The sequence below is a fragment of the Rhinichthys klamathensis genome, unplaced genomic scaffold (genome assembly GCF_029890125.1).
Source record: "Rhinichthys klamathensis goyatoka isolate OS25496 unplaced genomic scaffold, OSU_Roscu_1.1 h1tg000003l_1, whole genome shotgun sequence".
NCBI classification, from domain to species: Eukaryota; Metazoa; Chordata; class Actinopteri; order Cypriniformes; family Leuciscidae; genus Rhinichthys; species Rhinichthys klamathensis.
The window spans coordinates 4,195,222-4,339,400 of NW_026606556.1; the positions used below are offsets into that span (position 1 = coordinate 4,195,222).

General features: G+C 40.1%; 2 protein-coding genes and 1 long non-coding RNA gene across 4 annotated transcripts; 1 reads left to right on the forward strand and 2 right to left on the reverse strand.

Annotated features, from left to right (window-relative positions):
• Positions 1-23,813: 23,813 nt before the first annotated feature.
• On the reverse strand, positions 23,814-27,103 carry LOC130084387 (uncharacterized). Its single transcript, XM_056249794.1, has 4 exons — positions 26,405-27,103; positions 26,114-26,269; positions 24,372-24,464; positions 23,814-24,259 (listed from the first exon to the last, which is right to left on the reverse strand). The coding sequence occupies exons 1-4, from the start codon at positions 27,071-27,073 to the stop codon at positions 23,945-23,947; spliced, it is 1,233 nt and encodes a 410-aa protein (XP_056105769.1). The 5' UTR covers positions 27,074-27,103; the 3' UTR covers positions 23,814-23,944.
• An 11,669-nt stretch (positions 27,104-38,772) lies between these two features.
• meis1b (Meis homeobox 1 b) lies at positions 38,773-101,347 on the reverse strand. 2 transcript variants are annotated; one of them, XM_056249809.1, is made up of 13 exons: positions 100,692-101,346; positions 99,168-99,388; positions 97,747-97,888; positions 97,460-97,510; positions 96,973-97,023; positions 95,924-96,070; positions 86,857-86,968; positions 71,572-71,717; positions 55,777-55,853; positions 44,589-44,647; positions 43,599-43,688; positions 42,997-43,090; positions 39,458-39,598 (listed from the first exon to the last, which is right to left on the reverse strand). In XM_056249809.1, the coding sequence occupies exons 1-12, from the start codon at positions 100,701-100,703 to the stop codon at positions 43,032-43,034; spliced, it is 1,167 nt and encodes a 388-aa protein (XP_056105784.1). In that variant the 5' UTR covers positions 100,704-101,346; the 3' UTR covers positions 39,458-39,598; positions 42,997-43,031. The 2 variants fall into 2 exon arrangements, with proteins under 2 accessions (XP_056105777.1, XP_056105784.1); XM_056249802.1 differs by lacking the exon at positions 42,997-43,090 and having other exon boundaries at positions 38,773-39,598; positions 100,692-101,347.
• Positions 101,348-102,442: 1,095 nt separating this feature from the next.
• On the forward strand, positions 102,443-104,373 carry LOC130084933 (uncharacterized). The gene is made up of 2 exons (XR_008807077.1): positions 102,443-102,950; positions 104,207-104,373. It is a non-coding gene; the product is annotated as an uncharacterized LOC130084933 (long non-coding RNA).
• Positions 104,374-144,179: the final 39,806 nt, after the last annotated feature.

Here is a 144,179-nt window from a genome sequence, read left to right on the forward strand (position 1 = left end):
ATAAGTAAACGCGTGTGTGTGTGTGTGCGCGTGTGAAAGTCTCTCTCCCTCCACTAATCATGCCGGTGTATTCATGGCTTTGCTTTTCTTCCCAGCTCTCTTCATTCCAGCAGAGCTCCAGCCGTGGCCACTCACTGCAGCTTTTCACTTTGCAGACAAAAAGAGGCGACACGGCGCGGCCACGAATAATGCGGTCAGAAAACGCACTGAGAGGAATTGCAGTGTTTTATGAGCCATTAAAATTTTATTCATCCCTCCACTGAAGCAGGTTTTGGCCAGGGGTCGTCATGCTTTAAATAAACTCGAGTCACTCCAGCACTTCACCCCGTATCTTGCCTTCACACTCGATGGACTGTTTATTAGTGGTGTTTGCTAAGGCGAGCATCACTATTACTCTTTCTCATATACTTATGGATCTGAACGAACCCCGAACACTAAGAACTATACTTTGGTTTGAACCATGTCCAACACCATCTGTGCTTCTGACATGAATGATACCTCAAATCTTGTGGCTTACTGATGTGTTATTAGTTTGCCAAGCAATCAGACTTACAATTTTCCCCTTGGAAACAACCAAAAAAAAAAAAAAAAAAACTCAAAGACTGACATAGAATGAAGGGAGCTGTCTAGAAAGCAATACAGCATATAGAGACTTATCAGACTGGGCCAGTAAACAACCACTTAGTAACCGCAGAGAACACCATAGCAACCACAGAAGCAATGTGCTGAAAACATTCTCTTTTTTTTTTACTAATGTACAGGTGTGTGTGTGTGTGTGTACCTACTTAACTATATTTTGGAGACAAATTTGTACCCAGAAGTGACCAAAACCTGACAAAATCTCCAAAATTCTCCCTTTACGGACGTCCTCATTTGTAAATCTGGTATAAAAATATAGAAATGAAAGGTTTTTTAAAAATGTAAAAATGCAGAAAGTTTTGTGTGATGGGTAGGTTTAGGGGTCAGGTTAGAGTAAGGGGACAGAATACACAGTTTGTAAAAACCATTACGTCTGTAGAATGTCCCCTTTTAGCTAGCTAAGTAAACGTGTGTGTGTGTGTGTGTGTGTGAGAGAGAGAGAGAGAGAGCTAATATAGCCGGAAGGTGTGAACATTGCAGTTTCTTCCCCTTTCTATAACCTCATATGTTTTAGAGTGGCGTGCACTATCAAAAATAAAGGTTTCGAGCAGGGACCGGTGCTATAAAAGAACCTTTTTTTGGTTCCCCAAAGAACCTTTCTGTAAAAGAACCATTTTTTTCCTAGTGTGAATGAGATTTAAAAAATCGAAAGAACCTTTTTTCTACTAGAAAGCACCTTCTGTGGATGTAATAGAACCGTAGATGCCAATAAAGCAGCTTTATTTAAGAGTGTACGGCAGAACACCCGATGATCACCAGTGCTGTCCGCTGGCAGATAGGTATCCAGTTCGGCGCTTGGCTCGCACGTTGTGCCGCTGACCCTCCCCTCAACTCTGACTCTTGACCCGCAGAGGTATCTGTCATGACAGGAGGCTGCTTAACACAAAACGCTGCCCGCTTCCAAGGGAGAGGAGAAAACAAGCCACAAACACACACAGTGGATTCCTTTATACCAGCCCTCCTCTTTTGTTTTGGACTGAAGAACGTGTTGCCTTTCTCTCCCCCCCTCCCCTCTGCTTTCTTCCCCTCTCCTTTTTCTTTTCTTTTCTTTCTTTTTCCCCCCCTGCGCCAAGCAGTGTTCTCGTTCCGCAGCAGGTAGTGGCTGGAAGCAGCAGGATTCTGGGAGATTGTAAGAGAACGCCTTAATGAGCTGAAGGCCTCCTTGGCTGGAAACAAATGTATGCAAATGAGATGCACAACCCGAAAAAGGATGGTGGTCCAAGAAGAGAAGACGAACCGCAGCTGACTGAGAGAGGAGTGAGCGGCCCCCCTCCCCAAACGCACACCAGGATGAGCTCTACTATCTCTCTCGTCTGAGAACTGGTAACAAAAGCACATTTTCTCATCCTCCACTGTGGGCAACACTCTTTCCGGCTTTCGCTCAATTACACCCGGAGGAATCGTGCTTAACTAGTTCAGTTAATCAGGAGTCAGGGTGAAGTTGGATCTTGATTCCTCTAGATATATGCAATCAGGTGTAGTTAGAATAATTGGAAATGTCAGGAGTATCCTTATGGATAGGAATATTGGCAGAAAGAATGATTGAGTGTTTTGCTGTATGTAATTTTGGCACATTAAATTTGAAATTTAATTCTTAGGCATGGTGAGCCAATGTTTACAACTCATATCATGTTTTATTAGCTGATGGAAAAAATGTGATGTTTACAGTTATGGATTTTATAAATAATTAAAGGTGTGATTTTCTCTTTTTGGTATTGCTATTGCAATACATGATTATTTATTTGTATGGTTTTATTTTTTACACCAAAATACATACAATTCAGATAAATACAATATATTGGATATATAATGTTTGCGTATGATGCGAATTAATTTGCTTACATTTAAGAAAATTAAAGCAGTGTAAATTTTTAACAAACATAATCAGTATCGATTTTCTCTGCTTTATATAAAAGAGCTTTAATTCCTCATGTAATTGAATTTGTGGAGAGTCATCAACAGTTTTCTGAACCGTGTCGTCTTCAGTGTACAGAAATGTAGTTTTTTTTTTTTTTTACTGATATTATATTTGCATTTTTAATGCGTGTTTTTTTTCCCCGTTAAACATCATTTTAAAATTTCAAAGGATTTTATTATTAAACATTTCGGAATGAGCTAGTCTATGTATCGTTTTTAATACAAATCCTCGTTTAAAAATTCAAGCACATCACTGAGGGCTGATTTTGATTTTGAAAATCGAGTTATTTGACAAAGCGAGAATATGCTTTAAGTCTTAACAGGTGACATTAAAAGTGACAATCATATCAAAGTCTATTATATTTTTTTAACGTAATGTTTTATATTACATTAATAATAATGCTTATTATTTATTAATTTTGGCGCATCTTTAAATCGAAGAATAGAATAGAATAGAATAGAATAGAATAGAATAGAATAGAATAGAATAGAATAGAATAGAATAGAATATCAAATCAAGAGAAAATGTTTTGTAAAATTCATGGCAAAATACGTGTCATTTGGGGGTACTGTATTTTAGCCTGGAGTAATGTTATTTGAGGGTGTGTTAGTCAGCAATGATGTCGATGGGCATCGCGAGCGCCGCGATTATTTCTCGTAACGCATCCGTCTTATTTGACCGCTTCTAAAAGACAGACATCGAGTGTCGACTGAAGGATTCACAGAAGAGCTGTGAGCGCGCGACACAAAAACAGAAATCTGCAGAATCTGACTCCCACGCGTGCCCGCGGGTATAGACACAGAGAGAGGAGGAAAAAAAGAAAAGAAAAATGCAGCCCTTTAGTGAGAACATTCGAGAGGCACCTGATGATGGCGAGTTTGACATGTGTTAATTGCTCAACAGCTCTCCTCATTAGGGGTTTTGGAATTGTTGAAGTGCTGCAGGGCGGAGAGCTGATGTCTGTCCGAATCAATTTACAGCTCAACACACGCCATTATATCAGTATTCATAGTATTTTACATTTAGCGTATTTTTTGCTCTGAATTGTTTAAAAAAATTGTTTTATTAAATATCACTGCATATATAGGCTATAATGATTGTAATATTATAATATTTTAAATGTTGCTCACATAGGCTAATCTGTCTGTCTGTATGTCTAAATATCCATCCATCCGTTCATTGTCTATATATTTGAATATTGTAAATTTTGCTCATATATACCCAACAATTTGTTTACAGAAACAACCCAGCATTTTTTGAGTGTACATATTAATACCGTAAATGTTGCTCATATAGGCTATATAATTTAATGTTACATATCTATCTATCTATCTATCTATCTATCTATCTATCTATCTATCTATCTATCTATCTATCTATCTATCTATCTATCTATCTATCTATCTATCTATCTATCTATGATCTATCTATCTATCTATCTATCTATCTATCTATCTATCTATCTATCTATCTATCTATCTATCTGTCTGAATATCAATCAATCTATCTATCTGCCTGTCTGTCTATCTATCTGTCTGTCTGTCTGTCTGTCTGAATATCTATCTATCTATCTATCTATCTATCTATCTATCTATCTATCTATCTATCTATCTATCTATCTATCTATCTATCTATCTATCTATCTATCTATCTATCTATCTATCTATCTATCATCTATCTATCTGTCTATCTGTCTGTCTGAATATCTATCTATCTATCTATCTATCTATCTATCTATCTATCTATCTGTCTGTCTGTCTGAATATCTATCTATCTATCTATCTATCTATCTATCTATCTATCTATCTATCTATCTATCTATCTATCTATCTATCTATCTATCTAGTCTTTAGTCTTTTTTATTGTATTGTATTGTAATGTTGCACACTACACCTTGCGCAGTGGTTTACCGTGTAATTTCTCTAATGGCTGAATTCCTGTTTCTTGTTATCACGTATGTTTCCAGTTCCCGGCTCTCATTTGCCTCCCGCAACAATGAAACGCGTCATGTATCGGGATCCATTCCTCTGGTAAATTACTTGTTACCTGCTGGCATTTATTTATGTGGCTGTGAATTATAAAGCTTTGTTATTGCTCTGCCTTGGGTGAATTGTTTATGACACCAGTAATCGGAGTAATTGTTATTGTTGAAATGACCTGTCAGCTGGCCCTTGCAGCAGAGCTTGTCCTACTGACAGATAGTGACAGCAGAGAGGACTCCTGGACCCGCACCTCTGATGAGTTCTCCGCTGATAATAAGGAGCGCCGGGCCCCTGATAATTCGCCTGTCAATGCTGCCTGCACATCCCAGATCCTCAGCCAAATTGTTGTCATTCATTTTGACAAAGACAGCAAAAAGAGAGAGAGAGAGAGGCAGAGAGAGAGAGAGAGATTACCAAAATAAATTAATTTGTTCACACTTCCCCCATCTCTGGGAGGCTGCTCTCCAACCTGACTCGTAAATCGTGCCTGTCTTGAGCTCAACGTCTACTTCACCTGTGAATGCTTTCGGATCATGCCTGAGCGTTCATGAAGCCGTGTCAGCCTGATTATAAATCTCTGTCAACGCAAACTTTCCAAAAAAATGTTTAAAAATGGCCGGCGTCTCAGAAATAACACCAGGCAGAGTGATTTGACCACAGTTCAGGCGGTAGAATTTGACCAGAGTCAGATTTCCCTTTCTACCCAGAAGCTCTTGCTCTAGACATATGGCATTAGCAGGTCAGTCTCACTGTGCTGGCGGGCAGATCAACCTCAGAGAGGCTGGAAATCATAATCAATGTCATCGAGTCCGAGTGCTGCTTACAGGAGACGTATCAGCCTGCGTCATATCGGCCTTTCCCTGCATGCGTTCAAACAAATCTGGAGTGTTTATGTGTTAAATTCCGTTTCCATTCACTTTAAGAAGCACGTCGCCGAGTTGAATTGACGTGTAACGTTTCTCCTTCTTGCATTTCTGTTTTCCCTTGCAGCCAAAGCTCACACTCATCAATAGCGGATGAAATCACAAGCAATGCGATCCATCATATTTAATTGGGCCTTTGAGTTCCCAGTAACAATCTTTATTATTTCCTGAACCTATGAAAATCAAGGAACTATTATTTATCGAATCGTTTATTTTGTGTCTCTCCCGCTTTGAGTTTCTTAGAACCTTGTCATTTATGACAATTGCTCATAAAAATCACCTAATCCCACAATATGGTTCACCTCAAAGAAAAGGAACAGACTACCAAATCTGAAATGGAAGATTATGATAAATATTCTTTGAAAAGCCATAGCATGGAAATCAGAGGACTGTGTGAAATTAGTTCTGCAGGGTCCGGATGATGATATGACGTGAGTAAGGCTCGAATGACAGGTGATGACAGAGGCTTGATTGCGGAGATTTCATTTATTTGGGAGTGATGTCAGTGCATGAAATAGCGTTTTTATTTTTATGATTATTGAACTTTAAAGAACGCCCCCCCCCCCCCCCCAGTCTTCAAAATAACCGTAAACATGGCGCAGATTGGACCGTTTTTCATTGCAGATCAACGCTCACCCAGTCCCCTCCTGCTTTTTTTAAGCTTTCATTTTTTATTCAAATGATTCCATTAACAATCTATTCATTTATCAAGGATGCAAAAATTAGGTTTTAAACAATGCCATTAATTATTGTTTCCAGATGCAGCATGCACAGCAAAGTTGATTATGGTGATTTGAATATAACACAAGCCCACACAGATGGTAGACTTTAGGAAAGAGAAGCCTATTTGAATAGGCTATAGCAGACATTAATGGCGATAATGATTTATTTGTCCAGTCTGGCTTTTAATGATATTGTTATTCCACAGTTATGTGCATCCTCATCCCGAAACAGCAACTAAACTCTCCAATATTGTATGATCTCTACAGTCTGTGTAATGATTTGTAAAATGATCATATAGTGTAAATTTAAAAAGACAAATTTCAAAAAAAACTTGAAAATGAGGTTTTCATGTTTAACTGAATTTATAGCGAAAAATCATTATTCACCACTTGGCTATAAAGGTGCTAAATGATGATTTTTCATTTTTAATAATCTGTATATAATGCAGAAATATTCTTTCATTGTGAGAATCCGAGGCACACGTTGAGTGCTGAACCGTGGCTGTCCGTGTCCACATCTGTTTTTTATTAATACCTCTATTTTTACAGAGAAACCTCTTCAAGAGAAAAGGCCGAGCTGTGTAGGTGAGTTTCATCGTCTGATGAGGCGTGGGGTCTCCACAGGGTCAGACACACCATGACACCTCCACCATCTGCCCCACCTCCCTTCCCATCACACACACACACACACACACACACCCTATTGCATTGTGAGAAATAAGCACTGGATTGTTCTGTGTGTGTAATACAGTGTTTATTCCTTTAATCCATCTCGACTGACGTTTCCTATGGGAAGAACAGAGGCTGGTTAACCTGTCAATGTTTAATCAGCGTGATATGAATATGAGTGAAGGTTGTTGTGGTGAGAGTTGGCCAGATGCTGTCAATGAGATTTGCTTAGGGCAATATTTGGGATATGATTTGGTGAGATTACCTGAATAGACACCTTCTTTTAAAGGTAGTTTACCTTAAACAAAAATTCAATGTTCAGATTTTAAAAATAGTCCATTGATGATTGTGTTTTCTTGCGTCAAACATGATGCGCCATTTTGAATATTCAGAACGAGTTTTAGTAAATATTAAAGTAAATGTTGTCTGTTGGCAAAATGCTTGTGTTCCACCCAAAAAAAAAAAAAAAAAAAAAGAACACGTTTTATTGGGACGTTCCTTAGACATAATGATTTTTATACTGTACAAACTGTATATTCTGTCCCCTTACACTAACACTAACCCTAATCCTAAACCTACCCATCACACAAAACTTTCTGCATTTTCAAAAAACATCACTTAAGCTGTTTTCCTCATGGCGACCAAAAAATGTCCCCAAATTTTTCCATCTTTATGGGGACATTTTGTCCTCATAATGTAGGGTTTAAAAGCCCCCCCCCCACACACACACACACCCCACACACACACGTAAAATGTTTTGCTGCAATTAGATATAACAACTTAAAATTTGTAGAGATAACTTAAATATCCAACTTAACAAAACTAAACTAAAGTTCACTAAACTTAATATTTTAAGTCAAGCGTTAACAATGTTTTTAAGTTGAAACAACACATTATTTCTTATTCGAATGTTGAATTTTAAGTTGTGATAAATAATCACAACAGTCATTTTTTGAGAAGATGATATGAAGGTGAGGATGATGACATTTTCAGTTTTGGCTGAGCTATTCCTTGATAGAGAGAGGCAAAATGAGGACTGCTGCCATGCTTTGTGTGTGGGAGCAGGTGCCAGAAGAGAGGCTAATAAACACCAGCTACAAGCTGGATACTCACTCCAAATAATGTCTTTTGGCTGTGGCTGAGCCATTGATGTAACAATACTGTGTTTCAGTAATGACGCCCATGTTGGGCACCAGTTACGGCTCTCTCTGCTGTTGGCATTGGCTTCCAGTCGCTCTCCGTCCATCTCGCTTTTGGTTTTGGCTCTTGCCGTTTCTTCCTCGTTCTCACCTTGCCGTCTTTCTCTTTTCTCTCTCAGCATCTCGTCTCTGGATGCGATGCAGGCCAGTTGGGACTTAATCAGAACCAGATGGACACGGTGTCGAAATTGTCCAAAAGGGTCTGAGAACGTGGGGAGCTGTCAGGCCTGTGGAGAGAGTGGAATTCTTCAGTAATAAAACGTGGATTTATCACCTCTCTACCACAGTCATAGCCCTTTCTGTTAAGAGCCGATAGAGAGAGGGAGGCCACTGTCCATTATTCTCGCAGAACTCCGGCTCGGCTCCTCAGCAAGGCCCGAACTATAGCAGCCTTGGGTGAAGGCGCATTAACCGAGAGCTTTCGCGTCCCCTACTGAGTCAAATGAACCTGCTAAAATAGCCGCTTTTCACAATAGGCTGTGTAATTGAAACCAGAATGTGGAGGATTTGATAAATTGCTTGACCCTGTAGGAATGTTAGAGCTGTAAATTTTTAGTGCATTTTGGTTATGTGTTTGGGTAAATGCATGTCTGTTCATGTGTCTTTCGGCGCGTGAGTGCGTCTGTGTTTTTATTATTTTTAATAGTAATGGCTTTTCACTGTCGTTTTAGTAAGGGCATGCACACACACACACACACACACACACCAAAACCTTTGTGGGCCTTAAAGTACCTTTCCATTTTAAGATCAAATGGTCCATAAATCTTCCGAACTCTATGGAGTTCCTTCACATACTTGCTGGTTTACATTAAAGATCGAAAAATCCTTGGAAGGCAAACCATCCAATGCATTTTGCAGCATCAAAAGATTTAGGGGCATGCAAACCAAAAATTGCACTCTTCACATGAAAAACAATATGAAAGTGAATGATATAAAATAACCTAAAAATCATTAGGAAAACTAAATGGGAATTTGATTGTAAGTGAGTAAAAAATAAAGAATTTTCGGTAACACAGTGTCCTTGTTACATGTTACATGTACTTACCGCAGTAAATTTTGCATACTTACATGCAACTAACCGTCGAACAAATCCTAATCCTACCCTAACCCTATAGTGAGTACATGTAGTTCATTATTATTACTCAGCACTTCGAAGTATAATTACACTGTAACAATGACACCTTAAAATAAAGTGTAACCGAATTTTCTTAAAAAAAAACATTTTTTAACAGTTTTGTATTTACATAGGTCATGCGTCGTCCATGCCGCAGATAGAAAACGATCAATCCGTTGGGGCGCTGTGAGGTCAACGCAGTGTAAACACAGCGCACGGCACGATTTATGGCGTTTGCTGCGGCTACAACCAGAGGTCTGTATATTTTCACATCATAATTGCTTTTTGCAGCTTTTCAATCACTGAGAGCTCTTTTTTGTTTTGTCTCTCACCCTATTCTAAAGACTGAAGCATACACAACGGCCCAGGGGTATTTTCACCTCATTCTTAATTCTTAATTTCAACTCAAGTCTTAATATATGCCATGTCTTTCTTCTCTTTTTTTTCAGAGACAAATGAATTGTGCAGCCCTGTTAAAAGGACCACATCACACTTGAGACTTCGTACCGCGGGGTTTCTCACTTGTTGACAGTAGTTACCTGTGCCCTGGCAGACCCTTGGCCCTGGGATAAAATGGCTTCTATCATGGGCCAGACACATAAATATTTCCCTTTCTATTTTCCAAAATAGCTTTTAATTTAACAAGTTTTATGGCTCTAATATTAAGTGCATGTGTTTTACAAGACACTGTGTCCTCTGAGTCACCCCTTGGTTTTCGGCTGCTTTTTTACCTTATGGAGAAGGGGGAAAGACGGGGGGGGGGGGATGTTTGACTGGGCCTCTACCAGACACTCCCCCATGCTCCCCTTGGCCTGGGCCTCTCCTTCTGTGGGACGGCCATGTAGAGCGTCTAGGATTAAGGGACGGGCAACTCCCTCTGTCCGCACTAGTGTGTTCTGGCCCGCTGACCTCTTCCTTGGGGATCCGAAAGTCCAAAAAACCTCTCAATCACAAAAGTTCCCGCACGATGGGGATTCCATGTGTAGACAGCACTAGGAAAAGAATGGGCTCTCGAAAGTTACAATAAATATAGATGTCCCTTGATTTTACCCACGGTTAGCATTACGTTTCTAACAGCACCCTGGTTATGGATTTATCACTAGGTAACAGAGTTCTGAATGTGTATGTGTGTGTGTGTGTCCCTCTAGGGACATATTGATGTCAAGTTGTTCTCTCTGTCAAGATTAAGTGTCAGTTTGCTTTTTGCTCACATGATGCAGTTTGATGAATAAAAAAGCTCTTCTGATCAAATCAAAAACTTGATCCCTGTTTAAAAAGAGGGATGGAAACAACTACTTTACCCAATAATGAAAACCTGTCATCCTTTACTCATCCTCATATTGTTCCAAACCAGTACAACCGACTTTCTTCCAGGGAAAACAAAAGCAGAAATTTTGAAGAATTTTGCTGTCACTCTTTTCCAAGTAATTACAATAAATGGTCACTAGAGCTTTTGAGCTTCAAAAAAGAAGAAAAAGCACAGTAAAAGTGGTTCCGTCAGGGGAACGTTTTTAAGTGATAATTAGCCTACTTACAATTTGGTCAAATGACCAAATATCAAATTACTTTAGAAGACTTGGAATATAATGTACTCATCATATGAACCATGTTTACTTTTATTACAGTCTTTTTTTAAAGCTTGAAAGACATGAAGGTGAGTAAATGGTTCATTTCAAAATTTTCATCCTCTAATGTCGTAAAACAGCATATTTTGTCATTGTGAACAGGTAAATGTGAAATATTAAAATATTTAATTTATTATTTGTTTGTTTGTAAAATGTTGGTCTCTGTTTTTTTGTGCATTTATGTTTTAATAAAGTGACATTCTGTCAATTCAAAAGTCTTGTACTGACATTGTGTTATTTTTATTCCTTATAGGCTAATATATATAAGCAAAGTGTTATATACAACAAAGATTGTTGTCAAAAAATGAATAATAATTAATAAATTATGAAGTATACAAAAAATCCAAAGGTTAACAAAGACGATTATCAAGGGACCTGCACTCAAAGTGCTGTAAATAATAATAAAAAAGTGGCGATACATAACTTGAAATGGGAGTGATCAGTTTTAATTGGTTCTGAGTCTTATTCATTTGTATATGGGAAGTAGTCTGATTATTGCTATTGAAAGGAATAATGATTTTTTTGATATAGAAATCAGTGACCTTATTTTCTCATGCTGTGTCCATAGTTTCAGCTCCATAGCAAAGTTAGCAGAAACTATTAGAAACTATGCACACATATGTTTTTTATCTGTCAACATCAGGGACCAATTCAAATAAGTGATTTTTAAGAACATATGCAAATGATTCACTGTATATCTTGCATTTATCAAGCATATTCTCACATGGTTGTCAATGATTTCTTTCGTTTTCATCTTTCATTTAATCTCTCTCTTGGTCTGTGCTCCTGATGTGTAAATTCTTTTGATTATTTCGCAAAACAATCTTTTAATAATTCCATTATTCATATAGTGTCTGCTGATTGTAAATGCATCGTGAGCTTGCAATCAGATTTTCAACATGCCTCAATTTCACTAGAGCATTTAATCATAAACATTGATTTTATTTTAAATCAAACAATAATACTTTTGACGTGAGTGTCGGACGGACAAATGCATTCATGAGAATATAAAAGCCTACAACCTGTGGAAGATAAGAATCTCCATCATCTGTAGGCACATGTAGAATAAACAATGTAGGTTTTCTTCACAGAAAAAACAAATACCCTCTCACACATACATCTCCAGCGAGCTCCTGAAATTCAGCAAGTCATAAATCTACCCCTCTGAATACGCCTGGCATGTTTTAAGGTTGCTGTGTCCATAATACCATATAACATAAGCACACTGCAGTTGATTGGTAGACATAAACATTGACTGCGGCCCGGACGCAGTTTAGCACCCAGCTACAATTCATCGGTAAACTGAACTGCTGCTGTAAGTGAAAAATCAAGGTCTGTTGTCCTAAGAGTGGGAATGGACTTCACAATCACAACGAGAGAACGGGAGATAAACGGTAATTTTGCATCAGCATTTTCTTTTCGAAATATTTGAAATACTTTTGCCTAAGGCTAACATGCGACATTCGTCTAGTCACATTTCCTAAAACGGTACTTAAAGGGATAGTTCACCCAAAAATGAAAATTAGCCCATGATTTACTCCCCCTCAAGTCAGGTGTATAAGACATTCTTCTTTCAGACGAATACAATCGGAGTTATATTAAAATCTGTCCTGGCTCTTCCAAGCTTTATAATGGCAGTGAATGGCCGTTTCTGTTTTGAAGTCCATAAAAGTGCATCCATCCATCATAAAAGTGCTCCACACTTCTCCGGGGGGTTAATAAAGGCTTTCTGAAGCGAAGTGATGCGTTTGTGTAAGAAAATATTCATATTTAACATGTTACAAAGTAAAATTCTAGCTTACGGCCATACGCATGCAGTCTACTTACGCCTAAAGCGCAACTTACACAACTCATGACGTCGGAAGTAGCGTAGTACGTAAATATCAGCAGTACGTCACATTACTCGCATAAGTTGTGCTTAGACTTAAGTCGAATCCAGCCCAATCTCACAGCAATTCGTACGAATTTTACGAGGTGGCTAATTCGTGCTAATTCATACGACCTCACTCGTACAAATTCGTACGATTTTTGCTAATTCGTACATATTTTACGAGTTAGCAAATTTGTATGAATTCGTACGAATGACCTACCCCTGACCCCGCCCCTAAACCTACCAATCACGTGGGTTTAGACAAATCGTACAAATTCGTACGAGTGAGGTCGTATGAATTAGTACGAATTAGCCACCTTTTAATCACTCGTACGAATTCGTACGAATTGGTCGTGAGATAGCGTTGGTCGAATCTGTATGTTCGTTTGGCCGGAAGCTAGTTATTTTACTTTATAAAGTTTGAAATATGAATATTTTCTTACACAAACGCATCACTTCGCTTCAGAAAGCCTTTATTAAACCCCCGGGAGCCATGTGGCTTACTTTTATGATGGATAGATGCACTTTTATGGACTTCAAAACAGAAACAGCAATTCACTGCCATTATAAAGCTTGGAAGAGCCAAGACATTTTTTTTTTTTAACATACCTCCAATTGTATGCATCTGAAAGAAGAATGCCATATACACCTAGGATGACTTGAGGGTGAGTAAATCATGGGCTAATTTTCATTTTTGGGTGAACTATCCCTTTAATAGGCTTCTGAACCTGTATTTTTTCCATACGCCACAAAGACTTTGGAGCACCTGAAATGCTCATGACATCATACTAAAACTGTAGACATATTGGTATCCTTTTACCATGTATAGGAAATTAGCATAACTCACTGAAACACAGGTGAAACCGATGAAGATGAATGATAACGTGTAGTAAGGGAAGAGAAAGTCATTTCAATACAACATCAGAGCACCACATAAGTCTAGAACAAAGATGTACCGGATTGAACTAAAATAAAACACGACTCTGATGGATGTAAAACCGAGTCAGAAACACCTGGCGGCATTCGAGCGGTTTGCCTGTCCTCTTAACCCTTTAGCCAACACCCTTCAGTTCAAATAATGCTTTTATCCCGGATCTGCGGAGGTGCAACTCAGGTTACTCGTTTAAAGCGCTTATTATTTATCTTCGTGTTGTGTTTTACCCATTGACATCCCATTTAGTGCCGATGACCCTGCTTATACAAACCCTAATAATTCAAAAATGTTATAGCGTGTAACACTAACATTCTCAGGCTAATCCATCACAAAGCCTAACAATAGCCTGACTCAACTGTGGCACGGTGCACTAAAAGCTTTTATGCTAAATGTGTAGCCTCGTCCAAAGTAAAGTGTGAGGGGTCGGGGGCAAAGGGGTCCCTTATCAGATGGATTTGTTTCCTCTACATCTAAGTGGAGAGGGATTTATCTCATACATAAACAGTTGCAGGAATGGAGGTAGCACATCTCTGAATCAGCTCAAATATTTAGGCGTTCTCTTTCTCACGCGTCAATGACTTTGTCTCTTACTCACACTTCAGTTAATCCTTCATTGGCCTTTCAACATATTGCCACAGGTATAGACGGTAAATTACCATGGAGTGGGAAATAATATTACGCCAAACAGAGAATTACAGGGGATTTGAGATCCGGGAAAACTAAAGCTTTGTAACAACTAGAAAAAAATATAACTTTCGGTAACACTTTATTTTACAGTGTCCTTGTTAGAAATGTTACATGTACTTATCATTAACAGTAAATGATGCATAGTTACATGCAACTAACCCTAAACCAAACCCTAATCCTACCCTAACCCTATAGTGAGTACATGTAGTAGCTTAATATTACTCAGTACTTAAATATATAACTACACTGTTATAATGACACCTTAAAATAAAGTGTAACCGAACTTTATTTTACACATGTACTTACAGTGTACTTACCTAAGAAAGTACTGAGCAGTACAAGGTAACTACACTAAGGTTAGGTTTAGGGGTACGTTCAGGGTTAGTACTTTTATTAGTACTGGGTATTACCCAGTTATTATACACTGTAAAAAAAAGTTGCTGGCTTAAATTTTTAGTACAATAAACTTGGATGTTTAAGTCATTTCAACTTAAATTAGCCTACATTAAACTGACTTTAAAAATGTGTTGAATCTTGTACAACTTTGCAGCTGCTTCACATATTTTGATGAGTTTAAGCAATGTAAAAACATATGTTGTCATAATCGGTCATATTTTTTTTTATACTGTGTAATTACTAAATTAGGTACATAGTATGTACATGCGGAACATGACTGTAAAATAAAGTGCTACCGGAAAAGAAAAAAAAAATCACTAATACATTACATGAATTTTAGAAATGGGTACCATTAATTCTAACAATGGTACAATTTAATTCTGTCGAATACAAATACAACAGCACAGGAGCAGAACAACAATATAGCAAGCCACGTCATCCATTTATCATGTTCTCCTCTGCTCTTCAGTTTAAAGAGGTAGAAGAGGCTCTTCCACTTCCTTTAACGTTTGGTTTAGGGTAAGTAGCCGACGGGCTCCCCACTGTTACCTGAAAAACCTCCACAGCACTCTTTCTAACTGACTCTCTTGTGCAGAGGCAGTCAGCCAGTCTGATAGACTACACTGCTTTTTATAAACTGTCTATGGTCCATAAACTACACAGCAGAAAGCGTGGCTTTGGGTTCAGGATTAAGACCTCTGAAAGCTTCTATTACTGTAACCCGGTCCCTTTCTCGACATGTAATACAAAGACATGCAAGTTACTTCAAGTGCTCCAAAAGTGTGCATATTTATGATTTGGGTAAGTTCTTTCCCAGTTGTTGTAATATTTTGGCATCATGACACCATGGCAGCTAAGAAGGTAATCCAGCCAAGTGCCCATCCCTGCGTTGCCTGAATGGGTGCGCCTTAAAATGCTTGTGTAAAATAAACAGTCCTACTGGTATAAACTTGCGGCCTGTCACATGCTCTAACGCCCGATTCACAACCAGACATTGCAAAGCGTTAAAAAAAGCAAAATATTCGTAATGAAGCAGTAAGCTTACAGTGAGAGATGACTGAAAAGAAAACAAAACCGATGAATAAGTGGATAAATATAAAGATTTTCAAAAGGATGCATGAATGAGCCAGCAGGATAATCTATTTTATTTGATGCCTCTGCAAAAATCTGTGATAATGATCTGTCAATCACGCTAAAAAGTCTGCTCTACTAACGATAATAACTTATAACACGGCTATGCAGCCTATTGCATGTTAATGATATGAAGCTGCACAAAGGAACATAACCGTCCATGGTTGTTTTATACGTGTCTTGAATATATCACTGTCTATTTCACCCTTGAGGAATTTGCATTCTATCTAAATAATAGTTTATCCGCGCTTGCACGGTGTTTACAAGTGTGATAAAGTGTGAAAATCACTCCCGTTGATTAAAAGCAAAAACAGCTGCACTCCAAAACTTATAATTAGATTTACTTAATGAACAGAATACATTTTCTGAGACCATCCTGTGGATTTGCGCGCGCTTCTTCACTGCAACAACAATAACAAAGTATGTTGGCTTCTGATTCACGCACTACGACTTACGGGTGGGAAAGTGAAAACACGCAACTTCGGGAAAACTGACAAGGTGAGAGAGCTTCTTGCTGACATTTTTAACCCGCCACGGATGTGTGGCTGATAATTATGCGCGCTGTAAGGCACAGATACACTCCGGGTGTTACTTTGAAATCGCTACCGGATTTAATTCATCATTAGGAAATGGTTGTCTTAAAACGGAGCTTGATGTGTGAATAAACAACTGTTTCATTTACAGCAGGGGTCTCAAACTCGCGGCCCGCGGGCCATTTGCGGCCCGCGGGGTGATATTTTGTGGCCCCCTACTTGACATTAAAGTTTAATGTTAGTGCGGCCCGTCGTTGCGTGTGCCGCGTAAAAAAAAAAAAAAAAAAAATGTATCCCTTATGAGCTACCATAGATAGTCTCGTGACAGCTTACGGAGGGTTTGGTGTCAATAGTTGTCATAGACAACCGCGAAGTACAAACATACTGGGCCTGGAAAAAATGAGCGCGTCGCTTCAATTATGAGCGCGCTTGCCGCGCGCCTACATTTGAAATTACGAACTTGAGCGCGCAAAATATGTGAGCGCGATATGTGAACGGCCCCTTGGCGAGCTGCCACCAATCAGGCCACGAGCTACTGGTAGCTCGCGAGCGACGTGTTGGAGAGAGACACTGCTCTAAAACAATGTGAGAATAATCACTTTGAGCTTGTAATATGTGTCCAACAGGTTGATAAGAAGGTTTGCTTTGTAGTATAGTATAGTAATTTGAGACACTATACAAAGAATTCAATAAGACGGGCAGACATGACTGCAAATATTTGTATTTCAAAAGCAATAATTGTTTTTCTAAGTATAATAAAAGGAAATGTGCCTTCCAAAAAAAACATTCAATATCATTAATGTGTTGTATAAAGAAAATAAAAAGGACATAAGCAAATATAAATATCACAAATATGTGTTATAGACAAAGAAAGTTTGTAAAATGAACTTCCACTGTCAGAAGGACAGCTCATGAAGAACCAATCATGTACAGAAAGGAATGTTCAAATTCAGAGGAACAGTTCAGAAGAAACGTTAATAAATATTGAGAAGATTGGATCAGTTGTGCTCCTTTTTTGGAATACTTGAATACTATTTTTTTGTGGAATACTTGATGCGGCCCAGCCTGACCCCGACTCTACCTCCAGCGGCCCCCAGTTAATTTGAGTTTGAGACCCCTGATTTACAGCATTACTGGAGAATCAGCCCAGAGCACAAAGAAAAGCAGACCAACGCGTCAAGACACTCAATGCCTGCTGGGACAATTTTAGGGTATAATCTTATGCTTCACTGCTTGATTATTATTTTTATTATTTCTTGACCAACATGCAAGAAGTCATCATATTGTCAAGGAAATTATAAAACAGGTAATGATATCTGCATAACTGTGTATGATCAGCATTTTTATTTTATGTAAAGATTTGTATTATTTTTTTATTTCAGATATTTTGACTTTTGAATAAAAAGTCGGAATATAAAGATCAATGAGTAAAAAATCACTATACTCCATTTGTTAGTTTTTTTCCTTGAACATTTTAAAGTGTTTGATGAAAATGAAGTGTCTTAGGCTATTTTTTTTAAATAGTTATAATTAATGAAAGTGTAGCAATGTAGTAATATTGTTATTATTAATCTTTCATTCACCGATATGTCAATCCACTGATTAATTATCGAGTGTTACCATGATGTACAGGGTAGCCTATTCGAACTGAAAAGAAGGCTATTATAATAGACACACACACACACACACACACACACACTCCCTCTCTCTCCCTCACAGACTACTGTAATTCAGTAATGCAATATTGAATGGTTCTTTTTGATGGATCGGTTTTGGTCATTCTTGGTTCGTTGTCCATCAGATTCTTGCAGCAAAACTGGCACATCAAAAAGACACGTTCCCATAGACCGAATTACAGCCTCCGAAAATAAATAAATGAGGAGGCCACTGGCCTCGGGTCAGAGGTTTATCACTCTTCTGCTATGCGAGTGGAATTTGTGACTCTCTGCCTTGTCTCAACTTGCAGCTCACATATTTACCTAAAGTAGTCGTGACCTTTTCACCTTCGGTTTCAGTCATGTGACACACAGGGATTTAATACTGTATCAAAGTCTCTCTCAAGAGGTCTCTGCATTCATACCGAATTAAAATGAAATTAATAATAGGGATTTTGTCTTCATTAGATGATTTATCTTCACAGATTTGCTGATTTGCATATAGCAATTGCATATTAAGACACTCTAAATAATTATTTCCAATGGAATATTGTGATTAATTGCTTCAAGGGTATTGCGACAAACACAACCTTGTAGGCTACTAACAAAGCGGTGTAAGAGATACAATAACATTATAATAATTTATTATTACAAAGTAAGTGGAATGCATTCGTTAATATAATTGTTAAGAGTTATTTTCCGTAGGTGCTACTTTCAACTCAATGTGAGTTTCTGTATTTGCTCGCTGAATAGCCTTTAATTATATATTTTGTTGAAATGTTATAGACACATATTTTTCTATTGATAAAATAATATTACTTCACTTCCGCAATCGTGCAAAAGTTCTCATAACTTGATAGGCTCTTTTAGTTTGCTCATTGAATGTGTGTTGCGTTTATCTTTCGCCCCTAACAGCAGATGCATATACTTCACTGTCTCACCGGGATCAAAGCGAAGAGAGAACATAAGTGGTTATTGTAAGCGAAACATAATACCTCATAACATAAAAGAGAGCGGAGAGATGATGCTGCTGAGTGCGTTTTGGCATTCATCGAGACTTTTGGGCAGGTGGGGGTCGGTGAGCTCTCATTAAAGCCTAACACACACAACGGCTATTATTGGATCGGATCTCAGCAGGTGAAGATGGGAGCCGGGCTGGCGCACCTTTCCCTGACATCCGAGGCTGCTTTGCCGGCTCTTGTCCTTCGTAAGCTGCAGCCGTGGTGACCTTGATAGTGATCGAGAGAGAAAGTGAGAGAGCGGTTCAGAGATACTACGCGGTTCTGTTGCACGATGCCCCGATTGTAACATAGCAGCGCTCCTTAGCCTACTTTTGCCATTTAAACAGACAAATAAGCCTACCACATTTCCCACGAATTAATAATAATAATAATAGGCTACACTGTAAAAAAAAAAAAAAAAAAAAAAAAAAAGATTGTTGGTTTAACTTAAAAAAGTAAGATGCTTGCCATAAAATGTTGTGTTCTTTGAAATTAAAAAATGTGAGTTAATACAACGGATATTGGTTTAAAGCTCTAAATATTATGTTATCTGAACCATATTAATTATCTAAGTTGATTTGACAAAAGAAAAAAAGTTGTGATAAATAATGAAAATATGTTTTACAGTGTAATATGTATGTAACAACTTTCACATTTAGAGATACACTTTTCCAACGTGCGCGTCATTGTATTTGCAGGAACCTACACGCCGTCTCATTAATATCTATATTATTATCCGATGTCAGCAGCTCTTCTGTGTCATAGCTAAGAGCTTAAATAAATATATGGATATTTTTCCTATGGCGTTGTCGCCATTCAAAACACTTAAAAATAGGCTAATGCCATAGCGTAAAATATAAAGAGAAACTGCACACACACACACACACACAATAAAATAAAAACACATAAAAATAATTATGTTATTATTATTATTATTATTTCTGGTACATGCAGGCTTATTGATAATTCATTCTCATGTCTCTTCATGTGTTGCTATCAGTGGGAAAGCTACTATTGTTCGTCATGCATGGCAAAGGACGCATGTGTTTGCGTCGTGGCTCACCAGCTCTCCCTCTGGAAGCTCAAACACTACATTATTGCTTAATTTGCGTGCTTTATTTTGGACTCAATTTCTTTAAACCATCAAGTGCACTTTGAAGGGGGAAAACAGAAGTCACTTGGTGTTTTTAAATATATTCTTCAAGTCCGCTCTGGCACAAACAATAAATAGGCTTTTCGTGCGTTCAGTCCTCATAAACAGTCTAAACCTCATTTAAAATTTTAATTTTGTGCTTTTTTTTTTTGCATTCAAAATGTCTCTTTACGCACGTAAAAAAAATGTTGTAATTGTGTCGAAATGTTGTTCATCATTTTTATACTGTTTGTTTTTACGAGGTTACACAAAACAGCTATTCTCTATTCTGTGTATCAAATATTTTTTTCTTTAATTGTGGAGTACGAAGCTGTATAATAAGCGCTTATTGAATTGAACGGACAAGAAAGCAATCCTGCATCCTCTGACCCCCGAAAGCAGCCCGCTTTCATTGATCACCCCCTTATGAGATAATGCAATTACAAACATCAATAAGGAGCTGCGAGGGGAATCATTACGTGCTGACAGTGATAGATGATAGTGCAGAAAATAGCGCGTTTCTCTCCAACAATCCTGGAGCCCAGGGGCTTTCAGGGGTGGGCGAAGTCACCAAGGAAACAGATGACATCCAAAATGGCCCTGCAGTTTTGGACAGTCCATCTCTTTTCTCCAGACTTCTCTCTGTTATAGTCCACCAGCTGCCACACAACATTATTCTATGTGCTAACACGCTTGAGACGTTAGTGAAACAAAGTTGCAATTGCATTCAGACACATCAGGCATCGCTTTCTCACATTTCTGTCTATTTATTGGTCTTGCAATTTTATATAAATCGACCTGACTGTTCATTTATTTAGGCTATTGTTTATTTGTTTGGGGCTTTATGGTGTGATTGCCGAAATGTATATCTTAAATTGGTCGTCTGTGAGACCTTCAAAATAAACAAGAAACTAAAACGCATGATTTGATTCGGTTAGTTAAAAAGAAAGTGACATAGACTATTTACTATATCGTAAAAATAATGTTATAGCTACTTCACTTGAACAACGTGAAATGTTGCTTGGTCTTTACAACTCTTTCATTCTTGCATTGTATTGATTACAATTGCATTGCAATACTGTAAAATGATGATTTGTTTTAGGCTAGAACCTCAGTGGTTTAAATAAATATATATTTATAAGTAGGCTACATCGATTTTTATTATAGTTGTTATTATTATTTAAGGCTTATTTTATGTTGCATTTGCAAGTAAAATAAGTAATACAGTGTGGGGCAATGTTATTGTGCTTATGTTTTGTTTCTGCGGTATTTCTCACTAACATACAAAAAGTCTCTCTCTCTCACACACACACACACACACACACACACACACACACACACACACACACACACACACACACACACACACACACACACACACACACACACACACACACACACACACACACACACACACACACACACACACACACACACACACACACACGTAATGGGGACTTTAAATAGACATAATGATTTTTATACTGTACAAACTGTATATTCTATCCCCTTACACTAACCCTACCCCTAAACCAACCAATCAAACTCTCTGCATTATTACATTTCCAAAAAACATCACTTAGTAGGCTAAATGATTTATAAGCTGTTTTCCTCATGTGGACCAAAAAAATGTCCCCACAAGGACAAGGATTTTGTGGGGACAATGTGACCCCATAATGTAGCCTAGGGTTTACCAGTCCACCCCCACCACACACACACACTTCATGGAGCAGTGGACAAACATGACCAATGAATGGAGAGTGGACCACATTTGCATCTACCACTGCCACTGCTGCGTACTGCGAAGACACATGACCCTTTGTAAAAGTTTTCAAACTGAAGCAAAACTACTCGAGTACAGAGTACAGATGACAGAAACATGCAACAGCCCAGCCCATGCTGCTCTTTATGGGAGGCAGAAAGTCCTGTTTGGGCACCTCTGTGCTTATGGAACAAATTTCTTTCAGTCATTACTCACAGAGTTCAGTATGTGGTCAAAGCCAGATAAAAGCTTTCTTCTTTCTTCTTAAACAACAGATGGAAAAGGCGTCGTCTTTATATGTCTTTGACTGCGGGTAAATGAAGAAAATCAATAATCATGTTCATTTGCAAAGGTCACGAAACGCTCATTAAGAAACTTGTTTACCCAGTGAGTAAGTGAGAACAGAACAGAATTAACAGCAAACTGATCTTTCTAAACTAATGTTCTGTAGTGTAGGCCATGATGTCTGATAGGTCTACTAAAATTCATATATTTGACATAGCTACGGTTTTAGCCTAGCTGTGCGTTGGCAGTAACTATATGCCATATTAAGTATAGCTACACTACGCTTATTATACACGTATTACTGTTAGCCTTCATATTTTAGCCAACACATTAAAATAATTAATTCCAACAACAACAATATCAATGCTCCAAAATAATAAAGCTAAATAATGCTTATTAATATTAATGTTATATATTGTACATTAATATTACTCAGTAGTAGCGTAGCCATGGTAACATAAACATAGGCTAGTGTGACAAAAACACTAAAAGTTAGCTCCTTTATTTTTACATAAAATTATCAAAAATGTTTTTTATTTTTATTAATTAATTTAGTATTTCAGTCTATAATGAAATCCCTGGATAAACTTCAAGATATTAAATATGCCCCTGAAGGACAGTTTTCCACACTGTAAAAAGTGAACAGTTGGATCAACCTAAAAAAATTACTTCAATTGGTAACACCTAAATTTTTTTAGTTTTCTCAACTTAAATTATCACGTTTTATCAACTTAATTTCACTAGGTCAAGGACACTTATATTATTTGAGTTCATTCAATCCTGTTATTTACATTAGTCTGACTTAATTTCACTGCATTCCAACTTAAATGTATTACTTTTTCCTACAGTTGGTTCAACTTAAAAAAATTACTTCAATTGGTAACACCTAAAAAAATGACGTTTTCTCAACTTAAATTATTATATTTTCTCAACTTAATTTCACTAGGTCAATCACAGTATCACACAATAATCAAATTGCTTTAGACATATTTATTAACATTAATTCATTGTATACACCATCAGTATTTTCCATATTACAAACTTTGAGAAATCATTACAAACTGTTCATATTTGTTGTGCCAATGAAATTTAATTTACTGACACACTTCACATCCATTCCATTAACAGTCTTTTTGCAAAGTGGTCTTTGCACTGCATCTTGCTCAAAACTGAGCCACGAATACATTTATAAAAATAAATATAAAAACAGTGGTTATGCCCTTAAATGAGCCACCTAAAAACTATTAAAGGGATAGTTCACCCAAAAATGGTTCCAAGTTGTTCCAAACCTGCATGAGTTTCTTTCTTCTGCTGAACACAAAAGAAGATGTGTTGAAGAATGTTGGTAACCAGACAGTTGACGGCACCCATTGACTTCCATAGCAGGGAAAAACAAATACTGGAAGTCAATGGGTGCCGTCAACTGTCTGGTTACCAACATTCTTCAACACATCTTCTTTTGTGTTCAGCAGAAGAAAGAAACTCATGTAGGTTTGGAACAACTTGAACCATTTTTGGGTGAACTATCCCTTTAATATATTCTTAAAATAGAACCATATAAGTGTATGAGAAAAGTGCTTTAGAAAAGCTTACAGGCAATGCCCTAAATTTGAAGTGAACCAATCAACTACAGATTCGAACATCCAACTACACATTCAAACTAGACATATGAATGAACAAATGGATAGTCTACAAACATAAGAAAACAAATTAAACATTTTTTCAAACACAGACTAGGCATATGCACATTCAAACATTACTGCAAGTTCACTGTAGTTTACTGAAAAGACTTTGAACTTTTGGTGACATTTTGTGCTGATCAAGCTGCAAGAGAACTTTCTGGAATACCTCGAATGTCAAACGAAGTGGTTTTGGGTAAGCCAGATTGATGATGTATATCATCCCGAGAAGCAAGGCACAAGCTGATGTGAACGACGGCAGTTCATTCAAAACTTTAACACCCTCAATGATGATACCTATGTCAGCCGGTGGTTCATGATGTTCTCCCCCCTCCTTCCGAATAACATACACCGCCATGGTGAGCTGCTCCAGCTCACCCTCACAATCATCTCGCTGGTTCTCCTAAAGTAGTGTACATTAAACAAAATACATTTTGCGTTCATAACTACAAAACCCAAATTTAAACTTTCTGAAAAATCAAAATCGAAATAGAATATGCGGAATTTCAACTCACAAGGTACTCCTTGATAAGGTCTTGAGGATTTTCCCCCAGGAAAACGATGAGGGCCTTCAGGACACACTCTCTTTTCGTGTGAATATTTTCAGTCTGTGAAAAAGCAATTGTGATTATTTTTAAAATTCTGAGTAATCTGTAATAGAGAATCAGATTTCGCAAAGGACAAGAAAAGATAAACATTTACAAAACTATAAAAGTTTGTATTAATGAGTGGCCAAAATATATACATCACAGAAGTATACAAAAATCATTATTCAGATATAAACACTGATGTCTACGTTTAAAAAAAAAAAATCTTCATTTAAAATGATTTCAACGTAGAATAAATGACTTTGTTTGGTGCACATTCCAACACTTAAGACCAAATTGTAGGTGTTTAAAAGAGTTTGAGAAAACTAAGTTAAATTTAAGTTGTTACCGTTTTTGCTTTTATGGAATGTTTTAAAGGAGAACTCCGGCGCAAAATGAACCTTTGGTCTAATTACACATTGTTACCTAGTCAACCGTTATCTGAGATTTGTTTTCATGATTATCGAATGTAAATAGTTTTATCTCTAAAAACAGTTTAGCCTATAAAGCTAGTATAACGCTAGTATATTGGGCATAGATCAATGACAAATAAAAATCGCTTGTTAATACCACTAACTAGGCTGAAAATAGACCCACACTAACATGGTAGCATAATGAGGGTCCCTACCTTCAAACCGAAGCATTGAGAACTTTGTCAGTGTCCAGACAGTTTAATAAGAAGATATTTTAAACATACAGTCAACTTCGCGTATACAGGCAGAAGCCATCTTTGAAATACAGCCTTTACCAGTCGATCTACGAACGCCGATCCAAGTGCGCTGGTGAGATGTGAACGAGCTATAAGTTGTGATAAGGTGAGCGCGAACAGCAGGCTTGGATCGGCGTTCGTAGATCGACTGGTAAAGGCTGTATTTCAAAGATGGCTTCTGCCTGTATACGCGAAGTTGACTGTATGTTTAAAATATCTTCTTATTAAACTGTCTGGACACTGACAAAGTTCTCAATGCTTCGGTTTGAAGGTAGGGACCCTCATTATGCTACCGTGTTAGTGTGGGTCTATTTTCAGCCTTGTTAGTGGTATTAACAAGCGATTTTTATTTGTCATTACACTATGCCCAATATACTAGCGTTATACTAGCTTTATAGGCTAAACTGTTTTTAGAGATAAAACTATTTACATTCGATAATCATGAAAACAAATCTCAGATAACGGTTGACTAGGTAACAATGTGTAATTAGACCAAAGGTTCATTTTGCAACGGAGTTCTCCTTTAAGTTTTGTTTAGTCATTGAGCAGTGTAGACATCCTTCAGTGTCACTATAATTGTCATTTCAGTTATTAAGGCAGACTTTAAAAGCAGAAGGAAGAGCCATTCTAAGCTTTTTTAATTTATTTAACTCGTTTTTTTAATGACAAAAACTAAATTGTTTTTCAGTCATCACAACTGTTATAACACTGGTTATTCAATAAACAGATATTACTGTTACTAAACTCAGCTCAAAAGAAATTTAAATTCCGAATTGATCCATATCGTGATACGTATCGTATCGTGGCTTTAGTATCGTGATGCGTATCGTATCGCGACATTGTTGGTGATACACAGCCCTAGTTATGACACTTTCAAATTTCAAGTAAATGTTACTGTTAAACATACTGCGACTAAAATAAGATTGTGTAGTTGATATTAATGTAAAACACACAGACGTACCTGATCCAAAATCTGAAGAATTTCTGCAGTCTTCTCACGGGTTGCACCTCCTTTTAAACGGATTACTCTAATTAGTTGACTCATGTGCACATCTAACTGGGCAAGGAACGTGTCTTCTAGTGGAACAGCCATAAGCCTATGGAACTCTGCATTGATCTGAAATCAAAAACAAAAAAACAAAAACAAAAAAGTGTCAACAACAGTCAAACTGCACAAGCAAAATTTTATTATATCAACTCAAATAATGTATTTAGCCAGTAAAACTAGAACTTTAACTTCTTTTTTCAATACCTCGTAATGTCTGAAAAGCGCAGGCCACCTCGCCTTGAAATCCCTAACACTGGGCTCCTGGTTCACTACCTCCTGCCGTCTGTAAGCAAACGTGAGAGCCATTTTCTCCTTGACAACCCTTTCATTTTTCCTTTTTTCAGCCTCTGTTAAAAGTTCAAGTCTTTCTTTTTCAAGACTCTCACAAGTCTGTCCAACAGGAAGGGAAGGGTAAAAGTTTGCTTCTGCACGTTTCGGCTTCTTCATTTTTTTTGCAGGGAAACCATCTGTCGCTGCTTTGGCTTTCAGCGAGTTAACAGACACCTCTACACACCCCTGCATTTTGAGTTGGGTCCTGTAATTTCCCATTTTATACTTCAGTCGCTGTTTCCAACCAGACCATACACTGAAAGAGCCAGGTTCTTTCAGACAAGGGTACTTCTTGATCAAGGCCTCTGCGACTATGTAGAAGTGTGTGTCCTCTGGGTAGGCCTTGTATTTGAAAATTTCCTCTGCAAGTCTATTTAGGATATCAGACTTTGTACGAGAGCTGAGAGTAAGCAGTTTCCCGCTTGTAAGGTATTCAGCATTTCCATGCTCTAGCTGGAGTTCAGTCTCAAAGGAAAATTGAGGAATTGCAAAGTCTTTTGGCCACTGCTCTTTTCGTGAAAAAACAGATTCAGGGGATGACATTTTTAGTGTGACACTTGATGTGTCATTTGATGCCATAGAAACGGTGTCATTTGAAGCCATAGAAACTGTGTCATCTAAGTCAAATGAAGTGGAATGAGACAATACAGCCTCAGTGGTACTGAGATCTGTAGTGGTTTGATGAAGAATGACCTTGACTGTTCCCAAATCCTTAAGGTCAGTGGTAGAATTCAGATTGAAGAAATCACTGCCAAAATCTTGATCCATGTACTGAAGTCTGATGTTGCTCTTTATGCCAAAGGTCGTCTTAATTGAGCAGTGAAGGTCTTCAAGTGACTCCGGTATGCCACTAGGAAGGCTGAGTTTTTCAATGTTGTTCTCCCCTAAAACCACCTTCAGTCTTGCAGGTTTTGATACAGCCATGGCAATCTGCAAGACAGAAGTTACTCAATTAGTATGTGCCAAATGGGAAGACATTACATCTTTTTAATATGTAAACATTCAGAATACTGAACATTCATACTAAACATAAATTCAGAATGTTTATCTTTTTGCAATTTTTCCAGCAGCTAACCCTTTAACAATTTCAATTCACCATACATGCCTGCAGTCACATTTACTGCTAGTGGGTTTGGCATTAAAGTTTGTTCATCTTAAGTTGGCTCAATCTTAAGTTTCTCAAGCGACAAGAATACATTTGTGCGAACAAAACAAACAAAAATAACGACTTTATTCAAGTATTCATTTCCTTCTTTGTGGGCCTCGAGTGAGTTCACGTAGTGTAACAGCGTAGAGCTTCTGGTTGAACGTCACACTCATCACACACATGACCAGCGTCGGCCAATAGTGAGGCTACGTGTGACGTACAACACAGAAGCTCTACGCAATTATACTACGTGACTATCTAGAGGCCAAGAGAGAAGGAAATGAATACTTGAATAAAGTCGTTATTTTTGTTTGTTTTTTTGCACACAAAAAGTATTCTCGTCACTTGATAAACTTAACATTGAGCCACTGTAGTCACTTGGACTATTTTAACAATGTCTTTAATAACGTTTCTGGGCCGGCAAGTTTCAATCCCTTAGAAGCCTATGGAGGAGTGATCCAGCTCTCGGATTTAATCAGAAATATCTTCATTTGTGTTCCGAAGATGAACGAAAGTCTTACAGGGTTTGAACAACATGAGGGCGAATAATTACTGACAGAATTTTCATTTTAGGGTGAACTATCCCTTTAAATAGCCAACTAGATACTGACATCACAATTATAACTCTTAACTCAAAATATCATCAAAATAGCAGGGTCTTTTTTCTCTGGACAAAATCATAGGCCTTACCATTTATAAATGGACATATCTTTTAAGGGTAACAAGACGCATTCCTCCAACTCTGTAATCAGCCAGGGGATATATATCTTGCAGTTCCTGAGGCTCAATAAGGTCCACTTCCTTAACGGATGATGTTTCGAGTTTATAACCTCTGTAGTGTTCAATATACCACCCACTGAGTCTCTTGACAATGAAGATCAATCTTTGTTCTATAGTAACCATTTGGATTATTTCACAAAAGTCTGGCAGTCCTCCAACAGATCCATGAATCAAGATCATCCCCCTTTTGTAGTTCAAACCATTATGTGTCACATTGTTAGCTAGGTGCACGGTGTCCACATTTAAAAACTTGTCTCTCAATCCACTGGAGATCCCTTTGTCAAGGACATCAATGTGAACTGTGGAAGCATCTGACACTTCTAGTCGATGCCTGGGAAAAGAACATGTATACAAGTGATGTGCCATCTGATACTGATGTCTCTCAGAAAGCGAAAGGAGCACATTTCTGAAGTTCTTTATATTTCTTGCAACTCGCTTAAAAAAACTGTGTTTCGCTTCAAAACGCATAGTCCATAACGCAACAAGCGGTCCATATTGACGAATCAGGTGTGGATAATGTTCCAAGAAGTGGTGTTTAGGTTTGAGATCAAAGTCAGGGAAAACCTCTTGAAACCGAATTCTGTGCTCTGAAATCTTGAAACTGAGATAAGCAATGGATTCCTCTGTATGAATTGGAGAAACAACTAGATCAACAATATCCTTCAAGTCCGTTAAAACATGCCAAGCTGGTTCTTCACAGGGGACTTTCTGACCAATCAACAAAGGTACAAATCGGATTAAACTCCAGTTCTCATGAGCATTCCCTCCAACAGTTTTTTTTGATCCAAAATGAAGAGGGATTGGATGAGGTTTATTTGTTTTGTCCGTCCCCTTAAAATCGAAAGATGTTATTGCTGCATTCAGTTCAAGTAAGGTGAAGTATTTTTTTTTAATAAATACACTAAGACAAAGCGACAACTCAAAAGGTACAATTCCTTCAAAAAGATCATGGACAATGTCCGGTGGGAACCCAGATGTCACGTCAAAATATGAAAGGTGTTTCGACAAAGTACATTGTTTCTTTACACCATAATAGTTTGCCAGTCCATTGTCCTGAAGTTGTCTTAGATGTTCTTCATGAATTTCTTTGGTCCTGAGACAAAAACTTCCACTGTTCACTTCTGTTGTCTGAATTTGAACTTTTTCCGCAGTGCAAAATCTACACACATAAGACCCTGTGAAATTTTCAACGAATCCAGCAATACTGTGGGCCCCAAGGTTGTCAGCTATGACACACTGAACTGCCCCCTTTACTGTTCTGCCTAACTTTGACACAAAAATACCACTCTGTTCTAAAATGACAAGATCATTAATCAAAGGCTTTAACACCTTTTCATAACCAAAGGACTTTAGATCATCACTTTTGATTAAAGCAGCCAAATAGATGGAAGACAAAGATGAGTGATACAATGGTGGCAAATTGCCCAGAATCCAATAAATGCCACAGATTTTATGCTTCCGTCGTGACGTACCCAGCGGATTACAAATTTCAAATTCATCAACATATAATATCAATGAAATACTTTTCTGCTGGCATAAAAAATCATTCTCTTTGAAAAGGGCACCATCATAAAATGATTTGTAAACCTGCACAGAACCCCTTTGTTTAGTTGGTTGTTCCAGTTCATCTGTGTCTTTCAAATTCCTAGCCTGATCCAATACATTCTGGCATTCAAGAATTTGCTGCAAAGACTTTAGAATAGAAACGTACTGGAAAGTTTTCTTCTCATTGCGATCAAGTACAAATTCTACAGGTTCAACAACATTAAAGTGTCTCTTGAAGTAACTCTTTCTTCTCCACGCAGTAGAAAGCGGCCCTTTGTGTCCTAATGCTTTTTTAATAGCATTAGACTCACACAATGCGTTAGCTAATTTTTCAACGATTGATTGGTCAAACTCACAACTATGTTCCTGTAATATTTCAGTCAAAGTCTTCTGTGTGATAGGAAGCGATACAGAGCCAATCAAATAGCTCAACTCTTGTAGCAGTTCATCGATGGCTGTGTTAGATACAAGATAGATGTTTTCTAATTTTAAAAGGACCAAAGCAAGTTTAAGTTCTATTTCTTTTTCCAAGTTCACAGGATCACTGTCAATTGCAGGGTCAACATGCTCATCGCTGCAAGGTATTTCATCATCTGAAATATCACATGAAATACTTCTGAATGACTCACTGCCAGAGTTTAAAATTTTGTTTTCAACAATCCCATGCTTGAAATCACTTGCTCCAGAGTGTCTTCTATGTTTGTGACTTTTAAAATTCACATAAACATTAGTTTTGTAGGTACAGTCCTTGTACATACATGTTATGGTCTCCTTGTTTTTCAGATGGTGAAAGATGTGTTGAAAATAATCCTTTTCGGCTGAAAGTTGATGAAAACAAATATGACAGCTGAAAGTGGTTAGGGGTTCTTTGGGTAACCTTTGGACAGGGTGGTTTCTGGATAAATGGCTTAATAAAGCATTCCAAGTCTTGAATCTGCATACACAGTTTAAATAAGTGCATGGATAAGTGGATCCGCGTCCATAATGCTTGTGGTTAAGTTTGTAATGTTTGAGCAGTTCAGATCTTCTTGTATAGACCCCCCCACAGTCTTTACATTTCCACATTAAGTGCAACCCTGGAATGAAAAATAAAAATTACTCTTTACTTAAAGTAAGTTTTCTGGCAAAAACTCACTATCATGTCATCCAAACTGTGCCAATTGTATTTGAAGTGACAAGGAAACAACGCGAGATCACGCGTGTGTCAAACCGGAGTTCTCGCGCGAAACTGGAATTGTGCTGCTGTTGCGTCTGGTCAAGCAAATGTTTATGCTTTATTTCTGCTTGATATAATTGTAAATATATCTATTAAAATACTGATATTCTAGTCTATATCTCCTCCCTGAACCTCCCGCTGCCCTGTTTCTTAATCTCTTATTGGCTGTAGGTCATCGATAATGTCATTTTTTTTAATCACCGACAGGTCCAGATATTTAGCATGCCAAATATCTCACAGGCATCGGCGACTCATCTACGATACTCTAAGATCGCATCTTTGATCATTCACACTGCGTGATCATCACTCGGCGTGATCGAGCACTGATTTGCCTATGATTCCGGGCATTTGTTATTATATAACCGTGAGACCGACGGTTATAGTTGAACACCGTCATTAGAACCGCAAAAACCATGTTATTAAAATATTTTTTTACAAACATTTTTTATCATAGAGAATATTTAAATACTAATATCAGCTTACGAGGGAAACGGAGGCGGAGTTAGTGGTGCTTCGGAGGCTGCTACTGCTGGAGATGATTCGGGAGAGGTCTGTGCACCACCCCCTCCCCAAGAAGAGAAATCTTGGAGATCTCCTTAATAAACGGAGGTCTGAAATCTCTGCCCCTTTACCGATCAGAGCGCGCGCTGACACGTACGAGCGCGAAAGTGTGCGTGGCAAAAATGACGTCATTGCGGTGTGGGCAGTCGTGCGCTTTGGGTGCACGACTGCCCACACCGCAATGACGTCATTTTTGCCACGCACACTTTCGCGCTCGTACGTGTCAGCGCGCGCTCTGATCGGTAAAGGGGGAGAGATTTCAGACCTCCGTTTAAGCTTTGGGTGCAAGACCCCATTTCGCCTGCCGATGTGCACGGCTTTTTTTGTAACAGCGTGCGCTGCGCCGCATCCGAGGATGAACGACTTCAAGCCGAATCTGCCCGAGCATATATGTCTCACCGCACCGGCACCCAGTTTGCGCGTCTACATTGCAAAGTTCACTGCAAAGTTTTTTTGTTAAGGATTTGTTTACTGTGAGTGATTCATTTAATGGAAAGCACATTTCACTTCTAGTTGTCTTGCTGATTATTTTAAATAAACGTAGAGCAAGCTAATCAGTGTCTGCTCGTTTATTCAAACTAAGTTGTCCTATAGAGAGCCTAAGTCCCTCCCCTCCGCTTCCGGCTCATGGGACCTTATTTCGGAAAAAATATGCATGGTAGTCAATGGCGAGAGACAACTTATCTTTTATTCCGTCTGAACTGTGCCCTGAATTACACATATGATGTTTGTCAATTTGAAAGATAACTATGAAAGTAAAGAAAGTCGCAGTTTGTCATAAAACAGAAGAGTATGTGAAAATCGCTCAATGAACTACATCTCTCGTCTCGCACTATGTACGTCACCGAGCTTGTGTGTGTGCAGTCTGGTACAAAACACACATGACGGCGTAACGTTACGATTATAACGTTAGACTATAGAAAAGATGACAGACGTTAGCTTCATTCATTGAGAAAAAAGGTAAGACGTCACATGCTCTCCTTTTGGGTTTGTAGTCTTTGTAATTACGTATTTTCACAGTCTTATACCTCAACAGTTTTACATCAAACTGCGACTTTCTTGACTTTAAAATGTATCTTTTAAATTGACAAACATCATATGTGTAATTCAGGGCACAATTCAAACGGGATCAAAATGTTTGTTGTCTCTCGCCATTGACTACCATACAATATTTTTCCGGGCGCACCGGATTATAAGGCGCATAAGATACTGCAGTCAAACGTTTGACTGGGTTTGCGTTAATGCATCCACTAGATGTGCTAGATGTCAACAAATGTCAACAAAACAGTCAGATAAAGTGAAACTTTATTAAGCGTTCTGATAACTCCGTTCACTCCCATGGTAACGTTGTTCAAACATTAAAGGAGAACTCTGGTCAATTTTAACATTGAGCTCATTTTTTGTAAATTTGGAGTGCTGTCAGTACTAGACATGTGCCGGTATTCGGTAATGCGATAAATCGCGGTAATGAATATGCACGATATTGTTATCGCGGGGACTTCAAAATACCGTGAAAAATAATAGATCCGAATTTAGATTTTTAGAACGCGCATCAGCTTATTTTCCATCAACCGCTTAAAAAACAATGCGTATGCTGCGCAAAACACGTGCGCACTTTGATGTAAACAATCCCCACATCACATGTATAAGCACTGTGTGCATGCAGTGCGCACTCTAGTCTAACGTAAACAATCCTCACGTGGAGAAGAAGCACGGCGGAAGGAGGAACGCTGCCGACTATTTATCCCCCGCATGGCTGCCAACTCTCACGCATTCATCTTGAGACTCACGCAATTGACACTTTCACACGGTCTCGCGCCACACATCCATTTTCTCACGCAGAGAAAAATCGCGGAGCAAAGAGGACACTGACACCGACAGACTAGACAGAGCAGGTTACTTTTGATATGAAAAAAACATCAGCTCTCAGGTTCTGTCCATTTTATAACGAAATTCAGACAGTAAATACTGTTTTGCTGCTTGTAAATGTGACGTGACAGATCGCGCGCCTCAGTTCAAGTAAACCGATCATCTGTTACTTTTTATTAAAGATACAGTACAACCCACCGAAAGGTACGCACTTTCGATCAATCAGTGTTTTTCAACCACGGAAAGAGGTCAATAAAACTGCAGGAGAACAATTATGTCACAGAACGTTACATTTACCTCAGGAAAGCCATTTAATGTTAGTTGACTATAAGAAAATAGCTATAGAGAGGAGTATTTTGCTAAATATGTGCACTATATTACATATTTTAATATATGTTTACTTGTCATTATATAATTGTTATTATAATGAAAATTACGGCATATTACATTTTTATATTTATATTATTATTATATTTATATTGTATGCATTATATTTAATTTCTCTCTGTATGTTTACAGCATTATGTGAGATATTTTTTCTTGAGAAAAATTTAAATGCAGGCTATCTACTGTAGCCTACCTAATATTTATCCAAATGAGTCAATATTGAATCAAGATTGAAATTAAATCCAAGAATTTAATTGAAATCGTGAAAATGGTGTTAAGCAATAATACAAACAGTAGCCTCAGTAACTGTACCATGTAAACATTGTAACATGTTGTCACTAAAAAATAAAATTAATGTTTTGACAATCACAATTACACATTGTGATGCAAGTTTTTTTAGATACCCCCAATCCATCTGTTTCTCTTGTGCAATTAAAATATCGTGATAATACCGTATACCGTGATAAAAGCTCAATCAATTAATCGCAGCATGAAAATTTGATACCGGCACATGCCTAGTCAGTACAGATAACAACGACAAAAACCAGTGTTGCCTACACCGTGTTATCCTCTTTTTTAAAATTTGCACCCTGTTGACTTAAACGGGACAAGTTTTAAACCTGCTTTTAGCCTCTTAACAACCGGAAGTAAATACGGGTATGTGAGCTGGCTGAATAAAGAGATTATTCCTGCCTTCGTGAAAGCTCGGATCACAGTTGAGACTGATATATCAGCCCAGGCATCCACGATCCATTGGCAGATAGTGGCGTAAGTCGCCCGGCGCTGTCTCCCCGTCTTGGTGAACGTGTGTTCCATCCATATAGAAGGCGCTCCGGATTATAAAGCGCACTGTCGTTTTTTTGAGAAAATTAAAGGCTTTTAAGTGCGCCTTATAGTGCAGAAAATACGGTATAATATATAAACGTTCCTGGCAACACCATCACGCTCTCTATTAAGGTGCAGTATTTTCTTGCAGTACTATAAGGTGATATATTATTGGAAAGCTAAACTGGAAAAGAAAAAATGCACAATACATGTCACGCCATATAATCATTTCGAGCTTCAAAATTGGTTTACACTGTATAAACTAACAAAAGAGATATTTCTGAAAATCAAAAAAAGGCACATGCATTCGGGATGTCATAAGGGTGAGTTAATGCCAATTTTAGTTTGAAAATTCTTAATTAGGATAAAATGCAAGTCAATAACATTAGATGGAATTTATTCAAACATATCCAACATTAGTAATTCATATAATCTATTATCAATTATAGAAGAAATTAGAAATTGCTTAAATTAATAGAAATGACTTACCATGTAACGTTATAGCAAGGTGTGTCCTCAGTCGTAAAACAGGTAAAACGCTTTCGGTCCTAAGGGGAGAAAAATGTTGTAGTATTTAACTTAAGTGGTAGAAAATGGTTTGCTACAGGTCAAGTAATTCATTAGTTGTGAAAATACTACTATTTCTACAAAAAAAACATAATTTTCTACTAAAGAAAACCCTGACATTTTTTTTCTGCATGAAACACCTCGAGCTAGGCGGATGAAACACCTCGAGCTAGGCAAATGAAGCTAGCGTTAAGCACAGCTACCTAGTTCAGTAACTTAGTCAGGGCACTGATCAGGGAATCAGTCAATGTGCTGACTCCCTGATCAGTGCCCTGATTACCGAACTAGGGAGCTGATTGAGACACACCCAATGACTTTTATCACAGACTTTCAACATCATTTTGGGCGAAAAAAAGTCGATGAATAAATCAGAGCTAACGTTTCAAAGGCAAATAAAAGAACAGACAAACATTACTTTAAAAGCAAACTCAATATTATACTGCAGGAATTCAAATTCGAGCATTTAGTCCCGCTCCCCGAGCACTTCCCGCCCAAAGCATTTCCAATATCTCGCGCGGGCACAGACGGTTAAGGAGGCATCAATTTTAAAATTATTTTATTACACATACTTCCAAGATCCAAAATGAACACATTTTTATAAAACAAACGAGTAAATAGTATACCACATCCTGTGTAAGTTACATATTCAGTAACGTTAACGCTATTTCGCAATCGTAGGCCTACGATTGCGTTAGTATTCATGTTCACAAACAACATTAATTAACTCATAAACAACTAAAACACACGTCCAAAAGTTGCATATTCGAGTATATTAATTAAAACAAACTTCCAACCTACCTTATTCATCCGAGTGCGAGAGAAAAAGAAAATGGCGGTTGAGCAGAAGTTCCAGTCAGGCTCGTGCGTCATGACGTCAGAAAAAAAAAACCGTCTGACGCGGAGGTCCTTAAAGGGAAATTATACTTTGGGTGAAAGTGAGATATTTGAGTGTCTGTGAATTTCTATGCGTTCAAGTTGAATGAGTGTACAATAATCAATTACGATTAGGAAAGCAGAAATACGAAGTAAATAGACTCAAATAATTCTAGTTATCCAACTTACACCCATATTCACTTTTTACAGTGCAGATCCCCTAAAGATGGCAGTCAAACATGGGATTTATCTCCGTCTCCAGAGCACTGAATGGCGAATGGTTGAGGAATTCAAATCTGAGGAGCTGAAACGGTGTCATTAAACCATCGCCTGTGTTCCGCGTTGCTTGAGAGCAAAACATTCGGCAAAGAGAAGGTAATAAAAATACAATGGCGATTGAAAACCGAAAGACGGGTTTGAGAAAGGGAACTTATTGATTTATTATGGGAGTGTAGTTTAACCTGGCACCACCCGTACAAGCTGGGTAAGTTTGTCAGAATTCCCACAAGGAAATAGCACATTTCCCTGACGTAGTCTTGTCGAATCCATCGTAAACATACATTTCGATTAGTTGTGTCTGATTTGGAATTATTTAAGCGCTCGGTTTTAGCGGGTAGCTTGGAAACAGCCATCGCCTGGATAATGCCGTTTCAAGCGCTCTTGACGGAGCCATTGAGTGAGTGAAATAAGGCGTGAGGGGGAACTAATCTTTCCATTTAAGTGTTTGTGGCAATTTTATCTAAATGAATTTTAATGCTAAACGGGGGATAATTCTTCCTTTATCCGTCCCTCCACCTCATCTAGCCCCCCGTTTTAGCCTCGGCTCTTCGAACGGGCCGCACATTTGTTGCACATTAGCAAACGTACGAAAGTTGATTGTGCAGTATTTAAACAAACGTCGTCAATTTCATTCTGCTTGACGACGTGTGATATATGTTGCCCTTTCTTTAAAAAGTTGGACTCACCTTGTGCATTAGCGCCTCGGACCATGTTCACAGTTTACATTAAAGTGTTCCTGTAACTTGTGTTATTATAATTAATTACAACAAAATGTGTAATTACATGCAACTCTTAAATAATAACTTCCTGTTAATTTGGGTTACTCAATTTCTCTGTGCACACTGCAATGAAAGGTGTGACCCAAAGATAAACCTGTAGGCCAAGCCTCATGTTCAGACCATGTTCATCTTTTACATTACAGCGTTCTTGTAACTCATGTGTTATTATAATTAATTACAACAACATTTGAAATTACATGCAACGCATAAAATAATAACTTGTTGTTCATTTGTGTTACTCAGAACTTAATTACTCTGAAAAGTGTGACCCAAAGATTTTACATGGGATAAGCCTTTAGGCCTAGCCTATAAAAGTCTCAAATTATGATCCCTGGCTGAAAATATAGGTGGCTTCTATAGACACATAAAGTTTGATTCAAGCACCAACATAAGCTCTAGGTCTATGTCTCACTCATATCACAAATGTGAACACCTCAGTGTAATAGTTTGGGGAATTAGATCAAGTAGTTTAATTTTGGATTCATTACTAAGGGTGGGAAAAGCATGTAATGTGGTTATCAAAATTAACAAGAGAAACTGCCAATCAAATTAAAATGAACATTGGCTAATGAATAATAGAACCATTTTGAAAATCTTATCTAATGGGGGTTATCTAATGTTGAGGGAAACTACACTCTTATTTTGTAGCTGAAAACAAAAAAGGAAATTAAATTGCCCAACATTTTTAAAGGATTTGTAGTATTTGTGACAGCCAGACAAAACCTGAAGGTTACATTCAGTAAACCTAAAGCGTCAAAAAATGAAACACTCCTCAAATCAAACCAGGCCAGGAATCCTCAAATATATGAAAATAGCTCATGTTCCCCTCTTTTTACACAAAATTTATTCATTTACAATGTATACATAAACTCTTCAAAATTCAAACAAGTGATAGCAACAAGTTAAACCAATATCCCCCCAAAAAAACAGGTTTGCTTAATCAAAAGCATGAATCCCAAATCCCATTTATAACTTAAACTCTGAAAGTGTGATGGGTTGGCTTTACACACACACACACACACACACACACACACACACACACACACACACACACACACACACACACACACACACACACACACACACACACACACACACACACACACACACACACACACACACACACACACACACACACACACACAAAGTCATTCACACATGCTTGTTCTTCACATTCAGCTTCTCACACATCCAGTAAAGGTAAGTGAAAATAATTTTCATTGGTTCCAATGGTGATTGGGGCCAGTTCCATTATGATGTATAAATTGGGAATGCAAAATGGAGACCTCCTGAAAGGCAGAAGGATGTGGCTCAGACAGGTGGATTTCACTCAGTTTCTTCCTAAGGCCACGATGAGTCTTGGAAAATCCGCCCTCCCACAGGACAAAAAAAAAAATGGCCTGGCAAACATGTATTCAATGAATTATTGATTTATTCACATATATTTTTTTTCTCGTTTAAACGCAAAGTGATTTATGGAGGAGGCCAAAAGTCTATGGAGATGGCACACACATAGTGTGGAAAGAAAAAAAGTTCACATCCTTTTTAAAAAAAAAATCTATTAGAAACAGCATAATATGCAGAACAATACGATAGCATTTACAATACTTTTTTCCCAGTTCTTATGAAAGTCCAATGCAATTTTACAACAGTATACAGTATGTCCTCATCCCTCCCCTTTAGAGGCTGATATAGTAATAAATTCAATCTTTCTCTCTTGCTCTCTCTCTCTCTCTCTCTTTCTTTTTTGTGTCTAAGCAAAGGGCACCTCCTTTTAAAGTGTCCCATAGTATACAGAAATCTGCTTCTTTCTTGGTCCGAAACTATAGCCAAGATGCAAGCTCCTCAGTCTCTGTAGCAAGTCAGTATGTAATCGGTGCTTCACAAGCCCCAGAAAAACCAATCGCAGCTCCTCATCTGTCCATCACAGTCATTTAAAGAATCCGTTTTAGTAAATTACTGGGCATGGATGTCCATGAATTGTCCTCCCATGTTAGGGTCTCCTGGATTGAACATAGGGGGGCTAGAGGCTGACATGGGCATGGCAGGGTGTGGCGGTCCTCCGTGCATTAACATCGCTGGGTGGTGGGGGTGTCCAGGGATGTAGGAACGCATGGGAGGGCCGTGCCGCAACTGAGCAGGGTGGTGGGGCATCTGGGAGGCGCTGTAGCCTGGTTGCCCCATAGCCATACCCACTGGGCCACTGTGTGACAGGTAATCCCCTGGCATGCCTTGTAGTCCTAGGGGGGAAAAAGCAGAACATCACAGTGATTATTGATGATGCATTTGTAATAGTCAGACATAACGTTATCTATATTATGTTGGGGAGGTCATCAAGCCGACTGTTTTATTCAACGAGAAAGATCTGACTCTACAATCACAGCACCAGAAAACATACAAGTCATGTGGTTGTAAGAGAAGCCTTCGAGGGAGGACTGTCCTCTGTAATGAATGGGAAGAGACTAGAAGAGGAATCTGTGTATTGGGAGAGGGTGGCTCTCTAGGGACTAACTCACTGGCCTGAACACAGCACTTTGCTGCTGCATGCACCAGGGATCTGTACTCAGTGCTGTATCCATCAGGTCTGGAATCTGCCACGGTCATACCCGACTAGTCAACTGGAAGGTTGTCCTTCACTAAGGTCACCAGAAAGCTGATATGTAGCTGTTGTTAGGCTTAATTTGCTAATTTCATATTCATCTCAGAGAACAACGCTATGATGAAATCTATTTGAGTGGCTCCCCACTGGATAACAGTGACTATGATGTGCCTATATTATAGGCATTGACCTTTTTTTAATTAGAGGACAATCACCAATAATTTTACTGTATCTTAAAATGTTCATTACATGTTGGTTGTATTATTGAAATAATACAAATGTAAAGTCTAACACTATATGGCACATATAGGTGGAAATGAACTGCCGTTTGTCCTAAGCACGGGCCAAGTCTTTATGCCAGAGGAAGCCACAACAATGACAAATGAGGTAAAATAAGCCATGCCTTTATTCTACGTTCTCCCCTCACTTATCTCACTTTAAACACAATGAGCAAAGGTCTGTGGCTCGCTCTGAGAGCCCCTCAGAGAAACGGCACCATTGTGCTTAAATTAGAGACGAAAGGTGAAAATTTACAAAGGCCGTCACTTGAGAGGCCTCACCTGGGTGCGTGCACGTGCCACGAGCAGAAAGGCCACTAACCCTGTGACAGCGGCATTACAAAGCAACAAATCAACCTCAAGTTAAAACAGCCCTTTTGTTATTATTCTGATTATAGGTCTTTAGGTTTCAGCTTTAGAATGACATATATAATGGTTGGTGTTTTGCACTAGCATGTGGAGTGGTAATCTGTATGCCCCTGCAGTTATTTACTACTAAAGGCCTGACCCAAGCTTTTGAGGGGTCATCAGCTGTATTTGATTTCAATCCTTGTACACGTTGTTTAGTGAGGAAGGAAAACATCCACTCTATCAGAAAAGCAATACTCGCACGTGAAAAGGGCACACGTTGCAAATGTGGTTTTTCACTTAATAAGTCAATCAATACATTGAGTTCCTTGCCTGTCTATTTTCAGAGGTGCCATGAGACCAAATCAACAGGGGATGTTTGACATAGACAATACAGGAGCCAAATCCCTGAAGACCCTTTCCCCCCTAAAACTAAAAGTTCAGAGCAGAAAAATGGGTACCTTGACCCTGCAAAAGGTTAACAAACTTCTGCTTAATGAATGGGAGGAATTAAATTTCAGACAAAGGAGTCTCCAGCAGAGCTTCCAGCTCACCAAAGCATACCAGCTTTGGACGGGGAGGGCAACATTTTTGTCCATATGCCCATAATTAATGCTCTCTGCGTTCACTATTGTCTTGAAATTAAAATGAAAAATTTTTTGGCCACCCTTGGCTAATTTTGTTGAAGAAACACAAAGAATGGTACAGGGGGAAATGGTCATAAAACAGTCGTTCCCTCATTTATCAAAGTCTCGCCCTCTTCTGCTTGAGTAGCCAGGCTTTATCCACGCTGACAGGTGTATTGTTTTCGGAGAGCTATAAGCTCTATAATCGTCATGGGCAGAAAGCATAACGCTTTGCTAAGTAGATTTAATTGGCTTTGGTTTTAAGTAATGTTGCAGTGTGACTGCTTGGAACACCTTCATTTCAGGTCTTTGGACTTCCCAGCAAATAACTGCTTAATCTCGCCTTGAGGAGAATTCCTCAACTAATGAAAATTGCTTATAAAATATAATGAAGCCTTGGTCTCTTAATCAAATAAGATAACATTTTTTTGTAATAACCTATTAATTTAATTGGTCGCGAAGTATAAAACACATCACTTACATTTAATTGACCTAGAAACTATAGTAACAATATTTAAATTAGACAAGCTAGGAATTTTCAGTGATGAAGCAATAAAGACCAGGCATTCTTCACCATGGCGACATATTTCTGTCACACTCTGCCTCCTTTCTTTCCTCATTTCCCCCTCTCGCTCGCTTTCTTTTTCCCCTCAACCCATCTCATCTAAGATTCCATACGCGGCCCAATTACAGAATTCGGCAAGCAAATTGAGGCTGTTTAAAGCAGGTTTCTCACATGTCTTCTGGGAACTACGGCAGCTGCTGTAAGCAGCCATTTGGACACCGGGAAACACTCTCAGTGTTTAGACATGCACACACAGCGTGGACGTGACGTTTAAAGCACAGAGCTTGTGTTATCAGCCAATGTCCCTCGGTTAAAGACAGTCAAGTAGAGAGTATCTTTGACAACAGAGGCATTCTGTGCTTGGCTGCATTAATGATCGCTATTTTTGTATACTGAATAAGTCAAATCCATTTGTCACACCGCTTGTGATGGCATATTTAATTTGGATATAGTCAATTAGGCTGGACTAAGCTGTGTACCCTGCTGTGCACACCTCCATTTTGCACTCCTTCATCTCCCCTGCCTTTGCCATTAGTAATCCTATTAGGAAAGACAGACAAGAAAATAGTGGACCAAGTCAGGGTCGATAGAAGCAGCTCCACCTAAAACATTCCAGGCAAGACTGACATAATTTCCAAATGTGTGGCTATGTATTTGTCTGTGGGGTGAGAGAGCGATTCTTTGTGCGTTGCCTCGCAGGTTGGTGTATAAATGTAACTCATGCATCAACTGTAGGGAGACAGATTTATGACACTTTGGGGACATGCACTTTTCTCTCCTTGCACTGCTGCAGACTGCTTACATTTTGCCAATCAGTCTGTTGCTATGGTAACACACCCCTCCCTTTCTCCGACCAAAACCCCAATCTCAATCCCCCCACCCTCCATTCGCCTCTTTCCCCACACAGCTATTCCTCCTCTCTCCTCTCTTTCTCGCCCACACTCATTTCCCCTTTCTATATGACTCTATGCACAGTTTAGTAACATGGCCCAAAAATTTCATAAGTAAGAAAATATGACAAAGATCACACACACACACAAGCACACAAACTCCTGATTGAAGCTAGTCACCCACAAGAACAAGAAATATTAGTATTGGTAAGCAGGAAAAAGCAGCGTGTTGTCTCGAGGAAAAGAGACATTTCTCTCCCATTTCGTAAAAGCAAATCAAATGAATTGCTGAAAACATTGTGGATGCTTGGTGACCCTGCTTTTGTACTTACTTCCCCCATTGCTTTGCGATTGGTTAACTAGAAGGTTACATGTAGTGCCACTGTCCCTCCATGCCCATATTCATGCCCATCCCACTCATAGGCCCTAGAAGGAGAGAAAACAATCGAAGAAGAAGATGCCGAAAGATGAGAAAATAAACAGACAACAGCTCAGAGACAGGAGGTCAAGAAACAAAAGCACAATCCCCGTTTATTAAAAGAAAAGAGAAGAACACCATATAGTACAAATAAGACAATATAAGTAAAAAAAAATACAAGTAAATAATGCATTCAAAGGTTGCAAGGAAGCCTGGCTTTGGACAAATCCAGCAGTTTAACTGGTGAGGTGGGAGGGAATGAGTGGTTAGCAACAGTGACCAGTTGCACAGGGTGGAACAGAATTAGATTCAGAGAGGAGAGCGAATTCTGTGAAGATGGTTATAAGAAAGCAAAAGTCTAAGAAAGGAAACATGAAGGGACAAAGGGGTATAATGCATTGGACCACACCTGTGCTAGCCAAGGGTCTCAGAGTCAGTCTGAGAAGGAGGTAGTGATGGGGGGCTTGTGGGAAGGTGGGAGATGTCAGAGGAGAAGACGACACGCCAAGGTCTTACCAGGTGGTCTGATTCCCATGTGCTGCTGGCCGTCCATCACGAAGCCTCCCATGGGTTGACCATCTGGGTTGTAGGGAGCTCCTTGACTTACTGCAGGAGGGTATGGTGAGGGAATGTGGGGGAAATGAACAGTGGTCAATTAGTGCTTTTAATTAAGTTTCAGTCACAGGAGAAACATCATCTGTTAGCCCACATGCAGACTGAGGCATTTCGCACAGTTTCTTTGGGTTTTGTGAGAGATAAAACACTTGACAGAACATGCTCAATGAAGCTTAAGGACTAGGATCAAAGAACTAAGCATATATCCTATAGATGCAGAAAACATTTTTAGACAGCACTTTAGTGAAACTGTTCAATAATAAATATAAGGAAAATCAAAGTGATATATTTTTCCGCACACACAACCTAATTGAGATGTACTTACCATGAGTTCACGCTATTGAAAGTGTGTGTGCTGGGGGGTTACTTGGTCAAAAACAACAGCTCAACCCCAATGAATGCCTTTGAACTTTACTGAGTCCCTAATGCAACCCTGCCCCCTGAACCCTATTACAGGTAATAAACTTTACAGCAGTCCACAACAAGCCATGCACCAGGGGCACTGTTTACTAACAGGAAGAACTGAACTAGGAGGCAAACACAGCCAATTCAGAATAAAAAGATACTTATGAATATCCTCTTTGCTTGGCCGAACTGCTCTCCACTTAACTTTTGGAGGATAATGAGTTGGATAAGGAGGAAACAGTTGTAGTTACTGTTTCAATACTTTAATCCATCGTATGTGTTTGCCCGCTTCTCTTTGTCACTGGGTTATATAGCGCCCAAGTCAGCATGATTAGTGCTTTGGGTTAATTGGATGGATTTTAGTGGTCAATCATTGTTGACATCCAGCCTGGGCTAAGTATTTACCGGCAGGTGGGCCTCCGGGTGCATGGCTTGCAGGGGGCTTTCGCCTGCAGGACTTGAATACAGAAACTATGGGGGACTTGCCTGCTCGGTTGGACTGGTCGATCATGGGCTGCACTATTCTTCTTCTTGCGTTAATGAACCTGTAAAAAACAAGATAATGCAACATATGATGGAAAAGTGACTGGAGTTTTTGCTGTCTTTTTCTGTAAACACAGTCATGTCCATGCCTGCTGCTGTCCAGATCAGCCCAGATAACTAATCAGAGGGGTAATTGGGGGATTTTTTTCTCTCTAATCCTCTAGTACTCCAGTGGGAGTGTCAGAGAGTTGTTCCATAACACAGAAATGTTCACAAAGCTTATGACTTGTACAAACGTGCACTGGCTTAATATATATTGCCTACTAAGCGAAGTGCACAAAAGCACTTTGAAGACACTGGTGTTTTTATCCATCTATGCAGTTCAAGAGACTCCTTTTCCTTTTTTCTATGAACTTTATTTGAAACCACTGAGCAATTCAAACTCTGATGCCAGATGTAACCCAGTTGATATGCACCAGGAATTAACGTGTTTAGGAAATGTTTACTAACAGAAAAAGTGTTGCATTGTCAAAGAACACTAGTACAAGTCATGTTTTCTGTTTCCTTGTGTCTCCCTAGAGGGAGAATAATGAAACTGTGGGTTCAATGAGGAGTTGTTGTTTTTTACCTCGCTGAAAAAAGCAGGCTGCTCTGCATTTCTGCATATTGTGCATTACATTTGTGACAAAAACATATCTGGCCCCTGTAGCTTCTGACCCACAACCTCCTTGCACCATACATCAGAGTGCTCTGGTCTTGTTGTGCCCAAATCCCCTCTAGTGACCCCGTGACCCTGGTCACCTCCAGGAGACTAAGCTCAGGGGTTCCAACTTGATTTATGTCCTCCTGCTGTTACCACAGTTGGACACTTCCATTTCATCCTTTGAGGGGGGAATTAGTAGACTTTTAAGGAAACAATAGCTCCACTCCTCTTTTCAGGCTGAGAAAAGCAAGGGAGGAGAGATTGGGGTGGAGGGAGAGAGCGAGAGAAATAAAGAGACAGAGCAGAACTAACGGACAAAGAAATTTTCACATAGGCATCTGCTAAGCTTCTTGCTTCTCAATTATAAAATGGATCATTCCAACCTATTTTAACCCAGAAATCACCTACAGTTTGAATAATGAACTATATTATTCAGAATATTTTTTTTTATTCAAAAATTGTATTCAATTTTAATTTTGGTTAAGGTGACTTTTAGGTACTCTTCGTGTTTACCCATGGTAATATTACTGTATGTAGGGAATGGCCTCTTGTGCTGTAAAGCTTGTTTTTTATTCCTTAAAATGTATTTTACCAGAGAACACAACTTTCTCATATATTTATCACCAATATCACTCTATGGCATCACCTTAAAGGCTGAAAAAAAAAAAAAAGATTGGGGAGGAATGTACTGACATGGCAGTGCACCATCAAATGAGAGAATGTCTGGAGTTTTATCACCAGCAGTGAGCTGGAGAGCAGGGGGAGTCTCAGACTAGGCATTCCTTTTACTGCCTTCATCTCAGGCTGGGGTCAGGGGGGGGGGGGGGGGGGGGGGGGGATGGGGGGGTGTACTGTTGTCTATCTGCTGACCTCTGCCGTTTGGATTTTCCTCCCTCGCTCACTCGCTGTCCCTCTGCCTTTTTTTCCACTCGCTTTCTTTCAAATTGTGGAAATGGCTGTTCTTTCTTTTTTTTTTTTAAAGGTATCTTAAGCTTCCTCTCTCGTTCCTCCTTATATCTAAGGCCAGATGCGCCAAAATCTGGAACAAAGGACAAGTGCTACACAATACCAGGCAGGGGGATGGAGAGGTGGTGGGGGTGAGGGTGGGGGTGTATGAGTGTGAGGAAAAAGAGAAAGAATGGTCATGCTCTGTTCTGTGAGCCAGGCGGACGCCCTGGCGCTGACGGTTAAGAAGGCAATCAAAAGGAGCAGAGAGCCATACGGGCCAGGCTAAAGCTGGAGCCTCCATTAGGAGTAAAAGTTCACCTTTGCGCGACCTCTCCGCGCTATAGGACTGCGTTTATGGCCTGTTCAGTTTCTACTTCCCATAGGCACACAATGAAGCCAACTATTCAGTCTAGCTCGGGACAATGGGGGGCTATTTTAAAGCAAAATGCCACTAGTGGCACCTCCAAAGAAGGATAAAAAGAGGAGGGTTAAAAATACAGAGCTTCACTAAAAGGACAAGAAAAAAAGATTGAAATGAGAGTGTTTATAAGCCAAATGAACCTTGATAGAGGGCAGTTTGGTTCTTCTCATTCTGCTAGTGTGTGTGTGTTTCGTAATGTGTTGGAGCACTATTGCTCATTCCAGACTTCACTGACAGTCGATCTGATCTCTGTCGGGTCTGCCAGGGCCTCCGCTAATATCCCACTCTCATTACAAACGCACAGGTGTAGCACGAACGGCACGTGAAATGGCCAATTAAAAGCAAGAAATTGTCTTTTTCATCAGCTGCCTTTGTTGCGTGACCAATTAGGGAATAATTTAATAAGTGTTGCTGGAAAGATCCGGATTGAAGATACAAAAGGTTATATTTCAGTATGTCTATCTAAATGCATATGAAGTGTGTCATTTTTCTCAGAAATGCCCCCTTCGTCTGCTCGTTCCTTTTCTCTCAGATGTAAACTGTTTGAGGGGGCGCATGCATGACTACGGAGGACCGAATTCACTCATGAAATCACATTTCAACACACTCAGCTACATTTACATGTATATTAAAAACCCACAAACAGGCATATCAGTAATACCGATGGAATAGAATGATCTGATGATTCGGATCTGCATCTGTGGCTCTACAGGAATCTCCAGGAAAAATATGCATTAAAAGAAAATGCATAAAATATGTTATGGTTTTAGGATAATTAAGTTAAAATTAAGTAAGAGTGCATTATCAATTTAGCTATCGTGCTAACTCTGTTTTTGGGAGTAACGAGCTATAAATATAGCTACAAACTACATTTTCAGTAGTGTGACAGAAGCTCAGCTGTTTTTAAAACATTGTAGCTTTTCCAGTTACAAGTTACTTTGTGACATAACACTACATTTCTGTTTTTTCACACTGTATTGCGCACACACATCAAACTAAGTAATATACATAATGTTATATTCATTGATGTTTTCAAACTAAAAAAAAAGGATTTGAGACCCTGCTTGAAATTTTAGGTCTTCTTTTTAAAAAAAAAGTATTTTAATGTGCTTTCTAGCTTTGTAGCTATACATTTATCTGTTCAAGTTTAATGCTGTCACCCTAATTGAGATGTTTCTTCATTCAAAAATTATACTACTTAAATTATAAATTCAAATAGCATACATTATATTTCTCCTTTAACAATGTAGTTGTTAGCTTCTAATGTAATGAGCTACTTTTTTCAAAATGACAGCTCAACTGCGTAACGATTTCAAATAATGTGTAACTTGTACATTGACAAACTACATTTTTGAAGACGCTGCTTTAATTCAACTAGCTAATCAAGCAATAAGACCCCTCTGGTGAAACCAACTTTATTATAAGTGTCTGCTCCAGAGATCCATTTACTTAAGTAATTAGTAATTCACATGTTGGCATGCCTCAAGGCAATTTTTATAAATACGAGCATCTCATCTCGACCTAAAAGTCATAAAAGTCCACCTCGGCTCCTCCTCTCTCCGAGTCAATCTGGGGTCAGTCGCTATGGCCTGCCAGTGTTTAAATAAACTAGTCCAGCTGTTTGCTGCACAAATTCCATTTACACTCTTCCTCCCCCCACCCCAACCCACCCGCTCTTGCTCACACACACACACACACACACACACATACATACATTTACACACTCCTTTTAATCAGTGCACTGCAAGCCAGGCCTGGAGGAGTGGTGTTAACCTGTTCCATTGCTGGAGACAGGCTAGAGGCAATGGGGCATACATAAAGGACCAACTTCCAACACCCGTTTGCATCTCTCACCTCAGACAATTCCATTCAGCCACATCACACCCCTCTTCCTCCCCTCGCACTGCATGTTTCTGCCTTTCTCACTTCTCTTCATGTTCTTAATAACACAGGTCTCCCCCTCCACCCCTCCGCTGCTTCTTAGACTGCCCTGGTTGGTGGAATCCCATAAGAAGAACCCACTCTGCTGGGTCTTGAGAAGCAGGGGCCATGTACACACTATTGCTAAAGATGGATGCCACTCTTTCTTCAGAGTGCTGCTTATGCAAACAACTTGTTAATGCAGTGACATCATTCTCTTTTAGACACTGACAGCTCATTTGAGGTGTGGTGCTAGAAAATCACAGAAACATAGGCATGTGTCTGGACTTATTTGCAAATTTTGCTTTAGCTGCTTACACCAGCTAATACCAAACCTGTTGGCTTCCAGGTTTCTTGCATACAACTGTGAGATTTGCCATAGTTATCATCAAGTCGACCACTGGAATTTCTAGAGTGACTCTGGTATTCCGTACACATACAGAACAATATTTTGGGGGATTCACTCTCACATTTTAATGTAGTCGTCATTCCCCAAACTTTGTAGTGTGTACGTGGCTAGCAATTCCTTGCTTCTAATTTCCACAAACATTACTGGGATTACCTGGCCCACTCTAGCAGAGAAAAACAGCCTGCTCAAAGAAAACAGAGGAGATGTAAAGGAGGCTCTCAAGTAGGGGCTGGTCTAATCCCTGCTGCATCAGCCCCCCTCCAACAGAGGCTGGCTATTACTTCAGCAAACTCACCCCCACAAGCTCCTCTCACCAAACAAAGTCGAAACCTTTCCATTAACAGAGCTGTGAAGTCCCCTCTAAAGCCGCTTTTAAAGAGTGGGGCCGCCGCCTGGGGGCTGAGGAACACACTTTATAAACACATAGTCGGTCTGTGAGAAAGAGAGAGGGCCGCAGCAGTGATCGCTACGACTTGCTCGAGAGAACAATTCAGCCAGGAACATGCATGAAGACTTCAGTCCAGAAAACCTCCAGCTTGAGGCAAGAGTAGACCATTGCTGTGATCAACCTCTGTTGCGGCATTCAAACGACCGCTGAAAAACAAAGCGCAGCGCAACTGCTGCAAGGTGCTGGACATGCTTCAGAGACGGTTCCCCACTCCTCTGGAGTCGGGGACTATGAGGTCATTCTTGGCACGAACGCGGCCTGCCTGCTCTCCTCTGATTCTCCACCCAGTCCAGAGAGAGCAAGAGAAAGAGAGCAATAATACATCAGTGAGGGAGGGCACCATCACATGCCCACTTTCCAAACACAACATTGGAACGCTCTCTATTCCATGTTGTCGCCTATCTCTGAAGGCTCTTCATGGAGCCTGATGCCTCAGGCAAGCACTTGGGCCAGAGAGTACTCCCTCTCTGTCTGGGCAAACATGCAAACAAACAACCGCACAGTGTTGGGACGTCAACTGCAGCCCTGTGTGTGGCAGCACATGGCACACAAGAGAGGAAATGACATCACGGCGGCAGGTTTAATAGGTCCTCCGCCTAGCTGTCACTGTGGTGGTCTCTGCCGGGTGCTGTAGAGCTCATGCTGGCACCGCCAGTTCTATTGACACACATATAAGACCTTACACATACGATCTGACTGGCCTTACTAACCACGCCTTTACCAACTGAGTAAAACACTATTTTTACTTTAATAACTGATGGTATATTCATTTGAATAACCAGTAGAGGCCATGCATGAAAGAATTAAGATTTGTGATCTGACAAGTTTAGTCACTTTTTTTTGCTTCAACTTGCCTTACAAAAACGTACTTGTGGCAGCACCATGTTAGTATCAGATCAAATATTCTGATATATACAGTACCATGGTACTGTTTGATTTATGCATTATTATATTTAATATGAAATGTAAGGTGTTGCAAAGAATAGGTTAACAATGTAAGATGTTAAAAATAGAAAGCAAGTCACAAAATGCATATGCTTGTCGACCAACGACAGACAGGGGTTTTCATGGAACTCGTTTAAAAATTATTATTTTCATTATTTTTGCAATTTCATTTGGTGAAGCTAATTGTGCAGAAATTGCCCACTTCAAATTTCAAAGAAAACATTATGGCCTGGACAATATTTGTACTTTTTTATACACTACACATTGCCTATAGAATAAATATATGAGGTGTTACTTGCTCTAGTGTGCTTATTTTTGTGGTTGTTGTTGGAAGGGTGAAGTTCAGCATGACCTTGCAATCACTGTAATGCTAAAAGCTCATTAGCTAATCAGTGGTCGGCTCGCTAATCAGCAGTCCAATCTGTTCCTAGATTTATAAACATAACCAATATGCTCTAGTGCCAATCCACCCTCCGTCTGTCATGTTCACATTCCCCCACAAAAGAGAGGATAAAAAAGTAGAGAAAAGAAGAAAAATGTAGGCATTGCCTGGGGCCTGTTGTGATGTAAGACAGAGGGAGAGAAAGAGGGGGGTGCACCCTTGTATGGTTCACAGACTCTGTACGAATGCATGCATACACACACGCACATATCCTACGACAACTTACTGCCAAAGAGGCATCCATGCACATATATCTCCACATATAGAGACACATTCTCTCCGAGACAAAGAAACTATTTTAACTCCGCTGGTCTCGTTTACACACACACACTTATGCATACCCAGTCCAACACACATTACCAAAGACTTCACATGACTAAACGCACACACATGCACGCACACACACACACAGAGAGAGAGAGAGAGAGAGAGAGAGAGAGAGAGAGAGAGAGAGAGAGAGAGAGAGAGAGAGAGAGAGAGAGAGAGAGAGAGAGAGAGAGAGAGAGAGAGAGAGAGAGAGAGAGAGAGAGAGAAAGAAACCACTCCAACTTGTCTGCTGTTGACACAACACAGAGATCAGGTCTGAGCAAGTGCTGAAATTCCAGTATGGCAGAATTGTTAGCAAACACTTGAGAACAGACTGAGCCCAACTGTGCAGCAAGGCAAACAATCCCTATATCCACCCAGCTTCATGGAGCTGAGCTCTTCACTATGTTTCCATCTTTGCCTGATGTAGCAGGGGGATTTTGAGGGTGTAGGTTGGGCCACATGCCTGTGTCTCGCTGGTGTAAATATGTCTTTTGTTTGGCGGTTTGACCCCAGGGTGTGTTGGTATTTTGTTGAAAGGCCACGGATATTCACGCTAAAGCACCTTGACAGGAAGACTGTGTGAAGGCCGCTCCGGGACATGGGCTATGGCTCATCTCACCCAGACCTATTCGCGTCCTTTGGGCCGCTGTTGCATGCACACACACATACACACATATACATATGCATATGTGCACAGTGACACCACAGAAATATATGCATTTTCAGCTTAAGCAAATAATTGTGCATGTAGACTACATTCAGAATTATAGATCTAGCAAACACTTACACACATTCAGTCTAAAACAAGAACTCAGAGAAACATTGTATTGCTCAGATGTTGCTCTTTGAAAGCTCAGCAGAATTAATTATGTGGATAGTTATAAGAAATGTAAGAAATTTTGAAGACAAATTGATACTTATAAAACATAACTAGTTACATACGTTACGTATGTAACTAGTTATGTTTTATAAGTATCAATTTGTCTTCAAAATTTCTTTGGAAGACATAAAAATGGAAACAACTGAAAGGAGGGAACTCATTTGTGAACCCCCCCCCCATGTGGGGGGACCCTAACCCAGAGGAAACTTTTACAAAGGTTTCTCTTTTACAGCTCGAGAGGTTTAAGTTTTCAGTTTCTTTCAAATATGTACATCGTCTCAGATGTTTCTGTAAATTGTTGACATATAGAAGGAGCCTATAGAATTAATGTGGAAGTATAGCTTAGATGATTTAGATTGGATGAGAAATGTTTCGGTGAAAATACTGATTTGATGACAAACTTTTACTTTGGAGAATCTTAGCACAGATGTGGAGATCTACTGTACTACAATCTTTGTTCTCAAACAAGTCTCTGTTTGCTTTCCTTTTAAATCTCATTGTAGTCTAGGAGATACCACATAGATTTCGCTTCTGTATTGGTAAAAACATTGTGTATCACCTCTCGAAGGAACCTACTGGGTCAGGGGTCACATTTTCCCCTAAGCTATAAGAACACTGCCAAATACTGCACATGAAATGCACATAGAGCAATCATCCAGAGCTTTTCTTGAACAAGTTTCAACTTCTCTTGACATGGGCGGGCTTGGCTGTCAAAGAAGTGAAGCATGCCAGTCATCCAGTTCTCTCTCTCACTCCTTTTTTCTCTCAGGCGCAGAAACCTGATCCAGGGTGTGTGGACGCTGTTTCTCTAAAGTAGCCCCGCCACACTTCACTCCATGCTTTTAAGACTTTCATAAAAGCCGCCTTATTGACAAAACAATCCATCCCTAAGGTTTAAACAGCATCTTTAAAGGGATTATTAAATTCCGTCAGGAAGGGGAGAACGGGCAACATGTGAAACCCGATGACCCGCCCATTGATTTTACATCAAGGATCTTTATGGAGTGTTCTGAGAATGTTTCCTCTTATCGTCAAAGGCTAAAAGTTTTCTTTCTCTCTTCATCTTTCCTTATTCTTAATCTTCCATCGAAGTTTTACATTTGGATGTTGAACGACTGACTCTACCTCCACATCATTATGCGGTTGTACATAATCCCTATCAAAGCTCTGACATCAACCCTCCAAAAATAGATCCCACACCGTCTATCCACATCCCCTCTTTGATGCCGCGTTCGCTCTCTGTGTCTTAGGCTGTCTCTGTGTGCTCATGCGTGTCCACTGGCACGCATGCGTCTCTGCTCATGTGTGCGTAAGAGTGACCATGAGGGTGTGACTAAGTGTACATCTACTGCGTATTGTCCAGATTTGAGGAATAGTTTTCAAACACTCTCAATTCATGTCGAATAAACACACACGCACGTGGGTCGATTGTTAATATGTGGACCCAGATTTGCAGCGGTCCCTCACGTTATGTCATCGCCAATAATTCATGAGTGATCAGCACCCCGCATGGCCTTTAGCATTTTTTATTTAATCTTCAGCCTGCGGATTCTCTGAGTCTTCATCAATAATGGACACATACATGTGTGTTAACAAGTCTATGAGAGCAGGGCTTAAGGAAGCTGTCATTTTCGGTTGATCTCTTGTTTAGCTCAATCTGTTAGCTGTTTGTTTGGTGTCACGTTTCCTCATGTTCACCCTTGAGTCCAATAATCAAAAAAAATGTTTTGCGCTGAGATATAGCTGAATGATATGGACTTACATAGTAATTGAATAGAGAGGCACTCTACAATCTAATTATGTACATTTTGCACGAATACTGTATGTTGGGAGTAAGCTATGTTGGCCCTGTGCTTCGACTAGTCTGATAAATAGAATCACAGCTAGGGAAATTGCCTCTAAAAATCAGCAGGTCAGGAGGTAACATCACCAGGGGTTGCCATGGAGACACCCAATGGTGAGCTTCCTACTAAGCACAACCACAGGCCTATGAAATGACAGATCCTACTCTCTAACCCCAAATGTGCTGAGCCTCTCTCTCTCTCTCTGTTTCCATACACACTTTTCCATGTCATCTGCGCCCTTCTACACATACCCAAACACACATCATCAACATTGATGCACACAATCTGGGAGAGGGCAGCAAGATCTCAGCATGCAGGGTTTAGCGGCTTAAATCGACCACCTCTGGTTCATTGCTTAGGCAAGTGCTCTTTCTCCTGCATCCACACCAACACAGGCAGTATGACAATTATTCCAACATACACCAAATCCTGCTACAAAATGAGTCAGCCCAGCAGCCAGAGTGATGGTGCAGGACAGGACAGTGTGTGAAGTAATTGCCTGTGTTCTCTCTGCTAACTAATATGGCTGAAAGAATTGATCTCCCATGGGTTGTTGTGAGGTCACAGAAATTGATAACCCCAACAAGATTCCCTGTGTCCGCCAGCCTGCGTCCCACTGATAGGCCACTTTTGTAAATTAATCCTCATTCTTAGTCTTGTGTCCAAGGTACCAAACTGAACAATGGTAAGGATTATGATTATGTCAGAAATTACATTTTGTGTAATGGGCTTTAATACATCTCCCATCTCTCTAGCTCTCCTAACATCTGGTGTACATAGCAAGATATTGTTTGTTAATAAGCTTGAGAAGCCTGGTGGAATAACATTACATAATCAGGATACAAAACTGTATTGTATTACAGTTAAATTGAATGTTTAGCGATACATTTTATAAAACACAAGTGCTAGCAGAATTTACATCTTTAAATAAAAATGTATAGTCCTACCAACAATTACTAAAATACAAACTTTCAGATTTGCATTCCATAGCACTTAGCACAAGTTCATAAGAAGCCAGTTTCCATGATAAATGCAACTATCGCATGTAAATGACATGACACTCAAGTGAAACATGGTCAAACCATTTTCACAGTTGCCAACTCACTGCAATGACTTTTTAACCAAAAGTAGTTTGATGCAATGATATTGGATGATTAGGCTACTGATTACCTTTGTGAGGGAATTCATTTGTGATTAATAATTTGTTTCAGAATGCATTTTTAAAGTAAAGTAACCCATCCCATGTTCTGAGCGCCTACATCAAGGCCGGTTTAATGGATTAGGGCATGTAATCAGATCCTTAGCAATATCAATCTCTGACACTCGGAGAACAAGAGCGGAGAGAGTTTGCGAACAGAATTTCATGAAGAAATATGTGGCTAAGGTTGTTCTTTGTGTTCTTGCATCAAACGTTCCCTCCTGTGCTCAGTTTCACCTCTCCACTCCCTATATCAGGCCCTTCATTAGACATGGCTAATAACAATAAGTATGTACTGATAGCCATCTCTGATAACAAACGCGCCCGTGCAAAAGGTCCTGTCAACCTTTACAGAACTTTTGACGTGGGAACGGCGAAAATACTAGCTGGTTAGGCAGAGACAACGAGTCCCATGTCACAGTGATTGCGGGGCAGACGGGTTTCGAGAGGGAGTTGAGAGAGGCGTAAGAGTAGCTGCTCTCACAGGGGTTCGTATTTGAATGAGAGAACAAACAAGAAAAAAAGAAAAATGTTGGAAAATTCCTGGCGGCAATATCCCTTTGGGTGAATTGATTTGCAGGGAGATGAGGCGATAAGTGGAAGACTGATGGGAGGGGCGAGTAAAAGCGGGGGGAGGGGAGTGTATTAATTCAAATCATTAGGAGCTGCTTGCCAGGGGCGAAGCTATTGATTGCATGTAAACACAAAAGTACAATTGACTTACCAGTTGTTCACTTGTAGTATAGTGAGTCCGGTGTCTTGTGCCAGTTGCTTTTTCTGTTCTTCTGAAGGGTAGGGGTGCTAAAAAAAACACAGGAAATGATATATGAAACATTGTAAATAAATCAATTAATGAGCACATTTGTTAGTGAGAGAAAGGTCTGAGGTACAGAAGGGAAATGTTGCTCACACGTTTGTGCGGAAAAGTGGCAAAGCAGCTGTTAATTAGTGTGAAAAAGTGAGGTGTGTCTCTTTCTTAGAGTCATTAATGGAATATGAAATCGTGTAATTAATGGCAGCGAAAAAGGCAAGCCAATTATAAAGTTAAGTGAAGTGTGGGAACAGAAACAGTAATTAGAGTGCTATGCCGTGCAACCCTACTGAAATTTATTCTAGTCATCTTTCTGTCATGAATGCATGATGGAGAATGGATATCTGAAGCCTTGCGTGGAATACAGACCACATATATTTACAGACCTAAAAGCTGTAAGATAACCCTCATTTTTGATGATTAGCCACTTAACATCTAAATGTCAACATGGACAATGTACAAAGTACTGAAAATAAGCTTCTTCGATACAGCTGAGTTCTTAAAGTTATGAACTTGATTTGAGCTGATCCAGCTGTTTAAATAATGGTGAGCTGAGATTTGCTTGATTTATATTTGCGTTAGTGTGAAGTATGGAGCTAGCTAGCTTTGAGTCTAAACAATGTGCCGTTCACGAAGACAAGACAGAGCCTGCGTTGAGGCCCCTGCTGAGCATGTAAAATGGGAGGTACAGTGTGTAAAGATATTTACACCATATTTATACCTAGACAGAGAGAAAAAGAGTGAGAGAGAGAACCCTGTGCATGGCCTCAAAGCACAGCAATAACGGCTTTCCCATTTCTGTGGAACACTATTTTCATATTATGCTTTGTCAACACAATACACAAACCTGGACACATCCAGTCTTTGTGGATGGCTCAGTGTGCCCTTTGTCTCACTATGCTAACAGATCCAAACCTTCTAAGCCCAGTACCAAACCTGGCACAACCTGTTAGAGATTAACAGAGACAGGGGCTTTAACTTGGCTTTGGGTTGCAAATCAAGCAATGTGACAATGGATCGCTGTTAAACAGCGACTTCTATCAATAATGAGTCAACATCATTGACACTGCAGCACAGTAACTGGTTGAGCCATGTATGAGGCAAGGAAAGGGCGCTTGTGAATATAATTTGCTTTTACTTATGTGATCTAACATATAGCGTTGCAAAGGAAGACATCATCAATTGTGATTCTGATTCACCCTTTGAGAAGTATAATAAGAACAAGGCTTCCAAATGAACAAACAGAAATGTAAAAATGGTTGGCGCCACGGGTTGTCTGCTCCTTTTTGAGCAATAATAAATTGGAATGTCTTTCATGTTGCTGAATGCATGTTTATTTACTGGTACTGCCAGAGAAAGCAAGCTGTTTTCCTGTCGCTCTGTCATTTTCATGTGATCCAATTGTAGGTAATTGGAACAAACTGTGTATTATTTCATGCAGAAAGTTATAATTGTAGTGACGCCTCCAGCCATTTTTGAGTAGATTAAATTTTTTTTTTTAAATGTATCCCCTTATCATATCCATTGTCCGTCGTTATAAACTACAATGATAAAGTTTGTGTGAAACCAGGGCCAGGACTTGAAATGTGAGAAAACAACATTCCAGCCTCTCTCACTGTCATCTGATCAGTGATCATCATTGATAGTAGGCCTGTGAGCATCAAAAATGTAATGTAACTATAATCATAAAATCAACTCCAACATTAGATTACTTTCATCCCTGTTCTATTCTGTAGTTAACCAAATTATCTGAGAGGAAAGAAGTCCTGCCCAATTTTAAACGGACTGTGTATAAAATAATGGCATGAAGTGTGGCACAATGGCTAGTCAGCCCTATATTGAAGTACATGTCTGGACAAAAGAATCAGAGGCCTCATGACTTTTTTGGGGAAGGCAGTGCCGAAGGCTATATGACAGCACTAACGCTGCCTGTTCTGCTGCCGGCCCATCAAAGAATGACTCCAGTTCTGCGCCACTGCAATTCCAGGAATGAGAGCGCTGAGACCGGATGAGATTCACACATCATTGTGTTCTTCACACTACCTCTCCTACACTAAAACCTTTTAAATTCCGTTTTACTCAGACAACACAATTTGGAAAGAAGAAATTATCATATTGCCAGACCATTTACATACAAAATTCTTTTGCAACTGCTATTTTGAAATCTCTTCCACAGCTACGTTTTATGAGTCATACATTATGTGCTCCAAACTTGTAAAGGTAGGGGTAACTAGGGAATGATTCATACTAAAACTCAAATGTTAAATATAATAAAAACATTGATGAAGCATAAAATGAAGAATGCAATGTGCTGGCTTCACTTTTAAGAAAAGTGGTGGGAGGAGGACTGTCAACTAAGGCAACTTGTTAGACAACTTTACAAAATGAAATGTTACAACAATGCACAATGGGGTGGAGAAAACGAGCAGTCAAGTTTCAGCTCAACTTAAATGTAACCTAATCCTATCCTAACTTCTCATTAAATCCTAGAAACCCCATACAAAGACCTGTTCTGTGATTGACAGGTGGCTTCGACTGTGAGCATTCAGCAGTACCCAAACAGGATTCCTGTACAAACGCCAACTGGGTCAAGCTCTTTAGCCTACAGCATCATATGTGCCTCACCTTTGTTGTCATAATGACCCCGATGTAGTCACACCAGTATTTGAGTAGAATGGGGCAGCAGTGACTGCGGCCCTATTTACACTTATTACTGTACTTGTCATACCTGGAAAACATCCATATACACTTCTAACTTAGGTCCTCCTGCCTTTTTTCGGTTTTTAAGTAAATTGTCCAGGGTCTATTTGCAATCACAACAGGTGATACAGAAATTTACTTTACTGCGGCAGACTTTGAGTTGTTATTATTTTTATTGTTGATTTGGCCTTTTTTTTTTCTTTTCTTATCTGTAGGTGACTCTGATGCCTGTTCTCAAACAGATAACTGTGCATACTTCTTTCTGCAGATTTCAGATTTGTGCAACCCCTTCCTTCATGACATTCCTAAATGTTCATCCATTCCAACTCTTGCAACAATCTTCTCATACATCTTTTCCATACTTGCTGATGTATTTCATAATATTAAAGCTTTCATAAACTCATGAAGTGGATATAATTAGAAACCCTTTTTTCCCTTTGTGTTGGTCTCCAAACACCAAATTATCTCTATGCGTCAAAACAGTGTGATTTAGATTCTGGTTTAACGGAGAGAAACCAACAGATTTTATTATAGTCAGAGAGCGACTGAGTATTTTAATCCTCTTGGCAGCAGTACTGGGTGAGAATTGTTTTCTCAGGGTCTCGTGATGCTTTAGTGAGAAAGCAATAACACTGCCTAAAGAACAGATGGAAAGTCTCAACGAATCCTCCCTGTTTCCCTTCGCCTATCTTAATGATACGTCTTGTCCAAATATACTACTCCTTTCATCAGAATTTCCAGCCTCTTCTGCACTGGTGGATACCAAGCCAACGATGCTCAACGATCCTCCCCGTGCTCAGTTCTCCATCATGTATCTTATCTTATCTTTGTGTGTGTGTATGTGTGTGTGTGAGTGTGTGTGTGTCTACCAGTGCATCAACAATTGTCCCTCCTGGTCTTCCTCCGTGACCCCCTCAGACAGGGAATGGCGGGGAAGAGCGTAGAGTCCGTGTCCTATCAGCAAGATAAGAGAGGTGAACAGGTCTCTCCCATTCTCTCGTGCTTTCACTGGTAGAGCTAAAGATTGCTTCTCGAAACAGAACTCAGACTTCCCCCCTAACCCTCGGTTGACTCTGCTCTCCTTACCCACAATTCAGAGCGATGGCCGAGAATGCTGTTTTGAATACAGCCAAGATATGAGGAGTCAAGTTGTGTCAGGAGACCTTTCCGTGGGAGAGGGTAGAATTCCAGTATTTACTACACTGTACCCTGAAAGCTGAGAGGTACAACCCAGACTATGAGAGCAGAAACATGAGAGGTGTGTACTCTTGGTCTTTATGTCTTTGTGGGGAGAGTTGTGTCTATGTAGAACAGGGAGGAGGAGGTCTGGATGAGCTCCAGCTGCGCTCCTTATCAGGTCCTTAGACAGGATTCTCTGGTTCACTGTGAGGGGAGAACTATTTTGGAAGTTCTTTTCATCTCTGCGTTTTCTTCATCATTTTGCTTCCCCCGCAAAAAAAAAAGCCAGAATCCCAGCAGTATTTCTTTACCCATCGACTCCCGGGGTTGGCTAAGGCCACATACTGAACACATCCTCCCCCCAATCGCTGTGGACACATCTTTTTGTGTTCCATTTAACCAGTTAATTACAATCAGCCACAATCCCCCTCTCCCCCACTCTGCTGCTTTCATTACCCACATTACCGTTATTATCGTTATGTTCTATTTAAGGGAACATTTCTCTCTATCCTGTGTGATTTGGATTAAAGAAGCTTTCCATACAAGATTAACTTAATAAAATAAGTGTGCTGAACATGGTGCTTATTCCTCACACAGAAAATTAGTGGGGAGGGATGGCACAAAAATGTAACATGCCCACTGAGTCGCAGGAAACAGTCACAGAATGAATCCCTGTGGCTCCATCTGACAATGCCTCCACTAAGTGCCCATCTCCCAGAGAAATGTGATGTCTAATACTAAATACGTTGCAGGGGCGACTAAGGTCAGTGGGTCCTTTCAAGGTATGTGAGGGTTCATTTCAGCTAGGTCTCCTACTGCAGCCTCACTTCCATATTCCTTGTGGCTAATCCCCATGGAAGCCAAGCTGCCCCTGAGGAATGCCTAAGGCTTGATCCAGGGGCCATTCTGGCCTAGGTGTCTACTGAGTATCATTTCCATATCCCATCTCAGAACCAGCCACTGTACGTGTGGGCTGCGTCCACCGCTCTTCCGTGGCTTGGCCCTTGAGAAAACAGGATTATGTCTGAAGTTTAGTGCTCCACCTACTCCAGCTCTGCTAGCATTAACTGTACCAGAGCTACAGCTTCAGGCCTTTTGCAGATAGGGCCACCTACTACATCCAACCCAAACCTTAGGCCGGGGGAGGAAAGATTACCCTTGATATTTGGCTAAGAGCATTATCATCTCTCTAGACAATTATGCACTTGTTGTCTTCGTCAGTAAGATAGGCATGAGAGACATCCCAGCTTTGTAGCAAAGTTATTTACTATCATTGAAAGGTGTTATTTCTCCAGAAAGCACCATAAGTCTTAACCTCAGAGATTTTTCTTGGCAGAGGAAAAGTTGAGACATTTCAAATTCCTTTTTGTGTACGTGGCATAAACATGAAGTTTTGTCCTTCATTAAGAAAAAAACAAAACATCATATGGAAAACTGAAGAGAGAGAGAGAGAGAGAGAGAGAGAGAGAGAGAGAGAGAGAGAGAGAGAGAGAGAGAGAGAGAGAGAGAGAGAGAGAGAGAGAGAGAGAGAGAGAGAGACAAAACAAAGAGTAAAAAACAAAACAGCAAATCTTCTGTAACCCAATTTCTTCCTAAGATTGATTCACCAATGAGACAAAAACAAAGGAGAGAGAAAGATCTTAGATTTAGAAAACAACTGGAGGCCAGGGTTTAAGATGCCCTGGCGGAGTTGGTGACTGGCTGGCTCACAGAAAGTGGGAATGCTTCATTGGGAGCACCACTAAGTTTGTAGCGAGCTAAGTCAACACAAAGCCGGCACATGAATTATTCACACACAGTGTTTTTAGAAATCCTTGTACTACAACAAGCTAAAGCTGGGCAAATTTCACCCTTGGAATTTTTTCACCATTTAATCTCTACTTTTGATAAAAGAGGATATGTTTAATTTGGTTTCCAGCATTTTAATTAGTCATCCTCTTAAAAACATTTTTTGTTGGTTTAGGGAATAGGGTGTAACACAAGTTATTATGGGTAGGGAATAGGCACTCTTGTTTTAAAGGCAACTGAGGACAGAATGTAAGTCTAAAATTAAAAGATGGGTGTGGGCTGGAATACAAATCAGATCTATCCATATCTGTGTAAACTTCCAAGCCCACAATGCTCTAAATCAACATTATCAAATTTGAGCTAAAGGCTTTGCATCCAAAAATGCAAAGTGCAACAGGCAAAAGACAAAATAACACATATCTGGACACCCGAATTTGTAAGCCACTTCATTTGAAGACAGTGGCTGGTATTTGAATAGCTTTACATAGAGGAGAGCAGAGCTATATTTTTCATGCGGTGGCCTATAGCTTCAAGCGCCTGCAAAGAGGTATGCCAGGTCCAGGCACTGATATAAAAGTCAGTCGCAGTAGGGTAGGCAGCCTCTTATTCAGTCTCATTACAGATACCAGTGGAAGGGTGGGGAGTCTGTGTTTAAGGGGGATGCATGTTGTTCCACACCTGCTGTTCACAGTCACACGGTAATAAGGGGGCCAGCCTGCAAACACTGACTGGAGCTTGGTGGACTGCGGCTGATGAGCCCGGGCTAATTCAGGGGTGATTATGTAGTTTACTGGACCACTAAACCTCTTTAAGCTTGTAATTACAGCCTATTTGAGGGGGAACATTCAAAAGCAATTCAGCTGCGCCGTGCCTTGCCACGCCGACCGCAGCTGGAGGTGGGCTGCTGGCACTAGGCGGGGGAGTCTAATATCTGTGGGGAAGGGGATTTTAGTAGAGTCAGTCAGGTAGGATCATGGACAAAGAGGTACATGCCACCTCGGCCAACCAACTCTGCAGAGTGCCAGCCAGCGGTTGTGCTTGACACACAAAATCAGAGCGGCTTGAGATCGTTTAAAGCTGATAAACACCCAAATGATTGTTTTAGCTATTGTCAAGAGGACTGCGAGTGAAATGCAAAGCAGGGCTATTAATGCATGCTTCGGTACACAAGCTACTCCACCCTCCTGCCTCCCAACAGCCAAAACTGGGATTGTTGAAGGTGGGGGCCGAGTGGCAGGAGCAGGAACTCATGGTGCATTAAATGTTAAGAGAATCGGGTTACTATATTGCACCTTGACCAAAGAATCCTTTCCAATGCCTTTACTTTCAAGGAAATTATCCTTTAGCTAATTCCACTGAAATGTGATACTCAAAGGAAGCAATTTCGGAACCACAAAAAAATTCTAATAACTTGCACGATATTATTATGTTATTATCATAATTACCCTTTTGCCCTGGCCATTTTAATTAATGTTCAATGGAGGGCCTGGGGGGGAGGAGAAACCTGGTCACGGTTGGAAAAGAGTTAAAAGAAGGTAAAGGTATTTTACAATTGCTCCCTTATGCCATTTCACTGCCTGGATAATAGTGGGCAGAGTGAAGGAAAGAAGAACACAGAGACATATTTCTCCTTTCCTCTTCTTTTGTGAGCTCATTTTATCTCCTTCTCCCACCTCTTCTTTCTTTTATTCTCTCTCTCTCTCTCTCTATCTCACTGAGCGGAAGACAGATCCTTCTCCATCGGTGCACAGCTTATACAAATCGATGACTTAATCTGTCGTAACAAACAAGTGAGCAGCGCCTTGCCTCTGTCTGCTTCCTTTTCCACCACAGCTAAAACACTCCGCTGATAACAGAGAGAAATAAAAATAAAAAGGCTCACAGACCAACACTCTCTTCCTCTCCTAGTGAACTAACGTCTGAATCTAATCTGATGAAATACGGCCATGTCTGGTTCAAGACACATATTGCAGATGTCTCACACTGGGGAGTGATCCCCTGGCTGCACGCTGAAATCTCCATGGGGACGACATGGATCAGCAGGTGCTCTCAATGCAGCTCCCATGCAGCCATGCATCCCTTATTGCGACAGCAAACACCATGCACTCAGCGCGGCAGGAAAAGGTCAAGATCCACTATCAGAGCTAAATGGAGAGAATCCTATTCAATAGTTGAGTATGTGCCAGGTCCTGGATAAAGTTAAGGCAAATAAAGACAAATCTAAGAGGTTTTAAGTGTCTAAGACCATTTACCCTTTGTTCATCACCTTGGGAAATCAATGACAACAAAGGCAACGGCACTTTAAAAGGGTTTTGGATTCAGTACACAGGACATGCTAGCTCCATTAAACTATGTATGCACTTACGCATGATGGTATACAATAATTTCATTTATCTCCTCTCCAAGACAGCACAGTTAATGATAGACTATAAAATGCTTGCCCCTTTTTCCTGTTTTGGCCAACTTCGCTTGCAAACTGGAATGGAGTGATGCTAAATGAAGCAGTGTCAGTCTAGGTGATACTGATGCAGAAATGAGTGCATGTGTTTCAATGTTTGTATACTTTTTTTCAGACACATTGCCAGACAATTACGCTGTTGATGCTCTGTGACTCCTTCATGAAGGGGAAAAAACCCATCAAGAGGCCTGAGGGTAGTGCCGTTTTCTCCTGAAAAACAGTTTGTCCCCAGATGAAAAGCACAATGAGCTCAGAGCAGCACGCATGGCTGAGATTACAAGTAGGAGGAACCGAATTGATAAATTAGTTCAGCAAACGTGCAAACTGATTACCGCGTCTCTGCTGCCATATAATCCATCAGGCATACACTGGCGCACATGCACACACAAACAGAGTGAGCCAAGAGTATCTGGGACAGACTGCTGGAGCTCTGCTCTGTGGGGGAATGCTCTGCAGTGGCTGTAAGTAAAAGGTATTGAGCTGGTGACTGCAGGCGGAAAGATCCCTGAGCACTGACGATTACAGCATAGCTAGGGTAAATCAGCAAATCCTGGTCTGAATCTCCACACATAGCACCATCTAAAAACATCAATGGACCTTTAACTCTTGGCAAAACCATAGCTAAATTCTGGCCAACAGTACTCCTCGGATTAAGATGCATTACAGAACAGAACACGCTGGACTGACACCCAAATATTTAAATTGACAATGCTGTAGAACGCAGACTTGCATAGACATTCAAATATGACTGTCCTTATGTCACCTCAGGTTGTATACTCTGCCCTTCCAAGCTCTAGCAGTTGTGGATCAAGCATCTACCATAATCCCTGATTAACATCCTCCCTAAATGCCCCATAAGTCCATCCCAATGACAACCAAACTAACACTACCATGGTCACCAACACTGAGTGATTAGTGGATATCTAAATGGAATGTACCAGACTTCAGGATATTTATACCCTTATTTCCACAATAGGCTACTGAATTTCTTTGACAGACAGACTGCTCAGAAGGTGGTGAATATAGGAGAACCTTGCACCACACCTGAGCTCCAAGCTTCTTCCAGAGTTCATGCTGACAAAGCATTTTAGTGGGATTACACATAAACTAGAATTGAGAGACAGACAGCACGGTTTGTCACGTTAATGCCATGGCTGGTATGCAGACAGTAGACCATGCTGGCCTAGCATGATTTCACACTCAACAGTCGTTAGTGGCTAATCCTTCACAAGTAGCTGATAATGAAATACAATACTATTATGATATAGCAGGCCGGAGTATAACTTTCTCTAACTGACAACGTAATGAAAGTTCCTAAGAGTTCATGTTAACAAGCTGGACGGATGGAATTCAGTGAGGCCCACCAGTGTAGGCCTACTAGTGGAAAACAGTGTACATGAACCCTATCTTCTCCAATGACATGGCTGCATCAGTGGCTGGCCCTGTGGGCATTACAAATTTGTCAGGTTCTAGAGAGCAGTAAGGAAGTCTGAGGGACAGCTCTCATCTGGGCCAGCTATGCTTCAACAGTTCAGAGGTTACATGAAGTAAAATTTAACTGCCTTTCAGGGACATTACAGAGGAAGGGAGCCAACCAACTGCGTTGGGACGCAGAAAGAGAGAGTGGTGTCAATTAAGCACTGTTCTGTCTTTGTTCCAAAGCCTCAGTCCAAAGGTGCAGCTGATGTTGGGGACGCTGTGGTGGGCTTGGGTAGAAAAACGTCTACTGATGTGGTGCTCATCAATCAAGGCACAGATGGCCTGTGAAAGGCTGTGTCAGCAGTGACAGAGCAGTGTCCATCCACCTCTTCTTGCACCATGTGGAGTCTGCCAATTCAATCCATTCTGCCCATGACACACCAATGCCTTTTACGCTGTCACCCTCGAAGCCTTGCCAATGATGGATATACAGTCTTTTTCCACCCTCTCTCTCTTTCCCTCTCTAGGGGTGAGGGGTGGGGGTGAAGGGGGCTGTCTATCCACAAAGACCAGCCCCAAAGAGTTGCCTGCCCCACATCCCAGGGGCCTGTCAGTGGGGTAATTGATGATGTTTTCATTACAAGATGTGGGAGCAGGGGGGCGCATCCTGCCTCAATGGGCAGCCACAGCCCTAAGATTGACTCAGCTGCCTCTTCTTTGACACCAACTTTTATAAAAAAAAAAGCATCAAGTCACTGCTTCCAAATGTCTCACACACACAAATAAACATGTATCCTCTCGCTCTCAAACAAAAACACCACAGAGACCTACAACAGCTGAGGTAGAGACCCAGTTGGCTGAAAGAAACATAGTAAAACAGCAAAGAAGCACAGTTCAGAAGAACATAAAGTGCAGACGGAGTCAAGAAAGAAGCCATTTTTTTCAAAGATCCACAGTGCTTGATCCTCACTGTCTGACGAATTCCTTGAAGCTATTTCAATTTTATGGCGCCTCCAGTACTCACTGCCACTTAGATGGAATTAAGAAATAACCAGCGACCTTAGGCTGCTAAATTCAATTTGCAAATATTAATGTACATGGACTTTCTGCTCTAGTTAAAAACGAATGAACGAGTGAATGAATGTAAAAACAATGCACACTCAGAGCTCCAGGTCATTTAATTTGTGTATGTGCATGACTCTTTTGAGGTTTGGTCTTGTGTGGTAAAGGTGAGAGAACACTTGAGAGTAGGGCTCCCCACCAGGCCAGATGCGGAGTGCCACACTGGGGTTGCCATGGGTGACCAGTGCGCTGACATCTCATGGCAATAAATAACCACGGACTAATGGCATCTAAGGCCTGGTTGACCTCTGACCTCTAATGGATGTGGTGGCTTTTTTGACAAGGCTATTCAGAGTGAGCTCTTGGCTAAATGTTACCATGCCTAAAGTTTGTTTACAAGGATGTTACTTTTCTTGACAAAGAGGAGCCAGCCAGAGCCTCACTTGCAATAATGGTGCCCACGTTTTTTATGCGATACAAAATGGTGCCTGTGATGTTATGTAGACAGACAATTCTGGGGGTGTTTATATTTCTTGATGATAATACACATGTTTGTTACCTTACATATCCTATATCAAAGAATTCATTCCCATAGTAAAATATTTTATAAAGACACATCGCAAAAATGTACATTTTAGAAATTATATATTGTCTAGAAAAAATTGCATGTTTGATAAATTACAATTTTATTTTTGTGTTTGCAATGTGCAATTTAAGTTTCTCAAAAGTTTTCATTGAGCTAATAACAGGCTAGCTTGACAACTAAAGGTGGTCAAGGCAACATATCATCAGGTCCAAACCCTTGTGATAAGATCTGTCAGGGCACCCAGTTGCTATGGCGATACGAGTGGCGGGTCTTGCTGTTTGAACAATGTCAACACAGCACCATCTCAACCATTTCACCGACAACTTTCAGGATGGTATCTAATGCTAAGAACTATGAATACAATGGCAGTTTTTTCATTCTTTTTAAAAACTGTGGATCTAGCTGTTGGTCATAACAAGTACATTTTAACGCTCCTATTTTGCTATGCACAGCACTTCCACCACATATATTCTTCTACACTGCACAAGTTCATAGATTTTGATTAATAAGTGAGACATGTTAGTGCAAATCTTATCTTGACTTAGTGAATTAAATTGGGCTTGTAGGAAAATTCACTGCTTTGTGCCAAATGTATGACTCCCTTTCAGTGTTTTTTTTTTTTTAAAGTAAAACCGAGAACCCCAGCCTTTTGAAAACCCCTCTGTGGTTTCCATGCACTACTTTTTGAGGAGGTCATATGCTGAACATCTGTAATTTTGCCCAGGAAATCATCAGCAGGCCAATTCAAACCAACTCTCTCCCCCTGACTCCAGCCTCCAACTATGGGGCAACAAATTCAACCCAACTCCCCGAAGAGGACACAGCCCGTTCCCCCTCCTGCTGGTCCAACCAGCTCAGGGCCCTCTGCACGATTCAGTCCATTGAGTGCAGAAATGAGTTATAGCGTTTTTCACACCTGGTTCTGCTCAAGATGCAGCACAGTTGAGGTTTGGCAAAATGTGCTCCCAGCGAGTAAGAGAAAAAACAAGAATGTTGCCTCCACCAGAATTGTTACATGTGTGTGAAGAGGGTGCTAAATTGGAGCCTAATTGCATTAAAAGCGATTATGCCTTCCAGTCTCATTTTGAACACAAACACCACGTAAAATGGGGGGGCGCGATTGCACATTGTGCTGTGGTTTGCTTTTTACGAGCTGTTATGGAGGCTTCCTCTCGCTCTCTGGTTCAGTGTACAAACAGGACGAAGCCCAGAGCGAGCCTAATATTCAGCTGTTCCAGGATCAGTCCTTATTGTGGCTGCATAGCAACAATCTGAAGCCTGGCTTTCATCTAATTACTCTATCACATAATTTAGCAAATTGCCCTTTCACTGGGGATCTGAGTGCAAAAACATAAGCACAGCGGGATTTGGAGCAATGGCTTCCATTTATTACTCTTTTCTTGTTAAATTAAACAAGAAAATACTGTTTGTGAGATAGAGGGTGAAAATCAGGAGGGAACAAGGAATGGGAAGGAGGGGGGGAAAGAGTCCAATTTCACAGCCACGGGAACAGGAAAGCTGCTCAGTGCACCCAGCATTCCTCTCCAGGATGCCTGGCACAGTCTCACTATCTTTGTTCAGATAAAAAAAAAAACAAAAAAAAAAAACAACAACAGTTAAAGCAGGAAAAATAACAGAGGTTTAGGGCCTTTTGTTTTTTGTTTTTTTTATTTCACCACAAAGTTTATTGGAATGTGTTCACGCCAGCTTTACAGCATGCTAAAACACTCGTGAGTAATTAGCTAGCATCTCTCCCTCTTTCTCCATGCTATTCTCAGACCAGCAAAACTCCCTCTTCCACTCGCCCTGGAAGCCAGCTAATAACTGGGAACTAAAAACAACTGATTAAAGAGCAGCTTTAGGGTGTAGCTACCCCATAAGCCTTCGCCGTCTCCTCTGTATCAGTCTCCGTTCCGCTTATTGTTTTCCTCTCCTCCTCTTCCACCGAATGGCTCATCAGAATTATCTTGTACTGCCACCCACTTCACACTTCCTCCTCGGCACAATGGCTTTACCGTTTGATTCATGTGACATGCAAAGAGCGCATTCCTACTGCTGTTGGTCCGTGAACTGTGCAACACATATATTTCTCTGAGACAGAAGGCTATCATCTGCGTGTGTTGTTTGTGCCGCTCGCTAATTGCCGCTATCTTTATCACCAGGGGCCAGACATGAGGACTGTTCCTTCACACATTGATTCAGAGGAAAAGAGACGTTCGGCAACTACCTCTTTACATCAATCCTGAGCTCTCACACTTTCTCCTACATCTTTGTGGCCCCAGTTGAGACTTTCCGACATCCTTTGAGTAAAAGACGGTTGGAAACGGAAGGCGAGACGATTGCATTGTCCGTAAGATCAGTCATCCGTTCCTCACGTGCTGCGTGTTGTTTTATTCCCCATTCAAATGCTGAGTTGTCAGAGTAAGGCACTCAAAGCAGGGAGTGAAACAAGTCTAATTTCTCAAGTTTGCCGTAATGAGCGCTGTACAAACCTATTTGGGGCAGAGCCTGAAAGTGTTTCCATTTATGTTTCGATCTGATCAAAGCAACACTCATTGTCTCTGTATTAAAGTCAACTTCCTTTCTCCCTCTTTCTATCGGTCTTATCTATTCCTTTTTCCCTCACTCTTTGTGGGGTGCGGGGTGACATTGGTTTCTTTACATTTTTTCATCTCAAGCACTGTTTTGTGCTCTCTCTCTCTCTCTATCGCTCTCTCTAAGGAGTGTTTACAGTCATTTTCAATTAATTGGAGGTTGATTGGATACTAAAGTCAAGTATAAACGTCTACTAGCAATCGCTGTCATTTCATTCAAAAGTGTCCCACAATCACAATGCAAGGCTGTTAGGGGTGTTTGCTTGTTTGATGTTATGTGGTTGTTTGCTAAGTGTTCTAAGTAGTTGCTAGAGCACTGCTAAGTGCTTGCTAGGGTGCAAAATTGTAAGGTATGATTTCTTCAATGTAATAGCACATCGTTCCTTAACAAATCCCATCATTTAAGGTACACAGAGCACGAACAACCGAGGACATGTTACGCAGCAAAGTTTACTACTTAGAGTAGGGGTTTGTAGAGCAATAGTAAGAGTGGTATTCAAAGCCTAATCTAAACTCTAACTGTACCTTTTAAAACATAATGCATATTTATAATAATAATAAACTATTTATGAATCATTTTCACCTTGAAGATGTCCTAAAATAGGGGGTTTGTCAGATTTAGCAAACTTCCAGGAGAGTTTTGTCCCTGAAGTATAGTTAAACACGAACAATTTAGACAGAACGAGCTCTCAATGACACAATACTGTCCACCATAATAGTCAGCCAAGACAAACAGGAAACTACACTTCCATCAGTCTATGCTCTTGTGGATATTGCACACTGTTGTTTGTGTGTACGTGTGTGTGTGTGTGCCTGTGTGAACTGGCAAATGGCTTTCTTTTCACACACCTTTCTCCTGGGGCCGCTAAAGGTGGTAGTTGATGGGGGTTTGAGTGTGTGTATGTGTATGTGTGTGTTGGGGGTGTGCTTGGGGCAGGTGAAGTTCTGGGGTACTCAGGCATAGTTTCTGTGCCACAGATGTAAGAAATGGGGGGCAGGGGGCGAGCATGTGGGGGCTTTTGGCACTGATCAAATGGGTTCCCTTTTGACTCCAGCTTGGTTAGAAACACACTTCCTTTCAACACCTAAAAATACACGCTGCTGGCCATAATAGCTACTTCAGTCATAAAGCGTAACACAAACAAGTGAAGGCTTAAGTAATATGTTTATTGAAAATACACCTACGTGAACATTTCACTGTCTTTAATTAAGAGACATTATTATTATGAGTTGTGCAGAGTCTGCATGTGCGTGTGAGAGCGAGGCTGGCAGAGGTGTGTTAAGCCTGTGAGAAGGGTAGATATATGGAGATAAGTGGTGTCTTGACAGCACTCCGATTACTTTGTGGTAAATGAAATAGTGGAAGTGAAATCCGTCAAAGCAAGAGGAAGAGCCAACCACATCAATGGCCTGTGCTGCTCTATCACTTCTCATTGGCAGGTGTGGACTCCCACAGTAAGAGAACCAACCACCAGCCCAAAAAACACATTCAACTAACGAGCTAACCCAGTTTTGATCATGTAACTTAGACGTACAGTGGCTCCAAAAACTATTTAATTGCTACACTACGTGATTTGATACTACAAATACTTTTTCGTCATTTTGAACAATACATGTCATATGCATAATACGCTGACACACACTGTATGCAGACCTACTAAAAATCTCCATAAATAACAGTAAAAAAGTATTGAAATTGACGACTTCTGTCATCTAACTTCTATCTTTGCTATCTATAGCTTGATGCTATTTTTTTTTCTCGGCCTAAAACTTAGAGCATGTGTTGTTAAGGCTAGGAAAGATAAAGTGAATGAAAGCATGTGCGTTGACCATTTCAAGGGCTTTGAAGTGCAGCATTCAGTATTGGCTGTAAAAGACTCAAAGAGAAGCAGCAAGAGGAAAGATCACTTTACTGAACTCACCGTCAAGTGCTGGAAAAGCCATGCCCTCATAATGTTGGTCGCCACTTTAGGGAAGATACCCCGCTTTTTATTCCTCTTCTTCTCCTTGTCGGGGTCGTCGTCATCTCCTGTGCTGGGTGATGCCACACTGTTGTCCAGCCCGTCACCTGTCAAAACACACACAGGTCCTGATCAGTAACAGAAACACAGAAGCAGGCAGTGAATCCATCCCCCCCCCCCCCCCCCCCCCACCACCACCACAAAAAAAAAACAAAAAAAACTAGGCAACAGGGTAAGCTGGCAACAATAGTGCTTTTTTGAAGCGTCACGTCTGAATGCATTCATTTTTAATACTTTTATAAATAACCCCCCTTTCTCATCCCCCACACAACGCTCAGAAAGAGAGAGAGAGAGAGAGTACAATGGACTTGTAAGGTCGCATTTCCCCCCTGCCTTCCGACACAGTGAGTCACCAATGAATTGAGAATGACAGAGAGATTTAGTCTTCATTATCCCAGGGAAATATTGATTGAAGCTCGCCCCGGTGTCTTTTTACCTCAGGTGGGGGAGTTACACACTATAAAAAAGGAGGAAGGAGGGGGGTGAATATGGCTGCTGCACAAAACGGCAGCCCTTTCAAAGAGCTGCATTTTAATAACAATGCTGCATGTGTGCTTGCAGCAACCTGTGGGTGCTCGATAAGGCTTTATAATGGGCAGTTCGACATACCAGAGCAGAGGAGATGGCTTACGTCGCCTTTTCAGCCTCACATTGCCAGTTTGCTTGCGTACGCTGATTTTATTCGGATCCCCCAATTATCGTACGCATTCTCCCTCAATGAGAGCCCGAACCCGCCACCGAGAAGACTTCTGATAATTGTTATCATGAACCCGCAATTCAAATAATAAACCATAAAAGAAACACGAGCGAGGCAAACAACAGGCACGTTGCAAGCGTTTCAATAGCGGAGGCACAGGAACGAAGAGAGTAACTTATTGATTACATATAAAGCACTTCCAAAAGCCCCAGCGCTATTCGTACAGAGAGATTATGGTGGGTTAACTCTTTCTCTCGCTGCAGCTTTCAGTCAGCGACATAAGGCACCTGTATCATTGATAATTAATGGAAATGTCTGCAGTAATCCGGTTGGAGATAATTTTTTTCCCAGCTCCATGCATCAATAGAATAATCAAGGGTCTAAAAGAGTCTTTGCTCCCCATTACCTCAGGCAAAAGAATTCCTGAAAGCATGCCTTGCGGGCACCTGAATTATATACGCCATTAGGAGAGCGAAGGCTTTCTACATTCCATATAAAACACTCCGCCAGCCCTCTCTACCTAGGAGAGAAGCCCCAGAAAAGGCTGAGACTTTTTAAGTGAAGACTTATGTAGATACAATGGCTTTGCCTTTTACACAAGGGCACTTTCCCTCCGTCTGTCACTTACTAAGAAACTGACCAGAGCTGAATCGCCCTCCCCCAACACACACACAGACACAAGAAAAAATCAAAACTAAAAGCTGTCAAAGGCGAGTTTCGATTACATCATTAACTGATGCCAAAAACAGCCCTGGCTCAGAGAGCAGTTTGTCTTCCGACTGTGTTTAGGCAAATAGAACTTCCCAGCTCCCATCTGGAGAGGCAGTGGCACCGCTGGTTTGTAATCTAAGACACCATTTTCATTAGAAGCAAATGCTTCAAATCCGGTGTAAAGACTAGTTCGTGTTCAGCAAAGCCTAAAATAATAAACCCAGGGCTTGTCCCATGCGAGTTAGCAAAACAGAAGCAAACACTGGATATCAGGTCAGACGGAGGAAGAGGGAAGGGGGGCACGACGAAAGAGTGAAAAAGGGCAGGGGCCGTTTGAGTGATGTCTGAGGTAACTCTGTTGTGTGTGTGCTCTCTTGAGCTTTGGTCTTCCGCCTCTTCTAGCCATTTTGAACTATTTAACCTCTCTTCCCCAATATTTTCCTTAAAAACTAACCTCTTAAGGCCTACACCTTGAAGGCAAACGAGGGGGAGGGAAACGAAAGCTGTCAATTTTATTGGGATTTCCATTTTTGGCGCAATTTGATACCGATTTAACTTAGTCGTGTCTGGTACTAATTTCACCTCTTTTTTAGCATTGCAGTGTTAGTGTAAGCACATGGCAGTGTCTATACAGAAAGTTTCTGCCAAATTGTCATCCCATTGCTAGTCAACACAGTAACTGTTCAGTTACATGCAACGAAAAATATGGCATTGTGTTGTAAGAGATTTTATCCATTCTGTCCTCGAAACTCAAACATGCAAAACGTCTCACAAGCAGAAAGCATTTCTGATTGGCTAAAAAAGTGTCACTTCCCTGACTCTTTTCTAGGGCTGTAACAGAGATGTACGTTCAGGACACCTATTTCAACATGCTTATAGCTGTCTTTTTTTTTTTTTTTTTTTTTTTTTTTATCTTCAGTGCACTTTAATACTGGCTCACCTTATTCGACTAGGGATATCTATTTTAGCACTGGTGTGTCGGCTTAGGCATGTGGCAGTGTCTATATGGCACTTTCGTTTCAAAATGTCAGCCCGTTGCCGAGCTTCCGCACTCTACCCGCGCCAAATAAAGACGAATGATGGCGGCGAGACTGAAAAGGTGGAAATAATCATAAAAATGATGCTAGTCCATAAACAAGCTCACAGCCTCATTAGTCCAGCAGCAGGCTCCACTGGCAGATTTATGCGCCTTTTCGCTGATGCCATGAGGAAATGCCACGGGCGAACTTTGGCCAACTGCTAATGGGTTATGACAGCGTCTTAGCAACTACTGCAGGGAGGGGGGACGCGCGGTCCGGTCCGCCACTGACAGAGAAGAAAATGTCATCTCATCTGGCCATGTGTGGTGGAGTCTATGCAGCAATTAGAGAGCAGGCCAGTGACTGGAGCAGGCCAGAGGCTGAGGAGGATGCCCCGCGGCTAACCAGGGAGAGAATTTTTTATGACCCCCTCGTACGCGCACACACACATCCGTGCATGAGATCAGCATGTGACGCTCTAGATGCCTGGCTGCTGCTAAAATCAGGTTAGCTTCCCAACATGCCTTTGTCAGCCAGCTCTTCTGATTGGCTCATCTGCTCCATCTCAATACCTGTCTCCTGCTCTCTCGATCTCTTCAGCCATCTCTCTCTCTCTCTATCTCCACCACTCTCTCTAACTTACTAAAGGCGCTTTCTGACATTATCAGAGAGATGTAGGCTAATCTGTTATGATCCGATTACTCAAAAAGGGCACTACCTGTTCCCCTTGCAGTGTGCGTACACAACTCCAAAGTGTCAGCCATTTTTCTGCTGCTTTACAAATTAGCAGAGTGGCACTTCCAATCCATCAAGCACAATGTCAAGCGTTAATTTACATGCTACAAAAAAGATGACTTGATGCTACATTTTTTGAGATGGAGATCTACCACCTCTGCTGAAAAGACCAGTCAGGCTGGTTAGTTGTTGGTTTGGTTAGGTCTAGATGATGGCTCTGTCCAGAGAACAGAACTGGCTGGTAAAGCTAGTTTAAAGGTTTAGTGTGTAATATCTGTGATTTTCTGACATGATAATAGCATTGGATCAACCAATGGTGTGAGTTTGGGGGTAGGGCTAACTGTTTATCTAAGCAATTAAGCTTAGTTATTAGCAATATGTTATTTTTGCATTTGAAATGTAGACATGTCACCCATAACAAGGCCATTGGGGATAACAGAATCTAAAACACAATGTATGCTGTTTTTCATCAGGGTTTAATTTGAATATTTTCAACATTTGGATAAGTCAGGCTGTCATTGCTCATGCTGTATAGCTTCTTGCCCAATTTTAAGAAGTGTTTTGACTACATTTTATTGGCCATGGTCTGATGGATGGGGCCAAGCTGTGGAAACAGATTGGCTTTTGCTTTACACCACATTTGGTCCATGGATGATTTCTAGAGCACCTCTGGCCTCTCCTTGCGGAGGGAGTCAGGTGACCTGTGCTGCTCTCTCACTCTCCCTTAACATTCAAACACACTCTCATATGACTGTACCACGGCTTTCCTGGTCCTGCAAAACCTCAGCCTTAAGGGCCTGCCATCCGCCTTCTTTTCACTCTGCACACATTCACACACGTTCACACACTCTTCCTTCTCTCTAACACACACACACACACACACACACACAGAGTCGCATATAAAGAGAGTGGGCAAATGGGAAGAGGGGAGGGTCGGGGAAGAAAAGATAAAGCCGGGTTCATTGTATTCAGGCCATTCACATGGTTAGAATGGACCAGGCAGCGGGGGTTCCCTTTGCATGGGTCACAAGCGCCTCCCACCTCAAAAATATTCTGAACATGCAGGAATTCCTGCGGTATGATTCCCAACAAGAGACACTCAGATTAGCAGGGAGCTTGCCGTGCACGCTTGCCCCACCATACATTTTCTGTTCCTAAAATACATACAAACATTAGTAGCGGTCTGCTGACTGCAATCACTTGCTCTTCCAGCAAAATGGCCTTAGCTCCTCTAGTTTCTGACTTGGAAGGATACATAAAAAGGAAAATAGAGGGTTTAATGAGATGCGACATGGCGGCAATGTGGCAGATCTTTAGTTATGTCGACTACGTTTGGCTCTTTGAGAATTGATCACTTGTGTCTTGTGATATAAATAGCTGTGCATGTGTGTGTATTAATGCTCAGCTACTTTTTCGATTTATAATTATGAAGAAAAAATAGCACTGTAAATACTAATCGGCGAAGAGTCATAATTACAATCTGTAATTACCCGGGATTCATTTGATATAATGACAGTAAATAATGACCGATTTAAATAACTGCAGGCATCTTAAATAATGACACTGTTTCCCCCCCTCATATTACACATATGATGACAGTGACAGATCTGTAATTCATAATTTGAGGGGGAAAAAGAGTGTAATTACAAGTCTTTCAGCCATACCTCGTGCGTCTCTGTCATCGCTTCGCAGCGGGGCTAACAGAGAGAGGGTAATGCATAATGTGCCTCATATTCAGTGTTATAATGTCTCTAATTAAATGGAGTCGCCCGTGTGAGTCCTAGCTGAGAGCTCCTCATGCATATTCCCAGGTCTCCGGGATCAGGCCGCTGACATACCCACAGGTGATGGCAAAAATGTCATTGCAAATGTTACGGCTCTTTTTCGTCCATGTCTGTGTAGGGGTCACTTCCACTGAAGCCCCCGACACATTGGAAAGCGTACTGAGGCCCAGGGGCAAAAACACAGCATTAAACTGAGGTCTCTCTCACTCTCTCCCTTTCCCTCCCCTCCTCCTCTTTTCATTCTTCCTCCGGTCTGTGTGTCGAGGGGGGGAAACGGTCAAATGAAAGTGTAGGGCCCTGAGTTTACCCTTTCATGTCGAGCACTTTTACTGTGTAACTATTGATTTTTCTCCTTTGTAATTTTTTTTAATCTGAAGATATAAGGCGGGCAGAAAAGGCAGGCTGGTGAGGTTCAAACGGGAACACTTTAAGAGTCCTCTGATTCCACCGAGGCAACACACACACACACACACACACACACACACAAAGAGTATACATGCTCTATTCTCCCTCTCTCTCTCTCTCTCTCGCTCTCTCTCAGACAGCTTTTGACACCTTCTCCAGGGCCAGCTTTGTTCGATATCCAGGCAGACCGGATGGCTGAGAGGAAAGTGTTTTTTAAAAAAAGGAACATGGCTCGCAACAAAAGCTAAGAGCCTTCGCTGGTCGCAACAACAGCACTACTGCAGCAATCTGCCTGGAATTCAACTCATCTGAGCGCTTTTAAACCTCTCATCATCTAATCTAGGTGAACCTAAAACAATGCACAATCACACAGCCAAATAAAGACATGACATCCATCCTCTGACTCAATTGAGAACAGCAACTTTTCAATATCTGTAACAGACAGAGGCCTGGAGACAAACGCTTTTGTATCGTTCCTTTGTGTTTTTTGGTATATTTTAGTAATGAGCGAAACGCAACCAGAGACGTGTGGTTAACTGCATCGGTCTTCATTATTGGCTTCTGGCAGATAATTTTCCACATGGCAGCTATCTAAATGACACAGGCTGAGATAAGTGCTCTAATGCACAGGGATTTTCCCCAACTACAGCGTATCGCCATCCATTGGGCTGTAGTACAGTAGATAATGTGAGGGTATTTCACTTCTAATAATAGCCTCCCCTGCGTTTCTTAAATGTAGTTAACATGGAGTGTGAATTGTATGGCAGAATTACACAATGATCCCTGCTTATAAAGAAAACCCGGGCACTGTTATTACTGAAAAGATGGTGGTGGGAAAAAGTCATCCAAAGGATGAAATGTAACATCAAATAGCTTTTTTATCAATGATAAGCTGCTCCTCATTCAGATCCATTATGTCTGCACATACTGCAGAAGACCCCCGTTTCACCTAAAGAGTCTATTTATACTGGAGAAAGTTAACAGCTAGCACTCTGATTCATCTCAATTCCATCTGGTTAGATATACATTTACATATGCCTTGGGATTAATAATGCTGAAAACAGATTGGCTAAATACAACATTTACATTTACATTTAGTCATTTAGCAGACGCTTTTATCCAAAGCGACTTACAACTGAGGACTAAACCAAGCGAGTCATCGTGAAGAGGCAAAAACAACGCAAGAAGTGCTCAAAATACAAAGTTCAGACATAGCTCGGAGTAGCATAAGCCAGGCAAGCGAGGATTTAGAGGAAAGGTTTTTTTTTTTTTTTTTTTTTTTTTTTTATGTTATGTTAAGTGCTCCCGGAAGAAATTTAATACAAGAACACAATTCCAAGACTTTTGCTGGTGACTTACAGATTTATGTGTTGATATATATATATATATATATTTTTTGTTTTTTATATATATTTATGTTTTTGAAAGACATCTCTTTTTCTCGCTAAGGCTGCATTTATTTGATCCAAAAACACAGTAAAAACAGTCATTTTGCTAAATATTATTATAAATGAAAAGAACTGTGTTCTATTTTAATACATTTTCAAATGTAATTTATTCCTGTGATTCAAAAGACTCCAGTCTTCAGTCTCACATGATCCTTCAGAAATCATTCTAATATGCTGATTTACTGCTCAAAAAAAACATTTCTTATTATTATTATGATTATTATTATCAATGTTAAAAACAGTTGTGCTGCTAAACATTTTTTGGGGAAATGGCGATACTTTCTTAAGGATTATTTGAATGAAGCATTTATTAAATTGATTTATTATGTTTATTAAAGCATTTATTAAATATAAATATTTTGTAACATGTTGTCAATTTTGATCAATTTAATGTATCCTTGATGAATAAAAATGTATAAATGTCTCTCTTTTTTAAATATTGCCACAAAATGTTTGAATGGTATCACTGATTCCACAAAAAAATGTTAAGCAGCTCAATGGAGACAGCCAAACCTTGACCCTTGGTTGTGAAAATGATTAAAAATAAAGACATAGGAAAAATTAAGTAATTCGAGGATGAACTGTAACATCAGGAGGCATTTCTATAAAATGCTGTCCTTCATTCAAAGTGACAGATCCTTTATGCCTAAATTTACTGCAGTCTAACGAAGGCCTCAAATTCACCCCTGTCAGACACGCTGAGGCCACAGGAAGTGGAGCAGAGGGAATGTGGAGGAATTGTAGTTCTATCAGCTTATGGTGAACCAGGGAGATAAGGCTCAGGGCTGGAAGTGACGGAAACAGAGCTGGGCTGAACGTCTGCTTCCTGACAGCAACATATCAGGGCCGGCTGGACGTGGGCGATACCATTACAGCTCGGCTGTGCAGTCCTCTATTGAGACCACAAACACACACGCACTTACACATATATTCACAAAGAGCAGGGACAGCTCTGAGGAATTTTTTGGACATTTTTTAGGTTATCAAGTTGGGAATCTTTCTGGTTCCTGCCATTCTTTGACTCAATCGGGCTCCCAGGGCATTGCTGGTGATCGGGTTACGGCTTGCACACAAAAAAAAGAAGAAAAAATAGTGCACGCATGCTCGCACACACATGCATTCACTCTCTCTCAAGCACACATTAAGCAAACACACCCTCTCTCCATACACATACACACCCTCTAAAAGCATACAACTTTTGTTTGTTTGTTATCTCTCTTTCACTCCTTAAATCTTAAAAAAAAGAAACGCTTGAGGAGGTCTTTATCTTTACCCCTAAATCCCTTCAGCAGGTATCCATGTCAAAAGACCAGGGCTAGGCTCTGGGAGAGGATTGTTTAGTAAGGGTCAGTCCTGGGTCAAGCTTTCGGCCCGTTGTTAACACAGCCCTCCCCCTGGTGCTTTTTGCACCGGCCTCCATCTGCACACACCTTCGTCCACCGCCACTCCAAAACTCCAGCACCCCAGCAAATAATCCCTCTCTGTGAGAAGTCTCTGGTGACAAATACAAAGGTCAAATAGCTTTAGCACGCAGTGCAAGGGAAGCCAAATTCCCCAAATATGGAGCTTTGGTGGTGTTTGCTCGCATGAAATTGACTTTCTGGGGTGTCTCCAAAAAGGCTTGGTAAATTCCTTCGTTCTTTGTTGGGCTTCATGCATTAATGGTCTTTGCGATTGAAGTTCTGACGTTTTAAAATTGAATTATTTGGTGTCAAGTGGTGGAAAATACATTGTTATTCATATGGGCAAATTAACATGTCAAGGAAAACAGCTATGGACATGCCAAAAAGGCTCTGGAAAAAGTGAATAAATATGAGGAGATAGACATATGGAAGAAAAAACTGACAATCAGAGAGTACAGTTTGGTCTATCAGAGAGAACATTTTGACCAAGCATCACCTCGTCATATCTCTTCTGGACAGCTCACAAGTCTTTGTAACAGTCCCAGGACCTCACATGCACAGTCCAAGTCACTATCGGCAGGAAAATATTCCTCATGCAGTACTATCGGTAGGGCAGCATATGGCAAACTAGCAGCAGGCTACTCATCCTCATCCTCTTTGGAGGCTAAAATTAGCACAATACTGTTTGTGGCTTTAAGCTGGACTCAAACCCACTGTGATACCGCTAATAAAAAGACTGGCCTCCTGCTTAGAGAAAGAATGTACATCCCTACAGATCACGGGAGGATTATCCTGCTGGGATAATGTTTTTTCCTGCAATGGCTGCAAAAAGATTTATATTTTTAATCTAATTTTATTCGGAAACAATATATCAGGCGCTCATCGTGGTTGACTAGAATAGCTCCTACAGGTCAGTGGGGATATTGTAAAGAGTATCGTCAACAAGAGACGTCTTTTTGGCAGAGGATAACCCGAAAAGAGATTGCTAATCTCTTTATCAAAGGCCTAAATAAACTAAGGCGAGTGCATGTGACACAGCCACACAAGAGCATCTGATTAATGAACAAAGAGTTAAAGCCTGTTTGTTTACTGTCACTCACTGTTCCTCAAACTCTCTTCCCAACATTCCCCTCCATCCATCCCTCCCTCCCTTCCTTTCCCTTCCTTTTTGCCTCCCTGCTCTGGCCTTCCTGCCTTCTTTATCAGGCGAACCAAACGGTGATAGCATATCTCATTGGGCGATATCAGCTCTTTCCCAAAAACTTGGATACAGCATATCTGATAGACACTCAGTGGGTTTGCACTGCTCCTCCCGGGCCGTGCTGAGTAATGTTCACTCAGGTCTTCTAAAACAGACCTAATGCATTGTGACACGTCAGTGATGAGCTGCGCTGATTTGCCAAATTCACATGAACCTCTACAGCACAGATCAGATGACGGGGCACGGCGTGGGGATTTTTTGAATGGAGCCATGGGGTTTCCCAGTCATTAGGAGCAGATCAGGAAAAGGAACAGAAATTGTGCAACAACAAAAAAAAACATGACCCCTCTCTCAACAGTGACCCTGCATCTGACGAATCAACTATGAATGAAGCGGATATCCGAAAAAGAGCACTTTTCCACTAGCTATTTCTGTAATCAATTATCAGTATTCTACTGATGACCAATCATTCTACAGTGGATCTGACCTTGCAGTAATGTTGCTGACCAGAACATCAGAAAAGAGAATTTTCAATTTCAAGTTTTGAGAATGTACAAGCAGATGAGCTATAATGACAGTGAGTGGATGTGAAGGGAATATTCAGCAAACACCAAAAATCTGGTTTTGGCAAGAAAAGGAGGGTTGGTTTAGAAGGACTTCCTGTACACATGGAGACAGATGAAAAGTGTCTACATCATTAACACACCACAATTATAGCATTTGATCTAAATTTACGTCTGCTTCCCACTTAAACTGAACATCACATAGCAAATGACTCCAACCCGAAACTCCTTCGCCCTAGGGCAAAACACCCTTAAAGGCGAAGTGTGGAATTTCTGCACTACTAGTGGTACCAAAGAGAATTGCAAAAAGTATGATGGCTTTCAAATGCTCCCCTTTCTTCCATTTCTCGAATAAACAAGTAGTCCCGCCCCACACCCTTGGTTGAGACGATGTTGGGTTGCTTAAACAATTTCAAAACATTTTTGGTACCACTAGAGGCACAAAAATAAAAATAAACTTTAAGAGGATGACGAGAGTCTTTACAACAAAAAGAGATGCAACATTACCACATTGAACAAAACTCTTATATCAGAGAAAGCTCAGAGAAAGAACAGTAGATAGAGGAAGAAAAAGATGTCAGTAGCACTTTAGCCATCCATCTCCCAGAGTTCACATGGTCATGGGTGGGGGGGGATAAGAGAAGTACTTCAGCAGTAGTTAAATCCCAGAGCAAACAGAAGAGCAAACACAACAGTGACACTTTATATACCAGCTTTATGAGTATTATCTGCCCAGAGACAAGGTGCTCAATTAGACTATGAAAGCTAGTTAAAGGCAATGATTAGGAAAGCAGAAGAAACAGCTGATATATGGGGAAAAGGAGGGGGGGGGGGGGGGAGGTTGTTTGCTTGCACTTTCTCACTTTTCACTCTCCTTTTTCCCACATGACAGAGGACATCACCCTAATCCTAAAGGCAAACTGTCCCTTGGTGTGGGAACCAGTGGCGTTTCCCCTTTTTTCACCATGGGACTGCTGTGCGTACATACAGTCTTATCAGGAGTAGGGCCATAAAGCCATTGGTGCTGATCGCTTTCGGAGAAACAAGTGGTAGATTGTTGGTTGTGCCATCACTACTGAGATTCAGTGGGGTCATAAACACGACAGTGGTTCAGATTCCCCTAAGTTACACACGCTATCCTTCCCAGAGGACAGCTCCATACGTGCCCCTCGCTGACACCGGTTAGCATCTCCATGACTTTGTTGTAATGGCACAATTCAGCCAATGTGAAATTCATGAGCGCATCATGCAAAGGGGCTTGGAAGAGAGAACACGGTGCATTGTGTCAAATAAAAATTGTTCTTTGATTTCGTACTTCTTGTCAAGCATGTGCATTCCCAAACGCTTACCTGCACTTACTGGAATTGGTACCTAACTCTTTTTCCTGTGATCCCTTGCTTTCTCCATGCCTTTCCCTCTCTATCTTTCTTCTCTGCTCCTTCTGTGGGTGTGTATGATGTGATGTGTGATGTGAATGAGAGAGAAAAACAGCAGGGGCTGCTCGGGCCGCCCGGTGCCGGTCTTAGATCCCTGCACTATAAAAACCGCACACCTTTTATCAGCCATTATGCCTCTGATTTAACCAGATTACCCCACCAACGTGCTGCCACTGATACACGGAGAGAGCATAGAGCGTTCAGCCTCCCCCTCCTGTGTGCAGCACTTTTGCATGCACAGAGGAGAATCTAGTGAGGCAGGAACAACCACTGACTGACTACACCTGAATGACAACATAGAGCCCCTATCGCTCTTTGAAGCACAACATTCGCACACACCAGGCACGATTAAAGCAAAAAAACAAAGTCAAAGAGCAAGGGCATCCAGACAGCGAGCGAATGGAGAAGCGTCCTCCTAACAGCTCAAAGTGACTGAGATAAACAAAGCCAGGACCCTGCTGTAAAATCAAAAAGGAAAGTGATCAGCATTGTAGTGCACTCAGCAATTGAGGAGAGCACTGAAAATAGCACATGAGAAATGCAAAGGCATGCAGGCGGCACTCAGAGACCGAAAGAAAGAGCGAGAGAGAAAGGGTTAGGCAGGGTTCTTCCAGTCTGCTGGACAATCGTTGCAATTAACGGGTGACTTTGACAAACACGTGAGGCGGGGGCTCGGTGGGCGGATCCAGCCTCAGAGGTTCGCTGGCATCCTGTCAGAGGCCATGTCTGCTGGTCAGTCTCAGATGTAAGCCAATCACAGAGCAGAAACGGTGGCCAGGAGCCAATGAGAGCTCTCGCTCAGACTGACCTTCACACAGGCCGGTAGCAAACTGACCATTAAGTCAATGATGACAATAGCACTCACCACAATCAATCTAGCAAAGTAATGATTAGTTTGATGCATGAAGTTTAGCTGCAGCTTTTCTCGGCACAAGTAATAGCATCAAATGAGTCCACGTAACATTTACAGTACTGTTCACTGACCTGTATATTTTTTTACCAGCACATTCCAAAATGTTCACACATCTTAGGCCATTTCAGTGGGTTTTTTACAGTAAATTGACCTGTTTACACCACACCTGAATGGTCGCATTCGTCAATAGGCATTCCAGTCGAGTTTGGTCAAGTAAATGAACTTCATAACTCGCTTTGAGCTCTGACTGGCTCCCACAGTCTTACCGCAGTACAGTTTTGGAGTCCGTGGCTCTGCATGTAAATTTATGCAGACAATAACAAGAGCCTCACAGGAACTATTTGACTTGGCACACATGGGGCCTTTCGCAAATGGGTCCTGGTAATTGCTGATACATATCTGACTCCTGTAGTCATCACCTTGTTCCCAGACCCTTTGATGAGGCAGAGAAACCCAAAGCCTTTCAAAACACTTAGCATGATCTCTGCGTATGCGAGAGCATGTCATTTTCCACGCGCCCTTCCCTTTTTTGGTAGGGGTTCATATCGCCTTCGTTCTCACTGCAGCCCAAGGGTGTCTCTTTTAATCTGGGTGGGCGCTGGTCTTGCCAAGAGTCCAGAGTGAGCAATACTCGACAGTCCATAATAATGATATGTTTTCTTTTTACCCACTGAGGGTGGATGCTCAGAAAAGATGGCTTCAAGATACAATTCCAGAAGATGTCCCCCGAGAGGACGGCTGTTAAACAAAGGCGGGTGCATACGAGCACGCTACGCTAATATATGGGGTCTAATTAGAGATGGGCTGGACTGAGTCTCTGCTGGACTCCTCTAAGAAAGTTTCTGTGAGTGCAGTGAGGGAGGAGCGGGCTTTCTTCTCCCCCCTTAAAGGGGAACACTCGCACTTTGAAGGGCACAGAATCATGAACAAGGAAAATGCTGTCCTCAGTCGTCCTAAGATGCTATTTAGGTGCGGTATGGAAAACATGGTGTGGATGGCAACCACTAGAACCATCAGCTATGGTGCCAATCTCTATGTTGATGGGTTACAGATGTACTATGTTGTGCATGTGGGTGCAATGTTCCTTTGCAGTTGGAAGGTTTATGACTGTTTGTTATGATGCTGTTATTGGATAAAAGTCATTCTCATTTCCTTCACTGTTTTTTATTTTTTTATTTCAAAGATGCAGGAAATATGCAGTATAGCAACAAGACTCTTTCTTATAGATATTTATAAGGTAGATAACTTGTTAAAGCTAATTATAAGTGTAAGCACATGGAAAGAAACAATCTCAGAAGAAAGTCTGAGACTGAGAGAGGGGCCAGTTGGGGACATATTGGCATGAGTTTCTTGGCTAACAGCAATGGTCTTATTGGGATTATGAAGTCACTCCTTACAGAACATGCTAATGCGGATAGCAGCACTGCTTTACACAATCAACAATTAACCCACATTAACATAATACTTCCACTAAACCTCCACTGGCGTGAATAAGGGCGAAAGTGCTTGGGTCATTTGTTCACGCTGAACAAACTCAGCATACATCCAGGTTCATAGCTCAGCCTCACAGCGGCCCTTCCTGCTAGCGCACGACACAACAAACACTCATCCAAAACACTGGGGTGAGGGAACATGAGGGGACTCAGGAGGGGGGTGAACATTAAAAGCCTGACGATAATTGGAAGTATGTGAAAAATGACGTGTCACTTTGGTCAATAAAGAGCAGAGGTCACCGTAGGCAGGAGCCCAAACTCGGCACAAAATGTGCTCATTAAGGCATCCAATCAGAGTGTGGCGAGCAACCGGCCATTAGTCATCGGCCATCTGACCAACTCGGCTGGGCCGGCCTCTCTCTTATTGCTCTCCCTCTCTGTGGAGGGGGAAAACCGGCGCTGGTAAATAAATCGTTGCTCAGTCATCTGGAACATAATGTGGTCCTTTCTGCTCTCATCCTGCTTTGCCTGCTGGCTGTGCAGCCCTCAAACTGCTGCCTTGACATCCCTTTCAATAATAAATGAAGTTGCTTTTTGCCTACAGTTTGTTTGAAACCCTCCTCCACTCCTCCATTCGGCACCTCCCACGCCAGTTCTCATTGGCGAAACCACACAACTAACCAATCACCATGCCGAACATCTGATGACTCTGTTTACAGTTAGAATTTTACAGACATGACATGAAGTGAGTGAAGCTGGCTTTCATTCCTTTGAGAGGGAAATCCTACCAAGAAGATATCCAAGATTGTTTTTTGAGTATTTATCTTTTCTCTTTGAAAAATGTTAAACTCTTGGACTGGAGTATAACAGAACGTATAAAGCTTCATCAGAGTAAAATCTCGTTTGTTAGACTGTCATCACCAGCGTCTTTCTTCAGACCCCCTGTCCAGATGGGCCCAGAGGAAGGTTCATTAATGCAGTCTTATCACAACCAGCTGATGGGCCTACGCCACATCACCGGCCAGCAACGGCCTAAACATCTGCTTTAACTCTCTCCTGCTCTCTACATACACAAGCTTGGCTTAAGATGTTAAGCTAGACACATTTGCATAGTCAGATACTGACACTTTCATAGAAACATACTTTTTACACTGCTCTCTGGAATACTTGACTCTGATTGGTCAATCACGGTATAGTCAAGTATTCTGCAAACTATACAAGTGATCGCTATCCCATATTTTCTACCCAACTCTGCTACTTCCTCTTGTTTCTAAATCAATATTCCATGTCCTTTGTTTCATTTCATTGGTAAGTAGTTGTTTAACATGCAATACAATTTACAGTCCTGATGACACTGTTAAGGTTTATTTTATGATAATGGTGGGGTGACTGTACATTTTCCCTTACATATGCATCAAAGGATGTCTCAGAACTGTACCTTGTTCGCTGCTGTTGTCCCCGCTGTGCGATGTGTGTCCTCCGCTGGATGGTCCCGGTGTGCCCCCGGAGCGTGTAGAAGCTGTATCATCATGGTCTCTGTTCCATGAGGTCTGTGCGGAAAGAGAGAGAGAGACAGACAGAGAGTAAGGCGGACAATCAGGCATCAGATCACAGGAAAACATGCACACGCTACAGTCCCATGTTACAAAGACAGCTGGCTTTATCAGATGTTCCTCATTTTGTTGTTTTTCATCCTCTTATATCAGTCCCTACAACCTCACACAGCACTTCGATCAGCAAAGCTTACAAGACTTATGGACCAAACCCAGTCACTGGCTTCCTTAGACTCACACAAAACCAAGAGAATGTAGCAAAACAGAAGGCAGGTACTGTAAAAAATAAAATACAAATACAGCACTAGTTTAATTAACACATTTAAATTGTAAGTAAAAAAAAAAGTTGTGTTACCCAAGACAGAATATCCATAATCCAGAAACAAAAAATAAAGACAATGAGAGAAGAATTAGCAATAGCAGCTAAGATGTGTATGCCTGTCCATACACATGAACTGGCTAACTCTGAATACAACAAGAGCCAGTCACTCATCTCTTATATCCCAGAGCGAGGGAGGGTATATGTGTGTGTGTGAGTGTGTGAGAGTGAGGCTGTTCGCTTGTCGCTGGCCTAGCGAATCAAAATGAAATCAAATAAGAGCCATTCTCCTTGAAGTTGGGAAGAGGAGGAGGAAAAAAAGATAGAAATCCTATTGACAATTAAGCTTAGGTGTATAATAGAGAGAAAGTGTCAGCTGTTGGGCGGATGGTATGTGGCAAATGGAGCAGACATGGGGATAAAGAGAAGTGGACGGAACAATGGCGAGCCGAGGCCTGCACACACTCAGCCCCATGCAGGGCCTACTTGTACTATAGAACAAAACAGATGTTGCCTCTTATCACAGGGTGCCTCCACAAAAGTAACATTAGTGTGGGAGGAAAATATGAGCATCAGAGATGATAATGCTCAATAGCAGGCCCAGAAAATCTTTAGACCTTTTTTTTATATGCCAATTTTGAGGTGAATATTCAGTTCTAGGGATTTAAACATGGAATAATGTGCTAAACATAGTTAAGATGGTGTATTCTCACTGAAAGCTGAAAGTATAATCAAAATAGACAAAATATTAAATAGAAATGACTTTAGAACTTTTCATGTATGTGGAAATCTGAGAAGAGTTTTGCACTCACAGATTACTACACGTATGCACAAACATAGCCGTGCCAAAAAACAACAACATTGTATTCATGTGTGATTTGTACTTACACAAATTAGTACTAAGTAATATTAATTAACTACATGTACTTACTATAGAGTTACGGTTAGGGTTGGAGTTTGGGTTACTATGTAATTATGCATAATTGGTAACACTTTACTTAAAGCCTTTATGCATAATCCATTATAAAAGTATTTTAATTCATTAATTATGCTTTGTAATGAATCTTATAATGCATTGCATAGTCTCATGAATAATTGTAACCACAGTTATAATGCATCATAATACACCATTAGAAAGTATAATGCATTAAAACTCAACAAACAACCAGTATCAGATGTAACAAGGAATCTGTGAATATTATAATGCATTTGAACTTTGGTTACAATTATTTATGAAAAGAAATAATACATTATGATGTACATTATGAATACTTTTATAATGCATTATAGACAAAGACTTTAAGTAAAGTGTTACCGGATAATTTACTGTTTTTACTATAGTAAGTACATGTATATCACCTTAAAATAAAGTGTACAAAAATATTATTCATAATTATGTCTAAATGCAAACATAACAAACATAAATATATAAAGGACAAGCAGTTTGGAAAATGGAACGTTTTAGCTCTGTTGATTTTATAACTACACTCCTGAGGTAACTAAACATGTAAATATTGATCTCTTAGAATGAAAACCATAAATATAAATGTAAATACTGAATAAAAAATAATAATAATAAAAAATGGAACAAACCAAACTGCATTTGATATATTTGCCACAAGCCAAAATAGTGCCAGCGGCTCTAGATATATTTTTCAAAAATGTCCAGAAACAGTCACACACACACAAAAAAAAATGGTGTATTCTGCAGCATACCAAAAGTATGCCGTAAGAGGTAATCTACAACACATGCCCAGGGAGCAAACAGTTAAAACCGAAATTGCCAGTTTCTACAACTCTTTGCAAAGAAAGAGCGAGAGAGAGAAAAAAAAATGGAGGGAACTTGTTTATTCAGAGCTTTGTGGAAAAGAATGGTACAGCACCCTGGAGACCGAGAGCCCTAGAGTGCCCACACGTAAAAGGATGTTTTTTACGCACAACAAATCCCACTTGAAAATATAATTAGAACGGAGAAAATAGCAAACTATTGCATTAACTGTAATTGAACAAAAGAGCAGCGGGGCTTGTGGGAGGCTGTCGCTCGGCCCCATGGGAATGGGGGAGGGTCTCGGCCGAGGGTGAGTGACATCTCCAGGGTGCACTCCAGTCTATTTATAACTGCCCCGACAATCTCGTCCACCACAGATCTAACAGCTAATTAATAATATAAAAAAGCCCAGCCAGAACACAGCGCAGTCCGCCGTCGAGCAGACACCCGGAGGAAAGCGCACAGGCGCGCGAGAGAAGGAGTAAATATGTGGGCCAGAATGAACAGAGGGTGGAGGCGGTGTGGATGCAGATGGTTACAGGAGAGATGAGTGCCTGTCCTGCTGCACACAACAACACACTTGATATATTCACTGTCCCTCTAATGAGCTAGCTACAATTTATTCAGTGCTTTTTTCTTTTCTTTTTTTTTTTTTGAGTGGGGGGGGGGGGGGGGGGGCTTCATCCCTTCCCCCTCCACGTCTCCTTTTCTCTCTCCCTCCTCGTGTCATTCTCTCTCTCCAGTGCAGGATGTAGATTAATTCAATGCTTAATTGTTTAGTAAATTCAATTTTCCACATTCTATTCTGCATAGCTTTAGCTAAAGTTCTTAAAGCTGCAGTGCGTAGCCCAGGGAGAAGCGTTTGTCATCTGTGCCTTTTCCTTTTTTCTTTTCATTACCATTTTCTTCCTCCACCACTTAATTCGCCATGAAAAGATTTTCCTTGCTGGAAATTCTGATTCTGCTATGATCGGTGAGGCATTCCAATTCATTGCATTTTCATTGTGTTGGGTCTTAGATGGAAGCTCTCTTTCTCTGCACATTATACACGCACTCATGCAAAGAATATTGGGCTTCCAATTCATTTATAATAATAAAGAAAAATGTTTCAGGTTACTGTAGACTTCACAGGGGAAAGAAAACTCATAAACAGTGTATGTTTACAATTTCATGCCACAGTGACTGCTCTCTCACTCTCTCTATTTTTTTTGTTTGTTTTTTTAACACAGACTCACCAGTGTCACATTGTACTAGGCTATTTTTGGTTCCTGGCTTTATCTAGATAGCACAACAAAACGGACCAAGAGAGAGAGAGATAGAAAGAGAGAGAGTTTTATATGCCTCATCAAACCAGATTAGCAAAAACACTTGAACAAGCTCACTAAAATACTCAAGCTCTGCTGGGAAATACTTGGGAAGCACAAGGTTCACACATGAACTTTGCCCAGTGGATTGCAACCAGAAACTAAATCTGTTCAGGACACTTGTTTATTTGTTTACCCTGGCTTGTTGATAAGGCTGAGATCCTCAAGGTTGATAACAGACCACGTGGCCGTCGGTTCAACTCTGCAGAAAAGCATTGGGGCTTCTTAAATGAATGGATGTGGTAATGACATGCACAGAAAAAAAAAAGAAAAAAGGGGAGGGTGAATGCTAGAACAGTCCAATACCCCAAACACCTCCTTTAACAAATCTTACAAAGCAAAATGGAGCAAAATCGGGGAGGAGGGACTTTTGGTCTACAGAGAAAGCGAAATCTCTTAAAATGGCCTGTGGGTGAGATCTCGTTTCAAAACCAGTAAAGTCGCCCTTAATGGCACTACTGGGTAATCACACATCTCCTTTAATTACAAAACTGGCTAGAAGACTTTGGAGTGGAATCCTCAAGCTTCATTTCTCAAAAGTTGATCATTGTCTTAGACAAAAAAAAAAAAGAAAAAAAAGATGGAACAACTGCAAAGAAGTTTAACTATGGAAACAACTCTAAAGAATATAATTTAGACAGAAAGTTAGTCTTGGCATGAAGCAACATTATATGTTTATGAATAGCATATATGAATAGGGCTCATTTATTTATCTCATCAGCACATCTTTAAAAAGAGCAGTTAACTCTGTTTTCAATTGAACTAATCATTTATATCATTTTTCAATGCCACTTTTTCAAAGGGTAAAATAGTCACGTTTTCTCTTTCTATCACTTGTTGAATCGTTGAAAGCATCCAACATTCGTCCCGGATAAAGAACGAGGGATCTCACCTTCTCATTACTCCAACAAACAGAATGATTAGATCACATAATAATTTTAACATCGCCCAACCATACTACCAAAAGACGCAAATAATCTGCATTTCTTTCAAAATAGTTGAATAAAAACAGATTCTGTGCACTCGGCTCTTATCCGAAAGTGTGAAAAGATGTTTGCTTGAGCACAAGTGATACATTCGACAGTGAGGATAAAACAGCAACCAAAGGAATCTCTCACGACAGGGAAACATCATTTAAACAACCCTTTAAAACAGTCCCATGTGTTCTCATTCACTAAAAGCTGAGCTTATATGAAATTGTGCAAAACTATATTGTGAATCACAAATTATTAAGCACAAAAATGGCACAACTTCTGGGTGGCCTCTATGCAATTCATCAATAGCATAGCTTATACTCTGTAATAACACCCCTAGTTTTTAAATTGGCCCTGAACAAAACAGCAAGGAAACTGCAAACAGAGAAACTATTCAGCATTTCAATTATTTCAACCCCTCTTCAGGCCGCATGGAATAATCTAAAGAGCCCTCGAGTCCTGAAGTCTAAGCACTGCGGAGGTTTGCATGGCATTGAGTTCATTAGCAAATGGCAGTGCCTCTCTGCAATTAAAGACAACTGTGCAAACGCTGCAGCCCGTGGAAAAGAGCGTCAGCACGGAGCAAATACGTCACACACAAGTCACCGTGAGCCAGCCAATCGGAAAACAAATGATCCTGCTCTGAGCCGAGGCACAAGAAGGCAATAAACATGCCGAAACTAAAGATAAAGTCATTACTCTGACGCCACTAAATCTATTAGTTGATAAATGGTTGTATCGAAATCAATCAGTCATGACTAATTTAACTATTTCTATAACATAGCACACTTAAATAATAATTGTAACAAACGAGAGAGAAAAATGTAATGTATGGGTGATTCTTCAACTGGAATAACTTTTCTGTCCCCAAGAGAAAGGAAAAGAAAAGAAAAGAAACCAAAAGAAAAGAAAAAGAAACCAAAATCAGTCTTGTTTTGCAGTCAGTTTTAAGGTTTACATTATTATAGCTTTATACTTTTATTGTTGCTTTTGTAAGTTCTTTTTTAAAGGTTTAAATCTTGAAAAAATGTCTACCCAGACTTTTTAACTTGATAATTAATGCATAAAAAGTGTTAATGTCAAAAAAATTTAACTTTGCACTATTTCCTACATTAATGTAATAATTTCAGTTCATTTATAATCTCAGTTAATTTAGTATTTTATAACAAAAAGTCACTGCATGTCTATACTGTTGTCATTGCCTCTTGTAGAGAATTAAGAATTTTTGCATTAAAGTTAAATGAAAATGTGACTACGTTGAGAGTGGCTTTTTTTTACCAATCAAATCAGTATTTCATCATTTTAATTCAGAAAGAAACTATTTCATTTTGTGAGTTTCAAGTTAATTGATGAACCTGAACCTGTTTAGAAAAACAAAAAAACTAAACTTTCTCCACACTGTAAAAAAAAAAAAACTTGCTGGCTTATTTTTTTTTTACATACAATCAACTTGGATGTTTAAGTCATTTCAACTTAAATTACATTAAAATGACTTAGAAAATGTGTTGAATCTTGTATAACTTATAAAAAAGTTGAAAATTGCTTAACTTATTTTGATGAGTTCAAGCAATGTAAAACCTTATGTTGTCATAACTTATTGATCATATTTTTTTCAGTGCAACAATTGTTATAAATCAAGTCTAGAACTCATTATACAAAAATACACTTGAAGGTTGATCAAGCCTGTGATCAGATCAGTGTTAGAGAAACATAGTTTTAAAAAACTGTGTGTGTGTGTGTCACACTTTACATCAGCGTTCAGATTGTTTAAATAATATACGACTTTTATAATAAATAATATACGACTTAATATAGGAGATAATTTACTCTAGGCCTATGTCAACAAAAAAAACAAAAAAATCCTTAATGTGGTAATTATACACATAGGCCTAATATAAAGTGGTAGCAGGATCTACTGAACATGATCCTCCAGATTGAAGACCGCAGTGAAGGGGTTAACCAGTAGTTAACTAGTCCCGGCTCATAAGGCACCTGAGGCTCATATGGCCCCGCGTTTATCAGCGCAATATAGCCGAGGAAAACAACGTGATCCAAACTGGCCGAGCCGCATTCACCAGTTCGAGAGAGAGAGAGAGAGAGAGAGAGAGAGAGAGAGAGAGAGAGAGAGAGAGAGAGAGAGAGAGAGAGAGAGAGAGAGAGAGAGAGAGAGAGAGAGAGAGAGAGAGACACTGACTTTTTCACCCCTGAGCTCTGCCCTCCTTCTCTTCACACGATACTTGCAAAACAATGCTAAGCTGGAGTTGAGACATTATTGATACGATGCTTCAGTGCACGGAGGACGAAAACACAGAACAGCGCTGGACCACAGAGTTTAATAAATTCTATGTATATTTCAGATTTTCTTATGCTGCAGTATTCCTGCTGGAATAAATTGGCCTTTGAATAAATGAACCGCCTCTCTCCCTCTTGTTAACATTGTTGAGAATTTGCACAAAGGAGATTTTTTTTCCAGTCCAATTCAACTTTATGCCCGAGGGCATATATTAAAAATACATATGGAACGAGATAATGCACGAGCGACGCAAATTCGTTAGGGATGTCACCGCCTAGCAAACTCAGAACTGTACCCAAAAAAAAAGAAGGAAAAAAAAAAGAAAGCAAAATACATATACCCTAGGACCTAGAGTCAAATACTCGATGAAGTTAACTTTAACACTGTTAACCAAAAACTGCACCGAGATCGCCCACTACGCATCTAGTTATCTTAAACTTATTGGTAACACTTTACAGTAAGGTTCATTAGTTAACTACATCAGTTTGCATGAACTAATGAACTGCACTTATAAAGCATTTTTAATCTTTGTTAATGTTAATTTCAACATTTACTAATACTTTATTAAAATCTTGTTAACATTAGTTAATGCACTGTAAACTAATATGAGCAAACAATGAACAGCTGTATTTTTATTAACTAACAAAGATTAACAAAAACAATAACAAATGTATTGCTCATGGTTAGTTCAGTTTAGATCATGGCTAAATTAGTTAGATCAAATTTTAAGCAGTGCAATCCTAACTAGCGGCTTGATTCATAATAAAACAAAAACAGATTCTACCTCGCATTAGCAAACTTTTGAAAAGTTGGTCAGTTTAAAAATGGGGAATCAGACTTTCAGGAAAGATGTAAACACCTAATACAAGCCCTAATATTTAAACGTTAGACGTCATCATGAAAAAAAATATATATAGGACACGTCTTCATCTTAAAGTCAATTAAAGATCTGAATTCGTGCCCTCGAGCAAAGCATAAATTGCTCTTATCAAGTTATATACCTGCATACCCAGGGGTCTTCAGCCTAATTTATTTCTATCGCTTAGATTCCTCTCTGCTCAAAAGTAAAAAAAAAAAAAAAAAAAAAAATCGACACATGTCCTCCCATAGAGTTTTGTTAAAAGAGTTATACACACAATTGACATCATGCTATTTAATGCTGCCGTTGAATTAGATGCATTATCTGCACAGATCTGCTCATTAACATAATCATTAATACAGCCGAGATAGAAGACTAAAGCAACCAGAGGTCGTTTTATCAAAGCCTTGTTTAGTAATGAATGGAACAGGGTTTTCTCTTCCTCGTATAAAAGCTGGTGGCACTCATTGGAAAGATAAAACTGCTCAATGCTTTATTCGACCACTCAGCCATATGGAAGATGACGGATTTAAATTATTTAGCCTAATCGCTTCATTACTTTTTATGCTGGTGAATCCACTAATCCCCTTAATATAGCCACTTGTTTAAACAATTCCCCCTCCCAGGTCTCATATTATTAATTAAAAAATAGGTAGCCTATATTTTATATAAATATTATCGACGTGTTGCGCTAAAAGCAACGGACATGTAAAAGTTGAATTAAAAGTGCGTAAAGTTCAAGAAACATCAAAGAATCCACCAGCACAAGCTGGCGCATATTAAAAAAGCACAGACACACAGAATTCCATATAGATATATTTTCCTATATAGTGAGTTCACAGAATACTGTATGGCACAGTAGCTACTGCTCAAACATGAACGCGCGCTGCCTGTGCTATTCAAAGCGCTGAGAGAGTAGAACTCTGAGCAAATGCGCGCTCTTGTCTGAGGAAAAACACTGACAAGGCAACTAATGAAGCGTGAACAACAGCAGAAAACCAAAGCACCAAATCTCTAAATGTCTACTATAGCTATGTCTCCATTAGCTTCGTAATATTTCCGTAATATACCATAGATAGCCTAACCATTTGGTTTGATTAAAAAAAAAAAGGCAGACGAGAGAAAAGAAGAGGGAAAGGACTAAATTAAAATCGACAAGAAACAGGTCAAGTTTATGGCAATGCTTTCACGAGCTAATCTCCTCGGGTCAGTTCCGGGATCAAACCGTAATGAAGCAATAATGGGCCACATTATTCCAAATTTTTCAATCCGATGGAATTTAAAAGCCTTAATCGTATGCAAATAACGCCGAGCAAAGAAAGTGACCCAAAAGACGATCTGAATGGCCGGGAAAGAAATGGACTCCTTCACGTACCTGATCAAGGGGCCCCGATGATCTTGTAATTTCTTCACTGTCTGATTTTGATCCTCCTTCTCTGTCGTCTATAACCAAGTCGATGGGCATCTTTCCCTTCAAACAGCTGATGTACCGATGACAGAAATTGTCACAAAGTTCATGTACCTATAGATACAAAAGGAAGGGGGGGATAAAAAAATCACAAAGGGTCATCACAGCGAGTTGACAAGTGCATCCACAACTCCTATTGACATGGAAAACCTCTCCCAATGGCCTTCTCTGATAGCTATCAGACGCATGCAGAATGGGAAATAACTTTACTCCCTCTCAAAATAGAGATATCGCAGAAAATTGACACTGACAAGACGACGCACGGGCAACACCGTATTCAACACCCGTGTTAAATTCATCTGCTCCCGGGGTTGTGGCCATTAGAGACATGGCCTGCTTGACTGACATTTAAGGTAAACTGTTTAATTTCGTCCAGTTATTTCATTACCACCTCTTTACAAGGGAATAATATGGTGGATGACATTCAGTGGCGAGAGGACAATTCTTCATTTATGGATGAATGCTCGAAATATCGCTTCGCCGCGTTATCTAAGCACACATAACCCCAGAGGCTCATGCAAATATCTGGAGACATGGGAGCCAATGGTTATTATGTGTATTCAATACTGTAAAACTATATGGTTTGGCGATAAATCACTTGATAGGCTCACTCTCGTCGTGGAAACAGGTGTTGATAAAATTCCTCCCAATTGTATCGCTGATAACAACCGCTGATAAGCAACATGGTCGACTTTATCATATCATATAATCATATAGGCCTAATAAATTAGCAAAACACCGTTAGGTGGCACAACAAGCAGAGAAACACTGAAATGACTGCTCTGGAATATCTGTGGCCGTGGAAGCAGGTTACATTGTAATTAAACTCGGAGGAGAAATAGGCAGCGTGATTGATTTTGACACTAATTACAACAGACCAGGAAAAATACATTTATGCAGATGAGGCCCATAGGTTTGAAGAGAGGACTGGCCAGTTGGGGGGAAACTTTGATTACCTTTTCGAGCTCCAAAAGATGAAACCGTAAAACTTGAATGGCTTGTATCATCTGGGGGAAATGAACAAATGAAGAAGAAAAAAGGGGTTCACTTTAAAGGTGATGGATTCAACAGGCCCAGGACAATTACAAACGATAGTTACACAATTACGTGATTTATGACATTTAGGATCATTTACGACACGAGATTACTATCTAGGCAATGCATGGCAATTAAGTCAGATTATACTTCATTTATGAATACATTATCACTTTAACCCATGCTGTAACGAGGGGGATGTGTCCTCCATCAACATAAGCTTCAATGCTAAGACATAATTTGTATTTAATTTCCACCCTTAAAAAAAATTAAAAAATTAAAAATTAAACCAAAACGGTATTCATAACAATTAGCAATGCTATGAAGAAATCAACAAAACTTTCTGAATGTTTAAAAAGTTTAAAACTCTTGCAGGCAAATACAAAATAATAATAATAATTTACTCACCAAATTATCCAGCTCAGGGTTTGATGAAAATAGCGGCTTTTCTGCTCGAATCTGAGACGATATGCATGTAAATAATTAAAAATTGTGAGGAAAAAAGTTCATTTAAAAATAAAAAACCGCAAATTAAATTGAAATGCATTGATTAGCTCATGTGTTTATCAATGTAAAATTAATATAAAGTATTATGATAGTATGGTATAAAGTTACAGACAGTACATCAACTACACAGTAGGCTACACATTAAAACATGCAAAAAACTTTTCTGGCGCAATAAAACAGTTTCTGACCTGTTTTGCGAACACTGCTATATCTTCATTGAAAGACTCTGATGAACACACATCGCCTCCAGCCACACCGGGCTCTCTAGGTGTGCAAGTGGCTAATTCACATTTCTCAAAAATCAGTGCTAGAAGTGGGAACAGAGGGTGCCTGGAATAAAAACACACAGGTCACTGCGGGGGAAGCTCTGGATTAGCATTTAGCACACGACACTTTATAACACTTCACAGCTCATTCTCATTGTATAAGAACGCAGTATAACAATCTCATTTGTGTTTGGGAAGTTCATATTTAATTAACTAATTTAATTTATGTCAGCAAACAAAACTGCTTGAGTAGCTACCACTGCGCCACGATAATATGGTGAAAGTGTTTATGTCGATTCGTTTTCTTGTGACTTGCGTTATAACGAGCTTGTTAGTTGTGCATAATACTGTGTCAAACTGGATCGCTGAACGTAGCTATTATCAATATAAACAGTGGACTACAGGGTTAGAGCACCTCAAACGCTCGCGTTGAGTCTAGGCCAAGCATGCAGTGTAACGTGGTTCAAATAGTGGGCCTATATCTTGAGTAAATGTTTAGGGACGTATCTAATCCATAATGAATGGGAGGAAGTTCTATAGCTTGTTACTGAATGCGTATAAATTGCTGTTTCGAACGGCAACCATATTTATAGCACTGTGACGAGAACTATTATGCTCGAGCAGCTTTTGTATGCTAGGCGCTTTTGGAGTCACTCCGCACATATTTGCACATATTATAACCAGAACATGTGCATGAGAAAAAATCCTTTATTGTTTTTTAGCAGTGTTTATAGTGTGGGAATCACTTCTGTGCGCATCTGTCCAAAATATGTATTTAAACAGGCCTGTTAACAATTAAAAAGTTCTAGCTGAAATATACACACACATCGATGTTTTATCCGCAACAATTTTTTGGTTGCACTTTATTTTACATTAGCTACTTACAGGGTACTTAGCTAAAAAAAAGTTCTGGGTAATATAAGTAATTACCTGGGTTAAGGTTAGGTTTAGGGGTAGGTTAAGGGTTAGTACAGAGTTATTACTAATTTATTGTAAATACTATAATAAGTACATATGGGTGACAGGGCTGTAAAATAAAGTGCTACCCGATTTTTTTAAATGCAATATTTATCGACTTAAATATTGAAGTTTAAAACTAAACATTAGTAAGAAATTTAAAACAAAAACATGTCACAAAAAGAAATGCAAAATATGCAGTAAAACATGTTTTTTAAAAGGATGAACTAATCCAAAAGTAAGGGGGAAAACTTTTGGAAAAACAAAAACTAAACCTTCATGGCGCCTCAAGCTCTCGATATGTTTTACAGAAACTATTACGGGTGGAATAATGTGTTATGAGCAAACTTCATCATAAAATATATGTCTTGGCTATCTCCACGTACCCGTAAATGGAGTCTTTATCTCTTTTTAGAGCGTCATTGACGGATGAGCCCATGCTGGGCGGCATGGCGTTGGTGTGGGCTGTGTGCGGGTACTGGTGGGAGTGGAGCTGGGGCCCGTGGTTCAGGTGAACAGCCTGCATGGATCTGGCAGCGTGCGGGTCCCCGTACATCGTGCTCGGGATTCCTACTCCGTCCATCCCATAGTGGGGTATATCTTCGTACTGCACACACACACACACGAAGGGCAACATTCCCATGTTGTCACTTTTATCTCTTACAGAATGCATAAATAGAAGAAGAAAAAAAAACTACACTAAAAGAAAATATAAATGCCAGCTACATCGGATGTTCTCGGACTAAAAAAAAATAAGGCTTTTGCGAAATGAAAACACGTTCTGGTATTACAAAGTAATTAAATATATCAACTGTACATGCAGATTATCTCGTGCTTCTTACACTATGCGCAAAAATCGCCATTTATTGATTGCAAAAAGCTATCATGTGATTTTTAATAAACAGACAGACTTAGAATGTAGCGTCGGACACATTCACATGAAGTGCTGAGCTACAGCTTTATTGAGATCATCACAAAAATATCACTTTTATGTGCATTTTATATTTTCACAAGTGCAGCTCGAGTAACAGGTAATGTCATTTGCATGTAATAACTGTGTATTATATTGTTGTCAAACTAAATGCATTAATATTAACATATGCAGGACTATTAAGATTAGTCTGATTAAACACAAATTTGCATTGCTCATTCGAAGCTTTAAATGGAGTATTTGATTGGTTTATTTAAAATAACCAATCAGTGACATTGATAATTTATCGTAATTATTATAAGTGTCATGATATTGTAATATGGGAAAGTGTGATGATGAGAACATGACACATTTGAATTCTAAATCTACAGAGGTGTAAGCAGGACAGCAGGGTGCTGTTGTAGTTCCTCCATCAAAAGCAAAAGGTCGGAGGGTTGCGATGAAATCTACTTTCTGATTGTTTACATTTGATTACAAATGCAAAGGAAAAAGTGGCCAAACAGTAAATGTCAACTTTACAAGTTCAAGCGCACAACTCTTTCATTGTCCTGCTATTTGAAAGTGAATGTTATTAAATAGAATATAGTAGCTAAATAAAAAATACAGCTCGGTTGAATTTGCTCCCTATTAATATTCATGCAAGTTTTAGTTGAACTATTCAAATAGTTTAAAAGCTTTAAATAATTTGGCCTTTTGAAGAGATGCAGTGCGTTTAGTAAAAGTAGTTCAAAAATTAGGAATTGCTCCCTGTCAAACGTAATTAGACAGTATCATATTTTTTCCTAAATTGTTTCAGTGTCCCAAAAGAGACATACACGCAAGTGAGCGATGTAAAAAAAAAAAGAAAGAAAGAAAAAAAAAGAAAAGCTGGCAGGCAAAAGAAGAGAAAGTTTGACTGCGAGACTGTCATCGGCCACGTTTCAGTATTTCCAACTGCTTTCAGCAATACGGAGTCGAAGAAACTTTTCGGGATACGTACCCTCTGCGCCATCGCCCTCCACACTCCCTCGTCTTCCTTTAATCAAAAATATATCCCCTATCAGGCCAGGGTGAATGGGAAATAAACACGCAAATTCCAAATGCGGGATATGTTTTCCCCCTAAAAAAAATCCAAACGCCTCTTTCAAGCGAGCGATGAAGCCAGTCCTTCACCACAAGTTCAGCCAGGCGCGTTCGGCGATAAGTCCCCTTCGCTTTCTTTCCCCTGGACAGCGACAAGGATCGAGCGAAATCTTCTTTTCCAAAGCAGTATGAAAACAGCCCCTCAAACAAAACTAGCGCATCTCATGGCTTTTTGCCACTCCGGCTGTCAATCAATCAAACGCGAGCTTGTCAAAGTGCTGAATGAATGATGATCCTCTGCGCGCTTCCACTGGTTAGCACCCCTAACGAGAATACTACTCAAATGCTCAAAAATGAAGCTCTCTCTCGTTTCTTTGATCACTCTCGGCTCCTGAGTTGATTTTTTATGCAATAGCTTCTAAATGAGATCAAGAGGAGGTGGGCTGATAATTCTGGCTTAGTTTTTCTTAAAGGAGCCACGATCGATGCTGCGAGCTGCCTTTCTCCGTTTGTGTACAATGAGTGTGTGTTGAACGCGGCTCGGCAGCTGAATCTGGACCAGACTGCAGAAACCCGGAAGTAGTGGTGGCCATAACAGGTCGCGTCTTGCACAATGCGATGGGCCACATCAAGTTCCAGCCAAAGCAGGGGGGGTGAAATGTGTGGGACGCAGAAAAGCGCAGACCACCACGATTCAACATGAGCCGAGATATAATAACATGTACAGACCGCGTTGTGCTTTTTGGTCGACGGCACTGCATGCGTTCATAACTCATGCCAAAACGTACAATATATAAAGTCATGTACGTGTTTACATAAAAGCAGTGACTATTAGGGCAGCGTGGACTCTTTCACATCAAGTCACTATCAACACTGCTTATGTTTATTAGCAGTTATGATTTTAGAATCTATTTACAACAGTGGAGAAACTTGGACGCCCTGTTTAAGCCGCGTAATGAAGTTTACCCACGCGTCGTGTGTGCTATTACGCGGAAGCCTATAAAAATGCACCGCGTGAATAATACGAAATATCAGGGGTTATGATGCCATATGCCTATTTACTTTATATTTCACACAAACATCATTATTCAGAAACAGCATATGCTGCACTTCAGCAGTGCCGCGTGCGCTCTGAGCCAAAACACCCCTGCCATTTGTGAATGGGCTCATCCACTTACTGTAGGATCTTAGGAGTTTTGGTGCAGTGTCCAATGAAAGCGTGCTACAGGGAATCAAGCCGTCTATTGGTTCTAAGAATGATCAATCATTAATTTATCGCTCGATATGCTTCCATAAATGAAGAAAGGGTGGAATGAAAATACTGTAATCTGGAGGGAAAATGTACTCTTCGTATTCTGTTTTGTTCTATGCTCTCTCTCTCTCTCTCTCTCTCTCTCTCTCTCTCTCTCTCTCTCTCTCTCTCTCTCTCTCTCTCTCTCTCTCTCTCTCTCTCTCTCTCTCTCTCTCTCTCTCTCTCTCTCTCTCTCTCTCTCTTCCACATAGTCTCCTTCTCTCTCCCACTCAAACACACACCCACGGAGACAAGATATTCATTATTTTTTATAGCTAAATATTTATTTATTTTTGTCATTTGCTCATTTACTCTTTCTTACCATCGTATTTCTATTCCCCATTCAAAGTTGTGGATATAACTTTTGTCCACGGTGATGTGCAACATATTCCCTTTTGCTTAAACAGTTTGGAGAGGGGTTTTGTGTTCTGGTAAATTTAAAATGCATCTCCTCAAATAAAGGAATCTCTTTGTTATTATAAATAATACATCTTCCATTAAATGCTCAAATGAACGCTGAATAAGCGGCTTTAAACACACACTGACTGATGTAGGCTGAAGTGCACCATTGTGGGCAATACAACTGACCCGGTGACAAGGTGTATGAAGTTTGTCTGAGGAGCATCTGTCATCGATCAGAAGCGATTAATGCAAGGAACAGTGTCTTATCAGCTGCCACGAGCACAACACAATCCTCGCTTCCCGCGAAAGAGCCGCGCGCATTTACAGGCATGAAATTACATCAAATCCCCAAAGCGCTCGGCAAACGAAGGGTGCGCGCCGCGCGGTGCGGGATCTGATGTGGACTTAAACACAAATGAAAGGAGGATTCGTGAAGCAAATGTAACAGATATGCCCAGCGCCGTACAACAGACGCCTTTATTGGTAAGTGGCTATTGTCTTTTCCAAGTCTACAATAAAGTTTTAGTTTATCTAGTTAAAAAAAAATCTTATAATTTCAGTTATGTACTATAGTTGTAATGCATATACACTCTGAGTGGAGTCAAGTCGTTTGTTTTATTGATGTTTGCAATCTTAACATTAGTTTTGTGTCTGTCTCAATTATGTGAGAACCAAACGGCATGACTTGAAAGCTGTACTTACCCAAACGCTTAACTGCTGTCACAGTACCAGAATAGCATTATAAAGTAATTAAGTTCCTTCAATTAGCATCTATAAAAGGACGCTATAGAGCACAATGAGGGCATGGACTTTCACTGTTTAGGTTGCCTTTTAGTGAGGGTCAGCAGATTGCAGCACGCATCACTGAGTTAATGCCATCATTTCGGATAATTTGGGCTTAGAACGAGATGGGAATCGTTCGACGTAAAATGTTTCAAAATAAGTCCGACTGTTTACCGAGACAACTAAACGGGCATTATATCACATGGAAAGCACTGGCGACATGTGTACAACTCCGCAATAGGGTTGAGTGTGTTTCAAAGCATCCATTTAATTATTAAAATTATGGTGACACTTTATTTTACAGTGTCTTTGTAACGTTACATGTGAGTAGTTAGTAATAACTATAAATTATATACAATTACATGCAACTAACCCTAAAGTAACCAACCCTAACGTTATATATCAAGTAGCTACATGTAGTTAATTAATATCACTCAGAACTTAAATGTATAAATACAGTTTAACAAGGACACCTTCAAATAAAGAGTTTTACAGTGTCCTTGTTACACGTTACATGCAATAACTATAAATTATGCATAACTACATGTAACTAACCCCAAACCAAACCTTAACCCTATAGTAAGTTCAGTACATGTAGTTAATTATTATTACACTGTAGGCGACATATTTACAATGTAACACGGACACCTTAAAATAAAGTGTAACCAAATAAATTAACCAAACTTATTTATAGGCTATAATTAGGAACACGTGCACCAAGTATTTAGTACACATATATATTAAGGTAGAGCATTAGTATAGCTGTAGTACAATAAATATATCTAATTTTAGAACAAGGGGGTTTTGAACAATTCGGCTGTTCCTTTTAGCAGATTCGAGTCACTCTTGAAAACAAGAACGTGTTGGAACGCATGAAGACATGTGGATGTTTATCACAAAAATGTTCCCATTCTGCCTCAATATTTGTTATTCATTTAAATCTTTCTCTCCGTAAGTCGCTATTGAAAGCAACATGCCGCTGTGGTTCAGAAGTCAAACGGAGGTCATCCTTTATTTCCCCCCGCAGCGATCAGCGACCAGGGGCCAGGGGCCAGTCAGCAGTGAACCCTGCCTTCTCCAGCACTGACAACTGCATGGGACTTACAAGACTAGCGGGAATGGGTAAGACGCATGGGAGAAAACAGCAGGCTACTAACTTTCTTTTTTTATATCTTTCCACTGCTTGGTTATTATGCTCTTACAGCGTGTTTCAAGGGCTTGTCAAATGTTTGAATATTCAAATAATAATTTAGCTACTCTATGCGTTTCCTTGTCCGAGCGCGCAACGGAGACGTGTTAGACAATTACTAGCAAATAAAAGAAGTGAATCTTTATTTAGGCTACTAATCGTGGGGGGAACGAAATCCATGGTCCCGCGTGGCAAGATTATGACGACGAAAGTGTGAAACTAAAAAAACTTTGTGCACTTTTGAAGGTTTTCCAGGCTAACTGAATGAATCAAACACGTGCACTGCGTCCAGGAATTTTAGGAACAATTAGTCGGAGGGGGGAAACAATGGCTAAAATCATTTTTATACTACAGGTGTAGTGAAAAAAACTAGATTAAGGCTATTTACTTTCGTTTTATTAGTTGGAAACATATAAAAAAAGAAGCGCTAAGCATTTGTTTATTTCATGTTTATTTATAGGGCTAATTAAAATTGAAATCAGTGTTTTTATTTAAATTTCGCTTTGTGATTTTATTTGAGCCTACTTTGCTGTTTTATTTTGCTTGATCTTATTTTATTTTCAAAACCTTCTTAATTGAGAAACGTACTGCAGGCCAATTGGATTTGCAATAATGTAAACTACTACAGAAGATCCAAAAGAAAAACATATTTTTCATATGCAAAGGCTCGGAGTGACCTGTATGCTTGATCATGTGCGCCTTCTACTGGAAACATACTGAATTTTCTTTCTTTGTTTCTTAATGAGAGACGCAATGACTTTTCTGACATGCACAAAAACAGATTTGCCGTCAATAATATCGCTCTAATCTTAAATAATAGTTAAAATACCAATTCTTAGTTTATTAATGATGATAATCAATATGACAATTAAGGAGACTGCATGAATATTTAAAAGTAGCCTACTTGACAAAGTTTGATGACGCATCATTGATCCGTCAAAGCTTGAAATCTGGCAACTTACTCTTAATTCAGCTTATTATTTTAAGTTTATTCTTCCATTAGGCTACTAAAATCTGCATTGTTTATCGCATGGTGTGATACTGGTGTAACCATTCGGATATTTGTGTTAAAAACAAATCATCAGAAAATGTCCCACTTCGCCTGCGTTCACATTAATTAGCAAAAGAATAATTCAAATAAATTGCGCGTTGACTTCTAGAGGTTTTCGGCTGTAAATTATTTTTCTGTTTTCCCGTAACTGACGAACATTAATTACGAATAAGTAAAACAAAAACAGTAATATTCAAATTACAAATCTTAAATAAATAAAAAACTAATATGCAGGTATTTATAATGCCTTATCTATGCGCGCTCGTGTCAACATGAAAAATTAAAAACTAAACAACAGAAGGTTCAACAGCACTTCTCAAATGCGTTTACGTTCATACTTTAAGTTTTAAATATTATAATCAGGTTTAATACGGCTTATTATTGGATTTTACCAAAAAAAAAGTGCATGGCGCAGTTTCCAATAACATTAATAGATTACTAAGAGGCGTAAAGACAAGCACTTGTGAGATATCAGTATGTTATTATTTCCTTTATTTTAACCAGGAGAATCACATTGAGATATTGCTATCTCTTCTTCCAGAGAGACCTGATGTTGTTACATTTATGAAGGTTGTGTCGTTGAATTGAATTGTTTTGTAATGAATGCTTAAACCAACTCATGTTATCATTGAAACTAACACTGCAAATGTCTTGAAAATGAGATTTCTATTAAAAAACACACACAAATACTGCACTTGGATTTGTGTTTTTATTGTGAACATCAAGTTTTCACATGATTTCTAAATTTGTCAGCTTTGCCTGTTGACACAGTTGGGATCGGAAAATACTGTGTCTGAGTCTCTGAGAGTGTGGTGTGCTCAATCCCACCCGTTCTCTTGGTCTATCAGCTATAAGTGCCAAAACATTTGTCACTTGAGTTATTATTTCAGGTGTGCTAATGGGCTCAGAGCCACGAGAGAGGAGGAGGAGAAGGTGGGAGAGAGAGAGAGGGGGTTTGATTAGTGTGATTTCATTTGACCGGAGCCTATAGCCACAGGCTGGCAGAGCCCAGAGGTGAAAAGAGTAGGCCGCTGCCCTCAATGAGAGATAGCGAGAAGGGGAGAAAGAGAACGACAGAGGGTCTGTGACGCCTAAGCCAATCACAAAGTGCAGGGATGAGTCTCACACCTCCGGAGGAGGCTGTGAATTGATCAGCACCTTTGAGAGAAAGAGAGAAGAGGGGGGAAAGAGGAGGGGTGGCGGCAGAAGAGTGCTTTTGCGGAGGACGTGTGAAGACCCATATATTCGTGCAAGGACACAGGGAGAGAGCCAGGGCTGGACTCAGAGTACCAGCACACACTAATGAGTCTCTACACGCCGGCCGGGGTCTTCATGTTAAGAGCATCCTCGAGGGCCGGGCCAGTGCGCTTCATGTGCAGCGTCACGTCTGCGTCCTCACATTCAGAATTAGAGGACACTTCTTTCCATGTACTGGACAATCCCACTAAAGCCATGGACTTTAAATCTGGTAACCTAAAAATAAGTTATATTTGTCAAAAATATTATCAGCTTGACTTCTGAGGTTACACCAACACAAGGGTGGTCTGAGATTGAAATAGCTCTTCAAAACCTTGTTTGCTGAGCATATTGATGTATATTATATACATATTGAAACCATGTCGAATGCATCCATCCCTTTATAGCCTTTCTTTTGCATCATAATATGCTTCTTGATATTGCAAAGCATATAGAAAGCATTTTATTGGACCAAAATTTGGACACGCCCATGGGTGCAAGATGAGTCATCATTATTTTTGGTCTGTTTCTATTTATTTTAATCATGTCTATCTGCTAAATGAAGTTAAGTACACTGGCATATTGATGATCTCAATGCTAACAGACATAGAATAAAAGTCAGACAACTGCAATTTTGGTAATAAAAAAATAAAAAAAGTACTACTACAATGTCATACAATTTCTGTATTTCAATAATTGGAGGGACATTCCTCATCTGGAGAGCATTTTATTTGGACACGCCCATTAGTTCAAGATGAGTCATCAATATTTTTGGTATGTTTTTATTTATATTAATTATGTCTTTTTGCTAAATTAAGTTCACTATATCATATCACTGCCAACAGACATGAAATAAAAGCCAGACTACTCTAATGTTGGTTAAGAAATAGATTTATTATGAAATGTACTTCTACAATTTCATACAGTGAGTGATTTTTCACGTTTTATGTACAGCACTTTGGTCGACCAAGGTTGTTTTAAAGGTGCTTTATAAATAAACGGAATTGAATTGAATACTACAACAAGGTTGATTGAGTACTAAGGGGAGGGACATCTTCATCTGGAGAGCTTTGGACACGCCCATTAGTGCAAGATGAGTCATCAATATTTTTTGTTTGTGTTTTATTTTTTTTATTACATCTATATGCCAAGTTAATTTAAGTACACTAGCAAATAAATGATCTCAATGACAACAGGCATGGAATAAAAGCCATGAAAAAAACCCAATTAAAAAAAAACTTTACAAATTACTATTTCATTTTAATAGTTAAACAAGTTTGATTGATGAGCTAGCTCAAGTTTGTGTTTTTTTTTTTTTATAAGTGAAACAGAAGACCTCACCTGTGGATCAAGATGAGGAAAAAAAAAAAGGTAGCCTTCAAGTCAACCACGCACTCAATCAAGCAAATATTTCTGGAGTTGGTCATTAGCTCTTTGAAGCACTGGAGTCCCCCGGCTAAACTTCATAGCCGTGCGGTGTAAAGGAGGTTGGTGCGCTTGGGTCCCTGGGGGCCACACTCTTGCCCTGGGGTAGGCCACAATCGCTGAGGCTTCTGACCCAAACACTCCACACTTTGATTGTAGACGCTCTCGATTAACAATAGACTGAATGGGCTCTGACGCCGTGGGTCTCGCCGAGTCCCTAATGGAAACTTAAACCAGAAAGAGAGAGAGAGAGAGAGAGAGAGAGAGAGAGAGAGAGAGAGAGAGAGAGAGAGAGAGAGAGAGAGAGAGAGAGGGACTCCAAGGCGATACAAGCTGCACACATTAGCTAGAACATCGCTGGTCGTGTGCTGATCTGGAGATTTACAGTTTATAAAAAATACAAACATCAAAAATTGTGTAATGAATTGACATGACAAAACAAAATGGGTTCACCAGAGAAGGAATTTTCCGTATCAAGGTGAGCCTCTCGTGCCACGGGAACGCAGGACTGCGTTCGTGAACAAATGGTGTGGGGACAGGAGCGCTGAGCCGGGCCACAGGGAATGTGCTTTACACTGAGAGTGAAGTTTACAACACTGTCACATGCAGCACCCCGTTAAATGAGTTTACAGCTCAATTCTACAAAAAACAACATCAGTTAAGGTGATAACTACAACATGGTAATGCCACAACACCCTTTAAACATATACAGGAAACTGACAGCTGAGAATTGATGTTATAGCAAGACCTTAAAGATTTACACTACCGTTCAAAAGTTTGGAGTCGGTAAGATTTGTAATGATTTTGAAAGTCTGTTATGCTAACACGGGCTGTAATGATTTGAACAAAAGTAAAAACGGTAATATTTATGTGAAACATTATTACAATTTAAAATAACTTTGTTTTAATATTTTTTACAAATGTAACTTATTACTGTGATGACAAAGCTGAATTTTAGCATCATTACTCCAGTCGTCAGTGTCACATGATCCTTTTTGCTGCTTCATATTTGGAGGAAACTGATACATTTTCTCAGGATTCTTTGATGAATAGAAAATTCAAAAGAACAGCATTTATTTGTCATTTATTTTGTAACGTTATAAATGTCTTTACTGTCATCACGTAGAAAATAATAAAATACCACAGATTATGTATGCTACCAGTCAGAAGTGTAAACAAACTTGACTGAATTTATGTTTCTCGTGATCTTAAATCCTTTTAATATGCTTACACTCCAATGCTTCAGATTAGGTTTGTAGACAAATATCAATTGTGCCTATATATATATATATATATATATATATATAGTGCTGTGCAATGATTAATCGCAATTAGTCGTATCCAAAATAAAGTTTGTGTTTACATAATATATGTGTGTGTACTGTGTATAATTACTTTGTATATATAAATACACACATATGCATGTATATATTTAAGAAATATTTGCATGTATATACTGTATATATATTATACATTATAGTATATATAAATATAAATAGTTTATATAAACAACACATTTTACTTAAATATATACATGCATATGTGTGTATTTATATATACAAAATAATTATACACAGTACACACACATATATTATGTAAACACAAACTTTTACTTTGGTTTGGATGCGATTAATTGTTGCCCAGCACTAATACATACAGTATATATATATATATATATATATATATATATTACAAAACTTCAATTTTACTTAAAAAAATAATGCAACTTAAATAATAATTAAAACCAAATTAAATTAATGAGATGGAGTCCACATGTGTCCAGCATGTTGAATGTCCAGCAGAGGCACTAGCAAAAATAAGCAAAATTATAACAGTTTTTTTTTTTTGTATATTATAATTCTGATACTTCCAATTGCGTTATTTCATCAGTTTTGAATAAAGACTTTACTATTGCTCTAAAATGTTGGAAATAGTAAAAATAAACAATGAGTATTTGTGTCCAAACTTTTGGCCGGGTAGTGTATGTGATCTGACATGGCGTGAAGTAATCTGGAGAGAACGCTGGACCACTTTATGGGGGAATGGAAAACAAAACTCCAGTTCAGGTGCAGGCCACCGGTCCATGTACAACCGAATTTAATTATTGATTTTCTGAGAAAGTGGCATCAGTTACCTTAGTAGTTACCTAAGCCTGCCCGTTAAGCAGAATACAAGGGAGGTCAGGGCACGTGGAGGTCATTCTGCTTTACTGGGGAACCTTTGAAATTATGGATAACTCTGCCATTACCACAGGTTGAAGTCTTTCAAAGTCACCATGAAATCAAATTTGACAGTTCTTCTTTTTTTAATGGAATTTTGCTGTATTTATTATAAATGATTTATCTGTGCACCTCATTATTTATTTGTGCCCTTGAAAATCTTTAATCAAAAATAACTACTTTTTCCCTGACAAACTTTTCTCCTCTGATGACGTGTTTACTGGCGCGAGGGCGGGGCAACCTGTCACTCACATGACATCACATCAATAGCAAACCAAAACCATCCAATCAATTACAGATGAACAAAATCAAGTCCCGCCCTACATTTGTTCTTGTTCGAGAAGCAGTTTCACTCGGATATACGTCACAATAGGGAATTATCGCAACTTTGGTTTATGATGACTTTAAGGTTTAATACCTTATTTTCTGTAAAAAAAAAAGTCCTCAGCGGACCATGCAAAAACAACAAAAAGAGTAATTTGTCAGTTTCGGTTCTATCAAAACACTGAACTTGATCAGTCGGACCAATAGTGTGAGTTTGAGGCAGGACTGTCGGTTTCACTTTATTTCTACGATCCACTTTAGATATTGTTAAAGGTAACTTTGCAACATGTTAACTAACTCTCATTAGAGTATTAGTAGACTGTTACATGTTAGGTGTTAGGGTTCAGGTTAGTAGAATAAGTTGACATGTAGTTGCAAAGTTACTTATAGTCAGTAGAATGTCTGTTGAGGAGCTTCAAAATAAAGTGTTAGCAGATTTTAAGCAGACAGTCTACAAATACTCTAATGACAGTTAGTTAACATGTAGTTACAAAGGCACTTATAGTTCGAAGAACAATCAAAGATGGAGGGACTGTTTGGAAACCGACAATTTTTTTGTGCAGAAATAACACACTTCGCCTTGAAATGATTGAATTTGTCATATGCTGTTACATAAATTTTTTTTAAAAAAATGATGTGTTTGCTGTATATCTATTTTAGAAGCATAACTCCATAAGACCTAAGATGTTCCTCCGACAGAAAATGCATCTTCCGTTGTTTCATTTGCCGCTTCTTTCATCTAAACACCTGGCCGGGGCGAATTACTTTGCGCTGGCGTCCTTGTGCCTCACTAATTGAACTGTAAACCCGTGTGCAGATCCATTCATTTTCCCCCACGGCTCCCAGCGGCTGATTTATCTCCACTGATGGCGGCGTGCATCAGCTAAAAGCAATCCTGTAAATCACAGGCCTCTCCTTCGCCCGCTTTCATCACTTCATTAATTTAAGATATCATTACGGCCGCTGGTGACATAACTCTGAACAATGGTACACGCTTAAGATATTAATCTGCACGCTGCAACAAAGAGCCTCTCTGTCTCTGGCTGGTTTAGCCACTGCTTAGTTTACGCCGCTGATTTACATTGGGTCGGTAAGCCGTGCTGATTTGGCTTCTGTCACTGAAAGATAACAAGCTGTCAGAGTTTTACACCCTTATAGTGATTGTGTTGCTTTTACAAGAAGGCTGTGTCCCTCGTCTGTTGACATGTAGATGATATTTTCTTTATTAAAAAGGTATGCGCAGGTACTACGCAGTTTTTGAGGTTAATAAAAACATTACAAAAGGTAGGTTGTTAGTTTGTCATGAACTGATGTGCCTCGTTACATTTTATTAAAGAGTTAGGAATTTTGTTTAAATGTCTATATACTGTAGTTTTTGTTATTATTCTTAATTGATTATGTTTAGTTTATAAAGCTGTGATTATTTGAGTAATGCAAGTTAAATTGAATTAAAAGAAAAGAAAAAAAAGAAATGTTGACTTGACAAAGGGTAGTAAACCTGATTTTACAATTGCGTAAAATAAAATATAGTCTCCATTGTGTTCTCCGTTATGTCCCTATAGTGATGCCAGTCAATATGGCGTAACCATAACCACCCGTTGATCTTTACCATCGGAGACAGTGTTCATAAACACACCCCAGCAGTCTCTCAGAGTTTGAGCCTGTGACAACAAAAATACACATTTGAAGTCATTTCGAAATTTGGGGCTCCTACCAAAATAGCGGGGGGAGTTCAAAATCACAGGACGGAGCATAAACATTTTAGAGACTGACCCCTGACCCTTCGGTGTTGGCGTAATTCCTGGTGTGGGTGGGGGCCCTGGAGCCGCGGTGAGGGCCGTTTCTGTCTCCAGGAGCAGGAGTTCCCAGACCAGCATCCCCTGCAACACTAGATCCCATGATAAAGACTCGTACCTGCATTTACGGCACAGTAAAACTACTCTCTTGTTGTTCTGTCACTTTACAGCACCATAATTACCCTTGAACAACACATGGTTTTCATTTGTTTCTCCAGTGACAATAAAAGCAGAACGAAAGACACTGGGCTTTAGGCAGAAGATGGCTATGTAGATATGTGCATTAAATATGCAATACACTATATCATTAAAAGGAAAACAAAATAACCATACTGCGAAATTAATATGATAATAAATGAGAATTCATGCTTATTGTTTACATAGAGGTTAGTGCAGAGCTGCATTGCAGATGAATTCGATTTTTTTTTAAATTCTAAATCTCTCCCTTGAATGTAAACTGGCATGCATATAGTTATATATAATTTTCTTTTTTTTCAGCAAGGATGCATTAAGCTCTATTTTTATCAAATAAATGCAGCCTTGGAGAAACTTCTTTCAAAAACATCAAAAAATCTGAGAGACCACAAACTTTTGACCAGTAGTATAATTTGTATTTTATTTATTTTTTTCAAATGATAAATTTAATGTTTTTTGTACATTTCTTAAGAAACGTAAGATTAAAAGTTGAAAAATATTCCAATGATTTACATTATAAAAATCTTTAAGACTTTAGTTTAGGGTCCAATTCCCACTATTAAATAGTTGCTTATTATCATGCATATCACTAGGATATTGGCTGTTTATTAGTACTTATAAAGCACATAGTAATGCCTTATGACTATATTCTACATCTCCCACAACTACCTTACTAACTATTAATAAGCAGTAATTGGGAGTTTATTGAGTCAAAAGTCATAGTGGTAACACTTTATTTTAAGGTGCTTGTAATAAGCAGTAATTAACAGTTAATAAGACACTTATAAGACCTTATAAGATGCATATAAGATGCATATAAGCATTAACTAATGATAATAAATAAATTAAATTAAATAGTACATTTCTCAAGTATCAATACATTGCACTTTTAGAACAGCCGAACAAACATAAATGGTAACACAAACTCCCAGGCCCTTAAAAATTGACCTTCCCAAGAGGGAGTAGTTTCCCTGATCTCTTCAGGGCCTGGACCTTTAATTAACCCTTATATGAAGTAGTTAATGCTTATATGCATCTTATATGCATCTTATAAGGTCTTATAAGTGTCTTATAAGGTCTTATTAGTGTCTTATTAACTGTTAATTACTGCTTATTACAAGCACCTTAAAATAAAGTGTTACCGTCATGGTTAATAGATAGCAAATAGTGAGAATTGGACCCCAATCTAAAATGTGACTAAATTTTGTTTGCTATTGAACTTCAAACTTACAGCAATAAACTAATTGTAATATCTGCACACCAAAATGTAATCAGTCTTCTCCTTGCATTTATTTCCATATTGAATTTTAATTGGTCTTTTTTTTTTCTGGCGTATTTTTAGGCATCTACACTCACCGGCCACTTTATTAGGTACCCCATGCTAGTAACGGGTTGGACCCCCTTTTGCCTTCAGAACTGCCTCAATTCTTCGTGGCATAGATTCAACAAGGTGCTGGAAGCATTCCTCAGGGAGTTTGGTCCATATTGACATGATGGCATCACACAGTTGCCGCAGATTTGTCGGCTGCACATCCATGATGCGAATCTCCCGTTCCACCACATCCCAAAGATGCTCTATTGGGTTGAGATCTGGTGACTGTGGAGGCCATTTTAGTACAGTGAACTCATTGTCATGTTCAAGAAACCAATTTGAAATGATTAGAGCTTTGTGACATGGTGGAAGTAGCCATCAGAGGATGGGTACATGGTGGCCATAAAGGGATGGACATGGTCAGAAACAATGCTCAGGTAGGCCGTGGCATTTAAACGATGCCCAATTGGCACTAAGGGGCCTAAAGTGTGCCAGGAAAACATCCCCCACACCATTACACCACCACCACCAGCCTGCACAGTGGTAACAAGGCATGATGGTTCCATGTTCTCATTCTGTTTACGCCAAATTCTGACTCTAACATCTGAATGTCTCAACATAAATCGAGACTCATCAGACCAGGCAACATTTTTCCAGTCTTCAACTGTTCAATTTTGGTGAGCTCTTGCAAATTGTAGCCTCTTTTTCCTATTTGTAGTGGAGATGAGTGGTACCCGGTGGAGTCTTCTGCTGTTGTAGCCCATCCGCCTCAAGGTTGTGCGTGTTGTGGCTTCACAAATGCTTTGCTGCATACCTCTGTTGTAACGAGTGGTTATTTCAGTCACTGTTGCCCTTCTATCAGCTCGAACCAGTCTGGCCATTCTCCTCTGACCTCTGGCATCAACAAGGCATTTCCGCCCACAGAACTGCCGCTCACTGGATGTTTTTTCTTTTTCGGACCATTCTCTGTAAACCCTAGAGATGGTTGTGCGTGAAAATCCCAGTAGATTAGCAGTTTCTGAAATACTCAGACCAGCCCTTCTGGCACCAACAATCATGCCACGTTCAAAGTCACTCAAATCACCTTTCTTCCCCATACTGATGCTCGGTTTGAACTGCAGGAGATTGTCTTGACCATGTCTACATGCCTAAATGCACTGAGTTGCCGCCATGTGATTGGCTGCTTAGAAATTAAGTGTTAACGAGCAGTTGGACAGGTGTACCTAATAAAGTGGCCGGTGAGTGTATATCTGCCTTTCGACTACAAAAGAAGAGTTATGTGCTGAAAAAGCGCTCAACTGTCATGGCAATAAAAGCAAAAAAATATGAATGGTCCTAAAAATATTTATTTCGTTTTATACTGGCAAGAAATATGACCCCCAGACATATTCATGACAAGTTTCTTGCCAGGACGTTTTTAAAAACTTGGCTCTCGCAAGCATGACGAAAGACAAAACAAGTGTAAATATATAGAGATCAAGAAGTTCTTCACTTACCAGTCAATGGAGTATCTGCTTGGGTTACTTCTTTATCATTCATTTCTAGCTTCAGCTCCTGATAAGGGACACGTACACTAGCAGGCCACCTTAACATGTTTACAAAGTTGTGTCTGAGCCTCATTAACCCACATTTAGTCGAGCAGGGTGGGTAACTGCCAAAAGCACTCCAGACCCAACTCTCTCCACAACGGCATGGCTAACAAACCCCAGAAAGACACTATGTAAACACTTTCCTCCAGTGCTCTCCAGAATCAAATGGTTTGAACTATTTGAGCAATGCTCTCTTAATGGTTTAATACGCCAGACAACTAAGCCTGAACACTGTGTTTAGGAACAGCTGTCCTCAAACAGAACTGGGGGGGGAATCCGCGCTGGCAGATGTCATGTTGCTATAAAGCACGCTACAAAATAAGGATGCAACTACATATTAAAGTTTAGATGGCATGGGAAGTTCAAATCTAAGAATTTGTCTTTGAAAAGCACTAATTGATCAAGCGACAATCTGAATATCATGTCACTCGACGTCTATGGTTTCCACAAAATAAAGGCTCTTATATACTAAAGCCAGAGTTATTTTCGTTCTTCACTAAGGCCGTGTGTCCACCAAAGCGTTTTTAGACGCTCTGCTGAAAACGCCTAGCTTTGGGCGCTTGAGAGCGTTTTGGCAGCGCAGCGTTTTTTCCGTTGAGACGTTTCGTTGCTATGATACAGAATATCCGCAGCACAGTTTACTTGTAACTGATTTCGCAGATAATTTGTTTCATACTAAAAATTAATTTTTCATCCATTTTGTTCGGTTAGCTCTGCTGGTTGATGTCGTTGTACAGAAAGAATGTTGTGACAGTTGGTCGGTGTGGTATTAGTCCCGCCCCTCCTCCACTGTGATTGGACGGCTGGGTAAAAAGTGACAGTGATGAGCGCTGCGTTTTATCCAAAGTTGAAAATTTTTCAACTCTCGGCGACCAGTAAAAAACGCCGGGCGCTCGGCGCTTCAGCGTGAAAAAAACGTTCAGCGCCTCGTTACGCTCATGGTGTTTAAAAAACGCGGCGCTCCCATTGAAAACAATTGAAAACATACGCCAGGCTCGTGGAAAAACGCTTTGGTGGACACACGGCCTTAGGGGTGAAAAGTAGTTCAAAAGACATTTGCAGCTGTATACTGTTAGCGAACATCCTGACGCTGTATATTTATGGAAATATATGCACTTTCCTCTCAATAACAACAACAAAAATGACAACGTTGAGAAAGCAGAAGTTAAGAAAGCATCTGATGATAGCGATGTGGATATGTTTGCATGAGCTCAAGTCAAATCACATCTATATATATAGCACAGAAATAATTTCCATGTCGAAGAAGGCGGAGCCCCAGAGCACACCAACTTATTACGTCATTGCCACAAACCAATGGTAGTTTGCCGTTTACTAGCTGTTTTGAACACCCGAAGCGAACTTTGTTTTGTTCAAAATTATTTCATTCTTCAATTTCGCCAGTATATCCAACGCATTCTCATCCTTTGGCGTCATATAGGTGCAGCCATATGACATTTCGTCGAAATCTTACGCACATGGCATCCTTTAGCGTCAATATAACACGCACTGTTATGGGTAGGTTTAGGTCTGGGGTAGGGTACGGTTATGACGCCTTGGGATCTGCGTCTCATATTCACGCTAAACGATGCCATGTGCGTTGGATTTAGACGAGCGTCACCTGTATGACGCCTTGGGTTCTGCGTCTCATATTGATGCTAAAGGATGCCATGTGCGTCGGATTTAGACGAGCGTCACCTGTATGACGCCTTGGGTTCTGCGTCTCATATTGATGCTAAACGATGCCATGTGCGTAAGATTTCAACGAAATGTCCAAAGCGTCACATGTATGACGCCAAAGGATGAGAACGGGGTGGTATTTCAGGCCTTAAACCTTGGTTTTTTTGTTGTTGTTTTTTGTGAGCGGTGCCCTCCATAGGGGGGCCTGTAGACCCATGAGCGGGAGTGAATAAAGGAGCAGAGGGGAAGATTCATTAACAGCACTCCATTAAATTTTTTGGGGAGGACTGAGCCTGAAGGACCGGGGTCACAAAATGGGAGAGGGGCACTTTTGGATGCTCTTGACTAAAACTTAACCATGTCTATTTAGGCTCTACAAAGGCCATTTTAGGGAAAGCTGGACTCTGACTCCACGACTTCAGATTAGGTGGAGTGATAGGATTAGTCCTTAATGACTCGGACTTTGAAGACAAAGAGAGCCTCAGCAAAGAGGCTTAGATATGGAAGAATTAACAGAGCTCCGCCAGCGCCCTCCTCTCTCTCTCTCTCTCTCTCTCTCTCTCTCTCTCTCTCTCTCTCTCATCCTTTCTCTTCTCCTGACTCTCTGTTTGCTCTGCAGTGCAGGTAGAGGTCATAGAGGGCACAGGGTGACTGCACAAAGCAGTGGTCTGTTTCAAAGCAGCTGTGAGCATGTCCACTAAATACTACACACTAAAGCTCCAGAAACATTTACAGATGGGCCTGTGCTAATAAATGCAAGCAGCCCAACTCCACTGAATGCCTCAAATGTTGTGTCCTTTACATACAGCAGCCCAAGTAAAAGGATGTTTGTTGGTTTTGAACGAAATAGAACATAGATAATTGGTTGTCAGACTTTATAGTCAATCATGTCGATAGTTAATGTGATTCTCTTCACAGAGTGACTGCATATATTCACTAAAAATAATCAAAACACCAGTTGATTAAAAGGCAATGGAAAAACGTTTGTGGCATTTGTTTGCAGATGCACTTGGTTGATATTTTAATGCAATGGGATTCAGACCGTGTTCAAATTCTTTTGGGGCCACTCTAAACGCACACATGTAGAAGTTCAGCATGATCCCAACAGTTGTAGATACTTTCTGTATTGCTCCAGATTGTTATGTTGAGCAGACCCACAAGGGAATCTGTATTCGCAGATTTCCAGAGAATCAAGATGCCCATCTTTCACAAAGTTCTACAAAATATTTCATAATTAAACTATATATTTGCCTAATTTAATAATGCTTTCTCTCCTCGCAAATGTCACGTCTTGTTTCTAAAAATATCTAACTTTACACTGATAGTTAAAAAATGAAAGATTTAAGTATCCTTAAAAACAAGAAAAAAATAGTTAAGAAGCAAAATTGCATAAAATGTGACTTATTCTCATAGATTTTAATGTGTATTTTGTCTTCATGCATGAGCAGTTGTTGTTGTTTTTTCATTTAGTTTAAGCATAAGAAATCAGTAATAATTTGTTGTGCAGATTTACTTCAGGTAAATTTATCTTGTTTTAAGGATATTTAGATTGTTGTAGTTGGGAAAACAAGACAAACATAGTCAATTAGAAAAAGACTGTATGCAGTATGTTCTCTCAGCTCATTTAACAAATTGTGTCCGTTTAAATCTATTCCGCAGAACTGAGCAGATTTTCCACCCCAAACGGCAGTCGACGCAGGGGGACTTAGCGAATTAGTCATTGTGATTTATCCTAGGGAAGGTGTGAGTGTATCTTATGATAGTGTGCCTCTTCATTTACCACTTTATTTCATTTCATCTGACTATAGCCAAGATTAGTTATCGATTACTGAGCTTTTAAATTATTCTAAAGCAAAAGCCAAATAGCACAGTCATTATGGATCCACTATTGACATGCCCTGTATTTCATTCCATTTTCATGGCCATGAAGCCATCAAGTAGAAATGATCAAATAATAAGATGGATGATTGTTTTATGACTTCTGCACACTGTCATTAGCTTTTGCATTCAAGGAAGTAAATAATAAATGCAGTAAACGTCTCCCATTTCGAGCTGTTGCTTGTGTTTTTGTGTTGTGTTCAGTTGTGTTGGTGACATCAGCATTCTTGTGGAACTTTGCGGGTTTTTTTGTCAAGATAACCGAATTTGTTGTTGTTTTCAGTGGTATTTTTTTGCTGTTGTTGCAAAAAATCATCATGACAACTCCCAACTAAACTAAATGGCAAGCATGTATAACACTTTGAGCCAGAAAACGGCATGTGCGCTTATCAGATTGGTTTTGCCTGCTTAATAGGGCAAAAGGCAGCAGGGCTGGGTCAACACTGAGGGTTTAGTACCCAAAGTGGCAGAGAGCCTCGGGTGAGTTTATCAAAGTGTAAAATGCTTAAACCAGCAGGGCAACACAATCCTTGGTGCTTAGCGTATAAATCACCATATATTCTTATGTACAGAGCTGCAGCTAAGCCTTATTATGAGTAAATACATCCGCTGGCAGTGATTGTATCAGGGTCCATGGGAGAATTAGACAGCAAAAGAAAGTGAAAAGTGACTGTGTGTGTGTGTGTAAAACAAACCTCTTAGAAGAACCAAGCAGAGATCTGGAGAGCTAAAGCACTTGAATACAATGCCTACAAATGATTTGTCTATAGAACCCTGTTTTTTTTTTCCCTTTTTTTGTTAAGAGCACAAAGTTAAGTTTAAGTTGTTTTTTTTCCTAAACCAAATAACAGGATTCCGCAGTAGGTCCTTAGAAAACTGTCAGCGGCAAGTATGTCCAACACTTTGCCAGCATCTCCTTAATTTACTTTTTAATTAGTCATCCAAACATAATATAAACCCTTTTATCGAACAACACGCATAAAAGCTGCGAGTTTTCATCTCACAACTGAGTTATTTGATGTGTTCGGTTGCATCTATCTCCCATAAACGAGACCGAGGGGGAAAAAAAAGAGAGAAAAGTTTCATATTTCTTTAAACCTCAAAAGTGTTGGCAAACACAAGAGAGGAAAAGTTGGCCTTAATTCCATCTCACGCTGAAGACTTTGCATTTTAACTTAGTGGGCTCAGTTGGCTGAGGTCCTCTCGCCCGTAAATTGGATATTAGAGGGCGATATAAAAGAGGCTATGTGTGCGCTCCTAGCAGGGAATTATTGCATCCAATATCCCATCCGCCTGTGCAGATCCTCATCTAATAAAGGCACAACTATATTGGTCTTCAACTTTATGAAGCTCCGTAGTAACACGCATACAATGGGATTTGCCCGGGTCTCTCAAGCAGGGTTTAGGACAATGCAGATATCATTGCATTCCTCTGCTCTTTAAAGCCCTCCGCTCCAATTTAAATACAAGCATCCAAACAGTGCAGTGGCATTCTGTGGATCCAGCTCTATGAAGAGCTCAAATGTTTTAGAGCGGCGTCCTCAATCTTCATATTTTGCATTGGAAGGGCTTGAGTGGCCCCCTCTGTCCCAGACCCTGACCCAGCCCCCACCCTCAGTAATCCTAAAAGGGGACACAGCAGCAGAGAGTGTGAAATTAAATACATTACAGCATTAGGGATTAAAGTGTTTTATGGGCAGTTGCTCATCCACATCAGACTTTAGCTTTTTAAACCCTAACATTTGATCTGGGTTAGGAACCAATGGCTGAGAAATGAGTTGGACTGTTTGTAGGACCCACAAAAAGAGGGAGAGAGAGAAGAGCTATAGAGAGTGTGTGAATCTGTGTAAAAGAGAAGCCATGCGCACTCCTGGGAAGAGAGTATTTACGGCTGATCCTGTTGCTGGTGGAAAAAAGCAAACTGACAAAATCTCCTGCAGGAGGCCGGCCTCGGTTAAGCTGCTCTGCTTTTCATAAGTGTGTGTAACCGAGGGGTTTCCTTGCCACTGTTGAAGAGGAGATGAAAAAGAAACGAGCCTTTAAATGTAGAACTTTATGCAAATATTATTCAATTTAGCAATTCGTTCAGTTATCAATTTTGATGATTTCTTGCTATATAAACAAATCCTAAGGTTTAAAGTACACCTTATCTACACATCACAGTTTCAGATGGAATTGACCTAAAATGAAAATGCTGTCCACCTGATTTTGAGTCGCTTATAACATGCATTTGGGAATGCTACATGCGGCAACCATCGTCCCGTTCGTGTAATGAGAAGCAGTTATAAGCAGAATTGAGAGTTTATATTGTGCAATTCGTACTGTTTGCCTCAGAATTGAGATAAAAACTCGCAATTGCGAGTTATAAAGTCTGAATCTGGAGACATAACAGCCCGATCTCACGGCAATTCGTACGAATTTCACGAGGTGGCTAATTCGTACTAATTCATACGACCTCACTCGTACAAATTCGTACGATTTTTGCTAATTCGTACATATTTTACGAGTTACCAAATTCGTACGAATGACCTACCTCTGACCCCGCCCCTAAACCTACCCATCACGTGGGTTTAGACAAATCGTACAATTTCGTACGAGTGAGGTCGTATGAATTAGTACGAATTAGCCACCTTTTAATCACTCATAAAAAAACGTACGAATTGGTCGTGCAGATAGCGTTGGACATAAACTCACAACTGGGAGAAAAAAGTCAGAATTGTGAGATAAAAATGTTATATGTTTAAATGTTATCTATGTAAAATTATGTAGTACTGTAACTGTAGGGCTAATACATTATGTCCCCTATGAACTGCATATGTGTATATTCAACCCGATCACACTAAATGCGTCTCTATAGCACGCAGTGTGTTTATCGTGCAATTTATACGCGAAAATGAGTTTTTACGTGCATAGGATACGCATGGGTTGGTTAGGGTAGGTTTAGTAGTGGTGTGGGGTGTGTGTGTATTACACGCAAATGAACTGCGTATCAAATGCACGCGAAAACTGCGTATCATATCCACGTAAAAACTCATTTTCGCGTATAAATTACACGATAATACACAATGCGTGCTATAGAGACGCATTTACGTGAAAACAGGCTGGTATATTATGTAGACCTATTGTTTACATGAAATGAATGCTTTAATAGCAGACTAATCATCGCAGGTTTCATCAGTCCAGTCTGTGGCCAACCATAAATGCCTATTTCAAAGGGCGTCTTCGACGAATGAGTATAAAAATGAAGACTATATTTTTTACTCTTTTATTCCATGGATTTTGCCCATTTTCCTCCACTTGTTACCACTGTTTTTCTGCCACCACAATGCGCACGCATCTGCAGTGACGTAACTGTGACGTCTGATGCCAAATGGTCTATTAGTAGTAGTAGTAGAAGTGATATGGTCATTTCGATGTATAATCACAAAAAATGTATATAAATTGTGCAGCCCTTGCAGATAAAGAAAAAAAAATCGTATCAAAAATATTACAATTAGATTTTAGATCTAGTCATATAAACAATCCTTAAATACCAAGTTTAAAATTTCGAAAGTGCAAACAAGGACTGAGAGCTGTCGCAGCAGATTTTCAGCAAATAGCAAACTCACGAAAATAACTTAATGATATATCTATTTGTCTAGATTTCTTTTTTTTTTCTCAATTCAGCTTTTTGAAATCTAAATACAGTCTCAGTTGACACAAACAGCTATAACACATTTCCTCCTAAGCTCAGCAGTCTCAATGGCCACTTCCTGTTTCCTTGGAGAATGGGCCAAAATGGGAATAGCTATCAATATCCAGCAAACATGTTCCTCTCTTAAACAACCTAGTCAGATTACCAGCTATCATTAATCTTCCTCAGGAAAAAGGGGTATTTGTCCTTGTCTGACAACATCATGTTCCATGAAGAAACTAAAACATCTCTTGGCATTCATACTCCAATTGAGCGCTTGCTGGGGTACTTCAACAAATTGTGAGCTGAAACGAACCGTTAGTTGTTGTCTAGTGCTGAATGGAGTTGAGAGGAAACCAGAGGAGAGAAATGGCAGCTGTCTTTAAAATCACCGTCCGGGCTTCTAATGAAGCTCCTGGGACTCAACTCCAAACTTCATTAATTGGTTTGGACTCTCTTCAAAAGGTTCAAATCAAAGCCTCATAGAAAGGGTCACATTGTTTACTTTGATCATCAATATCAATTTACACATCACATACAGAAGTATCCGTTTACAATTCAAGCTGAAATGCATGAGATCTAAGGTAATGTCATTGTCAGACATTCGGTGTAGACGACACACAGTATCCAGTCCAGGCTTCACTGCCAGTATTTGATATGAGATGGGAAAGTGTTTTAAAATAGCTAAATGTCACATGCGAGATATCATGACCCTTGAGGGGTACATTAGAAGCATTTGATTCCACGGATTACAATGCTTATTCAGTGCACATGGAGGGAAAATATGAGATGGATCTTTAATCTTCCCTCTATGGTCTCCTGCCGTTTGCTGCTGTCTCCGACTGCGGGGTTTGATTTCACCTCCTCCAGAGCAGAGAGCGGTCTCCGTCACCGAAAGACCAGGAGCCAGGGCACACGGGGGCCACCCACTCAAGTAGAAAGGCAATGGGAAACTGTGCAGCGGAGAAGGCTTAGATACCTTTCCCTCAGGAGTAATACAGGCCCATGGAAAGGCCTTGGCTGAGATCTGGTTGGATCTGAGCCCAGGCTTGTGGTCCAGAGTAAAGGATGAATGATCCACCAAGAGTCCATGTCGTGTGAACTTAAAACCATTTCGCTTTCTCTTGCCTGCCGTCTGCTGATGACATACTGTTTTCAGAATTGGATTCTGCACATGCATTTAGTCAGCAGAAAATGCTCAAGGAACCATCTAGGTTCAGTACAGGTAAAGCTTAATCGGCGGCATTTGTAGCAATAATGCTGATTAACACCAGAAATGATTTTGACTAGTCCCTCAATTTTCTTATTAAAAAAAAAAAAAAGTGTAAGTGCACCATCGTAGAATTAAAAAATAAATGTTACGATGAGGTACTTAAACAATGGTTTAAATGGAGCCAACTCAAGGTGCGTGCACATAAAGCCACCTCTCGGTACTAAATTGAGTTATTTTTCGCTGCTTAAATAGTCAAATACACACAAAATAATGTCAAAATGCCAGTCTTGCCGAGTATTCACATAAACACAGTCAGTTATGTTTCAAGTGAACGTAAAGTTGAGAAAGAAAATGCGTGTGTAACAGTATAATGGGTCCGGGTCTTAAAGTGACAGCAGCCTAATATACATGCTGCCAAATTATGACATTAGTTTTTCCCCATGGTATCGATGTAAAAATTGTGGCCAGTGAAAAGGTTGAGTGGCTTGTAACTGTTTGGAAAACAATTAGCTACAGTGGCTGGTGAGAAAAAAAGTTAATGTTAAGCCCTGAATGTAATACACATGTAAACGAATGTGTGAATCGGATTGTAATGTTTAGGGTTCATATACACATTTTCGGATTTGTTTCCTTCCAGTTGATGAAAAAATACTGTATTGGCCCCATTCACTTCCATTAAAAGTACCTCAATGTAACAGATTTTTACATTATTTGTTTATTTTTATTTATTTATTTATTTACAGAAATAATTTTTTGAGGTAGTCAGCATTATGTCAACCGAGTATAACTTGTACTAACCCTTGTACCATGCGTATAGCGCTGTGTTATGTGTGGTAAAAACAGTCTAGAATACCTTGGTGTCAGGTGGGTGCACTGCCCCAGGGACTTATGGGAGAAAGTGCAAACAAGGTGAGTCCCCGAGGATTAACTTGATTACTAGACCGAACAGGATTACGGCAAGCCAACTCCAACACGTTTTGCTGCTTTCACCTGACGGGGGCATAAACAGTACGCACATACGTTGCCAAGCACGGCTACAGATTTAAACCCATAAGCAGGTTTCTACAGGTGACAAGTCAATTATTCTCCAATGTAAACATGATTGGGGAGCTGACATCCATCCACAACTGAACATGTCAGCAATGGCAACAAAAAACAGCCCAAGACACACAAACCAAAGTAAAAAAGAACAGATAAATGAAATATCAACAAACAAGGACCAGGCCCTGGCACTGCCTGCTGGAGAAATCCAAATGAGACTGGATAATGTGGGCCTTCATGGGCTACATCCATGGCATTCCCCTTCACATTGCCATTCTTCCTGTTAGAATTGAAGGATTATGGGAAGGAAGTGCTTTGATTAAACACAATGGGCATCTATCCTCTGTTGATTTGAGGGATTCGGGAGGCAAATCCCTTACAAAACCCGATACAGAGACTGAGAGCGCTGGAGGAGGAGGAGGAGGAGGAGGGGGTGCGGGAGGAGGATGAAGGGGTTTGAGGTGGGTTAAGATGCTCCTCTGAAATGCACTAGCTCCTTGAGCCCTCCGTAAACACTCAAATAGAGGCTTCAGATCTCTATTTCTCCCATTCTGACTGCTTAAGCCCAAGTGCCAAGTGAGTAAGTTCTGCAATATCCCATAAAATCTTGTATTGGTTATCACAGATTTGATCATTATCGAGTGGCCATGTGGATATGATTCCATGTACAAACCCGATCAGGGAGTTTATGAGCTGGTGATTGCTTCGACCTTGTGGTTTCGTGCGAGTACCAAATAATCCAATAACACGACAACAGGGAATGCAGCGTAGCGAGAGCAGCCTGATATCAAAAAGGTGTTGCTCATAAACAGGGTCTGTAAGACATAATGACAGTGTATACAAAGGACGGCACCATGCAAACAAAACCCTTGTCATTTGTTATCACGTGGCATAAATAAACTTATCAAGCATCAAGAACAGAATGTAATTGTTTACTTCAATTGATTTACACGTTATTAACTTTAGGGGTCAACGATGATGCTCATTTTCATCCTATCTATTAATTTACTAAGAAATACATAAAGTTCATACATACGACAACATACAGAAGCACATATTTAATTTCTGAATTAAAAATAAGAAAAAAAAGTTTTTTTTTGAAAATAAAACCTTGTCAAGTAGGTTTGGATAATCTTTTTTTATAATTCAATTTGAGGGGAAAAATCCACCAAATAAAAGTCATGTAGTGCAACCAATATGCGGATAAATACATGAATAATAGGAAATGATCCTGAAAGACCCCAGAAGGCACTCATGACTTTTTGCCTTTGTCGCCTTTGGCTTGCTTAGTTAGGGACATTTAAGATTTAATATTCCACAATATTATTGATCTGCCAGGATTGACACCATTATATGAGAACTGAACTGAGCTGGACGTGGACATCACGATTTTCTCCAGAGCGGCTAGATATGAAAATGAACTAAATTAATAACTTTTTTACAACACAAATTAACCATCACTGAACTTACTTAAGCTGGACTGTGACGCTATTTTCTTCTAGAAACAAACTTGTTGTTTTATTTTCCTGTTATCACTGTAAAGCTGCTTTGAAACAAACTGTATTGTAAAAAGCGCTATATAAATAAAGGTGACTTGACTTCAAAGTCAACGAGTCTCTTAAAATATCAGATAATTTGTCTTTTTTATGACAAGGTAAGGTTCAGGTTGTTGTTACACCACATGGCATGAGTCATTCAATTATTTCTTGAAAAAGCTATAAAGGTTTTTCGAAACTATGGAACCAACGTGAATTCAAATTCAAAGTGAGTACTTGTCACATATGTTTTAAACTAGAGTTTTTCCTGTCTTTATTTTGGACACTCTTATATGCCATCATTGACCCATTTGATCTTAGCTGCTCTTTTGAAGTTTTCAATTGTGTATCACTCCAACCCAATCCAACTGTCTAAATGATTCTATCCCGTATTCAGGAGGAAGGTAGAAAACAGGGTTAAAGTCCAATTATTCCATACTAGTTACCTCATGTCCTCATTAAAGAGTTTTTTTTTCACCTCGGTTTTAGGTTACAATCTTTGCAAATAGTGACCTAGGTCCTGCCTTGTCAAGCCCCCTTATCCCAAATGAATCATGAGGTCTTGTAAACAGTGCAGTGATCCAGTTTCTTGAGGGAGTCAGGCTGTAAGGAAAAAAAAAAAAAGGTCTGGGGATTTGCAATGGATTTACACATATACAGTTTCAGCTAAGTTCCCCAAGGTCGGCCTGCGAGACCTTCACCCGTCAGTGCCTTAAACAAGGCGTTTACCACCCAGTCTCTTCCTGGCCATACCACATACGGAGGGGGGAGTCCCACACATCAAACGCGTGTTCTCATTTAAATTCTTCTGTGCGGGCTGTGGGATTTCATTTAATGAGCTGAGAAGCGCTGTTAGACAGCTGACTCCGGAGTTGCCCCGCTGAAGGAGACATGGGCAGACGTCTCTCACCTCTGAAGCCGACCCGACCGAACGTACAAACTGCTTAACTACAATAGTACGATGCAGCGTTGAAGAAATCAGTTAGCTAGTCACGACTGTTTCCCGAAACCGTATTGTCACAAAGTGGTTGTTCAACCCCGTTGGTTAAAGGGATAGTTCACTTTGAAATTAATTTTTGGTATGTTTTAGCTGACCTCAAGGGCATCCAAGATGTAGGTGTCTTTGTTTCCGCAGTAGTTTCAATTTTGATATTTTTAGGTCAAACCGTTCTTGTCTGTCAGTCATATAATGCAGGTCTATGGTCACCACCTCAAAGTCATGCACAGAGAAGTCCAAATTAAACATGATTTAATGACTCGAGACACGAAACGAGCGGTTTGTGTGAGAAAATGAACAGTATTTATCTCGTTTTTACCTCTTGTAACCACAGCCACGTCCAAGTGATCTGATGGCGCCGGCGCTTCGGTCTTTTCCGGCAAGCGCCGCAAGTGATCTCTCGCTCGTGTACGTCACTCATTGTTTACACAGAACAGAGATTGTAGGTAAGACGGGTAAATAAAATGGTACTAATTTGCGCTTATCCGGGATGTTTAAACCGTCGTAAAAGAAAACAATTAAAAAAATAAAAAATAAAACAATTATATGAGTGACGTACACGCGCGAGAGATCACTCCCGGCGCTTTCCGGCACTTGCCGGAAAAGACCGAAGCGCCGGCGCTCTCAGATCACTTGGACGTGGCTGTGGTTACAAGAGGTAAAAACGATATAAATACTGTTAATTTTCTCACACAAACCGCTCGTTTCGTGTCTTAGGCCATCAATGTGTACTTACATTTACGAGTCATTAAATCATGTGTAATTTGGACTTCTCTGTGCATGCTCTTTGAGGTGGTGACCATAGACCTGCATTATATGACTGACAGACAAGAACGGTTTGACCTAAAAATATCAAAATTGAAACTACTGCGGAAACAAAGACACCTACATCTTGGATGCCCTTGAGGTAAGCTAAAACATACCAAAAATTAATTCCAAAGTGAACTATCCCTTAAATGATGTCACGCAGGTGGTGGAGTAATAACTTATTTTAATGAATCTGTTTGAGATTGAATTAATGCTAGATGTTTTGCTATCAATTACAGACATGGCACCTGAGGACTAATTCAAATTTTTCTCTGTTATTTTGCTTTATTTCCAGATTCAATGATAGACTCGTTCTTTTGTACTAGAGCACGTTCACACATGCGCAGTCTTCAAAAACGGCGCCTTAAATCTCCTGACAAACTAAAAGACGTAAATGACATTTGTATGTATTTTAAATAAATGATATAGATTGTACTGAATGTCAGCTTGCTTATTTTGCTCAAGATAAGGATTTATTAAGGTCGAATGCAAACAAGAACCTATGCTTCTACCACAGGTCGAGATCTGTCGTTCCAACCACACAACTTTGTGATGCTGCTTGTGAATGTTCGATGGAACTATGGTTTCGGGAAACACCGACTCGTTGAACTATGCTGATAACGACGGAACTTGCGACCATAGTTGGCTGACGCTGGTTTTCGGGAAACACACCCCTGGTCTGTAAATGATCTGAATTCATCGTGCATTTATTTCAATCTAGAACGTCTCGAGAGAAGAATCTCTTTTCATGACTCTGGCTCTGATTTGTGTCTTCACCGCTAGCGAGTCGCCGTATTGTGCGTCAAGCACAGCGGAGCAGACCCGACCCGAGCGCGGAGCAGAGGAGGCAGGCCGGGTTTCTGCTGGCAAGGTGAGCACAAAGAGGCTCTTCTGTTCCTGCGGACCCATCCCGGGCCCCTGCCAGGGCACTTTGGCAGCTTGGCGCTTCCCTGGGGCCGAGCACCGGAGCCTGCCCAGTCTTGCCCTACCACAACAGCTGCCAGCTCTCGGCCTCACACACACACACACTCCGTGGAAGCTCCAGTGCTTTCTCCCCACACATTCAGTCTCTAACCCCTCAAATCTGAAAACTCTGTTTCCTGAGTCTGACACCACTAAGCCTCCCTTTGGCGAGGGCTTTTTTTCCTTCGCCGCTTTCTCTCTCTTTTTTTTTCCTCCTTTCCATGAACGTCATCTCTCTGCAGGAAATGATACCCCACATTCTTGACTGTTTGGCTCCAAACAGAACTGTGCAACAGAAGGAGCAGCAGAGTATGAGAAGAGACAGTGTCTGGACGAATTGTCTCTTTTTCATTATCTCAGCGTGGCTCTCCGTATCTTGCACTCCCATTCAGCGTTTCTCACATGCAAACACACACACACACTCACTCTATGGAATTACACAGGGCTGTGAGAACATACTGTGTCAGCAGCCTGTCTTACATATACAGAGAGCTAAGCTGTTAACAAAATAATTGCTAACAATTTCATATACAGTATATATATATATATATATGAGACTACTGTTCACAATTTTTGGGTTGGCATGTTTTTTTTATGTTTTTGAAAGTCTTTCATGCTCACCAAGGCTGTTCACTATTTCATATTTCATTTCAAGGTTGCTCACTATTTTTATAGTAAAAAGTAATACTGTACAAAGTAAAATAACTGATTTCTATTTAAAACATTTTAAAATGTAATGTATTCCTCTGATTGTCACATGATCCTTCAGAAATCATTCTAATATGCTGATTCGGTGCTCAAGAAACATTTCTTACTGTTATCAATGTTGAAAACAGTTGTGCTGCTGCTTCATATTTTTGTGGAAACCATTATACACTTTATTTTTCAGGATTCTTTGATGAATAGAAAGTCCAAAATGATAGAATTTGTTTGAAATATTTTTTTTGCAACAATTTGACAGGATTTACTGTAACTTTTGATCAATTTAATACATTTACTTTCTGAATAGTTGCTAATTTATTTGACAAATAATTGTTATAATAATGAGTTTTATTTATTTATTTGTGTATTTAGCACTTTTATCTTATTGATTTTGTTAATTTATATTTAATTACTTGACAAACCCAACATATTGTCCCTGTACAAACTCTTAACACCTACCAGAGCTTCTGTGCAGCAGACTTCTCTTACTGAACTTTTCCAGTAAATGGTAAAAAAAAAAGAAAAGAAAAAAAGTTCCCATAGACTTCCACAGAAAATGTACACATTAACCTAAGCTCTAACTAAACACTGTCTGTTGGGTTGATGTGTGTTCCATGTTAGTTGAGTCATGTTTGACTAGCCACAAACAACAGTACTTTGAAAAAGAAACAGACACAACTCGAAAGTTCGGCATCATACCTATTCGACGATAGTTGTGGGGACAATTGTTCATGCTTAAGACTACAGTATTTTCACATGAGTATCCCCTTAAGTGGACCAAAAAGTGATCTGAATAGTCCAGTTGACAATGTCAATGATTCTAATTTTGGTCCATCTTGTACCGATAAAAATTACATTTATTGATTAAACGTAATTAAATGAATATTTTGAGTTCATTCATAACATTCCCATATGAGACAAAATTCCTGTGAAGCATTTCAAACCCCTGAACAGAATCAACACCCTTAGAAGGGGCTTCTGGTCATTATGCTTTTACAGTATGAACACCTACTGAGTGAAAATAAATGCATCATTAGCAGATCCAACAACAGTTCTGGGTAACTAGCATCCCAGAATGCACCAGGTATGAGGAGGGAGAGAGTAAGCAGCTGTAAGACTTACATTTCAGGACATCTGTGTGTGTGTGTGTGTGTGTGTGTGTGTGTGTGTGTGTGTGTGTGTGTGTGTGTGTGTGTGTGTGTGTGTGTGTGTGTGTGTGTGTGTGTGTGTGTGTGTGTGTGTGTGTGTGTGTGTGTGTGTGTGTGTGTGTGTGTGTGTGTGTGTGTGTGTGTGTGTGTGTAAACACACGGGGTGAGGGTGAGTCTGCTCTAACAGTGTCAATAAAGGGACATCTCTATTGGGCTGCTCTGTTATGCACTTGCTAAACAGATTTCTGGCAAAGCCACTCCAGATTCCTCGGTGATGAATCATGGACAGGAAGCTATGGCGTGACATTAGGCAACAATTAAAATCAAAATTAGAATCAGATGATAAAGAAAGGAATTTGCTTTTTACCATGCGTTCGCTGAATTGTGTCTGCATGAGAGATTTGCAGCAGACGTGACGGGGATATCTCCATTATGACGCGCTGTGTTGGCTGAGACGGCGGTGAAACACACTTGATTGTTATTGCCTATCTGAGACAGCAGAGGATTTGACTTGAATGTAATAGAGAAATCTTTCAAACAAACGTCTATATTAGAGAAACTCAGCAGTAACCTTTCTTCATGATCAACACTAATAAACTAATAAACTTATTATTAGAACAGCTAAACATGATGATGATGATTAACAAAAGCAACAACTACAATAATTAATATTCATATTTTTACTTCTTCTAATAACAAGCCAAATAGTTAATAAGTAGGTTTATTCAGGGTTTTTTTTATGCCAATCATAAAGAATAAAATAATTAGAATGCTAGATATTATTGTTATTAGTAATAGTAGTAGTGGTAGTATATAACAAATTTAATAATAATTTATAGTCATATTTTTAATTAATCCAAATAATAAGCCTGATGGTTAATTTGTCATTTTGTGCCAATCATGAAAAAAGAAAAAATGCTAATTATTATTATTATTATGCATATAAATTATTTTAAAAGCTACACTCTAAAACATGCTGGGTTGTTTTAACCCGAATTTGGGTCAAATATGGCTGGGTTTGTCCATATTTGACCCAAAGTTGGGTTAAAACAACCCAGCATGTTTTAGAGTGTAATTGGGTAGTTTCTTCTGATTACTATATTTATTTTTGCTTTAATTGTTCAGCATTTTTTAAATAATAAGTAAGAACGGGCAAATAAAAAGACAACAACAACAAAAACCTGGTTTTAATCCTTTTGTGATTCCCAGGGTTTTCGTAATGTTTCAGAAATGGCATTTTGGTGTTGCAATATTCCATCTGGTTGGCCAGGAAAGGAAAGTTTCAGAGGCGGCTCTCATTTCATCCTAACCCAAAGCTTCTATCCTAGCTCCCTCTGGTGGCAATTACAAATTAGTGAGTGAAAATCTTTACCTTCCTGTCCCCCATCATAGCTCAGTGCCCAACTTCAATAATACATCACATTCTTAATCAAATCACACACTGAATATATACATTCACATATGCAAAAGTTGTTTAATATGGCATCTTAAAAAGTCAGTTTAGTGCTTGGATTGAGCTTAAACTCATAGCAGGTAAAGGTGTGTCTGGATGGAAGGATGCTCCACACCTCCTGCATCATTCAGAGATTTAGATCCAAATGCCTTCTGACGCACCCTGCACAACACACACAGCTCCAGCAGGATCACAGGAGGGAAACACGTGTTCGCGTCAGCCTAAAGCCCCCAGGAAGACTCTGACAACCTTTTAACCCGTCTCCCTGTGAAATAAACAGACACACCATGCAGGATGCTCATCCACAGGAACGCTGTGGATAATTCATGACGATTCGCATTCAAATAGTTATGAACGGGACATTCGAGGGCCCAAAAAAACAATAAAAACCGATGTACATACTGCAGGCGTAACGTATGCAGAGATGCTCATGCGGCGCAGTGCAATTCATCGTGTGAAATGGCTCAGGTGGCCTGATGTGTTCGGTGTCAATCACTTTGATTGGCAGGCATATGTCAGAATTGGAAAATGTCACATGGAGAAAGAGACAGAGCTTTCCCAGCCTAGCGCCAAGGCATGGCCTATTTTAATATTTCATCTAGCCAGAGAGAGTCTTTCGCTCCATAGTTTAAATTCTAATCTTGTTATGGCAGAGGTGCATGTAGTCTCCAGGCTGCGGCACCAAGCAGCTCTAATTCCCTCTGTTTCTCTCTCCAGCTAAACAAATTATTATAAAATTCCATTATTTTTCCATTATGCATATATGTTTTGGTGGCAGAGCCACTCTGCAGAGCTCTCTCCATTAAGTGGTCTGGCTTTTCCTCATCAAAGGCCAATACTTCTGGCCCTAAACACAGCTGAGTCCTGTAGGACCCTCATCATTAGTATATCATTCAAATGCCGTTCATTCGCTAATATGGAGTTATATCTAATAATGGCATCTCTGGTGGCTTTATTCCCCAAACCCTGAAGCAGCTTGTAACCACGGCCGCCTCATTCATCTCTAGCCTTCCACGAAAGAAGGTTTTCATCTCTCCTAATAGATAATATTCCCGATATATAAGCCTGTGGAGATATTTCCAGAGCGTATGAGATATATGGGGAAATATCTATTGGGCTGATCGATGCACCATCCTTTAGCCTTGGACGGCGGGCCGCATCAAGTTATTTTTGGCAGGAGGAGCTTCTGTTTTCGTACGTTTAATAGGCAGCGTATTTAAATGTCATCATGATATCATTTTTACTACCTCGTCCGAACTTCCTCTTCCATAAATCGCGGGGTCAGTCCATAATGGAGATGAGTTCATAACTCTCTGCGCGTGTCACTCTGTTTGCACTGGGTTTTTGAGCTTCTTTTGAATGATGCATCTTAGATAAAATGGTGACATGAGAATGAAGACGTATTTTTAGCGTAGATCTCCCTCTCTGTTACCCACAGAATCAACTCATCAAGCTAGTTTAGAGTGGGAGTTAAAAACATGCCGAAATGGTTCAAACTAGCGTATATAACATCTATCGTGCACGACTGAATTTGCGTCAATGAGCCAGCATAAATCTACACTGGAATTGCTTTTCTTCCTGAAGTGGTGTCATGCAATGCCTGGGAAAAAGCCAATGGCTCATTCATCTGACTGGCCGTGCAACACAATCATGCTAAACAGCTAATCACTCACAGTCTTCTTTTTTACCACAATAATGTCCTCTGTAAGGCAGCAAACAAATTACCGACACAATAAATCCATGTGTTTCTTTTTGCGAGTGTGTGAAGCTCTTTTGTGTGCAAGGGAAATGGGGTGTAAGACACACACAACACATAGCAATTATCTCACAGTGTCCCTGAAGCGGTGTAGCATTACCCTAGACTCCTGAGTTATGCTGTTTAGCTCACTGCTGTGTTCGCCTTTGTTTTAATAGACAAACACAAAGTTTAATTCCTTCTGGGTCAGACAAGAGAGCTCAATGAATGGGCTAGACCTTTAAACACACACACAAAAACGAGGGACTCATTAAGCGTTAATTACTCTTTGTCATTTGCTGTCTATCCAGCAGCGGCGCAGTAAAATGTCACCGCTGAAATTAGCCCCAGAGCTGAGCAATTTTCCCAGCTAAATTGCCGAATGAGTATCGCTCCGTAATAGGTAGCAATCTGCGGTAATATGATGAGATCGTTTGGAAAAAGTCAGGGGGACTGATCAAAAGCAGGCATTATCCGCACTGATGTGGTGACCCGGCGAACATGTGGACACAGCTGTAGTGTCATGTGACGTGTGGGGGAGCAGGTGCCAGTCGGCAAAGGCGTCGAGCGACCGAACAATTACTGTTATTCATAACAGGAGCAGATTCGCTCTAACTTTGACGTACCCAAAGTGTAGAAATCCTCTTAATCGTCTGTCAGTCCATGCTTGGTGTGAATACACAATGGAAGTGCAGCTCATTAATATTCATAATATGAAAAAGATTCTAATCGGGCCCACATGGAATCTGTGACTGATGATTTCCACACAATCATTCACAAAGTTAGTTTGAGACATATTTTGGCTAATTCAACCATCCCTTCAGCAACTCTCTGGTCGGTTTAACACATTCCGCCGTGTTTAGATCCGTTCCGCAGAATTCCGCAGAAGATTCCGTCTGGGCCTGGTTAGAATTCAAGAAAAGTTGGGAAAGAGTATGAGGGTATGTTTACACGACAACGATATGCTTAAAAAGGATACGTTTTTCATTTGAGTTTTCCGAGTACAGACGACGCCACTGCCAAAACGATCTCCATTCACACGGATCCGTGAAAACGACTAAAAACGCTGTATTCTCCTGCCAGGACGTTATATGGGCATGAAACACTATAGACTAGACTTGTAGTCAAGACCGCCTAAACCGATACCAAGACACTACCAAGACCAGAGGGTATCGAGACCAAGACAAGACCAAGACCAAGACAAAGACCAAGACAGACTTATGCCGGGCGTACACCAAAGGATTTTCACAGTCCCAGACTAAAGACCGGCCGTTTTTAGGAATCTTACTGGAGTCTCGGCGCGCTCCCGTCGTCTCGATCGTTAAATGTGAGGTGATAATCTGCAGTCGGCGACCCGATTTATGCCAGTCTTTCTCTAGTCTTTCATATCAAACATGTTTGATATTATCGCAAGTCCTAGCGTAGTCATGGTGACGTAAAACAATCAACAACCAATAAAATCCTTCTCAGAAAAACGGAAACAGGAAACAGGAAGCCATCAGTCACAACAAAGAAACACGTCGACGGACGTGGAAACACAACGAGCGCCAAGTAGGCGAAAATGGATAAAGAGGAGCGCCTTGTCGAGCTTGTCATCCCATTAAATAGTCAACTCTTTATTAAGAAATGTTCACATAACAATGTCTAATTTGATGTTTTTTCATTCCTGGAAAAGAAAGTGATTTATTGTAATTAAACAATATAAATTAATTATTTTTTACTTATCAAACAAAAAATATGCATAAAAATGCCTATTTTAATGGAAGAAAAAATTAGGACCCCTAATAACTAGTGATACCCACCTTTGTTGAAATTAATTCAGTGAGGTAAAATGGTGGAATGGCTGATGTCAAAGTCCTTTGATATCTTTTTCAATCCTTTTCCACACTCATAAGCAGTGTGGGGAAAATATATGGGGGGTGTCCTAATTTATTCCTCATCAAAAATTGCATTCTTTTAAAATTACATTTCACAGAGAGTCTTAAAACGGCCTTCCTTATTTTAAAATAGTTTAGTTAAATCACTGGGTCCTTCAGTATTGTTAAAATTGTTATTACATGTCCGTATGTTGAAAAATAGACAGGCTTTCATGGTGTCCTATTTTTTTCACATGACTGTATGGTTGCCTTTATATAATTTAATAATAATGATAATTTATTATTATTTTTATTATTATTTAATGATGATAATCACATAATTTGGACAGTGACTCCCACCCCCTGCAGAACACCATCACTGCACTGTTTATTGTATATATTGTTTACATTATTATTACAATTTTTTTTTTTTAACTATCCACTGTGCTGCTGCAACACTGAGAATTTCCCCATTGTGGGAATGTCAGGTCTATCTTATCTTACATACCACCACCACTGTAGGCCTACCTTCAGAAATATTTTGGATCATACAACATAATGTGATACAGTAGCTAACTGTAGCTGCTTCTCCATTTTTGTTAAATCACTGCTGAGCATGATGGGAGGAATTTGGTGGGAATAAAAAGCTAAAATAATCTAGTTGTAGTCCTGTAAATAGTGTCACTACAAGATTCAGTGTTTGTAAAATCTTTAGTCTGGGACTAAAAACTGTGAACCCAAGTCTTTAGATGTGAGCTGATAATCTTATAAAATATTTTTGAAATCTTTGCAGAAAGTCCAGAAAGCATAAGTCGAGACCAAGACCGAGACCAAGTCGAGACCGGAGGGGAAAAAAACAGACTAGTGTTGTTGAAGCTAAGCAATAACTTGTAAGATTTTGTTTTGCATTGCCTGCCTATCTCTGCCGATTTCGAAATGAATCCATTCTGCAACTTTTAAATACATAATTATGTTTTTAAAAACAAAATTATAAGCTTAAGTGCAGGATCCGAGAGTTGGTCGTTTTGTCGCTATGGTTACACACACACACACACCGTTGGCGGTGCGCTTGTAGTGTTTTGTAGTATGAAGCACAAGACCAGAGTAATTCCTTCGAGGCTTTTTATTCAACACATGTGCAACTGAACTCCACACACTGCTTCTTATTCTTTCTCAGTAGCACTTCAACACTTAAGCATTACACTGCCACCTTGTGGTTAACTATGAACACCACATTCCCCTCTTACTTGAAAGATTCTTCATATCACAGATTAGTGTTCAGAACCAAACCTTTTGTTTGTTTAAAGTAACAAAAATCACATCACATTACTGTGTACTGTTATTAACTTTACCACAACTTAACCAATGTAATTGACATTGTTTTACTAATTCTAATGCACAGTTTTATGTATTTACGTAACTAGGCTATAACTGTTCACAACATATCCACAACAGGATGCATGTTTTTTTTTTTTCATGTACAATTTCACTTCACTGTAAGTCATATTCCTTCAACCACGCTGGCATTCTACGCACTCTACTACTCTTCCTAAGATTAAATGTCACTGGTGGTTGCAAGTTCTCATTCTGAGTGGTAACAGGACCTGTAAAGCGAGTTAATTTAGAAACATTCCATTTCTTTTTGTCACTCAGCACAAAGGTACTCTTTCCGATTTGCTGCTCAATGCTCAGGGGTGGTGAGAACTGAGAAACACCCTTTCTCACATGCCCAGGTTGTTTCACTCTCACCTGGTCTCCTGGTTTGAAAGTGTGGTACTTGGCACCACGTCTTTTGTCAGTGTACTTTTTACTCTTGAGCTGTTTGTTACTCACAGTCTCTTTCACTTGAGCACATTTGTCACTCTTGGGGCCAACAGGAAAAACATTCAGCTTTGTACGCATTTTGCGATGATGAAGAAGCTCAGAAGGTGAAACGGCTGTAGTACTGTGTGGGGTAGCTCTGTAACTTTGCAGGAACTCAGTCACTGCATGTTTCCATGGTTTCCCCATCTGTTCCGCAGAAAGGATGCATTCTTTCAGGACTCTATTCCACCTCTCCACAGCGCCATTGCCTTGAGGATAATACACGCTACTACGCATGTGACTTATTCCTCTCTCCTTTAAGAATGCTGCAAACACACTGGAGGTGAATTGAGGCCCGTTGTCAGTCACAACACACTGGGGATTTCCCTCTCTACTGAACACTGATTGGAGGAATGATGTGACCACCTCAGCAGTGACATTTGGAGAAAACGCTACCTCAGGCCACTTACTATGATAGTCCACCAGACAAATGGCAAAACGACAGTCAGAAGGTCCTCTCTCAAACGGTCCAACGATATCGATCGCTAGTTTCTGCCATGGTTCAGACGGCAGACTGACAGGCTGAAGAGGAGCCGGTGCTGTTTTAGCCGATTTGTCATTCAGTTGGCATGTTAGACAGGAAGAAACAGCCGACTGCACGTGAGCATCCATCTGAGGCCACCAGAACAATTCACGCAGCCGCTGTTTCGTTTGAACAATTCCTTGGTGTGTCTCATGTGCCAGGCTTATCATTTTACAGCGCAATGTAGAAGGAACAAGAACACGATGTTCGCCTCTCCTCACTAGCACACCATCCACACACAGTTCATCACGAATACGAAAGAAGGGGACCAGAACAGGATCCAGGTCACAGGATTTTTTCGGCCAGCCCTGCCCGATTCGCAAGCGCAGCTGGGTTAACTCTGGACAGGCTTCCGAAGCAGCTATGAAATCCTCAGCAGACAATGTAGGCAGCCCAGTAACGAAAGCAACCATTTCTGGTTCCACAGCACTATCATTTCCTGTCGGTAGTGGCAGCCTGGACAGACAATCTGCAGCACAATTAAGACGTCCAGGTCGGTAGATGACATCATATGTGTAGCAAAGCAAACGTGCTGACCACCGGGCGACCCGCATACCGGCCCGGCCAATTCCTTTGGTTGCCAACAGTGTAGTGAGCGCAGAATGATCAGTTCTGAGCGTAAAGTGTCGACCCCACAGATACGGCCGCCACTTTTCTACGGCCCAGACACAAGCCAACGCCTCCTTCTCGACCGTAGAGTATTTCCTTTCGGCTGCAGTAAGGGTTCTGGAAGCAAACGCTACAGTCCTTTCAACACGGTCTGGGTGTATTTGTGTCAAAACCCCACCCAGGCCATAGTCAGAAGCGTCAGTCGACACTATAGTGGGAAGGGACGGGTCAAACAGCGCAAGCACTTGACTTCCAGAAAGCAGGTCTTTCAGCTCTTTAAAGCTGCGTTCAGCAGACACAGTCCATGCAAACTTAATATCTGACGTATCTCTAAGTAGCGCACGCAACGGCTCAGCAACAGATGCAAAGTTCGGCAAAAACTTGCTGTACCATGAAATCAGTCCCAGAAATGAGCGCAAGGAAGCAACATCGTGCGGCGCAGGAGCCTCAATGATCGCAGACTTGTGTTCCTCATCTGGGAAAATTCCATGTTTGGAAACAACGTGTCCAAGGAACTTTAAGGATGACTGGCTGAACGTACACTTGTCCCGGTTCAGTTGTAGTCCTGCGTCTGACAAGCGCTGCATGACTGAGCGCAGCGTTGTATCGTGACTTTCCTGGGTGGCACCATACACTATGATATCATCCAGGTAGTTCCTTACCCCATGTATGCCTTTCAGGACAGTTTCCATCATCTTTTGAAACGCCGATGGCGCGGAAGCAAGGCCGTACGGAACCCGGCAGTACCTGAAGAGACCATCATGCGTAATAAAAGCTGTGATGTCCCGGCAGTCCTCGTGTAAGGTAAGCTGATGGTAAGCAGCCGCTAAATCAATTGTAGTGAACACTGATGAGCCGCTTAGTTCACTCAAAAGTTCATCTATATGTGGCAGAGGATGGCTGTCAACAATCAGGGCCTTGTTTGGCTCACGCAGATCAACACAGAGACGTATTTTACCTCCTTTCTTCGTGGTGACAACAATAGGTGAAATCCACGGGGAAGAATCGATTTTCTCAATTATGCCATTTTGCAATAACGAGTCGAGTTCTGTAGAAACAGCTTGTCGCACAGAGAATGGAAGTCGACGAAGCTTCTGTCGAATTGGAGTAGCGTCAGGTTTAACTGTAGGCTTATGAACAAACCCTTTCACGCTCCCCAGAGAAGTAACTGGAGCAGGAATAGTTTCACCAACAACTGCATGTAGTTCGTCAGGCGCAGTAACAGTACCAAAATGAAAAGAACAGTTCAAAGCTCGAATTAAGTCCATGCCCATCAAAGCAGAGCCACCTTTCACAACGTAAAAACAAGCAGTGGTTACCTTTTTATTCAGTGAGACGTCCGCATGTAAGCATCCTAGCACAGGAATATCTTCTTTCAAGTACGTGACCAGTTTCACTTTAGGAGCGGTAAGAGAACAATCCGAAAAGTGTCGTTTGTACACTACTGCAGGCAGGATTGATACCGAAGAGCCCGTATCCACGACTAATTCAGTCTCAACGGAAGCACCATTTGGCGTCGTAACATGAACATTGCATAAAAGTTTGTCTGTAGAAGTATTCACAGTTTCAGTCAAAAGAACGACCACTTCAGGGACCACTTCCCGAACATCCTTAGAAGAACGGCAAACTTTAGAAAAATGTCCGGTCTTACCACAAGTACGGCATTTGGCTCGAGCGGCTGGGCAATCGGCAGCATTAGCCAGATGATTTGTAGCTCCGCAACGGTAACATGCGCGACTCACCCGCCGTGTAGTATCAGCCACAGGTTTTGCTCTGTTAGAATGTTCAGCACGCTTCTTCCGATGAAAGGGTTTAGAAGCCACGGCCTGAACTGAACTTTGTGCCGTGAGCATGTCCGAATTCGAGAGCGCTTGTTCCACCTGACACGCAATAACAATAGCCGTGTCCAGGGTCAGTGTTGGTTCCAGCAGGAGTCTGTCTCGCACTGCTGGGGCATACGATCGTTCGACCAGCTGATCGCGCAACATTTCACTCTCCAGAGCACCATAAGCACATGATGAAGATAATTCCCGCAAAGCAGACAGGAACTGTGAAATGGTCTCGTCAGCGCGTTGAGAACGCTGGCGAAAGCGATGTCGAGCGACCACAACATTCACCTTCGGAACAAAATGATCCTCCAATGCTGTCATTGCCTCTGCAAATGTAGTTCCAGTATCAGGCAACGTGTAAAACAGCCTCTGGCCTTCAGTACCCAAGCTGTGTAGTAGAATAGCACGTTTCCTGGCATCAGGCCATGAGTCTCCTGTAGCATTAATAGCAAGCAAGTAATTTTCGAACATTTTCCGCCAGGTAACAAAAGGAATCCCAGGCTCTCCACTGCATGGCAGAAAAGATGCAGGCGTAGGCACAGAAACCATCGTCGCCAATTTGTAGTGTTTTGTAGTATGAAGCACAAGACCAGAGTAATTCCTTCGAGGCTTTTTATTCAACACATGTGCAACTGAACTCCACACACTGCTTCTTATTCTTTCTCAGTAGCACTTCAACACTTAAGCATTACACTGCCACCTTGTGGTTAACTATGAACACCACAGCGCTCAAAGTCATCTGTCAGTTGTGCAGTTACCCAAAATCTCCTGAATGAAGTTAAAACCCACCATGTCACTGATATGTGTTTTACTAAATATTAATACATCAAAAACCGTACATGATATGTGTTTTTTTAAATCGAGTGATCAAAGTGCTCGTTGCCGCTGCGATCAGTGGCGCGGAGACGGTGTTTTCTCGAGTCGTGTGGCTCGCGCACACCGCACTGTCTTCACTCGGACACGCGCTTCAATCCGTTGCGGATATCGTCGTGGATATTGTAGTATTGTATTGCTAAATCCTCTATGTCGGTCTTAGACAACGAGACCTAGACAAGATCGAGAGGTCCGAGAACAAGACAAGACCAAGACCAAAGACCGTCAAGGCCGTGACAAGACGTGGTCTCGAGACCGGTCTCGAGACATACATCACTACTATAAACTGAACACGTAATACGCATGTGCATGACGTCATCAGAGATTCCCGTTTTTGTTGTTTACACAGAGACTTGAAAAAAAAACCTGAAAAAAGTTTGCGTTTTCAGGCGCCCAAAACACCGTTGTCGTGTAAGCGAACACCCAAAACACATCAAAAGTTTTACGTTTTTAGTTGAAAACGGTGTCGTGTAAACAGCCCCTAAGACAGAATATCTGATATCAGCGGTTCAGTGTGTGTAAGGTGTGTGTTCGTATCGGGCTTTCTTTGTCTCAGATGTGTGGCCGAGTGAAGTCTGCATTTTCTTCTAACCCACTTTCTCTTGGAGTAATTGTTATTAAAAGAATAGAAATGGGGTCAGAACTGGAAGCAGTTCTTGCTTCTCGCCCTGCGTGTAATTAACATTTCACAGCGCATATCTCATTACAGAAGACAAGGCCACTTTTACCGAAAAGAGTGCAATGCATTAAGATTTCACCAGGCTATAATCTGACTCGCTATCATTAAAGAATAATGTAAACCTTCAAGTGATTTAATTGGATGTCTATAGAGACATAATAGAGGAGTTAAAGTCTTTGTTTAGTATTCACTTGAACTGTCTGATTCTCTCTCTGTCTCTTGCTTTTTCACAGCTGAGTGAAGGCCACAACTAGGACTGTGTGGTATGACGACAGATATATCTATATTTATTTAGATATAGTGCGTTGTTAGGCATAATACAATGTGGAATTTAGCCGTTTATGGTTGTCAAGCCATGATGCAACTTCTGCCGCATCAATATGGAAATCAAATGAACATTGGGGACTGAGAATTATACGGTTATACTTATTCAGAATAAGGTTGTCGCAATATAATGGTATTGACAAAAACCGTGATATTGACAAAAAATTATAATATGTTAATACTACACTTATGATAATATCGTAAATAATGGTAGACTCCAACATAGTAGGAGTGTCTTGGACCTTAATGCTGGTTGTCGCCTGTCATACAATATAAAAAAATGATTCTATTGCAGCACAAAATCATGTCAGAGGAGATTATAGACTAAAGCGAGACACTCTTAGCCTGGTTAAAACCAGACCATTCTCAGTTGTAACTGAGTTATGGTCTGGCAAAGCGTCATAGACAAATCATTTCCAGAGGGGCGTCACCAACGGACGTCGCGGATAGACCTAAACCCAATCAGAGCGATGAAGGAGATGACGTACGCAGAGCGGTGGAGAAACATCTCCGAGTGTTGTTCTTTGCTCGGTTTTTAACAAAAAGGAAACGTTCAAATCGCTTAAAACAGACGCGATAGCTGATTCGAACGAGTGATGTTCGACGGCGGCATCCATCTTTGTAATGTAGGCTACAAAATCTGCTTCAAAATCATGTTCAAAATCCCAGCGCTGTCGTCATCGTGTAAAGCCCGCCCCAACGTTTCTGATTGGTGCCTCGTTTTCGGCGGATTGAAAATGAGCTTGAATGAGCTCTTTGCCAGACTAACTTTCAGAGCAAATCTAAATTTGCCGGAAGTTGTTTGGGTTTTCCCAGGCTAAGACACTCTACCCACACATGAAAAAAAATGTTTTGACCTTTTCAACACATTTATGTTGTTCAGCAAATTTTCATAGGCAAAATCTCGTTATTTCAATAGTAATCCACGATCGGGAATTCCACGTGAGAGTGAAACATTTCAACATGCAGATTGCATTGGGTTCAGTTGTGAGAATTTGCCACGTTGACCAACAGAAAGCTGCTTGCATACATCCCTACATTTTTGCCGAAATTTCGATAATGTATCCTCAACTTTAGACAGTCTGCAGAAAGTGGCGATCAACAGAAAGCTTTTTTGTATGTTTTTGCACAGTTAAGGTCCAAAATGTTGATGTGTTTTTTCGTATTTGTCATTCGGTGAGTCTGAATTGTCAAAACACCTCTCAAAATGCTTGC

Bases quoted from the DNA above. Each gene is read 5' to 3' on its own strand.
- LOC130084387 (XM_056249794.1), bottom strand. From the start codon at position 27,073: ATGTCATCCCCTGAATCTGTTTTTTCACGAAAAGAGCAGTGGCCAAAA. The intron at 26,270-26,404 runs GTATTGAAAAAA...TTTTGATTTCAG, and splicing joins CGCTTTTCAGACATTACGAG to ATCAATGCAGAGTTCCATAG. The intron at 24,465-26,113 runs GTACGTCTGTGT...GCTTTTTCACAG, and splicing joins TTCTTCAGATTTTGGATCAG to ACTGAAAATATTCACACGAA.
- meis1b (XM_056249802.1), bottom strand. The intron at 97,511-97,746 runs GTCAGAAACTGT...ATATCGTCTCAG, and splicing joins TAGCAGTGTTCGCAAAACAG to ATTCGAGCAGAAAAGCCGCT. The intron at 44,648-55,776 runs GTAAGTCAATTG...TGTTTTTTACAG, and splicing joins ATACTACAAGTGAACAACTG to GTTCATTAACGCAAGAAGAA.